The sequence below is a fragment of the Eschrichtius robustus genome, chromosome X (assembly GCF_028021215.1).
Source record: "Eschrichtius robustus isolate mEscRob2 chromosome X, mEscRob2.pri, whole genome shotgun sequence".
Classification (NCBI taxonomy): domain Eukaryota; kingdom Metazoa; phylum Chordata; class Mammalia; order Artiodactyla; family Eschrichtiidae; genus Eschrichtius; species Eschrichtius robustus.
Window position 1 is genome coordinate 89,327,962 of NC_090845.1, and position 144,179 is coordinate 89,472,140.

General features: G+C 41.2%; 3 protein-coding genes across 6 annotated transcripts in view; 1 reads left to right on the plus strand and 2 right to left on the minus strand.

Moving 5' to 3' along the window:
* TSPAN6 (tetraspanin 6) overlaps positions 1 to 1,584 on the minus strand; it is a 5,082-nt gene extending 3,498 nt beyond the window's left edge. The window contains exons 1-3 of one of the 2 annotated variants that reach the window (XM_068533962.1): positions 1,374 to 1,584; positions 263 to 451; positions 1 to 5 (exon numbers count right to left, since the gene is read on the minus strand). The exon at positions 1 to 5 is cut by the window's left edge and continues 70 nt beyond it. In XM_068533962.1, coding sequence (XP_068390063.1) covers positions 1 to 5; positions 263 to 451; positions 1,374 to 1,460 — 281 coding nt within the window. In that variant the 5' untranslated portion in view covers positions 1,461 to 1,584. The remainder of the gene's footprint in view (positions 6 to 262; positions 452 to 1,373) is intronic. The other variant, XM_068533961.1, reaches the window with a different exon arrangement.
* A 7,235-nt stretch (positions 1,585 to 8,819) lies between these two features.
* SRPX2 (sushi repeat containing protein X-linked 2) lies at positions 8,820 to 32,844 on the plus strand. 2 transcript variants are annotated; one of them, XM_068533620.1, is made up of 11 exons: positions 8,820 to 9,173; positions 10,849 to 11,081; positions 15,381 to 15,461; positions 23,188 to 23,379; positions 25,489 to 25,665; positions 25,943 to 26,069; positions 26,229 to 26,350; positions 27,444 to 27,623; positions 28,696 to 28,829; positions 31,104 to 31,225; positions 32,313 to 32,844. In XM_068533620.1, the coding sequence occupies exons 2-11, from the start codon at positions 11,000 to 11,002 to the stop codon at positions 32,491 to 32,493; spliced, it is 1,398 nt and encodes a 465-aa protein (XP_068389721.1). In that variant the 5' UTR covers positions 8,820 to 9,173; positions 10,849 to 10,999; the 3' UTR covers positions 32,494 to 32,844. The 2 variants fall into 2 exon arrangements, with proteins under 2 accessions (XP_068389721.1, XP_068389722.1); XM_068533621.1 differs by having other exon boundaries at positions 10,999 to 11,081.
* Positions 32,845 to 35,745: 2,901 nt separating this feature from the next.
* On the minus strand, positions 35,746 to 105,432 carry SYTL4 (synaptotagmin like 4). 2 transcript variants are annotated; one of them, XM_068533707.1, is made up of 17 exons: positions 105,302 to 105,432; positions 77,395 to 77,577; positions 76,928 to 77,143; positions 76,676 to 76,785; positions 76,341 to 76,443; positions 51,505 to 51,606; positions 50,949 to 51,024; positions 50,509 to 50,599; positions 50,293 to 50,360; positions 49,688 to 49,780; positions 47,722 to 47,900; positions 47,326 to 47,428; positions 46,635 to 46,796; positions 42,314 to 42,422; positions 40,354 to 40,453; positions 39,386 to 39,594; positions 35,746 to 37,419 (listed from the first exon to the last, which is right to left on the minus strand). In XM_068533707.1, exons 2-17 carry the CDS (start codon positions 77,502 to 77,504, stop codon positions 37,271 to 37,273), a joined length of 1,980 nt encoding a protein of 659 aa, XP_068389808.1. In that variant the 5' UTR covers positions 77,505 to 77,577; positions 105,302 to 105,432; the 3' UTR covers positions 35,746 to 37,270. The 2 variants fall into 2 exon arrangements, with proteins under 2 accessions (XP_068389808.1, XP_068389807.1); XM_068533706.1 differs by having other exon boundaries at positions 50,293 to 50,396.
* Between the last annotated feature and the right edge of the window lie 38,747 nt (positions 105,433 to 144,179).

Below are 144,179 nucleotides of genomic sequence, written 5' to 3' on the forward strand. Positions count from 1 at the left end.
GCATACTGCAGGATAAAAAGAAAAGTCCAAGTCAGTCTATACATCACAGCTGCAAAGGGAGTCAATGTTCAGCAAGTTTTTATGGAAAAGGGCAGGGAAAACACAACAAAGGTGGGAATTGGCAGCTACACTGTTACTTGCTAAGTTTTCATAAGGAAGAGGAAAAATCAAAAAGGGCCATGCCTAGTTCCAAGAAACAAAGCCTACAACATATAAGCCTTTTCAAAAACCAACAACCAATTCTAAGAAAGCAAGGACTCACCAGTTTTAGCATCCATGCAGAAGCTCGGCAGGTAGCAAAACAGCCGAAGGTGCCCAAAAGAATAATGACCGTGCCAGTGCCAATGAGCACGAAGGGGACATTGGTGGCCTTCTCATTTAAAAGGGAAAAATAATTCTCTAGGCTCACCTTGCCCCAAATGCCAACAGCAAGAAGGATAACACCAGTGATCTATGTGGGAAATCAGAGAACTGAGAGTTACACACTGTATACAGCAATATCTTCAAACCACAAACCACTAGGTGTTTAAGAAACAATAGGTGTGAGAATTGATGTAGCAGTCTGTGGCCAAAGAGCTGTGGCTGGGATATGGTAGACAAGGGGGTGGGGCTGTACACAAGAACAGGCCTTGATAAATCCACACGCTGGATCACTGTGGCCAGGACAAAACTAAGAGGCAGCTAGAGAAGGCACCTTGACAAAATTCTTAAACTTTATCTGTTTTTTTTGGCCCTAGGGATCAAAACTTAACTGTTTTACACCCGCCTTAGGAAGAAAACCTTTCCGCAGGTGGGGGTGGGGGGGTGGGGGGAGTGTTTCTAAAAGTTCCAGAAACTTTCCCCTTCCCCCCAGTTCAGAGATGAGCACAGGGTACAAAGGGATGGTACACAAAGCAAGCCCAAGGACAGATTGGCGGGAGTGGAGCCATTACCATACTTACCTGCGAAATACTCCCCTCTTATGAAGCAGTGAAAAGAAAAAGACTATTATGCAAGCGAACCCTCACCGGGGCCGGGCAAGCCTTGCCTCTCCAATGGTCCGGGGACACCCTCTGTTTGCTCTGGGGGGATTCACTTCCTTACTCGCCCCCCGGATCGAATTCCAACGCTAGGCACGTCTGGGTCCCGGCTCAGCCTCTCGGCTGCCGTCGCCCGACACCCCGACCCGCGCGGGCGAGATGCCCGAGCCCGAGCTCGAGCCCCAGCACGTCGTCACCAGCGCCGGGGTCCCAGCAGCGACCGCCGCCCCAGCCCCACCAGCGCCTCCCCTCCCCACCCCCGATCCGAGCTCCCTCCGCTTGGGGTCACCCCCCCACCCCCACACGACCCCAGCCCGGGATCCCCTCCCGTCCCCTGGCGTCTCCGTCTCTCACCCAGAAGATGAATGTGTAGATCAAGAGGACGCTCTTGAAACAAGTGATGACCGGTTTGGTCTGCAGCCTCCGAGACGGGGACGCCATGACTAGCCCGAGACCCTGCCCCGCCGCGCCAGGCGATCGGAACAGAGTGAGCGAGGCGCGGAGCCCCCGAGTCTCCCCGGAAAGTGCCGAAAAGTTACGAGCGTCTGCGACTGAGAAGAGCCGGAAACACTGTACAGTTTTCTAGAGGGCAAGGCCCGGGAGGCTGTCCGGAAAGTGACGACAATTTCCGAGCGCCCCCTGCCGAAGGTTGCCGAAAACTCTACACAAAAGGTTCTAGTGTCGGAAATTTCTTAGATCTTCAAAGGGGAGCTTGCTTCATTTTTTCGCTCAAGGAATCTTTCCCGCCCGCCACCCCTCCCCCTGACCTTATAACTGCATCATATTGTTTCTATCACCAGCGGCACCAGCAGCACCAGCAGCGCTCTGAGATTCGGCCTCGCCGGCCCCTGGAGCCCTAGAAGGAAAAACAGAAATGGAAAGAGGTTAAAAGTGACCTAAGAATATTTTATGACATAGCAAAATACTCTCAAGAAATATATTTCCAACGAGAAACAAAAGCAGATCGCAGAGCGATACGTCCAGTCACATGTTTTTAGACAAAAACCGAAAGGAAAAGTGCAATTTACCTGAATGGTAGAATTACGCTGATTCCTTTCTCCTGTTTTGTGCTTTTCGATTTTTGAACATTGTTTTATGAGGTGGGGAGGGGGCATAAGAATAATAAGAAATAATCACTTGTACGAATTCCAAAGGTAGGTATGAAAGATAATGAATTTTAGAATTTCTCTACAAGAATTTGCCAAGCTCCTTTATCCCTCTCCTCCCTTATCCTCTAAGTGACTTGAGAGTTGAGGAAAAGTGCTTTAAAGTACTTAATCCTGAAATGTAAGTTCAGCTATTAGCTACAAACTTCAAAAAGGGAGGGCGCTACAGAGAATACCAGGTAAATGTGACCCCCTTTTAAATGTTAAAACTGAAAGGCACTGTATTATTCCAGCCTTCTGGTTTTTCAGATCAAGAACCAGCTGATCACAAAGAGGCTGAAATCATAGGTCATACAACTAATGGCAAAGCCAAAACTAGAGCTAACTGTGCTTTGCAGTCATCTCCCCTCTTATACAAGCTGTATATGGTATTTGGTGTCTGCTCATCCCCAAGAAATTCTCCCAATTGCTTAGATCTTCCTAGAACTTGAGACCACGTGTTCCTAAGGACTTAAACTGCTTACAGGATGAGAATGAATCACCAGAAAGTTTCTGGTCCCTTATGTCCACAGGCAGCCCGAAGTCAGACTTTGGGATAAAGTGGAATAAAAAAAAAAAAAAAAAAAAAAAAAAACAGCCCTCTTCACGGTCTCCTAAATACTGGAAACCTCAGGAGAGGGATTTTTTTTTTAATCTATTAAAGTCTGGTTTCTCAACTAAAGTATAAGCTCTTTGAGGGAAGAAACTGTGTCGTGTGTGTGTGTGTGTGTGTGTGTGTGTGTGTGTTATTTCTAGGGGGGTGGGATTAGAAGACAGTATCAGTTTCCTAACCAACCAATTTACATCATCATTGACACAAGCTTAACATTACAAATGGGCATTTACTGTATTACTATGGCAATAAGTCCTGCATTAGTGAAGAAGAGATGGATACCTAAACTTTTTTGCTCGAAACCTTGCTTTAAACATATACCACAGAACCAGAAAACAGGAAAGTTCCATTAACTTGGTCACACAGAGCTTCCCTGTGCTTCAAATATTGACCTAGGACCAGCTCCTATAGCACCATGCCAGATGTCCGAGGTCCAAGAGAGCAACTACTGGAGAATTATTGCACTGCCACACTTTATACTAAAATCTTATCCTAAAATTAGAAAAGCCTAACACATAAATACATGGAGAGAATGGGTAAATGATACATCTGTACACCTTGTAAACACTAAGCCAAGGTCATCAGGCATAAGGCAGACATCAACTTTTAAAGCCATAGCTACAGGAAATGAGGTTGAGGGGGGCTCTAAGTATAATTAAAGCTGTCTCCCTAAACTAAATAGCACTATCTGAGGGGTTCTCATATTAAAACAAAAAAGTATCAAGGGAAGTCTTGCTAAATTCTTGTCATCTTAAATGGAAGTTTCCTCTGAAGCTTAGGTTTGTACCATGTCCTGAAAGGGATTTTCATTGTGAGCCTGAGAGCAAATAAATACTTCTGTGGCTGAAGAAAAAACAAAATAGTCAAAGCAAAAGCCACATCTTATTTCCAAGAATGTGTTGATTTTCCTCCTCTCCCTTCCTCTGCCACTCACAGCGCTGCTTTGTTTGAATAGCAGTCGGTGCCAAATTAAACCGAGAGCTGACATGGAATTTAATATTCCTATGGCCACAACACCTTGCACCAGAGCCTCCCACCCTGCTACTCCCCCCCACCCCACCCCATTGCCATGCCACCAAACCCAGAAGTTCAGTTTAGTTCAAATTTAGGCCTGGGTCTGGGTCCAAACCCAGACAAAGGGGCGTCTCATCCCATCTAGGCAATGTAACAAGTAATTCTCTAGGTTATAAGATTATTCTTTAAAGTATTAATAACGACTACAATATTGAGCACTGACTATGTGCCAACCACCATTGCTAAGCAATCAACAAGCGTTGCCTCATGCTTACATTACAAAAGCCCTTATTGTGAGGTGAGGACTACCACTGCCCACATTTTACAGATGAGGAGACAGGTTCAAAGAGGCTAAGTAACTTGCCTAGGACTAAGCCCTGGCAACTTCTGTTTCCCTCATCAGAAATGGGGCCCACTCTGTGATGAGACATGGCTGCCATTGTACATTTAAACACAAACAAGGGCTCTTTGCAGCCCCTGAAGCACAAGAACCTCAATGGTTTCCCCAATTCTGCCTCGTGCTTGGGGTTTTTTGTTGAATTTTACTTTTGCCTTCACTCAATAGCCCAATCACCTAGGAGGTAATCCTGCGCATCCCAGAGTGGTAGAGAGTTCAATAGTTCTTCTGATTCAGCCTCTTAATTTCTCCCTCTTTTCTGAGCACAAGAACATGTTTGATGCCGAAAATGTAGGAAAAAAAGAAGATACCTTTCTTAAGTATTGTTGCTGCTTGTTTTACATTCAATATTTAGTATAGATTTGTGTCCCTTCCCTATTAACTTCGTGTAACTTTCAAGATTAGATTAAATGTTTTTCTTTGGCATTTAAATGATGCCTCCCCCAGCACATGTATCAACTTATTTCCTACAGCTTTTCCAAAGTGAATTTTCTGTTCCACAATAAGCCAGTATGATTATCTTCCCCAATAAATAAGATCTGTTCCCTGCTCACTTCCCACTCTCCAAACTCAAAATTCCTGCCCACCCCCCAACTTAAGGTTCAGCTCAAGCCCAACTCAATGAGAGCGTCCTCCCCCTAACCCCCCACCCCGGCCCACACACATACCTTTTTCTTTAACATCAGTGATTATACTGTGACTACTCACGTTAACTCATACCCTTAGTCCATTACTACAGCACCTGCTTTCAGTACCTGCTTTTTCTCTACTTACCTGTCTTACATCCCGTTGTTCAGAAACTACTGCGCCCCCTTTTATACTCTCCAGAACCCTAGGACACAATGCTCAGTTGATGAGCTCCTTTGGTGCTCAGCCAATCCTTGTTCAGCTCATTGGTCATAGCTGGTCTCTGAGGCTAACCACTTAGCAGTCAGCCAAGGTTTGATTAAGTTAAATGAAATTAAAAACTAAATGTCTAAGCCATCCCAGTGTCGCACTGACATAAACCAGAAAAATTAAGTTGATAATGTCTTGGGACATTACTACTGCTTGTCTTAGGAACCAGTAAAAAGACATCAGGCATTTCGCACAGAATGCATCTTATCTCTTATTCACATAATGATCTTACCATTTTCATTTTCTAATACCTTTTCTAGAATCCCTCCAATTACCTTTGGCTAAGCGCCTATCGTAAAATCTAAAAGCACCTTCTACTTATTTTCTTAAAGTGTCATATTTTACATTACAGCCATCAGATAAACATCATTTAAACACATAATTTAAATATCATCATTTAAACAGATAATTCATAGGTATAGTTTTAAAAATTAGTTTCCTGAATAGGAGTATCTTTTTATTCCTCTTGTCTTTTCAGATTCTCTATGAATCCTTTCTTCCCTTTCCAGCCTTGATCTTGCCTCTTTCAAAAAGGCTCATAATATACAGTTTGAGACACAGAGAAATGAGAAATACTCCTAAATGGTATTAAAATTTACATTTCCATGTCAATTTGTCTTAGTCCACTTTCTAAGAAAATTGTTTCAAGTCTGGGCTTGTTGAGCTTTGCTGAGATCTCAACTAGGCAAGTCAGTTTCCATATCTAATATTTCTTAAAACAATACCTTATTGACTGCTGAGGGGCTTCATATTAAAAGTCTTGAAGTTGAAAATGATACTGAACTTTAAGAACCTTGAAACTTTGTATTTGTATGCATGAATGTTGCCAGTCTTTGTCTTATCTTCCCAACCAAATCATAGGGAGAGGTGTTTTGTTTAACTTTATATCTCCCACAGTGTCTAACATAGTGTTACCCACACATAGTAGGTGCTGAAGTAATGTTGGTTTTTTAAATTGACCCCATCTGTTTTGAGCAAGGTCTTCATATTACCCATCCCAGTGCTTCATACAAATGCTGCCCCTCTTGTCTCATTTATCCCCTTACTTTGACCTCCCTATGATTTCCATAATCTTCTCCTTCATTTTTTTCTTTAATCTCTCTCTGCCACCCCTGTGCCCTCATCTTAGCACGTGCTGGGCTCTGTGTTTGGTGCTGGGGGAATGAAGAAGACTATGCCGTGGTCCCACTCACAGTCTAGTAGGGGACAGAGATGACTCTGAGATGAACAGACTAGTAGAATAGGGGACAGAGATTGTCATATATCAACAGTGACAATAAGTGTGATAAATCCTGTAACTGAGACATGTACAGAGTGATATGATAGAAAGGAAGGTGAAGTAAACCAGTTCTGGCTGGGGTGGGCTGAGGGAAGCTTCTCAGCAGCAATGATGGATACGGTCTCAACAGCCCAGGAAAGAAGGGAAAGGGTTACAGGGTAGAGTAAATATATCTGCTCCAAGCTACCACAGTGTGAAAGGAAGAGCAAGAAGTTCAGTGTGTCCAGAATGAGGAGTCATGGGGTGAATGTTTAAAACTAGGCTGAGGACATAGGTGGGGTTTGCTTGTGCGGGGCACGGTGTGCCCTGCTAAGAGCTGGGACTATACTCTTTGCCAAGAGGGAGCCAGTGAAGGGTTTTTTGTTGTTTTTTTTTTAAGGTTTCCATTGTTTGTTTGTTTATTTATTTATGTGTTTGTTTGTTTATTTTTGGCTGTGCTGGGTCTTCGTTTCTGTGCGAGGGCTTTCCCCAGTTGCGGCAAGCGGGGGCCACTCTTCACCGCGGTGCGCGGGCCTCTCACTATCGCGGTCTCTCTTGTTGCGGAGCACAGGCTCCAGACGCGCAGGTTCAGTAGTTGTGGCTCACGGGCCCAGTTGCTCCGCGGCATGTGGGATCTTCCCAGACCAGGGCTCAAACCCGTGTCCCCTGCACTGGCAGGCAGAGTCTCAACCACTGCGCCACCAGGGAAGCCCGAAGGGTTTTTTTTAGAAAGAAAACAACCTACTGGGCATATACCCTGAGAAAACCATAATTCAAAAAGAGTCATGGACCACAATGTTCATTGCAGCTCTATTTACAATAGCCAGGACATGGAAGCAATCTAAGTGTCCATCAACAGATGAATGGATAAAGAAGATGTGGCACATATATACAATGGAATATTACTCAGCCATAAAAAGAAACGAAATGGAGTTATTTGTAGTGAGGTGGATGGACCTAGAGTCTGTCATACAGAGTGAAGTAAGTCAGAAAGAGAAAAACAAATACCGTATGTTAACACATATATATGAAATCTTAAAAAAAAAATGGCTCTGAAGAACCTAGAGGCAGGACAGGAATAAAGACGCAGATGTAGAGAATGGACTTGAGGACACAGGGAGGGGGAAGGGCAAGCTGGGACGAAGCGAGAGAGTGGCATGGACATATACACAGTACCAAATGTAAAATAGATAGCTAGTGGGAAGCAGCCACATAGCACAGGGAGGTCAGCTCGGTGCTTTGTGACCACCTAGAGGGGTGGGATAGGGAGGGTGGGAGGGAGACACAAGAGGGAGGGGATATGGGGGTATAAGTATACATATAGCTGATTCACTTTGCTATACAGCAGAAACTAACACAACAATGTAAAGCAACTATACTCCAATAAAGTTGTTTAAAAAAAAAGAACATTTTTGTTGAATGTGTGTCTCCTCCAATCCATGAGGGCAAGGATTATCTCCATTTTACACACTGATGTCTGTCAAGTATTGATACCTCGAACAGTGTATGGCACATAATAGATACTCAACAAATATTTGTTTGATTAATTAGGATTAGGATGTCAGGGATTTTGTCCACCATCCTTAACACAGTAGATGCTTGATAAACTTATTATATGAATGAGGCCAAGACCACGTCTTTGCCTTCTTTATACAATGATCACACTGTTGAACACATGGTAAACACTCATTACATATTTTTGATCGGTGGATGGGAAATGAAATGGGCTTGCTAATGAACTTTTTATTATTGTAAACACAATTCTTCCCTTCATAACTGAGAAGGGGGTACCAATTTGCTTACACACACAAGGAAGAAATCATTTCTACAGCAGCTAAAAACATTTCTTCCAGGACAGTGCATTTAAAAGGATGGAAATGAAACTGTAAGGGGAGGGAAAGTATCAGGAGCTGTTCTGCACTGTGGTAGAACAGTCTCATTATCAGATACTAAAGTGAACAAAGCTTGCTTAGTGAAGAGAAACACAGCCCTCCACAAGAGATCATCGGGAAACAGCTTAGCAATGGCTATAACCTTGCCATGCACAGATAGATCATCTCAATTGGCTTAAACAACCTTCCCCTAAAGCTTCTCTAAGCATGCTTTCTCTCCACTCTTATTACAGGAAATCAGTTTTGATTCTGCAGGCTAGAAGTGCATGGTATTTTTTGTCAGCAACATAATCTTATCAGAAACTGAAGTCCATAGGAGTTAGGTCATCAGAGAGGGTTTCCAAGTGGATCTGACCCTGTGCGTAGGGATGGCAGGGCAACTTGGGGATGGAGAGTACTAAGGAATTACAGGGGAAAACTGCAGGGAATGTCAAAATCAGCTCCACTCTTCCCCTCTCCTAGGAGTTTGTGGAATTCCTTTTCATTCAATCCTGAGGTCATGCTGAGTCATTTAAAAAAAAAACAAAAGTGTTCTTCAGTGCACCACATCTCTGGAAGCCCTTTAGCCAGCCTGTTAGTCATTACTATACTCACAGGCTTGGGGCCAGCGCCATTCACACTTTCCTCTGCTCTGCAGCAGACGGATTGAGCTCCTCTCATCCTTGAGTTCCTTCTCCCCCGCCTCTCTAAAACTCTTTTCTGAGGGAGGAACAGCTATAGCTTTGGGGATAATATAGCTTTAAGGAAACTTTTGGCAGATGCTGATGTCCTAACATCTGGGCAGTGTTAACAGAATCCCGGAGGCCCGGACAGACCAGGAGCCACTCGTTCTAGGAATGTAAAAAAGTAGAAGTTTTTCCGACTGATGAGAGAAGCAGAGAGGAAGGAGAAAGAGAAAGAGAAGGAGAGAGGGAGAACACAAAAAAACCGTACAACAGGTAAGATCTGCTGCTTCATCCGTCCACACCACACTACCCCCATTTCACAACCCGGGAGGGTAACGAGACCCAGGACTTGGGCAAAATGGCTTGGAGGTGGGGTGGGGGAAGGAAGAAGTTCTTTTATGAAACTGGACCACATGCTGCTTTCCATTTGAGCCGTGACCTGGCTGCAGACACAAGTTCCCACTACCTTCCCGGCCCATAGCAGAGGTATGGCTGACCCCGGTGGTGAATCAAGTTTTCAGTCTGAGATTGGGGAGAAGGTGGGCAGGGAAGGGGTCACAGACTCGGAGCACTGGGTCTGCAAAGGAAAGCCCCTGCTCCCAAACCAAGGAACTGGATGGAAGCTGCATGTGGGAGAGGGGTCGATGATTAGGGCATCTAGCTGTTCATTTTCCTGAATCTTCTTGAATCATCCTTTCATTCCCTCTTTCTGCTTTTATCTCTTGCCTTCAGCTCTGGCAGATTGTCTTTTCTTGCTAAGCTTCCTTTCCACATCTTTCCACTTTCCTTGCCTCCCCCGCTTGCTCTTACTTCTTCTCTATCCTGCTTCCTTGCCACTCTCTAGACAAAATCTGAAGCCAGGGAGTAATGAACTGGAAAGTGAATTTTTGCCGTTCTTGGACTTCTCACGCCCCTTAGGGAGGCTGGCCAGAATCTGCCATCTTTTTGTTCCTCCATTTCTGGGACTGACACCTCCCCCGAGCATGGTATTTCATTGAAAGCCTGTGGGTGCTTGCTGAGAAGTCCAGCGGCCAGTTTATACCAATGGGTAGCAAGTTTTAATACTGTCATTTATGAAGTATTTGCCTACTGGGAACCACACAACTCTCATCCCATTAGAGTGAGGACAGGACGGGAAGTAAGAGGGCAGTGGGAGCTTGCTTACCCTCTCCTCACGTACCTCAGTAGGTTCTTTCCAACCCCGCTGACTTCCTGCTGGCTCAGCAGGGTAAAACTAGAAGGTTAGGCTGGACTTGAAAGCCAGAAGCCACTACTAAACCACTAAGCCTCAAAACCCAAAGCTAAGAACAGAGCCAGGGTATAGTCACCGACTGAGAGACTGCAGAAAGGAGACATCCAGTCCTGTTCAAGATGGAGTTGGTAATAATAATATCTAATATACATGGATTGCTTCCCTATGTGCCAGGCAATAGTCTATTCTGTAAGGTAGATACTATTATTATTCCCATTTTATAGATGAGGAAACTGAGGCTCAGAGAAGGTAAGGAATTTGTCCAAAGCCCCATAGCTAATAGGGACAGAATTGGATACACATGCAGATCTGTGTAACTCTAGAGTTCAAGTTCTTAGTCCATATATGCTAACACTTTCCCAGATTTGTGGTTAGGAAGTACTAGTTAAGTGGATAAAACCATCAACTGGTGCCTTTAGATTGCAGGATTCCCTCTTGGTTCTATATGACTTAATGTTGGCCCTTTCCTGGTCTTGGTACCTCACTGTCCCTCTCTGTAACTTGGACCATGGAACATTGGCATCAGATATCACCAGGGTCAATTGACAACTGGTTGTTTTATGTCCTCTTCCTCCTGGGAGGAAAAAACCAAAATTAACAAACAGAGTGTTGTTACTCTATAAAGTGGAAGATCCTTACAAGGGGGACCATATAACAGGCATTCATTAATTTAAAAATCTCTCTTCTTCCTTGCAGATCCTGCATTTCTGCTTTCTCTCACTTTTGGAAGTTCATTGATGGCTGATTTCTGAAAGTCATCCTCCTTTGCCCTGGTGCTTCTGGCCACATACCTCTATTCTTGTCTCCCTAAACCACCCTCCCACTCCCCCTTCTCCCCCTTTCAAGGATGGCCGTTCAACTAACTCGAAGAGGAGCTCTCTCTCTGCTGCTCTTCCTCACTCCAGCAGTGATGCCGACATGGTATGCAGGTAAGCTCTAGGAGCTATTGCCCATTATTTCCAGGAAGGGCAGGGCTCAGAGCAAGTGTTAGAGAAGGGAAGGGTTAGACCGCAATAGGAGACACTTAGATTAGATACAGAGAAGAACTATCCTCAACAACAAAGATGGTTAAACATTGCAAAAGGCTACCGAGGGAGGTTTTTGAGGCAAACTGATAAGAGGTTTTTGAAAACAGGCTGCACCAGCATAAAAATGATGTTGGTCAATATATCCTTGTAGCTTATTTGTACTACACAGGGAATATGGCAAATATTTTATCATAACTATAAATGGAGTATAATCTTTAAAAATTGTGAATCACTATATTGTACACCTGTAATTTATATAATATTATACATCAACTCTACTTCATAAATATAATAAATATAAATAAATATTAAAAAATAAGGTTGGTCAACATGGCTTTTGGGGCCACTATCCTACCTGCTTCTCCACTTACTTTCTCTCTCTTTCTCTCTCCCCTCCCAGACCTTGTTTATAGGATGAGATTTTTATAGCCCTTTTCTGCCAAAGATTGTTAATGACAATTCAGACCACATTCTCTTAAACAGGAATCCCTCAGTTTCTTCTGGCTTGTTTCTTATTTCGGAAGGGATGGGCATTTCTAGATCTCTGAGTGTTTCATCCTTTGCCCCTGGGGAGACATAGGGAGCTCAAGAGAACAGACCCAGCGAGGAGATGGGAGAGGGGAAGGGGAGGAATGAAGGAAGGATAATGAGGTGCCAGACAGGGGTTCTTGATGGGGCCCAGCTGGCATTCCAAGTGCTAAGAATATTCTGTGGCCTGCAGCGTCTGCCTTCACAGGGGCTGGGGGGAGTAGGGGCAGGAGACAGGCCCAACTAATGGAGTTAGAAAAACATCCAGAGATGAGTAAATAAGAAACTGCTTCCATCACAGCTGCAGTCATTGTAGCTAAAATTTTCCACATGCCCTTAGCTCCTGGTGGAGGCTTCTGGCAGTAGCTCTGTTTGGAACAGCTGCATCAAGCTTTCAAACAAATATGCGCACTTCTTCCCCTCCTTGGCTTAACCTGGCTCTGTAGGGGGTGAAGCATAAGGGCTGACACTGAGATGAAGAAATTCAAGTCAAGCCCTTGGCAGAGTGCACACTGCTTGGGGTTAAAGGAGCCCCAAGTCCCCAGGAGATACCATGTGCAGCCGTCCTCCCCAACCTCCCCCCAGCTTCAGTTCAAGTACATGAGACCAAAATCCGGCCAAAGACCATGAGACTATGGAGTGGAGGTTAGATGGCTCAAGTCCCATTTTGAATAACTATAAGAAACCTCATGGCACACAAAGGCCTTGACCTTTCCCAAGGTGGAAGCCTGAGCTGTTGGAGTCTTAAGGACAGTGCAGTTTTTTAAAGACTTGGATTCATTTGAAACTCTCAAAGGGCTGTTTGCAAAGGTGGCTACTCCCCACTTCTCACAAGAATCACTATGGTCATCACTCCTTCTCAGGAGCCCAGGCTGGTGAGGTCTCTGACAGCCCTGCAAACCCACTCATTCTGCCTTTCTCTTTTCTTAGGAGGCTACGTGATGAGAGAAATTTGGAAATTTCCCAATAATCCTCCCCTACATCACTAGCTCCTCCCCACTCTCTATGCATTCAGCACTGTTTTGTTCATGACTATAGCCTTGTCCTCCAATGGGAATAGTACAAGGAAAGCAGCCAAGTGTGGATTCCTGGCTAATCAGAAAAAGGATCCAAGAATAATCAGCAGGGGGTGGGAAGCGTTAAGAATATAAATCAAGCCAACAGAGGGTTAAAAGTGCATATTGGCATATCTGTGCAGTTCAGGAAGTCAGACAGTATTTCTTATCATAATCCAAGCATTAGGGGGGGATCTTAAAATTGTCATCAGCTATCAGTTACATTTGCAACCACACTTTTGTGAAGGGTAGTGCTTAGAGGGTCTGACTGTACTATGGAAGTTGGAGGAACCCAGTAACAGACAGAGTAACCACTGATCAGCATAAAGGAACCAAGGAATGCTGCCCAAAGCTCTCCCAACCAGGGCTGAAGAGGGACAAGCAGATAGAACAAGGTGGGAAGGGGGGACCCTCTGGTTTCCCTTATCTCATCTCAGTATCTCAATATTTGCCAAAAAATACCCAAAGACAGGCAAAGAGGGGAAATGGAAAGGCTTAAAGTGGTAAGGTGGCCCCAACTTATTCCTGTCACAAAGCAGACTTGGCACTGGGCCAGCCACCTCTGTATCCTGGTGAAGACTGTAATTATCTGACTGAGTCTTCCCCTCAGCTTTCCCACATCCCCTGTAATTCTGGAATGATGTGAAATGCTTGGTGGCCTTCGATCCCGCATACATAGAGTGAAAAAAGGCTGAATTGTGAGAAAGATTTTGGATTTTTATCCCTGTTGGGCATTGTCCAAAGCTCTCCCCTACCGCCATCTTTAGTGGAGTGTCTGAGTTTGGTCTCGAGGGGATCAAACCGCCCTGGGCTGGAATGCCCATTCTGCTCCTTACTAGCTGGGAGACCTTGGGCTACTCCCTGAATTCCTCTGAGCCTGTTACCTCAACTGTATATGAAAGCAATATGGGTGTTTACCTCACTGAGATGTCAGGGTGATCTAATGAGATGACGCATGTAACGCGCTGAACCCAGAGTAGGTGTTGAGTGATGTTAGCCGTCGTTGTTGTTATTGTGGCTGTTGTTATCCAGCCACAGGCCTTGGACACTCCTGTCTGCTCTTCTGGTAAACAGAGGCTTGCTCCCTGCTGGCCATTTCTTCACAAGCAAGCTCTGGAACGAGGGTAGGGGGACCAAAGCGTTTAGAGAATCGTGCACATCTGTCCTCCTGTTTACAGGCGCTGTAAGGCTTTGATACTAAACTGAAACAGCTGACAAGAATTCTGTTTCCCAGCCCCCCCAACAAAGAAATTTCCCAGGTGGGGAAAGAGGGAGCAAGGGAGAGGAGGCCTAAGGAGAAATAAAGGAAATCCAGGAGAAGACGCGAAATGGGAAACCAGGAAAAAATAAAGGGAAGCAGAAAAAATGAACTCTTCCCTCTGGAATGAGGGCAAACCAACGAGGACATGATTTCATAAGGCAAACTTTCAGTTTGATTCATTCTCTTGTTCATCAAGCTGGACTGGTTTCCCAACACCCCCGACCCGCAGCCTGTGCCTGTGGGGACTGGAAGAGCCTCATCATCTGCGCTGCGCTCCACCCTTGAGTGCGGGGGGTCTTGTGCCTCTGCGCAGAGAGGAGGCAGGCGAGCTTGTGGTCGGAGTGTTGACACAGGCCAAAGGGCTTCAGCACTAAAACCCAGCCCTGTCCTGGAAGCACACCCTCTCCTGGGAATGCAGAATTGTCTTCTGACTCCAGCACGGCTGGCTGCTCTATTCCTGTGTGTGCTTTAGGGCACTGGGAGGCTGGAAAGAGAGCTTCCGGCAACTTCCCTCCGGAAAGGACCAAGTTGTATACCAATTAGTTCGTATTCATGACCCATTTCCTGCCGTCTGGTGGAACGCACTGTTTAGTCTCCCGGACAGCCGTAGACTGGCCTCCACCGGGGAGTGGCCCACTTAACGGGATGGGGGTGGTTGTGGAATGTTCTCTAGCTCAGCAGCCCCCTACTAAGGCTCCTGCTGACTAGAGGAACTAGATATCTCTCCAAAGCAGGACAAACTGCTCAGGAAGTGAAACTCTTCTCGTGCCCCCTCGCCTTTTGAGCCCTCCCTCTTTGCCTTCGCATGCCACCCCTAGCCCTGGCAACCAGGTGGCAAAAGGCTGGTGCCCTGTGGGCTGGTGGGAGCTTGAGGAATTATTTCCCTCTGAGGATTGTGAGACGGCTCATCACTAGTGGAAAGACCCCTGTTCAGGCTCTATGTTCTCCTCCTACCTGGGACAACAACTGTCCATCCTCAGAGCCTGGTCATCAGCGTCTCACCAAAACTCATGTGTTACATCAAGGAAATGGGTCGTTTCTAGTCCAGATGGGCAGGATTGATGGCTGGTCAAGAATTTTGATTTTTTTCTTTTGAATGGAGGCTTCTAGTGCTACCAGTAAGCCACCCACCTCTGCCCCAACATGAGTTCACCCTCTGTGCACCTGAGGTGTGGACGTTTGCCCGCAATAGTTCTGCTGCTTCACAAGGCAGGATTTTCCCCACTAAATACCCACCTAGCTCCCCACCTATGGAGTGTCATGTCCTCAGAAAGGGACCAAGTTGGAAAGGGGAAAAGGTTGGGAAGGACTTGCGTAAGAAACCAATATGTCATCTTGATATATTCTTCATTCTAGGTTCAGGCTACTACCCAGATGAAAGCTACAATGAAGTATATGCTGAAGAGGTCCCACAGGCCCCTGCCCTAGACTACCGAGGTAATCCTCACTGCTTCTCAGGCTCAGGAAGGGCCTTATCTGGCCTAAGGCCTAGGCCCTGCCTGAAGCATCTTCACCCAGCTTGGCTCACTTGTGCCAAAGTTGCAGCTCAGGGAAGCAGGGGCTGTGGTTTCCAGTCATGAATTTGGTTACTGACTTGCTGCGTGATGTCACCTCTCTGGAATTAAGGTTACCCATCTATAATTAAGTATTGACTGAGTACCTACTGTATGCCTAATCCTGTGTAACGAAAGCCTTGGGTGATATAAAATCTAAGGTAGTGTTTTGTCCCCCTCAAGAAGCTTACTTTCTGCTGGGGGATATGGGAGAGGGCGCAATAAAATTAGCAGGCATAGGGCAAGTAAGCGTGAAACTCTGTGCTAGCAGTAAATGCAACAGGAGTTAAGAAAAAGAAGTCAGGGGAGGGGTCATGAAAGATGACATTTAGACTAGGCCTTGAATGATGTGTGGATTTGAGAACTGGAAAGGGGATGGGAGGGCCTTCAGCAAAGCAGATGGCCACAGATATAGAGGTAAGAACAAACGTGTAAGAGGAAGGAGCTAGGAAGAATCCAGCCTGACTAGAGGAGATGGGATGTGGAGGGAGTAGTAGGAGATAAAGTTAAATATAAAGAGTGAGACCAAATTTGGAAAGGCTCCATGATCTAGGGACCCTTCTAAGGAGAGGCAGGAGGACTATCTGTGAAAAATGCTGAATAGCGATTCCTGCATTAGAAGGAAATTTAGACCACACAATATCTGATATCCCTTCCACTTCTAAGATTCTTTGTTTCTGTGCTTTGCAAGCCATGCTGAAGAGTTTAGCTGTTGTGCTAGAAGTTATAAGGAGTCATCATATGTTTTTGCAGAGGGGAGTGAGATTGTAAATAGTAATTTCAGAATATCAACCTCATTACTGTGGACAGAAAGTAGGAGTTTGGGAGGGGTAGAGCCTGGGTCAGGGAGATTCTCCAGGAATCAGTAACGGTGATGTTGGTTAGAGATGATTGAGGCTAGTGGAAAAGAAATGGAGAGCAAGGATGAGCCCCAGAGATGTCTCAAAGAAAGAGATGACAAGACCTAGTACAGATTTGATGTACCAAGAGGTTAAGAAACAAACGACTCTCTGAAAGCATCCAGTCTGAACACCTGGGAGAACTGTAAGACCCCTCTCACAGAGACAAGGTTAGAAAAGAAAAGTGGTTTGTACCCTATAGACAGTGGGGAGTAGAAAGATGGAGCTTTGTGAGTCAAGTCGTTAGCTTAGATGGATGAGCTGTCTGAGGAAGCAGAGGGCCAAGGTCAGAGCCTTAGAAGACATCTACGAATGTGAGCAGGAGAAGAGGAACCAACAAGAAAAAAAGAGATCACTAGTGGTCAGCCATGTAGGAGGAGACTGTGGTAGCACCTATCAAATTACAGAAGCCACGAGGGAAGAGAATTTTAAGGAAGGGGACGGGATAAGAGATCTACTGTGTCAAATATTGGAAAGAAACAAATTGAGGGTATAAACAATATATTTGGCAAGAAGAAGGTAAATGGTGACCTCTGAGAAAACAGTTTCAATAGACAAATGATCGGAGTTTGGGGTTCCTCTCTGCTCCTTTCTAGCTACCTTCTACCTATCTTCTCACTGCCAAATTGTCCACACCCACTGCCTCTCTGTCCCAGCACCTGCTAACTAACTCCCCAACTCCCTACAGTCTCTCTCCCACTCACCCACAGATTTCCATGCTGAAGTGACAGCCCTTGAAGATCAATCACAATTCTCTCCCCAAGCCCAAATCATATGGCCCCTTCTTGAGCTCAACCTCCCCCATCTCTCAGTAACAGTGAACACCATCCCTCTCTTCTCACCCCGCCCCCTTCCTTGGGCTGCGCGACATTTCACTAATCTGGCCGTAGCTGAAGCCAAGAAAGGAGATGGGTTCTCCAGTGGTGACAAGAGGGAGCGTGAGGCATGGATCTGAACTTTGAGTGACCCTGACCTGTCCCCTGAGCTTCTGGACTACATCTCCAATTGCTGCTGGACACTTAAATTTGGAGATATTGAAAACTAAATTCTTTCCACTTCCCTGAAAAAGGTTTGACATCTGGCCTTCAGACTTTTGATAAGGATACCATCATTCTCTTAAAAATACCTTAATGGCACCTTTAATAGCCCCCATCACCTTTAATAGCCCCTTTTCCTCAGCACCTCTCACCAGTCATTCACCAAGAATTGTCATTTGTTTATTAATCCATGGGATTAAAACTTTTACTACCTCACACATTGATAATGACAATTGCCTCCTAACTGGATTCTCTGACTCATGTTTCTCCCTTCCCCAAACCTAGTGGCCCACTGTGATCATTTCTAACAGAATTTGGTCTCAGTCTAGCTGCCTGGCCTAACAACTCATTACCCCTTCTCCCCACATGAAATCTATGAGTAGCCAGATTAGTGGAGCTCTACTCTGTTCCCTAACTGCTTTGGCCCACGCTGAACTCTCCCTCATCCATTCATTCTTTCATTCATTTATGCAATGACTATTTGTTGAGTACCTACTGTATACCTCTTCTGAAATAAATGTTTATTGTCTGGACCACTCGTTCGGCATTCATTATGTACTGCCTCTTTGGTTTACTTTTTATTACCCTCAACAAAATAGTTACCTATTTAACAGAAGGAGCCACATATGACACCCCATAGAGCTATGTCAAAAGTAGATGCTCAAGAAATGTTTACTGGCTGTTTGGCATTCTGGGAGCAGAAGCCAGATTGTAGGAGACTGTAAATGGGAGAAGTAGGTAGGAAAAAGCAACAGGTGCAGAAGGTACTTTCGGGAGGGAGGGTCCAACAGCCCTGTCATTAATATTAATCTGCCTCATTGGTTATTTTTAAATGTGTATAAAGCCATTTAAAAAAATAAGCCACATGGTGGCCTTTGGCCTTGGGGTCAAGTGTCTCACGGCTATCTTTGGGACTTAGTCTCAGGGCATAAAGCTAATTCAGTACGGTTATCTATGTTGAGGGGGGAGGGGTGGCCAGGAAAGTACAACCTGAGGCCCCAGCATTCCTTGTAAGGTCTTGTGACCTCATAATCCACAGCTCTACAACCGTAGTGCTTAAGAGACTTTGTAATTTGGCATCTCCAGATGGCAGCAGCGTTTTGTTGCTTGAGACGGGATGAGCCAGTGGCTCAAACCCAGACACTGATTCAGGGAATATCATTCCCATTCCCAGGACTACATATATTTTACACACGCATTTTTATTTGATTCTCAAAATAGTCCTATGAAACTGGTTTATTATCCCCACTTTACAGATCAGGAAACTAAGCTCAGGGAAGTTCAGTTTAGAGAATCATAGAGCTCAGGGGTGGCAGAGCAGGAATTTAAGCCCAGGTCTGTCTGACTTCAAAGCCATGCTTATTCTACCATCTCTTTCATAAAAAAGGTAACCCTTTTTTTTTTTTTTTTTGCAAAGAAGGTTTAAAAAAAAACAAAAACAAGAGTTAACCAGTAAAAAGCAGATCAATATTTTAGAGCAAAGTGCACATGTACTTTGGTACCATTTTCACTAATCTTGAACTTTCTTTCATTCCCTTAAACTGACTCCCAGCTTGGAGTCAGAAACCCTTCTCTGAGGTATGTCCCAATCCTCTGGGCCACCACTTGCTCCCAGATTTCTACAGCTCCGGGCAAGCTGGTAACTCTGCCTGAGTTATCTGAAGGTAATCATGAAGAAGGCGCTTTCAATCATGTTGTCAGCACATTGTTTTCTTTATAATCTCTAGAAAGAGATAACGTGGATCGCAGAGGCCACAGGCCTGAATTCAAATCCCAGCTCCTCCACTTTCCAGCAGTTTTGACCCTGGACAAACACGTATTATGTGCCAGTCACTGTGCTATGTATTTTATAAATGTTATTTCATTTAAATACATTTCATGCTTGCTCTGGAGTGATAGGGGAAGACCTCTAAAACACATTGTTAAGTTTATTTTAAAAAGCATTGGTGGGAACAGTGGACGTAATATGTGATAAAGTGGAGGGGAAAATAAGATTTGCTTTATATGTGTAAAGAAACCATTAACAGTGTTTCCTGATGGGGGCACTTAGTGGGGGTAGGTGTGGGAGCAGGGGTGGGAGGGAGAATTTTACTGCATAACTTTTTATACTTTTGGGGTTTTGAAACATATGGCTATAGTACCTAATCAAAAATGTAAATGTATACTTCAAAACAGCAGCCTAACATGCTGCAATGACAGATATTGTAGTTAGAAAAAAAATGGCTTTTAGAGCCAGACAAACCTGGGGTTCAAATCCCAGCTCTGTCCCTTACTTGCTGAGGGATCCTGGGCAAGTTACTTTCTCATCTGCAAAATAGGGATAAACATCTACATATTGTACCTTACAGAGCTATCGGGAGAACTATATGAGATGATGGGAAAATGAAAATATAAAGCATGGTGACTAGCACACCATAGCTACTCCATAATGACTAACAATTTTCCTACCACGTTCTTAGTTTCAATTTCCCATCAGTACTCTTTTGTTCAGTCAGTTATGAATCTCCATAACTGTACTGTCACCTCTCCTATGTGGATGTATTTCTTCATCTCATCCAGATCAATGGCATGAAAGGCATTGTCACATGCCTCACTGACTTCCACATAATGTACCTACCATTTCCCCTGCTCTACTAGTCTGGTGACCATACCCAAAAAGGAAACAAGGTCAGTCTTGAATTACTTGTTTTTGGGGTCACTTGGAGATCACCACTTCTTCTCCTAACTGCTCATAAGCCTATGTTTAACTGTTCTAGAACACTTTGCTATCAGTGCTGTCAGTCTCACCAGGCTATAGTTCCCAGAGGCTGCCTTCTTCTTCCTTCTGGGGCTCTAATGTACAGCATGGTGACTACAGTTAATAATTCTATGTTTCATAGTGGAAATCTACTGAGAGTACATCTAAAGTGTTCTCACTACAAAAAAAAATGGTAACTATGTGAGGTGATGGATGTGTTAATGAACTTGATTGCAGTAATCATTTCACAATGTGTACATATATTAAAACATCACATTGTTCACCTTCAATGTATACGATTTTATGTGTTGATTATACCTCAATAAATCTGGGAAAAAAGAAAATTGGGATAGTGTTTTTGCTCTTTCCAGCCTTCCAACATGTTCTTTTTTTTTTTCTTTTGGTCAACTGCTGTGCCTCGTGGTTCAAGTCTTTTTTTTTTTCTTCCAGTTTTATTGAGATATAATTGACATATAGCACTGTATAAGTTCCAGGTGTACAGCATAATGATTTGACTTACATACATCATGAAATGATTATCACAATAAATTTAGTGACCATCCATCATCTCGTATAGATACAGCATTAAGGAAATAGAAAAAAATACTTTTCCTTGTGATGAGAACTCAGGATTTACTCTCATAACAACTTTCACATATAACACACGGCACTGTTCATTGTATTTATCATGTTGTACATTACATCCCTAGCACTTATTTATCTTATAACTGGAAGTTTGTACCTTTTGACCACCTTCATCCAATTCCCCCTCCCCCCACCCCCTGCCTCTGGTAATCACAAATCTGACATGTTCTCTTTATGCCAGTATTCCTCAAGGCCAGCAAAGTTGGACTTATTTACAATAGCTAGACCCTCTATTACTGTCTCAGCATTTATCCTGAGGTATATATTTCCCTTTACTATTGCTTGCTTGTTCTATCCATTCCAATTTTATGTGTATTTTCCTTGACAGAATATGGGTGAAAAATAGGACGAGAGTGATTGTTGAGGTTCCGGCCTCGAATGTAAAGTCTTGATGATATGTGTTGTGATCATATAATCAACAGCTCTGCAACTGTAGTGCTTAAGAGATTTTCTGTCATTTGGAGATGGTGTCTCCAGATGGCAGCTGTGTGTCACAGCCACAGGCTCAAAGCTAATGCTAGAAGCCACAGGCTGTTGTGGCTTAAAGGCTAGTTTTCTCACTGTCATCTGTCTCCATTCTCCAGCTGCCCTCAAACAGAGGCTCTAGCCTTTCTTTGTTCCTTTAGCTCCTGTTGAGCTTTTTTTCAAAGCCCCCCTTTTTTTGTCTCTTAGGATTTGGGAACCAAATTAGCTCATACGGGGCTTTAGCCTTCCCAGCCCCAGGCTAAGAAATCTGTGTCAGCCTATGTATGCATCCTTGGGCAGGTGGCCCTCTGCTTGTTTATACGTTCCCCTTTAAAATCTGAACCCACTGAAGAGTCATTTATTTTGTGTAGCAGATGAGGCATCTTTATGATAGCTTTATGATTTAACAGCCTTATTACCTTTTGTGCTCAGTATTGAACTGGGATCGGACTTTCATTCCTAAGCAGCCTACTTTGACATGGCATTCCCTTCCTCTCTCTAGCTTACATCTTTGTGTTATTTTTAACAGTTATTGTAAATGTACACACTGTAAAAATTCACTCTTTTTCGTGTTTTGACAAATGCAGAGAGTCAGGTCACCAGTACCACAGTACCAAAAATTTGCCCAGGGCTGCCCCTTTGAGGTTATCCACCCCTCTACCCCTGATCTCTGGCAATCATTGATCTATCCCAATATTTCTGCCTTATCCAGAATGTCACATACATGGAATCCTACAGCCTGCAGCCTTTTGATTCTGGCTTCTTTCATTTCAGAAGGACATTTGAGCTGTTTCCAGTGCTTGACAATTATGAATAGAATACTTTAAACATTTGTGTACAGGATTTTGTATGAACACAGGTTTTTATTTCACTTGGGTAAATACCTAAAGTGGGACTGTGGAGTCACCTGTCAAGTGTACATTTACCTTTCTAAGAAACTACCAAATAATTTCCCAAAGTAGCTGCATCATTTTGTATTTCCCCCAGCGATGTATGAGAGTTCTAGTTTCTCTCCATCTTCACCAACACTTAGAATTGCCATTTTTTTTTAAGTTTAGTCATCCCAACGGGTGTATAATGGTATCTTTTTGTAGTTTTGATTTAGCATTTCTCTAATGACTAATGATGCTGAACATCTTTTCATGTGCTTATTTGCCATCACTATATCCTCTTCAGTGGCATATCCGTTCATATCTAAAGCTCATATTCTAACTGGATTGTTTGCTCTTTTTACTGTTGAGTTTTCCAAGTTCTTTATATAGTCTAGATACTAGTCATTTGTCCGATATATGGTTTGCAAATATTTTCCCCCAGTTTGTGGTTTGTCTTTCATCTATCAACAGTGCTTTCCACAGAACAAAAGTTTTTAACTTTGACAAGGTTCAGTTTCTTGATTTTTTTTCTTCTATGAATTGTGCTTTTGGTATCATGTCTAAGACCTCTTTGCCTAGCCCTAAATCCTAAAGATTTTTCTCCTATTTTTTTCTAAAAGTTTTATAATTTTACTTTTTTCTCTGAAGTCCATGAGCCATTTTGAGTTAATTTTTGTTTAAGGTATGAGACACTTAGGTCGAGGTTCTTTGCTTTGCTTTTCCTTTTTTTTTTGGCCTATGGAAGTTCAATTGCTCCAGCATCGTTTGTTCAAAAGGTTATCTTTCCGCTATTAAATTGCTTTTGTACCTTTGTCAAAAATCATTTCAGTATATTTGTGTGAGTCTGTTTCTGGGCTCTCTGTTCTGTTCCATTGATCTATGTGTCTGTCCTTTCACCAATACCACGCTGTCTTGATTACTGTACTTCTAGCTTACTTTTCTTCTATTGCTACAGTCCCCCGATGGTGTTATACATTAAATATCCAGGATGGAGAAGCCACATGCTACTCACCGAGAGGAGGAAATTATCACAGCAGCCTGGGCACTCGCTGTGAGCTCTCCTGTGACCGGGGCTTTCGACTGATTGGACGGAGGTCGGTGCAATGCCTGCCAAACCGCCGTTGGTCTGGAACTGCCTACTGCAGGCGTAAGTGGTGTCTGTGCGTGCATGTGTTGACATGTGCGTGTGAGAGAGGCTGGCCGGCCAGCCACCCAGGGTATATGCCTGGAGGTGTTACTCTGACCTCTGTCAAGTGCAAATTGAGAATTCTCCACAGGCTCCCACCAGGGTCTTTCCCCATCCTAACATTCTAGCTCATTTTCTCTCCCTGTAGTTATTGGTCAAGCAATAGGGTCATTAAGTAGCAACCAGCCTTTCTGGCTTAGGAGGTCGAGGAGTGCATGGAAGGCTTACGCCTGGGGCCCGATGTAGACTTGGGCCTTCCTCTGGAGCTCTGAGCACATGTGGTCTCAGACTCATTCCCACTTGTGGTAAACTGCTGTACTTCCTGACCTAAGGCCTTAGAAGGCCTTGGCAGTGAAACTATAAGACATCCACTAGTCTTCATTTTCTTCTGAAAGTCAAGAAGAATCCCTAAGGCTGGAATGTGGGCGTGCTAATACGCACGTTTCACATCATGTCCCCCTCAGCTCCCAAATCCCTACCTCTTATTCAAGCCCTACAGCCTACCCCATTTTGGCAGCTGAGCTTCGTCTGTCCCTATGTCCATCACTGAATGCCATTTGTAGAACACCCATGTGTGCGGGGCCCTGTATTGGTCACTTCAGGAGCCAATTCCTCAGTTACCAGGCTGCTTATAGACTAATGGGATGGAAACACAAATGTGTGCACGTGAATGGAGCGTAAGGGGATGCAGAATGCCGAGCATTCAGAGAGAAATGGGGCTGGTCGGAGAAGATGCTGTAGAGAAGCTTGATAGCCAGAAAGAGGGAAGCTACCACGCCCCTCTAGGTGACTGTAATGCATTTGTTTTAGGACTTAGACACCATCATTTCCAAAATGAATTTGAATTGGCCTTACAAATAAGTCTACAATGAACATAAAACTTAAAATAAGTCTACAAATGAACATAAAACCAGTTAAAAAAAATGGAGATGTACATATTTCCAGGTGCCTAGAATGAGTTAATTACTATATTTAAACACTGAATCTGGCTGTGTCCTTCCTCATAAGAGACACAAGGGCAAACACTTTGGATCTATCATTTTCACTGTCATATAATACTAAGAAAACAAATTCAGCTGAAAAGACAAACCTTTTTTTTGGGCCTGATTTCAAGGAGGTCATTTTTGCCTAGGTCTTTATATAAAGGAGACTGGAAAAAATAAAAGGCAATCATCCTCAAGTCTGGTTTGACCAAGAAGCAAAACAAACATAGCTCATAGAATCTTTATTCAAAGCTCCAACAATTGAAGTTAAGGAGGGTTAGAACTTAGACAACCTAAAGGAAGATATGGCTGGCCTACTTCTTTCAGGTGTCAGGTATTTCAAACTAGACTTTGGCAAGCACAGGCTCACAATCAATTCATGGGAGCTGTCTCCGCTTCTGGCACACGTGATGTCTAAAGCACACGGACTCGTCTTTAAGCAAATGCCACCAAAGCTGGCCCTCCAGGCACTGGCCTGACTTGTATTCTCACTGTCACAGAGGGCTAGCCTGCCTGTAAGTGAGCCTCAGCTGAGGAGTGCTTGTGGTAGTACCAACATTATACTCAAAAAAGGAGCCTTAAATTTGTTCAAGGGCGTCTAGCATTTGAGGAAGAAGAGAGGAAAATTATCAGCTGCTGAGGCTCTGAATAAGCCCAGAGGTTTATACGCATTGCCTCTTTAGTCGGCACAACAATCCTACTTTATGGTATACACATTTTAGTGACGAAAACACTGAGGCTTGGAGAGATGAGGTAACTTGCTCAGGTCACAGAGCTAGTAAGTGGTGGAGCTGGGATCCAAACTCAGGTGCGTTTCTCAAATCCATGCACTTGGATGAGTAATTTGCTTCTTTGAGACCAGAACCCCACCCCCACCCACCAAGAGCAGTACCATACTTCACAATATCAAAATAAGAAGGCAATTAGGAAAAAGAGGCAATCAGGCACAAAAATGTCAGGGCAGTTTGGTGTAGGATTTTCTGTATTTTCTGCTGTTTTCGATACGATTCTCCCTGTGCTAGATGCCCAGGCATCACCTCCACATAACCCCACAGGCCACTGAACTTGCCACTTCATTCTCTCTTAGAGATGAGATGCCACGCATTGCCATTAATCACGAGTGGCACCTACACATGCACAAATGGCGTACTTCTTGACTCTCGCTGTGACTACAGCTGTTCCAGTGGCTACCACCTGGAAGGTGACCGCAGCCGAATCTGCATGGAAGATGGGCGATGGAGTGGAGGCGAGCCCGTATGTGTAGGTAAATGCTGGTCACTCCCAGCTGTCCTGCTGCAAAGAGCCAGCCTGGCATTAGGTCCACCACAGAAGGCATTCCTGCTCGCTGCAAGGGTGGTACCCTGGGCATGAGCTTAACAAAGTGATCACTTCCCGTGGAGCTGGGCCTCCCCAGTTTTGTTGAGCATCTTGAACTGAGAGTGCATCTTTTACCTACCCAGTGGTGTGGTATTGTTTCTATGGGTTCCCTCAAGGGAAGGCAGGGGACCCACGAGTCAGCACTTGATTTCTGACCTTGGCAGACATAGATCCCCCCAAGATCCGTTGTCCCCACTCCCGTGAGAAGATGGCAGAGCCAGAGAAATTGACTGCTCGAGTATACTGGGACCCACCCCTGGTGAAAGATTCTGCTGATGGCACCATCACCAGGTGAGTAATGGATGCCTCCTATGCTTCCCACCAGCTTCTCCCAGGCACTCAGGCTGCCCCCACTGAACCGCACAGACTGAGGGTACAGTGATAATGTGCCCCAGACCCCAGTTCTAAGAGTCACTTTCCTCAGTGGCTCTCTCACTTTGTCCCATGCAGGGTGACACTTCGGGGCCCTGAGCCTGGCTCTCACTTTCCCGAAGGAGAGCACGTGATTCGTTATACTGCCTACGACCGAGCCTACAATCGGGCCAGCTGCAAGTTCATTGTAAAAGTACAAGGTTAGAAAGAAGTCTTCCATTTCTGCATTGCTTATTATTCCTGCTCTTCCCTTACCCTCCAGATGCCCATCACAACCCCCTCCTCTCTATGCCTGAAACAGACACTGCATATATATTGGGAGATGGGAAAAATAAGTTCACTAAACAGGTCACTCAGGAAGCCTGCATGACATGTGCATACACATGTTTCAGAAACTCTGTTTCCCAGCAAGACTTTCTCACTCTCCTAAATCTACATAAAATCCACAAAGGTACTCTTATCCATTTCTTTTCTTGGCCTTCAAATTAATGATTAAAGCTAATCAGCCTTCATTCTCCATCTTCCTCCTCTGCTGAAATTGGTGGTGTTGGCTGCCCGATTCTTGCTTTTTGTTTTGTTTTGTTTTCATCATAAAATTAATTCATGCTCACTGTTGAACATATGGGAACTAAAGAAATATATAAAGGGAAAAAAACCTATTACTCTATCATCATCCAGAGGCAATTGTTGTTAACCTTTTGGTATTTTCCTTCCAGTCTTTTATTCACACATACTTTAAAAAATATATAATTGAGATCATACTGCATATCCAATCTTCTGTCACCCTTTTTTACTTTTCATTATAACACAAGTAATTTTCTCATGTTCTTTAAAGTTTCTTCAGAAGTATTTTAATGACAGTATAATAATCTACTTCTAAGAATATATCATACTTTGCTTAACACTTCTCCCACTGATGGATATTTCAGTCTCCTCCAATTTCTTTTTGATATTAAAAGTAATTTTTAAGGTAGTCATCTTTATGCGGGGTGTCCCCAAAGTCTGAAAACAAAAATGGCAATTTCTTTTTACAGATTGATAGTCTTTTGATGACAATATGTATACTCATCTGTGCTTCCACATTTTATGAACACCTTTGTCTACATTTCAGATTTAATTCCGTAAGGAAGGAAAATTCTGGCTCTAGCTTTGGTCATGGGAAACACAGACAAGTCATTCATTCTGATCATTCTGGGTCTGCTGATCTAGCAAACCCAGGATAGGCATCCTCTTAGCCTTTTTTTTTTTCTAAAAGAGATAACATAGCCCCTAACTTGAACTCCTCCCTGATAGTGAGACGCTGCCCAACTCTGAAACCACCACAGCATGGTTACCTCACCTGCACCTCAGCGGGGGACAACTATGGTGCCACCTGTGAATACCACTGTGATGGAGGGTATGAGCGCCAAGGGACCCCCTCCCGGGTCTGCCAATCCAGCCGCCAGTGGTCAGGATCACCACCTATCTGTGCTCGTGAGTGAAACTAGGAAATGGGGAGAGTGGACATATTGATCAGGGCTACTTTGGGGGGATCTCCCAATGTCTATGACTCAGGGGCCAAGAGCAATGTGTCTGATGTGGGAATGGGGGATTCTGAGATGCTTCAGGGCCAGTGTTCCCCCTTAGCATACTCCACCTCCAAGAAAAAGGGTTTAAAATCTCCAAGTGTTCTTTCAGGATTTCCCCCAAGGAAAGTAGAGAATGGACTTGAGGACACGGGGAGGGGGAAGGGTAAGCTGGGACGAAGTGAGAGAGTGGCATGGACTTATATATACTACCAAATGTAAAATAGATAGCTAGTGGGAAGCAGCTGCATAGCACAGGGAGATCAGCTGGTGTTTTGTGACCACCTAGAGGGGTGGGATAGGGAGGGTGGGAGGGAGACACAAGAGGGAGGTGATATGGGGATATATGTACATGTATAGCTGATTCACTTTGTTATAAAGCAGAAACTAACACACCATTGTAAAGCAATTATACTCCAATAAAGATGTTAAAAAAAAAAGAGAAGGGGATATATGTATATATATATAGAGAGAATCTAAGAAAAAAAAAAAAAGGTCATGAAGAACCTAGGGGTAAGACAGGAATAAAGACACAGACCTACTAGAGAATGGACTTGAGGATATGGGGACGGGGAAGGGTAAGCTGTGACAACGTGAGAGAGTGGCATGGACATATATACACTACCAAACGTAAAACAGATAGCTAGTGGGAAGCAGCCGCATAGCACAGGGAGATCAGCTGGGTGTTTTGTGACCACCTAGAGGGGTGGGATAGGGAGGGTGGGAGGGAGACGCAAGAGGGAGGAGACATGGGGATATATGTATATGTATAGCTGATTCACTTTGTGATACAGCAGAAACTAACAGACCATTGTAAAGCAATTATACTCCAATAAAGATGTTTAAAAAAAGAAAGAAAGAAAGGGAGAAACAACCAAAAAAAGGTTAACCCGAAAGGCTGGAACACCTCAGGATGCTGTTATCCATGCTGGGATGAAGGAGCAGGCCATACTCTGACTGGCCATGTGCTTCTGCCCTAGCTATGAAGATTAACGTCAATGTCAACTCGGCGGCTGGCCTTCTGGATCAGTTCTATGAGAAACGGCGACTCCTCATCATCTCAGCTCCTGATCCCTCCAACCGATATTATAAAATGCAGATCTCTATGCTACAGGTGAGAGCCACTCCTCTAATCAGGGCTTAGCTTCTTGGCATTCCCCCTACCCCACTCCGTTACTCCCCTACCTCTTCTCAAAGACTTGCTCTTTCTGCAGCACAAACGCTACTTCCTCAGACTCTGTGGACAACATTTGATCAGTTTTACTGTAGACAAATTGAGCACATTTTAAAAACTGCTGTTTTCACTGAAAAGACAGTGAGGTCACTGGAATGGTGGGTTACAGGAGGCTTGGTGAAGCATGAGAAGGCTGTGTGGCAAAACACTCTGGAGAGACTTGTAAGATGTATGATCAAATGTAAATGTGGGGAATTAATTATGTTTATGTTTTCAAGGAATAATAGCACTAACAGACAGACAGTAAGTGCTATATAAGGACCAGGTATACAAGTATGTGCTTTACACATATTCACTTAATTCTCACAGCAACCTTATGAAATAGGTACCATTACTATCCCCATTTTTTAGGTAAGGAAACTGAGGCATAGAGCGGTTAATGATTTGCCCAAAATCACTAGCTAGTAAGTGGCCAAGCCGGGACCGAACCTAGGCAGTCTGACTCCAGGATCTGTGCTCTTAACCACGACTGATAGCAGACGAGAAGGAAAAGTGTTGTGATATTGCAAAGTAATATGAGGGAATTGCGTGAGGATTTTTAACATTCTACCAGATATCTAGTTAAAGCCACTTGTGGGGGAAGGAGAAGTGGAAAGGACAGAATAGATCTGACCATTGGGACCTGTGAAAGGAATAGACCAGATTCTATCACTATGTTGTACACCTGAAACTTATATATTGTAAATCAACTATACCTCAATAAAAAAGAGAAAAATAATATAATGATAAAAATAAGGAATAGACTAGGCTCTTGAAGAGAATTCAAGTTATGCTGACAAGACTTGGAGAACCAGCTCTGATAAGCTGAAAGGGGCTGGATACCCAGGTAAAAGAAGAAGTTATTTAGGGGGTTTCTAAAAGTTGAATCTTACAAGTTGCCAACTCAGTATTCAGAGGCCCAGGATGAAAGCAGCTGTATCAAGAGAATGACCCTGGGTATCTAGACCAAAAAGGACCTAGTTCCTCCAGGGATCCCAAAAAGGCAGACAAAGGCAATACCTCAGCTTGAGCAGAAAGCAAGAAAGAACAGAAACCAGCCAGGGAGGACTGTGGCTTTGAGGGCCAGGTCTAGAGGAGTAGCCCAAAGATTAAACAAGGGGTGGGCACCCGGCAGTGCTCGCTGCTGCTTTAAACCTCCCCCCAGGTAACTGGCTAAGAGGCGCCCCTGCTGGATGAGGCAGGGCCAAGAGCTGGGGTAGGGTTACAGGGTGTCCTGCCCAGTGCAGAGGAACGCACGAGAAAGGGTAACGGAAAGAGCACTGGCGCCATTTTGGAGAAATTCTGGAGCCTGAGAGAAGGCCATGGCCATGTAGCCTAGTGGTAAGGAGCACACACTTGGGGCAGGCAGCCTCGGCCCTCATTTTGAATTTTGGCTCAGCATCTTATTGTCATGCAAATGTGGGCAAGTTACTTTCTCCTCTACAGAATAAGAATGATACCACCTACCCTGTTAGGGGTGTTGTGAGGATTAAATTCAATTATTCCCGCGAAGCATTAGGTATGTGTGTTTGATGAACAATAGTCATTGTTATCCTATCACAATAGCTATCCATTAAGAACCTATGTAGCTTCCAGTTATAAAATAAATAAGTCCTGGGGATGTGATGTACAGCACGGTGACTATAGTTATATCGTATGTTTGAAACTTGCTAAGAAAGTAGATCTTAACAGTTCTCATTGCAAGAAAAAAATATTGGGACTATGTGTGGTGATGAATGTTAACTAGACTTATTGTGGCGATCATTTTGCAACATAGACAAATATCAAATCATTATATTGTACACCTGAAACTAATATAATGTTATATGTCAAATAATATCTCAATTTAAAAAAGAACCTATGTATTTAAAAACCTATGCAAAACTAAGCAAGGAGAGATGATGTGCCTGCAATTTATCAATTACATTTCTCTTTTCTACCCCCACATGGTGTGACCAGTGTCCCACGCTTCATTAGAATAAAGGAAAGACTGTTAGGGCAAGTGCTTCAGGAATGACAGAGGGAAGAGGTCGTAGACCCCCTGGTGTGATGGTTGGGGATGAAGCCCCTCCTTTCCCACACTGCCTCGACGTGGTCCCAGGAGGAATCAGCTAAGTAGCCTTAGGTTTGAGTCTGATAGCCTATTCCAGAAAACCTTCTTCTCTCCCCTCGCAGCAATCCATCTGCGGACTGGACCTGCGGCACGTGAGCATCATTGAGCTGGTGGGGCAGCCACCTCAGGAAGTGGGGCGCATCCGGGAGCAACAGCTGTCAGCCAGCATCATCGAGGAGCTCAGGTCCAGGCTGCGAGGCCACAGGGAAGGGCTGGGCGGAAACTCTAGGCAGGACATTGGCCACAGGAGGGTTGTGGGACAATCAGCAGACACTACTCTCTTGGGGAATTCCTTGTGTTTGAACTCTTTGGATGTATTAGGTAAGATCAGAGAGTGGCAGGGTGTCAGAATTAAATTGGGGGTCGGGCGGTGCTTAAAATACAGATGACCACCCCAAACCACCTCAGGACTGTGCTTTTAGGAGGCACCTCAGGTGACTCTGAAGCACAGCCACGGCTGAGACACAGACCCAAACATGACTCAGATAAGCCTCTGATCCTGTTGCCTTATGGCCTTATCCCTTTGCCCTCAGTCTCCAAAGGAGCAAAACACATTTTAGGCACTGAAATCTGAATCATACCCATCTGCCCCTGGGGGGGAGAGAAGACCATAGGCAACAGGTGGTAGAAGTTGACTTTTCTCATTATCTATCTATTATCACCCTTCCAATGCCTCCACCTATACTCAGAGCCAATAAAGCCATCACTGATCTCTGTTCTATAAACAATACCTGCCCCTAGGGCTCAGTCTCAGTAGGGACAGAAAGATTCAGTCCCAGATAGAAGAGAGACTGGGCAACACTCAGAGGAAGGAGACTGCAGACTTGGTGATATTGCTCAACTTCAAGGTTGACCAGGTGACATTCATCAACCTCAGGGCTGCCATGTTTGGTTGTGCAGGCTGTGCCCAGCCCAACTCTAGGAAACACTGGTCGCAGCATAGTGCGTGTGACCGGTGCTCCCTGGAGTTATTCCATGCAGCCTGCGTTGCTGTATGTGATAGCCCTGCTTAAGGGGGCCTGTGAGGCAAACACAGCTTGGTCATAACAAAGCTGTTCCATCTGGGGTGAGGAGAGGACGGCTTAACAGAGCTAGACACGTAGGGGCAGCAAGACTCGGGCTTGAGACAGGTAGTGGAGGGGATGGGGCCAAGGGATTGGGTGGGGAAAAAATTAGTCCATCAGTGGAGCTGTGAAAGGTCAGAGGGTAGTAGAGCCTGGTGGGATAACGCCAAGACAAGGTCTCAGACCTCCCTGGGCTCTTCTCTCTAGGCAATTTCAGCGCCTCACTCGCTCCTACTTCAACATGGTGTTGATTGACAAGCAGGGAATTGACCGGGAACGCTACATGGAACCTGTCACTCCCGAGGAAATCTTCACGTTCATTGATGACTATCTACTGAGCAACCAGGAGCTGACCCAGCGCCAGATGCAAAGGGACATATGCGAGTGAACTTGAGCCAGGGTATGGTTGAGGTCAAGGGGAAAGGTCCCATAGTCAGCCAAAACTGGGGCCTAATAAAAGGAGAAGATGCTTTTCCACAGCTCTAGGGACAGGACTCTGAGGTGGGTGAGGTTCCCTGATCCTGGGACATTTCCAGGCACCTTTTTACGGCTGTGGAATAGTTTCCTTAAGCAAGTCTCTGCTTTAGGTAGCACTGGAGGGGCATAAGAAGCTAGGGAGGGACTGAGGGCAGGCCCTGGGCAGCAGGTTGTGGACAGAAGGTCTTGCTTTCCTAACCTGGGCTTCTGCCCAGCTCTCCAAAGTCTTCCAGATAAGTAAATCTCTAAATTCATTCACCAACCGGCTGTGTTTTAAATGGTTTCTCTACCCTGAGGTGACAGCAGAGGGCAGCACCATCACAACAGACAACCAGGACACCAGCAAGTGTGGCTGATCTTCCTTACAGGTCAAGTGTGTGATTGGAGGTGGGGGGAGCGCCAAAACATTCTTGAACTTGTTTGTCCTTTCCCTTTTTAGGGTATTGGGCCACCAATGTTCTGTTAGCCATCGCTTCACCTAAGAGTTAGCAAACTGCTGCAGGGGGAGGGAGCTTGGGAAGAAAAATCAGGCCAGAGAAGAAGGCTTTCTCCTGCCCCTCCAACTAGCTCATGGGCAACAGTCTCTCTCCTTACTGAGCCTCCAGTTCTCAGAGCAAAAAGGGAGCCAATGCTGCCCCCTCCTCAGAGAAGCCCCCAGCTCGTGATCTAGGAAACCTCAGAACCACCAACTAGAAATTAAATCAGGGAGAAGGAAAAAAGACAGCCTCAGCCTCATGTATTAACTTACTCAGACACCCACTTTGAAGAGATGGGCACAGAGCAGGTGAGAGCTACAGCAGCACAAAGGCTAGCCTTAAGGGCCAGGCCTGCAAGGAAATGTGGGCTATTTGAGCTCTTGGGAAGCAGAGCTACACTCAAGACTGCCTGCTCTGGCTTTGGCCGCACTCAAGCGTGCATCAGTGTTTGAAAGAAAAGCGCTCTTCCCCAGGCTGCTGGGAACCTTCTTTTCTACTCTCTTGGAACCCAGTGTCATGGTTAAGACTCAGCAGCCATTCACCTTCCACTTTCCCCAGGGGGTCACTGGTGGGAAATTAGAGGGGAGAAGGAAGCAGGCTAGGTGGAGAGGCAGAGCTAAAATGCTCGAGCACTCACTGTGTGCCAGGTGCTGTTCTAAACACTCTCGATTGACTGAACTCTTCACAAGAACCCTGTAAGGTAGGTCCTGTTATGAGTCCCATTTCACAGATGCAGGGATGGAAGCACAGGGAGGTTAGGCAACTTGCCTAAGATCACACAGCTCAGAAGTGGCAGAGTCGGGATTTAAACCCCAGCAGCCTGGCTCCAGAGTCAGTGTTCCTAAACACGATGTTATACTGCCTCTACTTCTTTTTCTACTTTTCATTTAAAGACAGCTGACAGCTCTAAACAAGGAGAAAGGTTTTATCTTCTGTAATCCCACTCAGACAGAACACTCAGAGTGTGCCCAGGAGGAGAGAGGGAAAAGAAAAGCTCTCAACCCAAGAAAACACTCTCCCAAGCAGAGTGATGGGATGGAAATCGAGAGCCCAGGACCTATGGGGTAGTAGTGAGTCACAGAGAAGCTGTTATACTGGGCGGTTAGTGGAAATCTCGTTTGTAAAATGCAAAATTAAAAGGCAGTTTCTGGTTGGAATGGGACATGGAGGAAATGATCAAACTTGGAGCACAAAGGTCCCTTCTCCCCCTTCCCTCCAGGGAAATACAGGAGCTCTGAAAGGCAGGAAGCAAGTTATGGGCAGAAGGCAAAATACAATGAGTTAATGTGGAAAATCTCCCATCAGACAGGGTCTGTGGTTCCAGAGGCAAAGATTGCACATCAGGCAAAATGAATGTCCTTCCTTGTCTTTATCACTAACACTTCATGTGGCAAGCCAGGGCATGCCAGAGGGTCAAAGGCCCAAGTGATAACACGAGGAGGCCCACTGCCTCTCAAGCAGAGTTCCCACCTGGGCCTGACTCTCGCATATAAATGCTCCTCTAGCTTAAAAAAATTGAGAAGCTTTTGTTTTGTTTCATTTTATTGAGTAGTCAAGACAAATCAATCTTGCTTTCTTTCTGTCAAGTTGTACGGCTATGAGTAAAGTCAGGATTATGAGTCAGGAAATCCCAACTCCTAAAATAGGGGAAGGAGACAGCAGTGGGATCAGTCTGACAGCCAGACCCAAAGGGGCTAGCCCGACCCGACCCTGTACTACCTGTTTCTGTGTTTCTCTCTCTGCCCCTTCCGGCCCCCAACGCTCCTCCTTTCCCCCCTCCTTCCCTCCCCCTGCCCCTCCCCCCCCATACAAGCTATTCCATCAGTCAGCTGACTAGGTAACATCCAAAGCATTCTGATTGTCCTACCCCGTAAACGAAACTTATTTCTTTGAGATATTTTAGAAGAGAGGAGTCACCCCTTCCTTTGAATCTTGGCCCATGCCTCACAGGAGGCAGCATGGTCCTGTAGAGTCAGACCTTGATTCACTTCCCAACTTTATGCATGATAGTGGGCTTGACTTTCCTCACCTGTAAAAAGGGAAGGTTTCCTACTTCATAAGGTGCTTGGAGAAATGAGGGAAATAATATATGCCTAGCAGAAAGCTTTGTACACAAAAGGCATTCAATATATTTTAATACCCTTTTATACAAGAGGTCAAAAATCACTTGGGCTCTACCTAGAAACCCAGAGCCTTATTTCTGAGATGGTTACTTGGTATCTGGGTTATTTATCTCTCAAAACTAAATAGTGGTAGTAGGAGTGAAGGAAAAGGCCCTACCTCCTAGAGAAAGTGAAGGATCCAGAAAGAAACAGCAGGGGATGTCTTCCCTTCCCTGTGCACTTTTCTCTCCTTCCTGCAGTTGCAGACGTGGGATGGGGGTGGCTACAAAGGTAACGGAGGAGTTTCCCTTGGTACTTTAGAGAGAGAAAGAAAAGTGTTGGCACTTTTAAGATGGGTTCTCATTCTCTCCCTCAATACCAAACACAGAGGTCAATGGATCAGAGCTCGGCAGAGGTATCAGGCACCAATGTGGGGACAGGGAAATTTTCTTCAAGTGAGCACAGTATGGTTAGGGAAGGGCATTTGTCACTTTGGTTCTTATCCTTCAAGCCACATGAAAAGCAACAACAGTAAGTCAGGACATCAGAGACGAAAGCATCTATAAAACTAACAAATGCAAACGCTTAACAAGGAAGAAAGCTTTATTGAAGCACACACACATTTCAGGGGGTGGAGAACAAAGGAGCAAGTGACAGTCCAGGATCCCAAGTTATGCCTTCCATTACAATATCAATCCACACCGAATAAACCTTTTTAAAACACTCTTCCGTTCACTTCACACATACAACAGAAACTGCAGTGGCCACCTTCAATCCAGTAGCCTTACAGGAGAGTCCGCTAGCAGCCAACTCTACTGAAAGGGATTTCTTCTCCGGTACAGACTCCTTTTACAAATGACTTTGTGCAGATAAAACTGTGAGAATAAGAAGGTCAGTTTGGGACAGTGAGTTTCAGAAAATGAACCTTAGATCGCTAGACCATTCTTAGAAAGATCTCAACCCAGCACACCCAGGTTACATCTAGGTCAACTTTAGGAAACAACAGAAAAAATAGGAACTGAAACCACTTCAAGAAGGAAGTCAGAAAACCTGGGAGATTCTCTGAACACACTCTCTTGGACACCAGCAGTGCCCAGCCTGGAGAAACACTGGACTGGTTTAGACCATACGTGGCCATTCTGGCTGACATAACAGCATGTAGACCCTATTCTGGGTGGTAACATATGGCGGACACAAACACTAAGAAAAGTGTGGTACGTGAGAGTGAAGACGTCTTGTCTTTCATTAGAGAAATTAGGAGCTCTTTAACAACCGCTGTATCAGTTTAAAATGCAAAGAATTCAGCATGGGCTGGGAGACACTCAGTCACTGGTCCTCAGGGACCACGGAGAAGCCCTTACTGGGCATGCCCATGACCCAGTCCAAAGGCCATTATCTAATTAAAGTGCTCTTCTAAAGCAGCTCTGTTATAAGGGTTCCCCAAAGGTCTAGGGAAGGTGTTCAGAACTGGAAGCAACTTAGACATTTTCTTAGCATTTCCAAGAAAACCATTCGACCCAAGCAAGGTGGAAACTGCTACAAACAAGAAGAGTTAAAAGCCAAGTTCCAGAAATGTGTCAAGGTAGAAATGGAGTTAAAAGCATAAATTGGAGAAGAAAGGATGGACCTACTCACCTCTCTCCCATCTTGTCTTCCACCCCATCTTCTATAACCCACCCCTGCTTCCCGGAGCCTTGGCCTCAGACCAGGCACACCTTGAAACACAGACCAGTATGAGTGCCAAAGGCAGATGGGGCTTCCTGGGGAAGGAGGAACCAGGATAGCAAGACAGGTGATAAAAAGTTGTTTTAAAAGATAAGTTAATTAAATCTCATAAAGATATAAGAAACATGGACTCTGAAAATATATAGTTTATGCACAAATAAAAACATTTTGAAGAGACGCTTATTTTCAAGCCTGCTTTAAAAAGGGATGGAAGTCTACATCACTCTAGCATAATGAGATTTGTAGAAATACACGTTTATACACACACATATATCACACACACACACACATACACACACACTAAATTATAAATCTTCACCCTTGGTTTCTTCGCTTCCTCTGACTTGCCCTAGACAGGGCTGGAGCTGCAGAGAAGGATAGGGGCTCACAAGCCCAGCTTCTGCTTGGCCATCGAGGAACGGAGCTGCAGAGTCCCTTCCGCCCAAGACCCTGGGTACTGTCGCATCTTCTGCCATAGGCTTACTTCTTCCCCAGTCGAGTCCATCCAGTCCACCACTTCCCCATTACTGATCCCTAAGGAGAAACACCAGAGGAGGCTGAACAGGGACCCCATTCCTCAGCCCACTGAGAAATATGGGTTACACATTAAGGGTAGCACCCCATAAAAGACAGTGCGCTATGAAGATGGGCTGATGGGGACAGCGGTCTGAGAATGGCTCCCTGTTGATTTTGCACAGCTATTTCTGTGCTCTTGAGACTCCATCAAGAGACTTCAAGTTGATGAAATGAGACTCGAAACAGCACACGGTAGCTCGAGACTTGTTATTCTAAGGCTGTTACAGCTATAGCCCTTCTGTTATTGCCAACTTGACAAGGGAAGGGAGGGGAGGGGAAGGGAGGGGAGGGGAGGGAGGGAGGAAGAGAGGGGGGAGAGGGAGGAAGGAAAGAGGGATGGAAGAAAGGAGGGAGGGAGGGAGGAAGGAAGGAAGGAAGCTGAACACCTTTATTTTCTGGCTGTAGACTCCAGGCTTGAAGTTCAGATCATATGGGGCCTCATTTCTATTCTCTTGTATATTCATTCATTCGACAAACATTTATCAAGTGCCTACTGTGTACCAAGTACTCTTCCAGGCTCTGGAGATACAGTTGTGAACAAAGCAGAAAAAGTCCTGCCTGCAGGTAGCTTACATTTGAATAGAGAAGACAGAAAATACACAAGTAAATCAACAAGAGTATTCCAGATAGTGAGGTAAGTGTCATGAAGCAAATAAACAGGGTGATTTGTAGTGCCTAGATCAAGGCCTCGCTTAGATTAAGTGATCTGAGGGCCCCTCTGAGAAGGAGATATATAGTCAGGACCTGAAGGACTGGAAGGAACCAGCCTTCCCAGACAGAGGGAGCACTAATTGCAGAGGTTATGAAGTGGGGAGAAGCTTGGTATACTTGGAGAACAGAAAGCAAGTCACTGTGTTTGGAGCATAGTGAGCAAGTAGTACTATATGATGGATCATAAAGGAACAGAGGGTCTAGATACAGGGGCCTATTGGCATGGTGAGAACTTTGGATTGCTTTCTAAGTGCAGTAGGAGCCCCTGAAGGGTTTTAAGTAGGGGACTGACATGAACTGCCTTACATTTGTAAGAGCATCATTCTAGATGCTTTGTGTTAAATGCTTTGTATGAATTATTAATATACAAGTAATATTTACAGTCACAGGAATGCAGAGACTGTAGAGAAAGAAAGGAGAATTCAAGACTAAGCCTTGAGAGCACCAATATTTAGAGTTTGGGTAGAGAATGAGGATGTCCCAAAGAAAGAGTGTGGTGTCAAGAGAAGCAAAGTATTTCAAGAAAAAGGGAGTGATCAGCTATGCTAAATAGCATGAAAATTCTAGGATGATGAAAACAAAATTTTGGCATAAGCAGTTACTCAGTGGAGTGGTGGGACAGAAGTCAGATCACAGTGGATTGAAGACTAAAGGAGAGCTGAGGCCATGGAAACCAGTCTTTTTAAGAAATCAGAGGGGAGACGTGGGATCAAGGGAAGGTTTGTTTCTGTTTATTAAGACTGGAAATACCAGAGTATATGTACTTTCTCCTCCAATAGGGAGGCAGAGAGAATAAAACTGATCAGACAGGAGAGATAGGAGATTCCAGAAGTAAGGTCACTGAGAAGGAGAGGGTGTGATCTAGAACACTTGGAAAGAGCTTGGCCCTTGCTAGGAAGGACCCTTCTTTCATGTAACAGGATGGAAGGTGGAAATCAGAGGTACAGATATATGTAGGTTCTTATGTTTTTGGTGGGAAGATGATGGCATTCCTGGCAATCAGGGTCCCATTTACCTGTACACATGAAAGTGCAGGAGCTCAGCCTCCCCCCAGCCCTGCACATAATAGGCCCTCAGTAAACACTGGCTGAATGTTAACTGAAAGAAGACAACTCCTGACATAGTGGAGCTGTGTAGGGAGGGGGATGGGTCTATTCCGAGTGAAATATCTAAGAGGCCTTGGAGACAGTGAGGGTGGGGGAGAGGCTCTCACCAGTGCCAACACCCAGCCTGACCCCGCCCAGGAAGTCATTGCTGGCCAGGGGCTCCCGGTCCCACACAGTCAGTTCCAGGCACATGTGTTGGAGATCTTCCAGCCTCACACCATTGTAGACAAATGTATGGTTGTAGTGGGGATTCAGGGTCTTCTTCATCACAGGAGTTTTACGCTTACTGGCCTTGTTCCTCATGGGAAGGAGGTATCTGGCAGAGGGTGCGGAGGAATCAACAACCTACTCAAAGCTGGCAATATCTATCTAAATTCCCCTTTCCCCTCCCACAGGCCTAGCCCAGGAAGGTGAGTCAACACTCAGATCCGAGGACACACTCTCCCTCCTTCGAATCTGCTGAAGCACAGTTCCTACCACCTCCACTAGATCATTCACCCGATTCAATTCCTTTTACCTGGAGAGAAAATTAATACAATATTATTATGGAGCTATTGTCTATATGCCATCAAAAATGGGTTTTGAATATTTGGTTCCACTTCTATTGGGCAAAGTCCTGTTTAATAAAAACAACAGTAATAAGCATAGGCATAGCCAGACATGATTTGCTAGAGAACTTAAGTCAGTAGGTTGAGCTGTAACTTGGGGAAAGCTGCCATTGCTTAAATATTGTGGGGAACAAAGTCCTGAGTCCCCAGGTCTTGACAGTCAGGGAACAGATTTTTATTCAGGATTAATTAAGAGCATAAATCTACAACAAAGGAAAAGTCAGACCTAACCGTCTACCACCCTCCTTTCTGGAAATCAACACTACAGCCCAGTCCAAACTGAGCTCAGACCAGTGCCAACGTGGTAGTGGAGGTTGCGCCATTACCTAATTTCAGGAACAAGTTGGCTGCTGGAGGTGGCAGGACACACAGGGATAATAATACCTACAGAGAAATGTTAAATTGGGTTCCTCTCTTAACTCTCATGTCCTGAAACTGGTTAGTTTGGTGCTGGTCCAGGGACTCACCCCTTCACAAAGCTGTCTGAAGTCCCTCCTGATTTGGCGGCCGTCAGATTCTTGGCTTCTTTGATCCACACCTGGAGCTCTCCCCCTTCCCCACCTGTACCTGGAAGGGATGTCAGACATAGCAAGTGAGTTCCGACACCTCCACATTTCTCTCAAGCTTTATCCACATAGCACTTCCTCTCCTTGTTCCTGAAGACAGCAACTTCCATGATAAGTGGACCACACCTGCCTTGTATTCTCAGTACCTAGCACAGTGCCTAACAGCGAGAAATAGGCGCTCAAGTCATAACAATAGCAACAAAGGCTTATTGAAAACTGGCTATGTGCCTGATTCAACATTAAGCATTTATTCCTCAAAACAACCACATGAGATATATACTATCATTCTCCTCATTTTACAGATGAGAAAACTGAGGCATAGAGAAATAAAGTTGCCTGATGTTTGCTGAATGATTGAAAAAAGGGAACTCCTCCACTTGTGTTCTGGATCCCATACCCACGTCAACAAGACTCATCAGGCATCATCAATTTCAACCCCCACCTCCCATTTTTAATATCTCATTCTCTACTGGTCCCATCCTCTCAGTCTAAATATATGCTAGTCTCACCTCTGATTTTTAAACATCCTTTTAAAAGTAAATTTCCCTTCAACCTTATCTCCTTTTCAAGCTGTCCTCCCTGGCTCTCCTTTCTTTCACCATCAATTATCCTGGAAAAAAAGACTCCACACTCACCGCCTCTACTTCTTTGCCTCATTCACTCAACCTAGTTTCTAGGGAAATCTGGCCTCTGCTTTCACTGATCCATTGAAAATGTAATCTAATGCCGATGAGCTGTGTCTTCTCATTGGGCCCGACATGCCAGTGGTATTTCAATACTGCTGACAACCCCCGCTCCCTTCTTCAAGCTCTCTCCCAGCATTGCTCTCCCCTGATAAGCCTCCACTTCACTGGCTTCTCTTCCCATCTTCATTCTTTAAAGTGTTCCCTCTGGTTCTATCCTTGCCTCTCTTCTCTAGTTATCCTGCACACCCTCCTTGGGGATCTCCCTGACTTCCCCCAATCCTATACATTAGACTTTGCTGCAGGTAACTTTTTAAGAACTTGGCTTCCCGTTGCCAAAGTGTCAAGTTCAACTCCTTACCATTACATTCATGGCCCTTTTCAGCTAGGCTGCAGCCTCATCAACAATTCCAGCCCCACTTCCACATCTATATACCATAACTCCAGCCCCACTCAACTAAGAAGTTCACTGCCTCACACTCACATACAACCCCCCCATTTACCATGCCTTTTTCAAACCTTTGCTCATGCTATCGCCTCTTCTGGAAATGCTCTTCTCACCCCATCCTCTTCCTTTTCTGCCTAGTAAAGTCTTAAGTCCAGTATCATCATTACTTCCTCTTTAAAACTCTCCCAAATATAACCAGACAGAATTCATCACTCCCTTATCTGTGTTCTTTTAGCAGATGACTGTCTTTCTAAAATAAACTGTGCAAGGGAGGGCAAATATCGTGTCTTATTCACCTACATATCCACATTCACTAGCACAATGCCTGGTGTGTTGATTTACCCTTCCTCAGCCTTCAACTTTCTGTCTCTTATACTTATACACCACCCTTTCCAACCACCCTCTCTCGGTCCTGAAGTTTCTGTTCTGTTCTGACCTCTTAGTAGCCTGTCAGAGCTGGACCAAGACCAAGTTAGTTTAATGGCATCAAAAACAAAACAAAACAACAACATAAAAACAAATACAAAAAAGGGAATCCAACTCTTAAGGCATTCCCTTCTGGTTGCAAAACAGAAATGCCTTACTTAGTAAAGGAATCTTCCCTAGAAAACGATCCAGTGTGCATCGTAATCTGGTCTCTCCAATAGCGCTAGCCACTAGCCAGCACCACCTCGCACAGATCTTGTGCAGAAAACTAAGAGCTAAATCCAGGGCCCCAAAGAAAACTCACTCTTTTTCCGGTCACCTCCAACAGGGAGTTTGGAGGCTGGGATGTATTTCAATGAAACCACCAACTCGCCTTTGTGTGATGGCAAGCCAGTCGAGGACTCAGCACTGATCTGAAACACAGGGAAACCCAATAGGTCAAGCTGGGCTGTTCAGGAGTTGTTGAGACCTCTCGCTGAGGAGATTCTAAAATTACCCCCAAGAACAGTTTCACAGCATAAAAGGATCCTTCTCCTTATGAATACCATCCACGATCCCTAGGCCATGGCAGCCACAGGATTCTAAGGCAGTTTCTTCCGAAGGAGCTGCAGAAGAACTAACAAAGAGTCTTCCGCAATGCCTACTATTTTGCTACTTTGGGGATACCATTACTAGATTCCAAATACCCTCAAAGGTCTGCCAGCAAGGTAGCCATACAAACTGACAGGGGACTGACACCATGACGAAGAATCTTGTTACCAACATTGTTAGTGATAGCCCCAAAGTGGAAACAACCTAAATGTCAATCAATACAGGAAAGGTTAAATGAGTGATTTTAATGCCATCGTATGGCATATGGCGTGCAATCATCAAAAAGGATGCAGTGAATCTCTACACACTGACATAGAAAGATATCCAAGGGCTTCCCTGGTGGCGCAGTGGTTGAGAATCTGCCTGCTAATGCAGGGGACACGGGTTCGAGCCCTGGTCTGGGAAGATCCCACATTCTGCGGAGCAACTAGGCCCGTGAGCCACAACTACTGAGCCTGCGCGTCTGGAGCCTGTGCTCCGCAACAAGAGAGGCCGCGATAGTGAGAGGCTCGCGCACCGTGATGAAGAGTGGCCCCCGCTTGCCGCAACTAGAGAAAGCCCTCGCACAGAAACGAAGACCCAACACAGCCAAAAATAAATAAGTAAATAAATAAATAAATAAAATTAAAAAAAAAAGATATCCAAGATGTACTGTTAAGTCAACAAGGCAAGATGCAGAAAAAGCATATAATTATATTAAAATATATTCATATTTGTATATGTGAATATATATGTATGTAAATAATGATTATTATCATTATCACTCATATAGTACTTACTATGTGTCAGGTACTGTTATAGAATATAACTATATATTTAATTATATCATTTTGTTTAATCCTCAAGATAGTCCCTATGACATGAGTACAATTATCCCCATTTTACAGATTATGAAACAGAGGAACAGAGAAGTTAAGTAACTTGCCCAAGGTCACCCAGTAATTGGCAGAGCCAGGATTCAAATTCAGACAGACTGGTTCCAGAATCCATGTTTTTAAGCACTATACTACACTGCATAGAAAAACCCAGAAGCATACAGACATAATTAACACCTGTATCTTCTAAGAAGGGGAGTAGAATGGGGAAAGGAAAGAGGGCTTTCACTTTTTACTCTGTCTATATCTATAGTGTCTTTTTAATGAGAATGGCATGTATCACTTGTATGATTTTCAAAGATAAAAAGTCTTTTTTAAAAGAGAGCTTGCAAAGATTTGAGGGCTAGGTGAAACTCTGTTACAAGGATTTGAATATGCCACAGTTTTTAATTTTACATTTGTTTAGGTTACTTCTGATTAATGACTGCCTCTACCACTAGAATCTAAATGCCAGGAGGACAGGAATCAAGCCTTTTTGTTGTTGTTCATCCTAGTATGCCCAACACTTAGCAATGTACCTGGCACATAGCAGGTGCTCCACAAATATTTCCTGAATGAATGCAAGAGTGAATGAGTGGATATCTGGGATGAGCAGCAAGTGGCCGTGGGCAGCAGGACTGCTTCACTCTACTGGCTCTCTCAGCGTGGCTCTGTCCCTTATGCCTTGGTACCCAGAGCATGAGCTGGTGCAGATCAGAGGTGCTCTTTCACTGCCCGTGTTCACCGGGGCTCCTCTAACCTAAGGCCTCAACACTGAGCATGGCAATGCAAGGAAGGTATAATCCCCACTGGTTTGGAAAAATGTACCACATACCCAGAATGCACGGAAGTGTAGTGTATGGGAGAGACACAAAAGAATAGGGAGGTGGATGCCAGGAAGAGAAAACTGAATGGGAGCAAACGGATCACTAGGGCAAAAAAAGAAAAATCAGAGACAATAAATGTAGAATGTTTTCAGTTAAAATAGATATGTAATACTGGAGTGGTCTTTTTGTTGTTTATAAAATGTCTACACAATTTATTAGTCTCTAGATTGTGAACTTCAGTGGACTCTTAAAAATTGGAGTTTAGCCTTAGCTGGAAATTGGCATAATTGGCGTATTTGTTTCAGTAGCATATTTTCATTCTGGCTCAAAATAATTGCAAAGAGCAAACAGCTCCAATTCAGTGCAGGTTTTTCTTTTTATGTAAGACATTTTTTATTGGCAGTAGTTCACGATGGCTTACAGTGACATTTCCAATATAATTATATCAACTGTAGGCCCCAGAGAGAATATCTTACATGCCAAATGCTTCAGAAATTCTAAATTTCTAATAATATGCTATAGTTTGGTGATAACTGCTTTCCTAGGGACATTTTTAATATTGTTACTATTTTTTGGAGGGCAGTAGCTATCAAAATACTGGATGTACATTTCCTTTGACTCAGCAATTTCACCACCAGAAATTTCTCCTACAGTTACACTCACAAAAGAAGGCCAAGATATATTATAGCATAGTTTTAATAGCAAAAAAAGAGGCAAACAATTTAAATACCCATTGGTGGGGGGATTGTAAATAAATTATAATATAGGTACATGAAGAATACTATCCAGCAGTTAAAATGAGATAAATCTGTAAGTGATGGCATAGAAAAATGTCCATGGTAAATGACAAATTGTTAAATGAAAAATCAAGATATATATACACAATGATAAGAGCCCATTTGTGTAAAAAGGAAAAATGTAAATCCATATGTATATATTTGTGCTGCTTAATACAAAATTTCTATAAAGATATCCAAGTAGTTGATAACAGTAGTATTTCTAGGGGATGGAAATAACCTACTTTTCTTTTTATACACTTCCATGTTGTTTTAATTTTGAATCGTGCACATAAATCCTTTTATTCTTAATGTTCTTGATAAGCAATATATATAGACCTGATAAAAAGTTCAAACGTTATAAAAGGGCATATAGAGAAAACTAAACCCTCCCACCTCAGTCTCTCTTCCTAGAGGCAGCCACTACTACTAGTTTCATGTCCATCTTTCCAAAGGCATTCTATGTAACATGTACTATTTTTAGCATTGAAAATGCTAGTGTAAAAAAAGTTTTACAGAAGAACCTTGCCATTGAACAGTTCTGATAATCAAGAAGTCCTAACTCTGTTTTAGCATTTCATCTTAACCAGAGTGACAGTAACCTATTGAATGTCTTTTACGTGCCAGGCACTGATTGGTACTCTGTATATGATCCTGCAGAAGGGGAATATTATTATCATTTCCATTTTATAAGTGAAGGAACTAAGGCCCACAGAAGTTAGGTGACTTACCTAAGTTATCTTTTTCTTCTTTTTCTTAAATATTTATTTATTTATTTAGGCTGCACTGGGTCTTAGTTGTGGCACTCGGGATCTTCACTGCGGCATGTGGGATCTTTTAGTTGTGGCATGCAGGCTCATAGTTGCGGCATGCGGACTCTTAGTTGCAGCAGGTAACCTCTTAGTTGCGGCATGCATGTGGGATCTCGTTCCCCGACCAGGATCGAACCCAGGCCCCATGAATTGGGAGCGTGGAGTCTTACCCACTGGACCACCAGGGAAGTCCTGTAAGTTACCTTTAAGTTAGGTGATTTACCTAGCTGGTAAATCACAGGGCCTGGATTCAAATCCAGGTCTGCACTCAGATCCCAGGTACTATTATGCACACTGCCACACTCTCACCGAGATGCCATCTCCAAAGTAAAACTGTCCCTGGCTTGTGTGACCAAGAGCACAGCAATTGGAACTCCGTGAATTGCTTTACTTCCCACTTCTTTAGTGAAAAGGGTAGTTTGGAAAACCAGTGCAGATTAGGATACACCCAAAAAATTAGCTTGGAGAAGAGGCACAAGTTAGGATGTTAGGATACGCCCAGACTCTGGAAGATCAGGAGGCAAAGCTTGGCACACATATGAAAGACTTCAAAGGAAAACCATGGCTTCATCTTCGTCTGGCCTACACAGAAGAGATTACTCACACTTGCCATCCAAGTGCATCTGAAATTACTGTTAAACTCAGTAACCCCAGCAGGGTGCGCTAGAACTCCACAGACTGCATTCAAAACTGTCCCAGCAGAAGTCACTGCAGGCAATTCTACCTCAGATCCAAACTCTGTAAGGAGTTGTTAAAGCAGACTACCTTTCCATGTAAAGGGAGGCAATGATCAAGTTTTTTATCAAGCTTCCAGGAATCCATCTGGACCTCTGCCTCTCCAAGGAAAGTGTTTCTGCCAAAACGACCATGATGCCAAACCGAGAACTGCAAAGTCCTCTGGGCCAGGAGAGATGCTGGGATCTCATACTGTGAAAGGAAAGGAGAGGCCCAAGATGATTAGTTCACGGTAATTCCTCAGAAAAAGATTACTCCAAAATCTGAGCAACCATACTCAAAGTCCATAGTCCTGAATATCAAATAACTTTAGTCCCTAAGCACTTTGAGTTTCCTCCCTCAAAGCCTCCACTTACCCCGTTTCACAAAAACCTACCATATTCCATCGGAGGACCTGGAATATGAATTTTTCCTTCAGTGGGTGAGAGAACACTGGAATATTCAAAAAGAACTGCCAGGGAGACTCCTGATCGCAAATGACTCTTTAAAATGAGATTTGTGGCCATGTGGACCTCCAACTTCACAATAATCCAAGCAAGTCAGATCAGCTTTGTTCTCTTCTCTGGGAGGTCAGGACGTGAAGAGATGCCCATAGTATACCCTCAAACACAGACATGGCCACTGAAAACCATGTCGACCACCCACGTAGCAGAGGAATAGCTACAGCTTAGCACACAAGACAGAACAAATTCTCATACCCTCTCGGGCTCTAGATACTTACTTTGAGGATCTCATCATATAGCGGATTAATGGTGTCCCGCTTGATGCTGGTTTTTCTTTTTCCTTGGCGGGATTTGTCAGGCAGAAGATAAGTCTTCACATATCTAAAAACCAAGGAGAATACTAAGTAATTTGCTGTCTTTTTGGAAGCCCATTCCTTACTTTCTTCCTCTCCATATACATATGCCATGATGAAATGAAAATGTCACATCGAGCCCTCTTAGACCTGCCATTCTTGCATTTTCCCAATCCTGGTCCCTTTCCCACATCTCCCCTAACTACTCTCAATCACACCTCCCTGTCTGCCCAGGAAGTGAGAGCCTCGGTTCAAGGGTGCCCAGAGAGATGCTGGGGTCTGATCATCTCCAAGCACCGCTCAGGGTCCAGAAGCACTCACGGGTTCGAGCGCTTCTTGGCTTCGTCAGCATAGGCCAGATGGTGGCACTCCTTCACGTGAATGACCAGAGCCTGTGTTTGCTGCTCATACTTCAGGGAAAAGGCAATCTTGCCAGTCACAAAGATGTTCCCGAAATCGCCAGCTTCGCTATAAATGCTCATCATGCTGCCAATCGTACTCTGAAGATAAAGCACCCACATGGCAGATGGTAAGTAGACTTACCATGCTGATCGTTTTGAAATTTACAGAAATATCGAATCATTATGTTGTGTAACAGGAACTAACATAGTGTTGTAGGTCAATTATACTTCAAACACAAACAAACAAACAAAACTCAGAAAAAGAGATCAGATTTGTGGTTATAAGAGGCAAGGGGTCAGGGGAGAAGGAATTGTATGGAAGTGGTCAAAAGGTATGAACTTCCAGTTATAGGATAAATAAGTACTAGGGATATAATGTGTAACATGATAAATATAATTATCACTGCTGTGTGTTATATATGAAAGTTGTTAAGAGACTAAATACTAAGAGTCCTCATCACAAGGAAAAAAATTTTTTTCTATTTCTTTAATTTTGTATCTATATAAGATGATGGATGTTCACTAAACTTACTGCAGTAACCTTTTCATGACGTATGTAAGTCACATCATTATGCTGTATACCTTAAACTTATACAGTGCTGTATATCAGTTATATCTCCGTAAAACTGGAAGAAAAAAACAAACAGGGACTTCCCTGGTGGTCCAGTGGTTAAGACTCCGTGCTTTCAATGCAGAGGGCACGGGTTCAATCCCTGGTGGGAGAACTAAGATCCTATATGCCGTGTGGCGTGGCAAAAAACAAAACAAAAAACCAACCAAACAAAAAAAGATAAAGCACCCACAAACATCTGGCAAAGGCACACTCCCTCTGCCACACTGCTAACGTTTTCCCTCATGAGAAAGCCATAGTCACTGAAGAAAACAAAAGCCCCCTGCAACCAACCAGCCAGTACTGCCAGTCGTCTTGTACCCAGAGTATAAGAGACAGCTAAGAGCACACGCACAACTGCTCAGGTTCATCAATCAGCTCATGGCTCACCTAGGCTCCGAGCTGCTCTTCTCCCCTCTTTTTACACATTTTATTGTTAATTGTCAACTGCCCCAGAAGGTGGGCAAGGAGTAGAGGCAAGACGCAGCTCAGTCCGATTTTGGTGTATGTTATATATGCTACAATGCTGGCTAGAAGGGGTCAGTTACTAATTAAAACAAGGGGCCTTAATTATCTGTGGGTTTCTTTTATCCACCTTATGTCTCTCAAGACCTATAGAGAAAAGTGATTGCATCAGAATTGGGGCGAAAACCCCAACAGAGGTGAAAAGATACCTTCCTCTCAGGTAATAATTGACTCTGCAAGCCCACCGTTCTCTTCCTATGTGTGAGTGGGACCATCTAATCACCCTGCTTTCTGATTCTGTTTCCCCTAAACATCAATCTTCACACTTATGACAGAACTAGGCCCTGATTCTTAAATGTCCCTTTAACTTCATGATTCTGATTGATACTGTTGTTCCTCAATCATATCCTGATGCCAATTAACCCTGCCAAGGCCCTTCTCATGGCACTCACTGCCCTTGAATGTGAGACTTGGTACGTGCTCTGATGAAGAAACCTGATCTTGTTCACTTCATGGCCTGGGTACCTTTTTAAGGGAGAAGTTATGGGTTACTGTTCACAAAGCTATGATGAACATCTCTAGCTCTAACTACCTGATGTAAGAATCTCCAGGGCAGAGGCTGAGAAAGCCACCTAACTGTGCACTAAGCAACTATGGTCTAAACTGAGGAAAGGAACAAACAAATGCATCTCACTTACCTAGAAAGAGTGACTAGGAGAACTTCCCCAGGTCCTGATCCTGCTCTAGGGAGGCACTTCCATCCTTCCTGGTATCCCAACATGTCCATAGCCACAGAACTAATAGAACTTACCATGGAAGAGCCACTTCGCATGCTGCTTCTGGCTAGCTTCTGACGATGCAACTTCACCAGGTGGTCAATGTCTTCTTCTTCCTCTTCCTCTTCCTTGAAAAACAAATATAGATTCAGAGTTAATAAAAATAAGAAAAAGTTCAAAGACGAATATCCTTCCTTTAGTAGGGGCCATAATTGTCGATAAGCTCTGAGGTGTCATATGCACACGTACATACTTATCTTTATGTTTCCCCATTTCAGGCTTCCAAACTATATTCCAACTACCCTTCTCAAATCAAAAAATAATAAGATAAGAATATCTCTTTCTCATTTGACTGCCCCAACCCAGCCATCTCTTTACATTATATTCAAGATAAGTATTTATTTGAGCCCCCAGCCATATATCAAGCAATGTTTAGAAAATAAAAGAGACAGTGAAAGATAGTCTTTTTCTTTAAGCAATTCAGCAACCAGATTTACTTTAGAACTTGAGAGGGAAATCAAGATTCATGTTACCTTTTCCTAAAGAATTAAACAGGTGAATTGAGAGTATCAGGCAGTAAAGTCAACTTTAGATATATAAAATTTCATATAGTGACCAAGTGAAATACAAGGGTACTTACCATATCCACACTGAGACCTGGGACAGATTTGCTTCTGTCTCCCAAGGAGCCACTTTCATGCCCCACATCTTCCGGGCGAAGATCAATCACAGATTTAGTGTACTCTGAGTGGAAGGCCGAAAACCAAATCAAAAGAAACCTACTCTTCTCCGTACGAATAACCCACCAAGTACTCAGAACTTCAATCTCAAAAGGCCATGAAGGGAAACCAGCTACCTGAAGGCCTGAGGATTTTTCTGGTGTTCTTCTTGAATATCATTTCACCCTCATCCACAGATACTACATTTTGACCCCCAGGCTGAGCTTCCTAGGAAGAGATGAGGGCAAGGAAATGGAAAAAGACAGTTGAGTAGGTGGAAGAGTGGAGTAAGGAAGAAGGCTCAGATTTTCACTAAACTATGACAAACTTAAAGGAAAGATTAATTTAATCTTAGGACTTTAACTTAATCCTAGGAAATTGTACGAAACCTATTTTCTCGCATGTTTCAACCAAAACCTTAGAAAACGCTCCCAAGGGAATCTGAACTAAAATTTGTTTGTTTGAACTCTTGATTTAAATTCTTCCTGAGGAAGGGAAAAGAAAGAGAGAGAGACATACATAGACAAAGACAGACAAAAGAGAGACAGAGATAGACCAACCAATAAATAAAGCTTACCTTTTCTACTTGAGATTTGGGGGTAGACATCTTCTTCCATTCTGGAAAGAGGCCAGATTTATCCAGAGAGTCTCTCCTGGAGGCAGATACAGAAGCTATAATAAAATCACCTTCTCCCCTTCCCCTTCTGTCTAGGGACCCAAGCTCTATGGAAAGAGAGCCACTGGCTTGAGGCCACTGCAGTAACCAAATCCAGAAGGTAAACTTCACATCTGATTTACTTTGAAGGAATGCAGACGATTAGATAAGCAACTCTGTACAAACACAAACGCTCACACCCCCATGCCTAAGGGATAGCAGCATCGGTTGCTGCTGGTCCAGGAAGACTCCTCCAAGGTGCAGCCTGTGGAAGTTCGCATGCTCCAGAAGGCTGTGCTCAGAGCCAACAGTAGAAGTGCTACTGGAAGACTTGCGGCAACGTCAGAGAAAATACTTCATTCGCCTTGCCGAGGACAGAAGTCAGGAACACTGAAGGCAGCGGATTCCCGCACCCTGGCGCTAGAGAACAAAATGGGAGCTCGGCTGAGCAGAGCAGCAGGGACTGGGGGCATCTCACCTGGACGTGCTATCCGAGTCAGCCATGTAGCTATCCAGACTCTCACTCTCAGCCTCCAGAGCACTCTTTCCACTTTTCAGCTTGGGGACTTCAAATGGCACACTAGAATAAAAACCAAGAGCCAACACATAAAGGAAGTGGGCTCTCTTGCCGGGAGGCAGGCTTCCTTCCAACCTTTCACAATGGTAGCCTAAGTGATCTTTCTAAGAGCCGAGTATGCTTTTAAAACTGCCCAGTGGTTCCCCATTGCTCTTGGGATTGAGTTCAAACTCCTTAGCATGGCAAGAAGATCCTTATGAGTTGACCCCTGCTCACGTCTGCAGACTCATCTTTCACCCTCCACCTCTCCTTATACTTTACATTCCAGAATGATGAAGCTCTTTTGGTTCCCTGAATGTGCCAACGCTCTTCTTCTTCCCTCTTTTCTCTGCCTGGGATGGCCACAATGGCCATTTTTCTTGTTTACTTGAAACTTCTGGCTAAATCTATTGCTTCTTCTGGTCTCTCCTTATATGTCAGTTCCTGCAGATCTCTCTGACCATGCCCCCACCCCAAGTCTGGATTAGTAACCTTCCTATATGCTCCTAAAGCACCCTGATGCCTTGGTAGCAGTCATCATATGCGTAACTTTTTATGTCTTTTATATAAATTATTTAATTTGTTCAATAATTTAAACAAATGATTTGTTTAATGTCTTTCTCCTCCATTAGAGTAAGTTCCAGGAGATCACTGACCACATATTTTGTTCACTGCTGCACTCCCAATGCCTAGAAGAAAGACAAGCATAGAGTGGGCACTCAATTATTTTTTGACTGAATTTTTGACTAAATGCCCTCAGTGGGGCATAAAGTGTATACATAAATAAGCAGTATGCTTTGAAGATATTATTCAGAAGACCCGAATTCCTTTTCAGCTTAATGAAGGATGACCCTGGGCACTCAAAACAGCAGTCCTCATCTCTAAAGGGAAGGACACAATTCCTGGACCCCTTACCTCAAGGAATTTGTGAGAACAAGAAAAGGAAAAAAAAATCATTCTTCCTGAAGTGTCTCAAGTAATTTCACTTGGCCTCCAGGATACCATACTCTCCTGGTCCTCTGACCTCACTGGCTGCTCCTTCTCAATCTCCTTTGTTGGTCTCTCCTCACCTCCTAGACCTCTAATCTTTGGATTGTGTCCAGACTTATTCCTTGGGCTGCTTCTCTTCACTATCTAGAATTATCCCTAAATGATCTCATCTAGTCTCATGGTTTTAAATATGCTCTATAAACTAACAATTCCCAAATTTCTCTCTTACTCAAACGCCAGACTTCTATTTCCAACATCCTACTTGACATCTCTGCTGGGATGTCTCAAACACAGCAAGTCCAAAACTAAAGCCCTAATCCTCCCCCAAACCTGCTCTTCCCTCAATTTCATCAAATGGCAACTCTGTCCTTTCATTTCTCAGGTCAAAAATCTTAAGAATCACCCTTGACTCCGCTCGTTCTCTCAAAATACATATCCAATGTGTTAGCAAATCCTCTTGGCTCTATCTTCAAAGTATATCTAGAATATGACTAGTTCTCTCCCCCTCCACTGCCATTACTCTGGTCTAAACCACCATCACCTAGCTCCTGGATGGTTGCAGTAGCCTCTTAACTGAACTCCCTACTTCTGCCCTTGTCCTCATACAATCTATCCTCAACACAGCAGCCAAAATGAGTTTTTAAAATATAAATCCAGGGAATTCCCTGGTGGTCCAGTGGTTAGGACTCTGCGCTTCCACTGCCGGGGGCTTGGGTTCAATCCCTGGTCAGGGAACTAAGATCCTGCAAGCCTCGCGATGCAGCCAAACATCCATCCATCAATCATTTATATATATATATATATATATATATATATATATATATGTATATATATCCCCAATACAGAATTACCACACAACCCAGCAATTCCACTCATAGGTATCTACCCAAGAGAACTGAAAACACGTGTCCACACAAAAACTTGTACACAAATGTTCATAGCAGCATTATTCACAATAGCTAACAGGTGGAAATAGTCCAAATGTCCATCAACAGATGAACAGATAAAGGAAATGTGGTACAGCCATATAATGAAATATTATTGATAATAAAAAGGAATGAAGTTCTGACACATGCTACAACATGGATGAACCTTGAAAATATTGTGCTAAGTAAAATGCCAAACACAAATGGCCACATTCTGTATGATTCCATTTACAGGAAATGTCCAGAATAGGCAAATCCATAGAGACAGAAAGCAGATTAGGGGCTGAGGGAAATGGAGACTGACTGCTTAATGGGCACGGGGCTTCTTTTTGGAGTGATGAAAATGTTCTGAAATTAGACAGTGGTGATGGCTGCACAACATTCTGAAAGTATTAAAAGTTACTGAATTGTATACTTTAAAACTGTTAAAATGATTAATCTCATGTTATGTAAATTTTACCCCAATTTAAAAAAAGAAAAAATAATATCCTGTCACTCAGAGCCCTCCTTCTCACTCGGAGTAAAAGACAGAGTCCTTACAAGTGCCAACAATATCTTACATGATCTGCTTCTCACCTCACCTCTGTCTTTATCCCCTACCCTCCCCACTTGCTCACCAGTTCCAGATGACTCACACGTGCCAAACACAAACTCACCTTAGGGTCTTTATACCTGCTGCTTTCTCTGCCTAGAAAGTATCTCTTTCCCCCAGATACTCTAAGGGTTTGTGCCTCTTTGCTTCCTGTCTTCTCTCAAATGTCATCTTATTATTAAGACTTTTCCCCTGCTGGCCTAGATAAAACAGCTTATATACACATATGCTTTCCTGACACTCCCTCCCTTTAATCTACTTCATTTTTCTCCATAGCACTTGTCAACATCTGATATACAATATATTTACTTGATTATTCCCTTATTGTCTGTGCCCCCCACTCCCAAATTTAAGCTCCTCAAGCAAGGGACTTTGTTGTCTTCACCAGTGTATCCCACTGCCTAAAACAGTGCCTGGAAAATAGTAGGCATTCATAGACATTTGTCAAACAAATGAAGGAACTAATAACAAATGAGCAAAGAATGAAGTAACCAAAATGTATAACGTCTTAGGCAGTAGAGACTAAACTTTCCAAGTTAACATAACATGATGTCTGAGATAGCTTTATGAAAACAGACAGCTGGGGTTGAAATCCTAAGGCATGCCAGAGGTGAAATAGCGGTCATTTCTTGAGAGATGCATTAGCTTTATAGGTGAAGACACAGCAGGGAGTTTGATTGCATTTTTACTTTAGAACCATTTTTTTCCCCATTTGCTACAAAGAATAAAGAACCTAAAGCAGAACCATTCCTCTAGAGAGGTAGTTTAATAATGGCCCATGGAGAGTGTTTTCTGCTTGTATTTTTTCCTAAAGATTAATGCGTACTGATCCAAAGCTGATACAAACCACCGTAGGGCAAAAAAGCAATTATTTGACATCTGTGCAGTAGAAAAATAGACTAAGAGACGGGAGTCCTGGGCTCTAACTATCTGTATGATCTCAGGTAAATCACTTATCCTGCTTTCTTTTCTGTAAAAATAAGGGGGTTGAATTAGATTATCTCTGAGGCTCCATAATTTTATGGAAAAGATCATTTATGGCCACTTAATCTGTTTCCATGTTTAGGATAAATAAGAGTCTTCTGAGCCCAATGAGACAAGAGATCATGGACAGCCAGAAGCAATGGGCTTCAGAAATTACATTCTGACCAATGATGCCAGATGTGTTAATCAGGTTCAGGAAATAAAAGCCATCCTTATCCGCAAAGGAAAAAGGGGGGCCTCATCACCTAAAACAGATGAGTCACCCACCCAAGGCTGTGTGGATAAAATCATAGTACATACATACAATGAAACACCATACAGAGACCAAAAAGAATGAGGCAGACCCTTGGTGCTGACATGGAAAGATGTCAATGTTGTATTTTTCTGTCATTTTTTCCCATTTGCACCTTGAGTTATAACTGACATAAATAAATTGCACATGTTTAAGTGTGCAGTTTGATGAGTTTTGACATATGTATACATTGGTGAAACCATCACCACAGTTAAGCTATCGAACATATCTATCACTCCCCAAAGTTTCCTTGTGCCCCTTCATAATCCATCTCTCCCTCCTCACCCCATCTCCAAGTAAGTGCTGATCTGCTGTCACTGAAATTTAGCTTGCTTTTTCTAGAATTTTACATAAACAGAATCATACAGTATGTCCTCTTTTTTGTTTGGCTTCTTTCACTCAGCATGATTATTTTGAGATTCATCCATGTTGTTGCATGTATCAGTGGTCCATTCCTTTCCACTGCTGAGTAGTATTCCACTGTATAAACAAAGCACAGTTTATCCCTTCACCTGTTGATAGACACTGGGGTTGTCTCTAGGTTTTGGTGATCACAAATAAAGCCACTATGAACATTCATGTACAAGTCTTTGTATGGACATATTCTTTTATTTTTTTTCTAATACGTTTTTTTAACACCTTTATTGGAGTATAATTGCTTTACAATGGTGTGTGAGTTTCTGCTTTATAACAAAGTGAATCAGCTTTACATATACTTATATCCCCATATACCCTCCCTCCTGTGTCTCCCTCCCACCCTCCCTATCCCACCCCTCTAGGTGGTCACAAAGCACCGAGCTCATCTCCCTGTGCTATGCGGCTGCTTCGCACTAGCTATCTATTTTACGTTTGGTACTGTATATATGTCCATGCCGCTCTCTCACTTTGTCCCAGCTTACCCTTCCCCCTCCCTGTGTCCTCAAGTCCATTCTCTACATCTGTGTCTTTATTCCTGTCCTTCCCCTAGGTTCTTCAAAACCTGTTTTTTTTAGATTCCATATATATGTGTTAGCATACGGTATTTGTTTTTCTCTTTCTGACTTACTTCACTCTGTATGACAGACTCTAACTCCATCCACCTCACTACAAATAACTCAATCTCGTTTCTTTTTATGGCTGAGTAATATTCCATTGTATATATGTGCCACATCTTCTTTATCCATTCATCTGTCGATGGACACTTAGGTTGCTTCCATGTCCTGGCTATTGTAAGTAGAGCTGCAATGAACATTGTGGTACATGACTCTTTTTGATTTATGGTTTTCTCAGGGTATATGCCCAGTAGTGGGATGGCTGGGTCGTATGGTAGTTCTATTTTTAGTTTTTTAAGGAACCCCTATACTGTTTCTCCATAGTGGCTGTATCAATTTACATTCCCACCAACAGTGCAGGAGGGTTCCCTTTCCTCCACACCCTCTCCAGCATTTATTGTTTGTAGATTTTTTGATGATGGCCATTCTGACTGGTGTGAGGTGATATCTCATTGTAGTTTTGATTTGCATTTCTCTAATGATTAATGATGTTGAGCATTCTTTCATGTGTTTGTTGGCAATCTGTATATCTTCTACGACATATTCTTTTGCTTCTCTTGAGTGAATACCTAGAAATTTAAAGGCTGACTCACAGGTAGGTGCACATTTAACTTAAGACACTACTAAACTGTTTTTCAAAGTGGCTGCACCATTGTACACTCCTACCAGCACTGTATGAGAATTCCAGTTGCTCTATATCCTTGTCAAAAATTGGTATGGTCAGGGGATCGGATCAAGATGGCGGAGGAGCAGGAAGTGGAGCTCACCTCCTCCCATAAATACATCAAAAATACATCTACATGTGGAACGATTCTCACAGAACATCTACTGAACACTGGCAGAAGACCTCAGACTTCCAAAAGGGCAAGAAAATCTCTACGTAACAGGGTAGGACAAAAGAAAAAAAAGAAAGAAAGGAATAGGGATGGGACCTGTGTCCCTGGGAAGGAGCTGCAAAAGAGGAAAGGTCTCCACACACTGGTAAGTCCCCTCACTGGTGGGGAGATCAAGCCAGGACAGATGGTGAGCTTCGGAGCCTCGGAGGAGAGTGAAACAACTGGTTTATGGAGGGCAAAGTGGAGAAAGACCTGCACAGAAGGTCAGTGCCACCATCTGGCACTACCCAGCCTGAGACGCTCAGCCGCTGGGGCAGGTGGGGGCTGGGTGCTGAGCCTCGGGCTTCGGAGGTCATATCCAGGGAGAGGACTGGGGTTGGCTGCATGGAGACAGCCTGAGGGGGCTAAGGTGTGGTGCGCCACAATCAAGGGAATACAGGAATAAGCCTGGGCCCGCAGGAGAGGCAAGGCCCCATTGTTGGGGGGTGTGCTAGGAGAGGAGTGAGCTCACCATAGGAGCTTCTTTCTCCGAGCACAGACTCTCAAGCAGCAAGGCACTGCCTACACAAGCTCCAAGGGTGGGCGTGAGCCACCACTGCCATCTCAGACCCCAGAGATGGGCACAGACTGCTGCCACCATCAAGGATCCCAAGATTGAGTGCCAACCGCTGCCCCTGCCTCCCCAGGAAGGTGTGCAGCCCACTGCCACCAAGGATCCTGTGACCAGGCGCCAGCCACTGCCCCCACTTCCCTGGGAGTGCGCAAGACCCGCCACTGCCGAGGGTGCTGTGACCAGTCACCAACCTCTGCCCTCCCCACCCCTGCCGTCTCCCCTGGAGCATGCACCGCCAACACACGCTGAGGAAAGAGATGGCAAGCAACCAAACCAAAAACAGCCCTCACGCCAAAAAAATATTAAACCCAAACGACCTACGCAGGAACACTCCTGCATATAAATAGCCCTCCAAGACTACAGTAGATAACTGTTTCTCCTAAACTCACAGGGTAAGAGAAATATAAGCAAAATGAAGAAGCAGAGGAACCACTCCCAGTTAAAAGACCAAGAAAATTGTCCTGAAAGAACAAACAATGAAACAGACCACTTCAGTTTAATAGACATGGATTTCAAATAGGAGATAATGAAAATACTAAAGAAATTAAGAAAGGCTATTGACAGAAATGCAGATTACTATAAAAAGGAACAAGAAACTATAAGAAGGAACCAAGAAAAATTAGAAAATTCATTTGCCGAGACAAAAGCTGAGCTAAAGGCAATGAACAGCAGAATGAATAATGCAGAAGAAAGGATAAGTGATCTGGAAGATAGAATAATGAAAATTACCCAATCAAAACAGCAGGCAGAAAGCCAAATGAAAAAGAAAAAAAATGAAAGCAATATAAGAGACCTATGGGATAATATAAAGCGTGCCAATCTATGCATAATGGGGATTCCAGAAGGAGAAGAAAGAGAAAAGGGGATTGAAAATGTATTTGAAGGGGACTTCCCTGGTGGCGCAGTGGTTAAGAATCCACCTGCCAATGCAGGGGACACAGGTTCGAGCCCTGGTCTTGGAAGATCCCACATGCCGTGGAGCAACTAAGCCCGTGCACCACAACTACTGAGCCTGCATGCCACAACTACTGAAGCCCACACACCTAGAGCCCACGCTCCGCAACAAGAGAAGCCACCGCAGTGAGAATCCCACGCACCGCAACGAAGAGTAGCCCCGCTCGCCGCAACTAGAGAAAGCCAGTGTGCAGCAACGAAAACCCAATGCAGCCAAAAATAAATAAATAAATAAATTAAAAAGAAAAAAGAAAGGAAATGTATTTGAAGAAATTATGGCTGAAAACTTCCCAAACCTAAGAACGAAATAGATATCCAGATACAAGAAGCACAGAGGGTCCCAAACAAGATGATCCCAAACAGACCTATGCTAAGACATATTATAATAAAATGGAAAAAGTTAAAGAGAGGATTCTAAAGGCAGCAAGAGAAAAACAGAGTTAATTACAAGAGAACCCCCATAAGGCTATCAGCTGATTTCTCTACAGAAATGCTGCAGGACAGAAGGGAGTGGCAAAATATATTCAAAGTCTTTAAAGAGAAAAATCTGCAACCTAGAATGCTCTACCCAGCAAGATTATCATTTAGAATGGGAGGAGAAATAAAGAATTTCTCAGACAAGCAAAAACTAAAAGAATACAGCAATACTAAAGCTATCCTAAAAGAAATATTGAAAGGTCTTCTCTAAATTGAAAAGAAGCAAGAAAATATAGGAAGGAGGAAATCACAATTGGAAAGTAAATCACTAAAATTAGCCAGTATACAGATCAAAAAGAGAAAAAAAAACCTATTTGTGAAAGCGATGATAAACACAAGGAACAGCAAAAGGATAAACACGAAGATGTAAAAGAGGACATCAAAATCATAAAATGTGGGGAAGGAGAGTAAGAAAATGTAGATTATTTTTTTTTTAGAATGTGTTTGAGCCTATATGTCTATCAGTCAAAAGCAAGCAGATATAGGTAGAGGTTAACATACTTGAAAAACAGGGCAACCACAAATCAAAAATATACAACAGATTCACAAAAAACAAAAAGAAGAGACCACAAGCATAAAATAAAAGGAAATTATCAAGCCACAAAAAGAAAAAGAAAGGAACAAAGAAGAAACATAGAATCAACTGGAAAACAAGGTTTAAAATGGCAATAAATACATATGCATCAGTAATTACCTAAAATGTCAATGGACTGAATGCTCCAATCAAAAGACATAGAGTGGGGTTTCCCTGGTGGCGCAGTGGTTGAGAATCTGCCTGCCAATGCAGAGGACACGGGTTCGAGCCCTGGTCTGGTAAGATCCCACATGCCGCGGAGCAACTACTGAGCCCGTGAGCCACAACTACTGAGCCTGCGCGTCTGGAGCCTGTGCTCCGCAACAAGAGAGGCCGCGATAGTGAGAGGCCCACGCACCGCGATGAAGAGTGGCCCCCGCTCGCCGCAACTAGAGAAAGCCCTCACACAGAAACGAAGACCCAACACAGCCAAAAATAAATTAATTAATTAATTTTAAAAAAAAGACATAGAGTGGCAGCCTGGATACAAAAAAACAAGAGCCTACAATATGCTGCCTACAAGAGACCCACCTTAGGGCAAAGGACACACACAGACTGAAACTGAGGGGATGGAAAAAGTTATTTCATGTAAATGGAAATGACAAGAAAGCAGGAGTTGCAATACTCATATCAGACAAAATAGACTTTAAAACAAAGGCCATAAAGAAAAATAAAGAAGGACACTATATAATGGTAAAAGGATCAATACAAGAGAATTTTACACTTATCAACATATATGCACCTAATATAGGAGAACCCAAACACATAAAACAAACACTAACAGACATTAAGGGAGAAACTGATGGGAATATAGTAACAGTAGGAAACTTTAACACCACACTCACATCAATGGGCAGATCTTCTAGACAAAAAATCAGTAAGGCAAGAGAGATCCTAAATGATACAATAGAACAGTTAGACTTAATTGATATTTTCAGGATATTACATCTAAAAAAAAACAGAATACACATTCTTTTCAACTGCACATGGAACATTGTCTAGGATTGACCACATACTAGGGCACAAAACTAACCTCAACAAATTTAAGAGTATAGAAATTATTTCAAGAATCTTCTCTGACCACAATGGCATGAAACTAGAAATAAACCACAGGAAAATAAATGACAGAAAAATGATTACACGGAGACTAAGCAACATGCTACTAAAAAACCAATGGGTCAACGAGGAAATCAAAATGGAAATTAAAAAATACTTTGAGAAAACAACAAATGAAAACACAACCATACAAAATCTATGGGATGCAGCAATAGCAGTTCTTAGAGGGAAGTTCATAGCAATACAGGTCTTCCTAAAAAAACAAGAAAAATCTCAAATAAACAACCTAACATACCACCTAAAGGAATTAGAAAAAAAAAGAACAAACAAAACCTGAAGTCAGCAGAAGGAAGGAAGTAATAAAGATCAGGGAGGAAATAAACAAAATAGAGATTTTAAAAGACAATAGAAAAAGTAAATAAAACCAAGAGCTGGTTCTTTGAAAGGGTAAACAAAATTGACAAACCTCTGGCCAGGCTCACCAAGAAGAAAAGAGAGAGAACCCAAATAAAATAACAAATGAAAAAGGAGAAATCTCAACCGATACTGCAGAAATACAAAAAAAACCCATAAGAGAATAATATGAACAATTTTATGACAACAAATTTGACAACCTAGAAGAAACAGACAACTTTCTAGAAACATAAAGCCCACCAGACTGATCACTAGAAGTGAAATAGAATCTGTAATTTTAAAAAACTCTCTACAGAGAACACACGGCGTGCTTCAGGCTGCTGCAATGTCATGGTGGCCTCTGCTGCCGCAGGCTTGCCCCACATTCCATACCCCTCCCTCCCCCAGCCTGAGTGAGCCAGAGCCCCCTAATCAGCTGCTCCTTTAACCCCGTCCTGTCTGAGCAAACAGCAGACGCCCTCAGGTAACCTACATGCAGAGGCAGGGCCAAATCCAAAGCTGAACCCCAGGAGCTGTGCAAACAAAGAAGAGAAGGGGAAATTTCTCCCAGCAGCCTCAGGAACAGCGGATTAAATCTCCACAATCAACTTGATGTACCCTGCAACTCTGGAATACCCGAATAGACAACGAATCATCCCAAAATTGAGGTGGTGGACTTTGGGAGCAACTGCAGACTTGGGGTTTGCTTTCTGCATCTAATTTGTTTCTGGTTTTATGTTGATTGTAGTTTAGTATTTAGAGTATATTATCACTGGGAGATTTGTTTATTGATTTGACTGCTCTCTTCCTCTTTTTTTATATATATAGATAAATATTCTTTTTTCCTTTTTCTCTTTTTGTGAGTGTGCATGTGTATGCTTCCTTGTGTGATTTTTTCTGTATAGCTTTGCTTTTACCATTTGTCCTAGGGTTCTGTCCATTTCTTTTTTTTTTTTTTTCTTAGTATAGTTTTTAGTGGTTCTTATCATTGGTGGATTTCTTTTTTGTTTTGGTTGCTCTCTTCTTTCTTTCTTTTCTATTTTTTTTACTACTTTTTAGTTTTTCATATTTTTTTATTTTAATAACTTTATTTTATCTTATTATTATTTTTTCTTCCTTTCTTTCTTTTTTTCTCCCTTTTCTTCTGAGCCGTGTGGCTGACAGGGTCTTGGTGCTCCAGCCAGGTGTCGGGCCTGTGCCTCTGAGGTGGGAGAGCCGAGTTCAGGGCATTGGTCCACCAGAGACCTCCCAGCTCCATGTAATATCAAATGGCAAAAGCTTTCCCAGAGATCTCCAACCTCAACGCTAAGACACAGCTCCACTCAACGACCAGCAAGCTACAGTGCTGGACAGCCTATGCCAAACAACTAGCAAGACAGGAACACAACCCCACCCATTAGCAGAGAGGCTGCCTAAAATCACTATAAGGTCAAAGACACCCCAAAACACACCACCGGATGCGCTCCTGCACACCAGAAAGACAAGATCCAGTCTCATCCACCAGAACACAGGCACCACTCCCCTACACCAGGAACCCTACACACCCCAATGAACCAACCTTACCCACTGGGGGCAGAAACCAAAAGCAACAGGAACTACGAACCTGCAGCCTGCGAATAGGAGACCCCAAACACAGTAAGTTAAGCAAAATGAGAAGACAGAGAAACACACAGCAGATGAAGGAGCAAGGTAAAAACACACCAGACCAAACAAAGACCTACAAGAATTAAAGACCAAACAAACAATGAGGAACAACACAATAAATGAAATTTAAAATTCTCTTGAAGGAATCAATAGCAGAATAACTGAGGCAGAAGAACGGAGAAGTGACCTGGAAGATAAAATAGTGGAAATAACTACTGCAGAGCAGAATAAAGAAAAAAGAATGAAAAGAATTCAGGACACTCTCAGAGACCTCTGAGACAACATTAAACACACCAACATTCAAATTATAGGGGTCCCAGAAGAAGAATAGAAAAAGAAAGGGACTGGGAAAATATCTGGAGAGATTATAGTTGAAAACTTCCCGAATATGGGAAAAGAAATAGTCAATCAAGTCCAGGAAGCGCAGAGAGTCCCATACAGGATAAATCCAAGAAACACGCCAAGACACATATTAATCAAACTATCAAAAATTCAATACAAAGAAAAAATATTAAAAGCAGCAAGGGAAAAACAACAAATAACATACGAGGGAATCCCCATAAGGTTAACAGCTGATCTTTCACCAGAAAATCTGCAAGCCAGAAGGGAGTGGCAGGACATATTTAAAGTAACGAAAGAGAAAAACCTAGAACCAACATTACTCTACCCAGCAAGGATCTCATTCAGATTCAATGGAGAAATTAAAACCTTTAGAGACAAGCAAAAGCTAAGAGAATTTAGCACCACCAAACTGGCTTTACAACAAATGCTAAAGGAACTTCTTTAGGCAGGAAACACAAGAGAAGGAAAAGACCTACAATAACAAACCCAAAATAATTAAGAAAATGGTAATAGGAACATACATATTGATAACTACCTTAAATGTAAATGGATTAAATGCTCCCACCAAAAGACATAGACTGGCTGAATGGATACAAAAACAAGACCCATAAACATGCTGTCTATAAAAGACCCACTTCAGACCTAGGGACACATACAGACTGAAAGTGAGGGGATGGAAAAAGATATTCCATGCAAATGGAAATCAAATTAAAGCTGGAGTAGCAATTCTCATATCAGACAAAATAGACTTTAAAATAAAGACTATTACAAGAGACAAAGAAAGACACTAAATAGTGATCAAGGGATCAATCCAAGAAGAAGATATAACAATTGTAAATATTTATGCACCCAACATAGGAACACCTCAATACATAAGGCAAATGCTAACAGCCATAAAAGGGGAAATCGACAGTAACACAATCATAGTAGGGGACTTTAACACCCCACTTTCACCAATGGACAGATCATCCAAAATGAAAATAGATAAGGAAACACAAGCTTTAAATGATGCATTAAACAAGATGGACTTAATTGATATTTATAGGACATTCCATCCAAAAACAACAGGATATACTTTCTTCTCAAGTGCTCATGGAACATTCTCCAGGATAGATCATATCTTGGGTCACAAATCAAGCCTTGGTAAATTTAAGAAAATTGAAATCGTATCAAGTATCTTTTCCGACCACAACGCTATGAGACTAGATATCAATTACAGGAAAATATCTGTAAAAAATACAAACACATGGAGGCTAAGCCATACACTACTAAATAACCAAGAGATCACTGAAGAAATCAAAGAGGAAATTAAAAAATACCTAGAAACAAATGACAATGAAAACACGACGACCCAAAACCTATGTGATGCAGCAAAAGCTGTTGTAAGAGGGAAGTTTATAGCAATACAATCCTACTTCAAGAAACAAGAAACATCTCAAATAAACAACCTAACCTTACACCTAAAGCAATTAGAGAGAGAAGAACAAAAAAAACCCAAAGTTAGCCCATTAGCCAGACTCATCAAGAAAAAGAGGGAGAAGACTCAAATCAACAGAATTAGAAATGAAAAAGGAGAAGTAACAACTGACACTGCAGAAATACAAACGATCATGAGAGATTACTACAAGCAACTATATGCCAATAAAATGGACAAGCTGGAAGAACTGGACAAATTCTTAGAAAAGCACAACCTTCTGAGACTGAACCAGGAAGAAATGGAAAATATAAACAGAACAATCACAGGCACTGAAATTGAAACTGTGATTAAAAATCTTCCAATAAACAACAGCCCAGGACCAGACGGCTTCACAGGCGAATTCTATCAAACATTTAGAGAAGAGCTAACACCTATCCTTCTCAAACTCTTCCCAAATATAGCAGAGGGAGGAACACTCCCAAGCTCATTCTACGAGGCCACCATCACCCTGATACCAAAACCAGAAAAATATGTCACAAAGAAAGAAAACTACAGGCCCATATCACTGATGAACATAGAAGCAAAAATCCTCAACAAAATCCTAGCAAACAGAATCCAACAGAACATTAAAAGGATCATACACCAAGATCAAGTGGGGTTTATTCCAGGAATGCAAGGATTCTTCAATATACGCAAATCAATCTATGTGATAAGCCACACTAACAAACTGAAGGAGAAAAACCATATGATCATCTCAATAGATGCAGGAAAAGCTTTCAACAAAATTCAACACCCACTTATGATAAAAACCCTCCAGAAAGTAGGCATCAAGGGAACTTACCTCAACATAATAAAGGCTATATATGACAAACCCACAGCCAAGATCATTCTCAATGGTGAAAAACTGAAACCATTTCCTCTAAGATCAGGAACAAGACAAGGTTGTCCACTCTCACCACTATTATTCAACATAGTTTTGGAAGTTTTAGCCACAGGAATCAGAGAAGGAGAAGAATGAAAAGGAATCCAAATCAGAAAAGAAGAAGTAAAGCTGTCACTGTTTGCAGATGACAGGATAGTATACATAGAATCCTAAAGATGCTACCAGAAAACTACTAGAGCTAATCAATGAATTTGGTAAAGTAGCAGGATACAAAATTAATGCACAGAAGTCTCTTGCATTCCTATACACTAATGATAAATAATCTGAAAGAGAAATTAAGGAAACACTCCCATTTACCACTGCAACAAAAAGAATAAAATGCCTAGGCATAAACCTACCTAAGGAGACAAAAGATCTGTATGCAGAAAACTATTAAGACACTGATGAAAGAAATAAAAGATGACACAAACAGATGGGGTGATATACCATGTTCCTGGACTGGAAGAAACAACATTGTGAAAATGACTATACTACCCAAAGCAATCTACAGATTCAGTGCAATCCCTATCAAACTACCACTGGCATTTTTCACAGAACTAGAACAAAAGTTTTCACAATTTGTATGGAAACACAAAAGACCCCGAATAGCCAAAGCAATCTTGAGAAAGAAAAACGGAGCTGGAGGAATCAGGCTCCCTGACTTCAGACTATACTACAAAGCTACAGTAATCAAGAAAGTACGGTACTGGCACAAAGACAGAAATATAGATCAATGGAACAGGATAGAAAGCCCAGAGATAAACCCACGCACATATGGTCACCTTATCTTTGATAAAGGAGGCAGGAATATACAATGGAGAAAAGACAGCCTCTTCAATAAGTGGTGCTGGGAAAACTGGACAGCTACAAGTAAAAGAATGAAATTAGAACACTCCCTAACACCATACATAAAAATAAACTCAAAATTGATTAAAGACCTAAATGTAAGGCCAGACACTATAAAACTCTTAGAGGAAAACATAGGCAGAACACTCTATGACATAAATCACTGCAAGATCCTTTTTGACCCACCTCCTAGAGAAATGGAAATAAAAACAAAAATAAACAAATGGGACCTAATGAAACTTAAAAGCTTTTGCACAGCAAAGGAAGCCATAAACAAGATGAAAAGACAACCCTCAGAATGGGAGAAAATATTTGCAAACGAAGCAACTGACAAAGGATTAATCTCCAAAATTTACAAGCAGCTCATGCAACTCAATATCAAAAACACAAACAACCCAATCCAAAAATGGGTGGAAGACCTAAATAGACATTTCTCCAAAGAAGATATACAGATTGCCAACATACACATGAGAGAATGCTCAACATCACTTATCATTAGAGAAATGCAAATCAAAACTACAATGAGGTATCACTTCACACCAGTCAGAATGGCCATCATCAAACAATCTACAAACAATAAATGCTGGAGAGGGTGTGCAGAAAAGGGAACTCTCTTACACTGCTGGTAGGAATGTAAATTGATACAGCCACTATGGAAAACAGTATGGAGGTTCCTTAAAAAACTAAAAATAGAACTACCATATGACCCAGCAATCCCACTACTTGGCATATACCCCAAGAAAACCATAATTCAAAAAGAGTCATGTATCACAATGTTCATTGCAATTCTATTTTCAATAGCCAGGACATGGAAGCAACCTAAAGTGTCCACCGACAGATGAATGGATAAAGAAAATGTGGCACATATGTAAAATGGAATATTACTCAGCCATAAAAAGAAATGAAGTTGAGTTATTTGTAGTGAGGTGGATGGACCTAGAGTCTGTCATACAGAGTGAAGTAAGTCAGAAAGAGAAAAACAAATACTGTATGCTAACACATATATATGGAATCTAAAAAAAAAAAATGGTTCTGAAGAACCTAGGGGCAGGACAGGAATAAAGACGCAGAAGTAGAGAATGGACTTGAGGACATGGGGAGGGGGAAGAGTAAGCTGGGACGAAGTGAGAGAGTGGCATGGACATATATACACTACCAAATGTAAAACCGATAACTAGTGGGAAGCAGCCGCATAGCACAGGGAGATGAGCTCGGTGCTTTGTGACCACCTAGAGGGGTGGGATAGGGAGGGTGGGAGGGATATGCAAGAGGGAGGAGATATGGGGATATATGTATATATATAGCTGATTCACTTTGTTATAAAGCAGAAACTAACACACCATTGTAAAGCAATTATACTCCAATAAAGATGTTAAAAAAAAAAAACTCCCTACAAACAAAAGTCCAGAACCAGATCGCTTCACAGGCGAATTCTAGCAAACACACAAAGAAGAACTTATACTGATCCTTCTCAAACTTTTCCAGAAGACTGAAGAGGAGCGATCACTCCCAAAGACATTCTGTGAAGCCAGCATCACCCTGATACCAAAACCAGACAAAGATACCATGAAAAAAAGAAAATTATAGGCCAATACCTTTGATGAATATAGATGCAAAACTTCTCAACAAAATATTAGCAAACCGAATCCAACAACACATTAAAAAAGATCATATGCCACAACCAGTGGGATTCATCCCAAGTTCACAAGGATGGTTCAACATATGCAAAACAATCAATGTAATACACCACATAAACAAAAGAAAAGTCAAAAACCACATGATCCTCTCAGTAGATGCAGAAAAAGCCAAAATTCAACATCCATTGATGATAAAAACTCTTACCAAAATGGGTATAGAGGGAACATACCTCAACATAATAAAAGCCATTTATGACAAACCCACAGCCATTGTAATACTCAATGGTGAAAAGCTGAAAGCCTTCGTGCTCAACTCTGGAACAAGACAAGTATGCCCACTCTCACCTCCTCTATTCAACATAGTACTGGAAGTCCTAGCCACAGACAAGAAAAAGAGATAAAAGGTATCCATATTGGAAGGGAAGAGGAAAAATTGTCACTATATGCAGATGACATGATACTATACATAGAAAACCCTAAGGACTCCACACAAAAACTATTAGATCTAATAAATGAGTTCAGCAAAGTAGCAGGATACAAGATTGACACCCAGAATCGACTGCATCTTTACACTGACAATGAAATATCAGAAAGAGAATGTTAAAAAAAAAAATACCTTCTAGAATTGCACCAAAAAAAATACCTACGAATAAACCTGACCAAGGAGATGAAAGACTTATATGCTGAGAACTATAAAACATTAATAAAGGAAATTAAAGAGGATTCAAAGAAATGGAAAGATACCCCATGCTCTTGGATTGGAAGATTTAATATTGTTGAAATGGCAATACTACCCAAAGCAATCTACAGATTTAATGTGATCCCTATCAAATTACCCATGACATTTTTCACAGAACTAGAACAAATAATCCAAAAATTTACATGGAACCATAAAAGACCCAGAACTGTCAAAGTAATTCTGAGGGAAAAAAAAACACCTGCCTGCAGGTGACATAACTCTCGCAGACTTCAGAAAATACTACAAAGCTACAGTAATCAAAACAGACTGGTATTGGTACAAAAAGAGACATATGGATCAATGGAACAGAATAGACAGCCAAGAAATAAACCTACACACCTACAGTCAATCTTTGACAAAGGAGGCAAGAATCTAAAATAGTAAAAAGACAGTCTCTTTAGCAAGTGGTGCTGGGAAAGTTGGACAGCTGCATATAAATCAATGAAGTTAGAACACACCTTCACACCATGCACAAAAATAAACTCAAAATGGCTTAAAGACTTAAATATAAGACATGACACCGGGCTTCCCTGGTGGCGCAGTGGTTGAGAGTCTGCCTGCCAATGCAGGGGACACGGGTTCGAGCCCTGGTCTGGGAAGATCCCACATGCCACGGAGCAACTAAGCCCATGAGCCACAATTGCTGAGCCTGCGCGTCTGGAGCCTGTGCTCCGCAACAAGAGAGGCTGCGATAATGAGAGGCCCACGTACCGCGATAAAGAGTGGCCCCCACTTGCCGTAACTAGAGAAAGCCCTCGCACAGAAACGAAGACCCAACACAGCCATAAATAAATAAATAAATAAATAAATAAATAAATAAATAAATAAATAAAATGGATCATCACATTTAAAAAAAAAAAAGACATGACACCATAAAACTAGAAGAGAACCTAAGCAAAACATTCTCAGACATAAACTGTAGTAATATTTTCTTAGGTCAGTCTCCCAAGGCAATAGACATAAAAACAAAAATAAACAAATGGGACCTAATCAAACTTACAAGCTTTTGCACAGCAAATGAAACCATAAACAAAACGAAAAGACAACCTACAGAATGGGAGAAAATATTTGCAAATGATGCAACCGATGAGGGCTTAATCTCCAAAATATACAAACAGCTCATACAACTCAACAACAAAAAAACAAACAACCCAATTGAAAAATGGGCAGAAGACTTTAACAGACATTTCTCCAAAGAAGACATGCAGATGGCCAACAGGCACATGAAAAGATGCTCAACATCACTAATTAGAGAAATGCAAATCAAAACTATAATGAGGTACCACCTCACACTGGCCATCATCAAAAAGTCTACAAGTAACAAATGCTGGAGAGGGTGTGGGGAAAAGGGAATCCTCCTACACTGTTGGTGGGAATGTAAATTGGTGCAGCCACTATGCAAAACAGTATGGAGGTTCCTCAGAAAACTACAAGTAGAGTTACCATACGATCTAGCAATCCCACTCCTGGGCATATACCCAGACAAAACTATAATTCAAAAAGATACATGCAACCCTGTGTTCAAAGCAGCACTGTTCACAATAACCAAGACATAGAAACAACCTAAATGTCCATCGACAGATAAATGGATAAAGAAGATATGGTACACACATACAATGGAATACTACTCAGCCATAAAAAAGAATGAAATAATGCCACTGGCAGCAACATAGATGCAACTAGAGATTATCTTACTAAGTGAAGTCAGAAAGAGAAAGACAAATATCATATGATATCACTTATATGTGGAATCTAAACTATGGTACAAATGAACCTAGTTACAAAACAGAAATAGACTCACAGACATAGAGAACAGACTTGTGGTTGCCAAGGGGGATAGGAGGAGAGAGAGGGATGGACAGGGAGTTTGGGGTTAATAGATGCAAACTATTACTTTTAGAATGGATAACAAGGTCCTACCGTATAGCACAGGGAACTATATCCAATCTCCTGGGATAATTCATAACAGAAAAAAATATTTGAAAATAATGTATATATGTGCATAACTGAGTCACTTTGCTATACAGCAGAAATTAGCACAAGATTGTAAATTGACTATACTTCAATAAAAAATTTAAATTAAAAAAAACTGGTATAGTCAGTCTTTTATAATTTTAGCCATTCTAGTGGGTACACAGTAGCATCGTATAATGATTTTAATTTGCATTTCCCTTATGACTAATGATGTTGAGCAACTTTTCATGTGTTTATTTGACATCTGTATATTGTCTTTGGTAAAATGTTCAAATCTTTTGCCCATTTTCCATATTATCTGTATTCTTGAGTTTTTAAAATTCTGTCTCATTTTTTTCACTTAACATGTATACAGTACGATCCTTTTGTAAAAAGAAATTAAAACTTGAAAAACCCAACCCATATTTGTAAATTTAGACAGTCTGGTAATCCATATATCAAAATTATTAATGACTGGTAACAAGAACTGTCTGCGGCAGAGGAAGTGAGCTTACTGGGGACTCATTTGATATATTTCTATATTGCTTTTCATCAACCATATAAAACATGATAAAGTCATTTCTCTTTGGCCGAGGGAAAGTTAGGGGAAAAAGCACAAATAAAAAGTCAAAAATTCACCAGCAGCAGCCAAATGAGGAAAGGAATAAAGCCTCAAGTCATAAAGTTGAAAAAGTCATGGCTAAGAAGACAGAAGAAAGATCTAGCTCAGCAAAACTCCTTCCAATGCGGAGACATACAGATTAAGTGAGCAGGCAGTCCTGGGGTAAGACAAGGAAAACAAAAATCCTCAAGATTTGCAGCCCCAGGTATGACTGGGAGATCCCAACAGAGGCAGACAAGCCTGCTGGGGGATGTCATCTCTCAGGGTCACTGGTATGAGCTAGAGGATGCATACAGAGCTGGATTGAGTGAGCCCAGACATTTAAGAGAATTTCAGGAGACTGAAACCCAGATCCCCAAGCTGTCTTTTGCCCCTCCCCTCGGGTTACAGAAAAGAAGTATATAGAAAGCAATTTCTTTTTTCCCAAGTATTGTATTTTATTTTATTTACTTTTTATTGAAGTATAGTTGATTTACAATGTTTCAGGTGTACAGCAAAGTGATTCAGTTATATGCATATATATATATATTCTTTTTCAGATTTTTTTCCATTATGGGTTATTACAAGATATTGAATATAGTTCCCTGTGCTATACAGTAGGTCCTTGTTGTTTATCTGTTTTGTATATAGTAGTGTATATCTGCTAATCCCAAATTCCCAGTTTAACCCTCCCTACCCCTTTCCCCTTTGGTAACCATAAATTTGTTTTCTGTCTGTGAGTCTATTTCTGTTTTGTAAATAAGTTTATTTGTATCATATTCTAGATTCCACATATAAGTGATATCATATGGTATTTGTCTTTCTCTGTCTGACTTACTTCACTTAGTATGATAATCTCTAAGTCCATCCATGTTGCTCCAAATGGCATTTTTTCTTTTTTACAGCTGAGTAGTATTCCATTGTATATATGTACCACGTCTTCTTTGTCCATTCATCTGTTGATGGACACTTAAATTGCTTCCATGTCTTGGCTATTGTGAATAGTGCTGCTATGAACCTTGGGGTGCATGTATCTTTTCGAATTAGAGTTTTTGTCTTTTCCATATATATGCCCAGGAGTGGGATTGTTGGATCATATGGCAACTCCATTTTTAGTTTTTTAAGGAACCTCCATACTATTTTGCATAGTGGCTGTACCAATTTACATTCCCACCAACAGCGTAGGAGGGTTCTCTTTGATCCACACCCTCTCCAGAATTTATCATTTGTAGACTTTTTGATGATGGCCATTCTGACCAGTGTGAGGTGGTACCGTATTATCATTTTGATTTGTTTTTTTCTAGTAATTAGCAATGTTGAGCATCTTTTCATGTGCCTGTTGGCCATCTGTATGTCTTCTTTGGAGAAATGTCTATTAAAAGTCTTCTGCCCGTTTTTTGTTTGGGTTGTTTGGTTTTTTGATATTGAGCTGTATGAACTGTTTGTTTAGTTTGGAAATTAATCCCTTGTCAGCCACATCATTTGCAAATATTTTCTCCCATTTCGTAGGTTGTCTTTTCATTTTGTTTATGATTTCCTTTGCTGTGCAAAAGCTTTCAAGTTTAACTAGGTCTCATCTGTTTATTTTTGCTTTTGTTTCCATTACTCTAGGAGACAGGTCCAAAAAAATATTGCTGCAATTTATATCAAAGAGTGTCCTGCCTACATTTTCCTCTAGGAGTTTTATGGTATCTGGTCTTATAGTTAGGTCTTTAATCCATTTTGAGTTTATTTTTGTATATGGTGTTAGAGAATGCTCTAACTTCACTCTTTTACATGTAACTGTCCAGTTTTCCCCACACCACTGACTGAAGAGACTGTCTTTTCTCCGTTGTATATTCTTGCCTCTTTTGTCATAGATTAATTGACCATAAGTGTGTGGGTTTATTTCTGGGCTTTCTATCCTGTTCCATTGATCTATGTGTCTGTTATTGTGCTGGTACCATACTATTTTGATTACTGTAGCTGTGTAGTATAGTCTGAAGTCAGGGCACTTGATTCCTCCAGCTCCATTCATCTTTCTCAAGATTGTTTTGGCTACTCAGGGTCTTTTGTGTTTCCATACAAATTTTTAAATTTCTTGTTCCAGTTCTATGAAAAATACCATTGGTAATTTGATAGGGACTGCATTGAATCTGTAGATTGCCTTGGGTAGTATGGTCATTTTAACAATATTGATTCGTCCAACTGAAGAACATAGTATGTTTGTGTGGTCTTTAATTTCTTTCATCAGCCTCTTATAGTTTTTGGAGTACAGGTCTTTTGTAGAAAGTAACTTCTATCCTTAAACTAAAGTATAATTGAGTGTGGAGAAGAGATAAATTGTGTCAAGTTGAGATGAAAAGCCTGTCAAGAAGAATTCACACACTATATCAGAGCAAACAAAAAATACAGACAGAACCTCCCATGTTAAACATGAGTAGAATGAAAAGAAGTGGTCTAGAAGATACATAAATATGACATGGGGTGGGGAGAAATGGAAAGAACTTGCATGATGAACAAAGAACCCATTGTGGAGAAGAATATAACCATAGGAAAATAAGTAGCTTTTTTGTGAATGCTTTAGATTTACACAGGAACTTAATAAGAATATAGATTTGATAAGGCATAAGAGCTCAATACAAGATGATGAAACAACAAAATTAGAGAAAAAGGAAAACTGAGAGCAAAGAATAAATTAAAACCTAAACAAGATCATTCATTCAAATCAGTAAATTAGATACAGCAAAAAGGAAGGGGGGAGGGAAGAAGGGAAGAAATGGAAGAAAGAAAATGGCTGAAAATCAAAGTAATAGCACAGAAGAAAGGGTTGGGTTATTATGATTAATTGCTTTCACCTTTCTCTTTTTCTTTTGCATTTGATAGTAAAAGGACAGAAATGGAAGATGAAGAAATCCAATGTCCCTGAAGTGGAGAACTCAACTAGTGAAATAGAAAGAGTTCACAGGATACAATGCAGAAACATTTTCCATCAATGAAGAAAGAATTCATCAAGCGTACACTGTGTATTAGGGAAAAATGAAACAGGATGATCACCATTGAGATCTATCCTTGTTAAGTTACTAAACTTCAAGAAAAATACAAGGAAATTTTCAGGCATATTCAGACACACACACATGTGTGCATGCATGTATATGTGCACGCACACACACCACACACACACACACACACACAGAGTGTGTGTTACCTACAAGGGAGAAAAACAAAAGGCTAGCTGGCCTAAGACTTCTTCAGTTACATTCAGTGACAGAAGACAATGGAGTAATGTCTACAATATTCTAAGGGAAAGAAAGTGTAACCCAAGAATATAATATCCAGCCAAGACATCATTCAAATTCATAAAGGGACTAGGCAGACATTCTTAACATGAAAGAGTGAAATGAATATAGCACCCACAACCTCTTCTTGAAGGAACTTCTCAATGATAAAATCCTGACAATAAAGAAATAAGTCAAAGTAAAGGATTCAGAAATATAGATGAACCATGGGCCAAAGCCTGGTTTGTAAGCATAAGAATCTTTTAAATATGAACTAAAACTAAACAAACAGATAAAACAAGCAGATGGTTTATGATTGCATAACAGAATGTAAATGTTGTAAGCCCTGACAAAGTAAAAATAATTTGATTAATAAAAAGTGGGAGTAGGGGAAAGTGTTAGGAGGAAGTGTAAGGAAGCTAATCTCCTCCTCCTTCTTCATAGTAGAGTCCACTGATAATGTTTAATATTGAAAAAGGTAGATTTACAAAATGACTAAATGATCATTTGACCTAGCAACTCCACTCTTAGGTATCCTTCTAAGAGAAATGAAAACATATGTCCCCACAAAAACTCAATACAAATGTTCATAATAGCATTAGTCCAAAAAGTGGAAACAATCCAAATGTCCATCAACAGATGAATGGATAAACAAATGGGGGTATATACATATAATGGAATATTATTTGGCAATAAAAAGAAATGAAGTACTGATACATGCTTCAACATGGATGAACCTTGAAAACATTATGTTAAGTGAGACAAGACAGTCACAAAGGACCACATACTGTACGATTCTAATTAAATAAAATGTCCAAAATAGGCAAATATATAGAAATTAAAAGTAGATCAGGGACTGTTTAGGGATGGGAAAGATATGGAGGTTGGGGAGTCACTGATAGCTAAAGGGTACAGGGTTTCTTTTTAAGGTGACAAAAAGTTCTAAAATCAATTGAGGTGATGGTTGCACCATTCTGTGTATATACTAAAAACCATTGCATTGTACACTATTAATAGGTGAATGATATGGTGTATGAATTATAGCTTGATAAGGCTGTTACCAAAAAGACACTACAAAAAAATGACTAACTGCTCAATGGTTTTCATAATATTTTTTCTTAAGCTTAAATGGATATTAATGACTAATATCTTTTATGGTAAAGAAACATTCATCTGAAGATTAGCAATTCCTGTATTTTATTTCAGTGTTTTATTCTGTCAAATTCAAGTAAAATTAAACAAAGCTTTTAATTTAATATATTATGACCCAATATTATAAAGGTTTTTCAGTCTATCCATCCAACCATCCCTCTATTTACATATATGCACAAAAGATATCTGAAATAATTTTCACATAATATGAATACTGGGGTAGTAAGAATTTGTGTGATTTGTTGATTTCTTTATTGTTTCCTATACTGGTTAAATGTTTAATAATGAGTATGTGTTATCTGTATTTGTCTTCAAATTGTTCTTATAAAGCACAAAGTAAATATACCAAAATGTTAATGTTTATATGTGGGTTGCAGGATTAGGAAGCTTTTTTTTCCTCCTTCTTTATTCTTTTCTGTACTTTCCAAATTTTCCTACAATGAGCATCTATTATTTTACAAATAGAAGTAAAAAAGTAAAAGAATTAAAGGAATGTGTAGCAGTTCTTTAAATGATTGCTTGGTTCTTACCTGGGTTCCTTCTGTTGCTCCTGAATGATCTTTCTTCCTGGCCAGATATTGCCCATCTGTGACTGATGAAGGAGGGACTGTCCCACTGTCTCTCTTTTATTCACTTCAAGACAAACAAAAGCATGGCAGAGGGGTGGTGATGAGGGGGGGAAGGGAAACACAGCACGCTTGCAGAAAGGATGGCAACACAATCTTCATGTTCCCTACAAACAGGCTGAGCTCATGGAGTGAAGACACCACCAACAAGAATACACTAAGATTCCACAGCAGAGGGTCTATCACCCACAGCAGAGGGTCAAGCATCTCAAGGAACCATTTCCCGACAGGTCCGGTACCTGCAGGTTTGCGGCGCAGGGACATCCTGATTATCTCACTGCCGGTGCGGTAAGCAAAGCGATTCACTTTCTGGTCATAAAACCAGTCTCCAGTTGCCTTCTTCAGCTCTCTGCAAAGGAATAAAAGAAAATGACATATGGATTAAAAAAAAATGGCCCTTGACATTCAACCAACAAAGGATGAGGGGAGAAATTCTAACCACAACTGGGGCCCCATTTCTTCTCTCTACTCAGCCATAAGTTAACACTCACATTTCCTTGGCGCACACCTTGCATCTCCAAGTACCATTGCTTTCCTGGATGCGGCAGTCCCGACACACCAGGTGATTACAACCCCGACAAGTGTTGGTCTTGGGAGTCAAACGGCCCAGGCTCTCCTGGCACCGGGCACAGGTCCGATCACTATAGTGTTGGCTGCCCCTTTTGGCCCCTTTCCTTTTTATCTCCAGTAACTCATTCTTCAGTCGCCTGCCAAGACCCAAAAGAGAAACACAAGTGATTTGAAATCTGCATAGGCTGGATGGAGATGGGTTGAGGGGTAGAGACAGTAAGACTATTTGGTTCTGTGAAAGCAACAACCTCAGAGCCCAACCTGACTCACTGAGGAGTTGTAAACCTCATACACAAGTTCCTCTGAAAGTCAGATGAGAAGTATAAGGAAAAGTCCAGGTATCATTGGTTAAAGGCCTGGGAGCCCTTGATTTTTCTGGGACTCTTACCTAATCCTTTTCTCATCTGCTTTTCGGAGCTCCTCATCTCGTTGTAGAACACTGAGGATCAAATCCCTTTCCACCTCAGACAGAAAAGAGAGGTCAAGTATCTCCGACATGACTTATTCTAGTTTTTCCTTCTACTCTTCTTTCTTCAAAGCTACCAGGCCAGGAGAGCTACCCCAGAGTTGCCTGAAATAAGATAAGAAATAATTTCGCACAGGTAATTTACTCCAGAAGAGGCCCACAGCCCTAGAGCCTTTCGGTGGGCTACCTCCACCTTGAGCCAGGCTAGAGATAACATAGAAGTATGTGACCAATTTACCATTCCTACTCCCAGGTGAATCCTACCCTGAAAATGAAGAGGCTTTGATTTTTCAAGAAGAAAAACTTATTCACGACTCTGGCAAAGGGTTGGGTCTTTCAACATAAGTCTGGAAAGAGCACAGAACAGCTGAGTCAAATTCCCCCTCCACCAAAGTGTATCCTCAATCATCCCATTTTCAATTTTTTTAATGTTCTCAAGTAACAAGTCTATTAAGCCAAATAATCAGACAGCTGGTCTCTGTAGTGGAGAAAACCACACAGGGACCTCTGCCAGTTGAAACCCATTTCCCCTTTCCTGACCGGCATCCATGTTCCCAGGATGCAGTCAGCTTTCTGCTACACTTCAAAACTGCTGTCACCTACTCTATCTCCCAAAGTCCTTATTGCTAACACTACCTCAAGAATACCTTCACCTATTTCATGCACATTTGTTGAGAACCCAATCACAGGTATTGGGCAAAGTGCTGGGGATACAGAGATGAGTAAGGCACAGTTCTTGTCTTTAAGAAGGTCACAGAGTAGTAGGGGGAGACAGACACACACAGTACAGTGTACTAAGTGCTATTAAAGGGATAATAAATTGTTATGGGAACTTAGAGAAGGGAGTAACTAGTTCTATCTTGCCTAGAGAGGGAAGAGAGAGAACTATACATGTGGAAGGTTTTACAGAGCAGGTGGATTTTACCTTATAGAACAGAGTATATGTTTGTTGGTTGGGGAGAATGGTAGGAAATACAGGTTGGAACCAGATTATGTAGCTCTCGAATACTCTTAAAAATTAAGAATTTTAAAACTGATGACATAGACAATAAAAATCCATCGAGCATCTTTGTTGTTGCTTTGTTTTTGATATTGGGAAATCACATACTCAAATTTGTTTTACAAAGATCGCTCCAGCTATAGTATGGAAGACTGATTCAAAAGACAAATTGAAGTACAGTTAGTAACACATTGTAAAATATGCATACTCCTTAGGCAAGCAATACCACATCTAAGAACCTACCTAATAGAAATATTCACATAAATGTGTATGCAAGGTATACATACAAGAAAGTTACTGCAATATTATTTGTAAGAGCAAAAACAAGTTCTTTAACAGAGAAATCATTAAACAATACTTCCATATGATGGCATACTATGTATCCATTTAAAAAATGTGGTAGATCTGTATGAAAATATGTTCCTGAGTGGGAAAAAAAAGCCATTTCAGAACTGCACTTGAATGATCTCTTTGGTAAAGTATTTATCTATACATTTGTATATGCAAAGAAAATGATCTAGAACAAAACCCATTATTATTGGTTTCTCTTGGGAAGCAGAACTGCAAGGGGGCAACTTTTACTTTTTACTTTACATAGTTCTGATTTTTTTTTTAACAAACGTGTCTTACTTTTTTTTTTTTAATTAATTAATTTATTTATTTATTTATTTTTGGCTGTGTTGGGTCTCCATTTCTGTGCGAGGGCTTTCTCCAGTTGCGGCGAGCGGGGGCCACTCTTCATCGCGGTGCGTGGGCCTCTCACTATCGCGGCCTCTCTTGTTGCGGAGCACAGGCTCCAGACGCGCAGGCTCAGTAGTTGTGCTTCACGGGCTTAGTTGCTCTGCGGCATGTGGGATCTTCCCAGACCAGGGCTCGAACCCGTGTCCCCTGCATTGGCAGGCAGATTCCCAACCACTGCGCCACCAGGGAAGCCCAAACGTGTCTTACTTTTAAATTTCAAAAAAGAAAACAATTCAAAGGAGACAGAGGGATTATTATAATAATCCAGACAAAAAGACAACCTAGGTTTACTTAACTATGCTTCTAACCAACTAGGCAAAGTCATTGTATTTCTGTCATCCTCTGGTTTCTCATCTACGAAATGACCTACCTCTCAAATTTGTCAAGAAAATTAAATAATGTGTGTTAAAGTTCCCATCACAATGTTTGGAACACACGTTTGGAGTACACGTACTCGCTGAATCTGCTGCAGGGCAGGCCTAAACCAGAACAGGAAGACAAAAGAACACAGAATAGGTTTGAGAAGTAGAACTGATAGAATGGAGTGACTGATTGAGTGGAGAGGATGAAGAAGGTGAAGGCAAAGATGCCTACTGTGTATGTCAAGGTTAAACAACTGACTAGTAACAGTCCTGACAGTGATAAGGGCTGTAAGAGAAGAAACAGGTGTGGAAATAAGGCAAGAAGTTTCATTTCAGTCATATTGAGTTTGTGCTGCATACTGGATATCCAGATAATTAGGTTCTGGAAGTAATTGGAGGCATAAAGCTGTACCTCAGGAAGAGAGACTGCATCTGAAAATATAGATTTGGTTGTCATGAGAGTCAAACAGCCCAGGATGGACAGAGCATGAGAAAGGAAATGAGGATCATACTTACCTTCTCTGCTCTCCCTTGAAACTACACAAGTGCTTTTCACTTTTTTTAACTAATTACCAACAACACAATAGAGAGTATAAACAACACAGCAAAGCGACACAGGTTCCAGAAATCTCAATATTTTCTTGACTTCACTATTTCTTGGTCTTTATTGAACTATAAGATGCTAAGCCTCTTTCATAGGCCCTTTCTTAGGTAGTCTTGAGGAAATATTCTTAATTCTTATCCCCAAGGAGAATATACACTCTCCATGAAAGCAAGGACTTTTTCAATATTCTTCTATGTATCTGGCCCAGCACCTAACACTGTATTTGGCACATTGTGTTGCATATGCCACCACTACTGTTGATCATCATCACTGTCATCATCACCCCAACAGTTCCATTTATTGAGAATTTATTACATGCCAGGCAACAAGTACTTTACATATATTAACTAATTTAATCCTCACAACAACCCCAAGAATGAGTACTATTATTATCCACATTTTATAGATGAGGACTCAGGAGAGGTTAGGTTAACTTGCCCAAGAATAAACAAAAAGTAATTGCAGTTGCTGGAATTCAAGCCCAGACAATCAGTTTCTAGAGCTAGTGCTCTACTGGCTCTGTCCAGGCAGGATCACGGCCAAAGCGATTATAAAATATTGAACAGAGCAATCAAAAGCATTGCGGAAATGAATTCCCATATGTGTGATTATGGCTGAAGAACTGGCAAAAAATCAGCGGCTCCTAGATAAAATAGGTATCACCAATTGCCTGGCAATTAAAGACCAAGAATGGCACAGATGTACTGGAAACGAGAGCAAAACCAGATTTATTCAAAAATTGATGTTTGTGGAGAGGCAGCAGAGTTCTGTGATGAGACAAGCACATTGGCACAACAATGAGACCAAGTAATAGTAAAAGCCAAGGAAGTAACAGCGTCATTGAGGAAACAAAGACAGCACCATAACAAAATGGAACTGCTAATACTGTACATCTTCCCTTTATTTTTCACTCATGGACTTGACCAACCAGAATTGCCCCCCTCTCAAATCTTAAATTCAAGAATCCCTACTTTTCAATTACAGCTTACTCCCACTACACCTGTTCTTCAACCTCATCCAGACCACAGTCTCTTGAGCCCATCCTCCATTTTCTCTTGGTCTACTTGCCTTCTGTTGATCTATCTTCCTTCGCTACCCATCCTGGACTCCAGATGGCTCAACATTTGAACCACTCCCACCAGTATCTTCCATATCCATGCACCTTCATCTCTCTGCAGCAACTGTCCATCAAAATTCCAAACCTGTACCAATGCTATAGTCTGCCTTGTCTGCTCCTATACCCAGGTCCTACATAATTCCTGGTCTACAATCTCAGCTGCACCCTCACTGTCACCCATAAGTCTTTTTACGTGCCTTTAGTTCAGTTCCCTTACTTAGTCCTTTCAGGTTCTATTTTAAGCCCTCATTCATCTCACACCCCCACTTCCCTTTCCCCTAGTTCCCATCAGACATCCTTGTTTCACCCTTGTAAAAAAAAAAAACGTTTTTAGAATCCATCAGCCATGACCTCCATCAGCTCCCTGCCTCCTCTCCCCCATCACTTGCCAATGTGACTCCTTTTAGAAAAGCCACATCCCAACCCCAACCCCACCTTAGACCATAGGTTGCTATTTCCAATGTTAACCCTGTTACTAGCCAGCTCACTTGAGATGCAATCTTGCAGAGTCAGTAGTGGGGAAAATAAAACAGAATAAGAAAAAAATTTTAAAGGCAAGGAGAAAAAGCATAGAAAAACTGAAACAAATAGAAAGCAAAACATAAGATGGTAAAAACAAGCTCCAATATATCAACAAACAAAAAAATATATGAGTAAAATTCATCCTTTAAAATACAGAGGTTAACAGACTATATAAAATTTAAAAATCCAGCTATGTGCCATTTCACGAGGGACACATCTAAAACATAAAGATCAGGAAGGACTGAAAGTAAAAAAGATGGAAAAAATATACCAGATAAATGTAAACCTAAATAAAGTTGAGGTAGTTATATTAATATCTAAAAAATAAAACTTCAAAATAATAAAAGCATTATAAAAGATAAGACCACTACATAGAGTAAAAAAACCTAGTATGTTTTATTAATAGGCACTAATAAAACACCTCCAAATATATAAAGGAAGATTATGTACAACTAGAGAGAGAAATTGAAAAATCGACCATCAAAATGGGAGATTATATAGAATAAGCTACAAGGATACAACACAGGGAATATAGCTAATATTTTACAATAACTATAAATGTAACCTTTAATAATTGTGAATCATTATAGTGTACACCTGTAACTTACATAATATTGTACATTAACTATACTTCAATTAAAAAAGGAAAAAAAATGATGTAATCTATGTAAATTATCTAGCACTATACCGATAATTGTAGTCAACAAATAAAATAGTCTAGAATTTGTTTAAAAAAGGGGGGGGGAGATTAACATACTTCTTTCAATTATTAATAGTACAAGCAGATAAAAAATTACTAAATATATAGACAAGTTGAACAAAATAAGCTTGATTTAATGGCCATATGTAGAATTCTATATCCAATTGGAAATCATATTCTTTTCAAGCACATATGGAACATTTACCAACCCTCCACCACCAAATGACCATGTACTAGGTTATAATGCAAGTCTCAGTAAATTTCAAAGAAGCCATTCTCATACAGACCATGGTCTCTGACCTCAAGGAAATTAAATATGAAATCAGTAACAAAAGATAATTTTTAATCCTGATACTTTTGGAAATTTAAAGATACTTCTTAATAACTCATATGCCAAAGAAGAAATCATAACTTCATAATTGTACTAAATCTATCATTAACATCTTAAAGAAGAAACCTGCTGCCTGCCTCACCACCACCACCACCATGCCCATATCATACGGTAGAATGTTTTCTAGAAATTCAAAAAGGAAAACATGGGATAGAAACACTGCTTTTATATGCAATGAGTTATATTAAATATTAAAGTGATATATAAAGTTATAAAGTTTATATATAAAGTTTATATATAAAGTTTATATATAAAGTTTATATATAAAGTTTATATATAAGTTTATATATAAAGTTTATATATAAAGTTTATATATAAAGTTATATATAAAGTTAAATATATAAGTGATATATTTTTATGGTAAATGGCACATCACGTTTTGAAAAATGTAACTCAGAAAAATAATAGGGACACAAATAAGAAAACCAGACAGATTTGTGGTTAGAAAACCTGTCACTTTTCATATTCTCCCAATTGACAGATACAGCACTAGGATTTAATGGCAAAACCAAAGCCCAAGAAAACTTGTTAAGGCCCTTCACTGAAATTCAGTCAGAGGTATACAGTCAAAAGGGTAAGGATTATCTACTGAGAAGACCACAGCTCAGATAACATGAAAGTCCGAACCCAAGCTCTGATGGACAATTTGTTCCATGTTAGTCGTGGGGTGTCAAGACTCGAATGAAATGTCTTAATATAGCATCCTTGTGGGGCCTCATGGCCACTAGAAGATATTTTAGAAAAGATGGTTTGTTGAGTTAGAAAATTACATATATTTATTGCTCAGGATAATATTTTAATGCAAATACTTACAAAGGCAAGAGGGAACTGAAAAATCTACCATCAGAATGGGAGGTTAATATACCTCTGTCAACTACTGATAGCACAAGCAGATAAAAACTTAGTATATATACAGACAACTTGAACAACACAATAATCTTGATATAATTGTAGAACACATGAACATATGTAGAATTATTTATCCAAATGGATATATCCATTTTATACCCTAATCTTGTAGATTAAGAGATAATAATAATTAATAAATGAACATTAACACCAACACTAACACAGCTAGTTTTCAAGAAGGGGTGAGAGGAGCTCTCTCAAATTATCTTAAATTCTGAAGACCAGTTCAACAGAGCAGCCATATTTATTAGTTATATGACCTTGGGCAAGGGCCTAAAATATAAAAAAGATTATCAAAGATATAGAAGTCCTTGTAAGAACAGTACTTGACTTTAAAATCATTGTGGTGTCCCCAAAATGGAAACTGGTGTGAATTAGAAAAACATCAAATAATGTCCCTGCACCGGGCAGCAAATAAAACATATTTTTCCATGTTTAATTTGCTGGGCACACTGGTACCCTTCCCTCTCCCAAACATGCAATGCGCATATAAATGTGAAGATGGTAATACTTATGCTCAAACTAGAAACTTCCACCAGATGTGGCCTTCTTGAAGGGAGACACTGTATATGGACTTCATACCCCCAAGAGCTTACTTGGCATAGTGTCTGATACACAATATGAGTTCAATAAATGCTTACTGAATGTCTTCACCCAGAAATCTATTTGTATTTATATGTTTAAACTTAAACTCACAGAAACTGAAGAGTGGTACTAGAGCTGAGAGCAAAGTGTTTTTATTTTCCTGAGACAGTCTGGTGTCATGGTTAAAAGCATGGCCTCTGGACTCAGACTGCCTGAATTTGAATCTCAGCTTCATCAATTACTAGCTGAGTGACCTTGGGCAAGTGACTAAACCTCTCAGTGCTTCAATTTCCTCATTTGTAAAAGGAAGATAATAACTATACCTACCATCTTGGGCTTGTTATAAAGATTCAATGAGTTTTTTAAATATGTAGTGTTTAAAGTAATGTAAACACAGAGAGTGCACTCTAAGTTTTAGCTATTTTTATTTTTGTCAGTTTTTATATGTGCATTTGTGTTTTAAGATGTGACTGGGTCTTACAAAGTGACGTTTATTTTCTATTAAAGAATACAGATGAAGTGTGAGGTAAAAATGGTGCATCTAGACACCATTTAAAGTTTCAGGCATTTTTTTTAAGTGAGAAACTATGCTGGTAACTTTAGAGATGACAGTGAATTCCAGAAAAATTGACCCATGCTCAAGGGCAAAAAGGCTGAATTGGTATTAAATTATTCCTCTAAACCCACAAGTAATAATTATGTGCTGGTCTTGCACATAAATTCTCTTCCATTATCAGTCATGTCCCACTTAAGTGATATGACAAAAGCATTTTGCTGTTTGGACCAAGGGCAATGGACAATTTTGGTAAAATTTATACCTCACTGAAAATGAAAAAGTAAACCAGTGTCTTTCAAAGGATATTAGTTTAACCAAGAAACCCTGAATCAAACTGCTATTATTAAGCAAATGATAGTATGTTTTACACAGCAACTGATGAGTGATATGAAAAGATCTGCATCACTGCATGTCAGATTCTGTATACTTTTGAACAGATATTTAGAACTGATCTGCCTATGTCAAGAAACATGATGGTATGTACACTTTTGAAAAATTAGAATTGAAATTGGGCTACAAATTATAATTGGTCATGAAAATTTGGGGTTATAAAATGTCAGTGGCCTTCTATTTCTGGCCAAGAATGGATTTTTACCCTGCCTGGACCCCCCCCCCAAAATGGATAAAATACATAAAACAATGGTGATTTTCAAGACACTGAATATCAGGCAATGGAGGACTGTGATCCCTGGGAAATAGGAAACAAATAGGGTGAGCCCTCTGATTTTCCAGGCTCACTGTCTTGAGAGAGTTTCCAGGCCATGGTGCAGGGAGGACGAATACAGGCAGAGCGTGGTGAACTCCCTGAGTGGAGGTGACAGAGCTAAGAGTCTGGCTAGGGTTCATAGGACAGAGTACCTGAGAGAACCACACAGAGTGAGGTCTTCAGAGACCTGCAGAGGGTCTCCCTCAAGTATTCAGCAAAGGACTGATCAGCACATGGCATGCCTGTGAGGAAATCACCCTAGGCCAGAGAAAGAACCCCAGCTGAAAGGATTCAAAAGAACAGTGCCTGTCACTCACACACGACCAGGAGTAGTGCCTGTTCCACCAGTCAAACTGGAAAACCTCATGATTCATAGGGCACTGGGCAGAGTACTCAGAAGGGTCTTGCCTACATAATGGGAAATAATAAGCCCTAGACTGTGCACTGCTTTGGTCCTGTCTAACAAATCTAAACAGAAGAACCTGAAAGGATCAATCTGTTTCAAGTAATTCAAGTGCATCCCAGAACAGAGCTCGAGCATATTTCTAGTAATATAAAAATATGCAGCACCCAACAAGGTAAAATTTACAACATCTAGTACCCAATAAAAAATAAACAGGTATGCAAAATAGCAAGAAAATACATGCACGATGAGAAGAAAAATTAATCAAAACCTGACCAAGAACTAACACAAATGTTAGAATTAGCAAAGTCATTAAAACAGTTATTATAATTGTATTCCATATTTCAAAAAGTTCAATAAAGACATGAAAGGTGTTAAAAAAGACCCAAATCAAACCTAGAGATTAAAAAAACAATGTCTGAGATGAAAAATACACAGAATTGGATTAACAGCAGATTACACATTGCAGTAGAAAACATTATTGAACTTGAAGACAGCAATAGAAGCTATCCAAATGAAACAGAAAGAAAAAATACTGAAGAAAAAGAACAGAGCATTAATGAGCTATGGAACAACTTTAAGCTGCCTAATATGCATGTCATTGGAGTCACCAAAGGAAATGGGGGCACTGAAAAAATATTTGAGAAAACACTGGCCCAAATTTTTTTCTAAATTTGATGAACACTATGAATTCACAGATCCAAGAAGCTCAATGAACTTCACGCACAAGAAATAGAAAGAAAACTGCAGCACATGGCACAGCACAGTCAAATTTTTTAAAACCAGAGATAATGAGAAAATCTTAAAAGCAGCCAGCAGGTGGGGGGCGGGAGGGAAACAACACATTAGATACAGAAGCACAAAGAAAATGATGAAAGCAAATTTACCATTGGAAACAATGCAAATGAGAAGACAGTGGAACTTCTCTAAAATACTGAAAGAAAAATACCTGTCAACCTAGAATTCTAAACCCAGTGTCATTCAAAAACAGAGGTGAAATAAAGACTTTTTCAAACATGCAAAAATTGAAAGAATTAATCACAAGCAGACCTGCAACTATAAAAAATGTTAAAGGAAGTCCTTCAGGCAGAAGAAAAGTAATACCAGATAGAAATAATAGAAATATGGGTCTATAAAAAGTAATGAAGAACACATGCTATAGTAAGTATGTGGGTAAAAATATTATTTAAATTTCCTTTAAAAATATAATTGACTCCTTAAAGCAAAAAATTAAAAAACAATATATTGTGAGGTTCAAAACATATGCAGAATCAAGTTAGAAGACTTACACAATCTGTTTTCAAGACATTATAAATCTACAGTAATCAAGGGAGTGTGGTAGTGGCATACAGATAGACACTGGAAGAGAATAGGGTCCAGAAATAAATTCTTATGTTTATAGTCATTTGATTTTTATAAAGATGCAAGGGAATTCAGTGGAGAACTGATAGTCTTTTCAACAAATGGTGCTGGGAAAACTGGATATCCATATGCAAAAAAATGTAAAGATTTCTTAGATATGACACCTAAAACATGATCCAGAACTTGCTAAAATAGACTTTATTAAAACTAAAAACTCTGTGCTTTGAAAGATGTTAATAAGAAAATAAAAAGACAAACTATATAGACTGGAAGAAAATATTTGCAAATAGTACATCTGACAAAGACTTGTATCCAGAACATATAAAGAACTCTCAAAACTCTATAATTTAAAAAAAAAACCTAAATTTTTTAAATGAACCAAAAATTTAAGCAAATGTATCATCAAAGAAGCTATATAAACAGCAAATAAGCACCTGAAAAAATGTTCAACATCATTAATCATTAGGGAGATGCAAACTAAAATCACAATGAAATACCACTATGCTCTTATCAGAACGGCTAAAATTAAAAGTGTAACAAATGTTGGCCAAGATTTGAAGCAACTGGAACTCTTGCACACTGCAGTGGGAATGTAAAATGATACAACCACACTGGAAAACATTTTAGTAGTTTCTCAAAAAGTTAAACATATATCTCCCATATGACCTAGACATTCCATTTCTAGGTATTAACCCAAGAAAAGCAAGAGCATATGTCCATGCAAAGACTTGCATGTGAATGATAGTAATAGCATTATTTATAATAGCCAAAAACTGGAAACAACCCAAATGCCCATTAAGAGGTAAATGGATTTTTTTTTTAATTGTGGTATATCCATATAATGGAATACTGCTCAGCAACAGAAAGGAATGAACTACTGACACACACAGCAATATGGATGAATCTCAAAATAATTACGCTGACTGAAAAAAATCAGACAAAAAAGAACACACAGTAGTACATGATTTCATTTATATAAAACTCTAGAAAATGCAAATTAATCTATAGTGACAGAAAACAGATCAGTGGTTGTGGGAAAAGAGGGATATAATACAAACAGGAAGGAAGGATTACAAAATGGCATAAGGAAACTTTTGAAGGTAATAGATATGTTTACTTTCTTGATTTTGGTAATGGTTTCATGGGTATACAGAGATGTCAAAATTTATCAACTTGTATACTTTAAATATGCACAGTTTATTGTATGCAAATTATAACTCAGTAAAGTTGCTTTTTAAAGTTTTAAGATTAAATGTAACTAAACCTTGTAATCAGCAGTTTTACACTCCTAGAATACCTCAAGGCAGTAGCAGACTTTAAATTCATTCAAACAGTAAAATGTTTTACATCAAAGGGGCTTTTTATAAAGAATAAATAATACAGAGTAGATATGAAAATGTTTCTATTACTATTTAATTTTGTTTCTTAAAAGATGTATTTCATCGTCTAACTCTTCCAAATGAAGAAGTTCCATGAGTTTTGAACCATTTGTTAAAAATGGGAAAAGACAGCATGCTGAGAGCTAAGAAGATGGAACAGCAACAAAACGTTTGTATAATGGTTACCTGAAACTACAATATGTGTATTGTTATTTAGTAAGTGCATCCAACAATGCACTTTTTTATTTTTAGATTTATATGTTTTGTGAGGTATCCTTTACTCAGCTACAACAGTCATTAAAATCAAGTATAAAAACAAACAACTTAGAATCAGACTTTCAGGTAGCTGTATCATAAACCAAGATTTTGTTTAAACGAAGCGCACAATGTCACTGCTCTCATTGAAATGAGAGCAAAGGTTGTCACACTATTAATAAATATTAAAATTAATCTAAAAAGTGTTCATTTCATCTCATATCCTTTATTTCTATTTTTGTAAATGCTTTATAATATATAATATTAGGACAGTGGTAAATATATAGTTTGTAAATAAATATATGTATATTAGGGGTGATCGAAATTTTTGGTAGTAAGGGAGAGTGATCAAAAAAGTTGGGAAATGCTTTGCTTAAAGAAGGGTGAAGGGAAATCATTCTTATGAATTGACATGTATTATTGTGATTCTGCTTGCATATAGTTATGATATATGTTAATTAGGAAAGAATAAATCATTCTGATGACTGTAATATAGTTGCCCTGATGTAAGTAGGGTAGCTTAATGAATAAGTATTTGTGCTGCCATAAGGTACATTCCAAAGTGGACTCTATTAACTAATTGTGACCAAGGCAATTATAGTGTCTGAAGCAGACCAATCTAGCACTGTCAGAATTAATACCTATTACGTGTGTGGGTTTCCAAAACATGAGTGAAGCATAGCTAGCAAAATCCAGCCCACTTTGGGGAAAAAAAAAACGAATTATTTGAAAATCTAAAGGTAAAAGAGAGTGGATCTTAGAGCATAGAAAAATGAAACCAAAACAGGTTATGTGGTGAGTCTGCAGAACTCAAAAAAACAAACAAACAAACAAAAGAACTCCATGTAGTAAAGAAAGCTTCCAGGGATGCAGGGCTTCCCTAAATCCCCTTGTTTGGATCCAGCCACCTATGCACAAAGGCACCAACTGAGAACATCGTTTTGGATGGTAACAGCTGAGTGAGCATGCAACATTGCTTATAGTCAACAAAATGTTTACATTGGGATACTGTGTTGGTTATTTTATCAATTGTCCCTTTCAACTCCCATCCCCTCAAGTCCCTTCTGGATCCTAGATTAAATAATGTAAATGTATCTGGTCCCAAAGATTCTTCTGTGAGACCTCCCTCTCCTGTGCTGGTAGTTATCTCTGAATGTCTGTGTGATTTCAGGCCTTCAAAATCCTACTTCTTTCCCTGACCTGAAGCTCTGCATTCTGCACTGTTTACAGAATGCTCACTAGTTAAGAGGGCCAACTATGTACTAAGTGCTGTGCTAGCTGGCTAAGGACAAAACAATGCAGAGTACCTGCCCACAAAGAACACACAGTCTATTGAAGGAGATACTTAAATAGATAATCATAAAAGAACACGGTAATCAAAGAAATATACACACAGGGTATTATGGGAATGCTAAGGTGGGGCACCTATTCCAGCTTGGGGAAAGGGGACTAGAAAGAAACACCAACAGTGGCACATGAACTAGCTGTAAATAACGTCTACCAGTTAGTTAACCAGGTAGAAGGCACAACATTTACAAAAGCAAAAGCAAAAGCATGGAGGCACAAAGCAATGTGGTATAGGCAAGGAGTGCAGTGATACTGTATAGCAAATTGTAAGGAAGGATGTGGAAGAGTTAGGTGGGGATCAAAGGAGGAGCTTGATATGCTATGCTCAGAAACATGGATAATTAGCCTTTGACAATGGGAACGACTGAAGACTTTTAGGGAAGGCAAGGACTCATTAGATCACTCTGACAGTTTTGCACAATATAGATTTGAGGAGGCTCTGGTATAAATCCAGGGGGAAGATAATGAGAGCCCTAAGTAGAGGGCAATGGCAGTAGAGATGAAAAGGGGCATATTGAAGAATTAACACTGATGTAAAAGCTGCAGGAACTGTGAATGTTCTGTAACACAGAACAGTCTCTTCTACTAGGACTTGGAGTTCTGATGTGCTAGATTTTTTTTTAATTATTTATTTATTTATTTATTTTTGGCTGCATTGGGTCTTCATTGCTGCACGCGGGCTTTCTCTAGTTGCAACAAGTGGGGGCTACTCTTCATTGCAGTGCGCGGGCTTCTCATTGCAGTGACATCTCTTGTTGCGGAGCACAGGCTCTAGGCACACGGGCTTCAGTAGTTGTGGCACGTGGGCTCTAGAGCTCAGGCTCAGTAGTTGTGGCACACGGGCTTAGTTGCTCCGCGGCATGTGGGATCTTCCCTGACCAAGGCTCGAACCCGTGTCCTCTACACTGGCAGGCGGATTCTTAACCACTGCGCCACCAGGGAAGTTCCAATGATGTGCTACATTTCTAATTAAGAGCAGTATGGCATAGAAAAGTGCCTACAAGCACTGGGTCTGGAGCCAGGTTCAAAGCATAGCTTCACTACTTTTTAGCTGTGTGACCTTGGGCCAGTTACTCAACCTCCCTGAGTCTCAGTTTCCCAATCTGTAAAAACGGTGATTAATAATAACAGCTCCTGCTTAAGGCTGTGAGGATTCAAATATACGTCATGAGTAAAGGGCATAGCATAGTGCCTGGTCTAGAATAAGCAATCAATTTTGTAGCTGTTTAATTTTATTATTATTAACCATATGCTTTAGAAAATATATGAGCAAATTGCAGTTTTGACATCTTACTATGAAATTTGAGAAATCGAATCAGTATTCTTGCCCAGATGGAAAGTCACCATACCTCTCTGCAGGGAGGTAGCTGACAAGCATAAATATTAAGCAAATGTTAGTAATTAGATATGATCAGTTTAAAAGATATTTATTTATACACTGTTCCAGACAGAGTTTAAAGTGACTCACAAAGATGCATAAAACATAACAAAATAGCAGAAATTTAAAAAATAGGATCAAAAAGAAGAAAAGCAAGAGTGGAGACAAAATAGAGGAGTGAGAATCAAGGCTCCAAAACAAAAGGGCAACTGAGGCTTCCCAGTGGTCGGCTGGGGTCCAGGCCCCCGCAAGCCCACCCATGGAGCAAATCTACAACTCAGACAACGTACCCAGGCCTGCCCGCACTGGGGTCCATTCTCAAAAGCGTTATGGTAGCCAAGGTGTTTTTCATTTTCCCCTAACAATGAGAAATGTATAATAGCTCTCAATTTTACAAGATTCTGATTTTGGGTTTGCAGTAAGGTTCTCTTGCCCCCCACAATCCTTTCCAAAATAGGTTCTGCAAATGTGGAGTTTGCATGTACTGAGGCATTTTGCAGTTTTACCTCCTTTTTATATATCTACCAACTGATGAAGATGAAGAAGAAGAAGAAAGGAAGAAGAAAGCAGCTAACACTTCTATAATGTTTCCTATGTACCAAGCACTTTTCTAAGCACTTTACATACATGGGAGTCATTTAGTCTCACAATCATATTATGAGGTAGGTACTATATTATCATTCTTTGCAAATGAGGAAAGTGAGACACCCATCGAGCAAACAACTTGCCCAAGGTCATATGCCCTATAAGGAACAGTCTGGTTTTTGAGCCCAGGCAGTCTGATTCCAGAGTCTGAGCTCTTTATGCTATAGGGTCTCTTCGTATTCTGATAATATTGCTTGTACATGGTAATATTTGGAAAAGGGGACATCCTTCCCACAGGAGCTGGAGGTAGAGTTTTTTAAAAGTCCTCAGCTAATATCAGATGAATGTTTGAAAGGCCAGTGGTCCAGCTTACCTTCTCAGTCCCCTGACCTCCCCACACAATAATGTGCGCCAGGCTCAGAGCAACTCTACACATGGGAAAGGACCCATTCTCCTCATCCAGGACACCCCTTCTAAATGATGGTAGGAGTATATACGGGGGGAGTAACTAAAATATAATCTCTTTTGTTAGCTCTTAGAAACACAGGTGGGGACAATTTCCTCCAGATTGAATCCACATGGTTACCTTTCAATACCACCAAATTCTGTTCATAAACAGTTTGAAGAAATTCCCACTTAAAATAATAAATATTAATACTTCTCTAAAGTAAGTGCCAGAGGGAAGTGGGACGTCTTAAAATATATATATTTCTCCTGCAGAGTGGTTATTTCGATACATGGAAATGTGGTCTTATTTTCATGATTTCACACTTTTCCTGCTCCTCAGCAATTCCAGGCGTCTTAAACCTACCACCAATCCTAGAAGGCAGATTTCCATAAACATGGTACATAGAAGTAAGTAGAAAACAAGACCATGTGTCCTAACACTCCCCTCAGCAACAGGGGAAATGCATTTATTAAGACAAACCCCATTTGGCTTTCCAGCTTGCAAGATGTACACTAGAAGCTTCCTCTCACAGGAGCCAGACAGGCTCACTAGAACCCCATGAGGTTAATGGGGTGAAGGATGGCCAGTTCATCCCCTCCTCTGCCAAAGTCACTTTCCTTAACAGCCCAAAAGCTTTTTTAAAAAGATAAAAAATCCACAACTAAAAGAACAGAATGCTTTAAAAGCCAGGTTTATATGCATAAAACACTTTATTTTATTTTTAAGTCTGGTGAGAGCTGACACATTGTCATTTTTCAATAAGCCTCATCACTGTGTGAAACTCCATTATCTTTCCTTAGTCAACAAGCTTTGATAAACCAGCACCCCCCACCCCCAGGGAAGACCCTCTTCTCCTGCCTGGGTCACAGATGGTGGGGATTTCTAAACTGAACTCTAGCTAGCATCTAATTCTTTCTTGTAGGCCACATCACCTAAAAATCACTCACGCAGTCCCCTTAAATGAGAAATCACGATGGTTCATGACTAATCCAGCCCATGTTCACACATAACTGTGATTTCATGCATTTGGTTTCTTTTTTAATTTTAGGGATGCTGTGATCTAGCTATGGCCACAGAAACCTTAAACACAGTGAAATAACCTGTAGTTGAACTTAAATTGAACTATATATGTGGCAGATAATTTTAAGGTGTTATTTAAGGCCTGTAAGACATAAAATAAATGCTAATTTCTTTCAAATAAAACATTAATAAATGTATACATGAGTATATGTACACAAAAGAGTAGGTAAAAATTGGAGAATATAAAATAAAGATAAAATATTAACATACAAGCTCTCTTTCCCTCCTAAGCTGCTTAACCATAATTACTTTACACATTACATCAAATCCCTAGAACAAGGTTAGTACATGTATTATCAACATCTGGTCTACAGCTAGAAGCAATGTCCTAATATTAAAAAAAATACTGAAGTATAAAAAATTTAAAACTGCTAAAATGTTCAAATTGCATGTATTATATATTTGTTTTGTCTTCAATTCTGACATAGCATATAAAAGTACCTTTAAAAGTTCTAAGCGGGGAGGATATATGAATTTTCGTTAATCAGTTAATATAACTTACAATAAATCAAGGCACTCAAAATGTCTAGATGGAATTTCCTAGCCCCACATGCATAAACATGTGACCTTAGTATTACACATTCAGTAATCAGCATATCAATGAGGATGCCCTTTTATTTTATAAAAATTAATAATCTCCCCCACTAGATAATAAATTGTATGAGAGAAGGGACTTTGTTTTGTTCACTTCTGTACCCTTCAGTGCCAAGACTGCTGTCTGGCACATAATATGCACACAACAAATATTTGTTGAATGAATGATCTGGCATCAAAAATACCATATATCATATTCAGCCACACCCAAGAACTTATCACCCAGGACTTCTCCACATTTGATATCATTAATTCAAATACCCCACTCTTAACTACAATCCCCTGTCCTTCTGGCCTGTTCACTCAATGACCTCCCCCAGCCCTACACCAGTTCTCAGACCTCATGGCAGGGAGGTAGTCCTCCATAGACCTTTCACTCCCGCCCTGTCAGCTCCTTCCTGTCTTCACTTCCTTTCCTAGACGGTTTGGATTCTATTGTTTCAACTGCACTCTTGTCAATATCCTCAATAACCCATTTTCATCGCAAATATCTAATAAAAATGTAACCCTAGAAGAGCCCAACTGTTGTGCATTATGCCTGCACTGGGACTACTGAGATCTACTGGAGAAAATAATCACAATCTGGTAGATTATGATCAATATGAATTCTTGGTCGCCAAGCTCACTTCAACACTGCCTGACACTCCAGCTATGCTTCCCTAGTCCTAGCTTGCTCTCCTGCTCACCACAATATTTCAAACCTTCCTCAAGCACCTCAATACTCCAACCCAAACCCTGCTCCACTTCAACCTCTGCTCTAAGAGGATGACCTTTCCTCTTCCATCATAGGGAAATATAAACGCTCTCAGACAAGTTCCTGCCACCAAATCTATAAACCTATTTTCATCTGGGTCTGTTCACTTTTTGTTCTTCCCAACTGTAATGTCCTTCCTCTTGTTTAAGGGTAATCTCTCCATTTCATTCTGGATCCTCTCCCATCTGGCATGAGGACTTTACTCGGTAAGGACTTTGCTCTATCAATTATCTCTTTCTTCCCATCAGCCTTTAAAGACATCTAAGTCCTCCTAAATCTAAAAAAAAAAGAAGAAGAAAAGAAAAAATTTCTCTGGGTCTCAACCCTTCCTCTACTACCACCCTTTCTTTGCTTTTCAGAGCCAAATTTCTCTAAGGAATTGTCCATATCCACTGCCTCCACTTCTTCATATCCCCAAACATTTCTCAACCCACCAAAGTCTAGCATTCCTCCCCCCACTCCCCTGAAATTGCTCTAAGGTCAACAAGAACCTCCTAAATCCAATGGACAGTAGTCAGTTTTTATTGTCGTAGACCTCTCTGAATCTTTAGCAACACTGACCATTTTTCAATGGAGCCATTCCATTTTGAAAAACTTCTCCTATTGATATTCAAGTAGATGCACAAACATATATCATAAGGATGCTCAATGTTTAAACCAGCAAAAAAAATTATACAATTTAAGCATCAATAAGAAACTGATTAAATAAACTATGGTACATACATATAATGGAATACTATGTCATTGTTAAAAAGAAAGAGGTAGAAGACTTCCCTGGCAGTCCAGTGGTTAAGACCCCAAGCTTACACTGCAGCACTGCAGCAGGCACGGGTTTGATCCCTGGTTGGGGAACTAAGATCCTGCATGCTGGGGGGCACAGCCAAAAAAAAAAAAGAGGTAGTTATACATATATTGACACTGAAAGCATGCCACAAATATTAAGTAAAAAATACACTGCAAAACATATATACTATAATTCCATTTGTATTTTGTAACATATAATTGCAGACAGGATGGATGGATGGATGAATAGATGGATGGAAGGAAGAAAAGAAATATTTCATATGGGCATGGAAAATGTCTGAAAGGGGATACAAATTTAATATTGTTACCCCCTGGTGAGTGGGATGCAGAGAAGAGAATGGAAGACTTATATGTTATCTTTTATTGGGTCAAGTAATAAAAATGTAGTCAGATCCCTAAGCACACCAACATTTCCAAAGTAGGTAAGAAAGAAGTTCAAAGGAGATCAAAAGGGAATGGCCAGAGAGACTGGGTAAGATATATTTTAGTGTTCCAGAGATAAGGGAGGAGAGAGAGAAAGGTGGTTAATGGTTTCAAACATGGAAAAATAAAAAGAAGAGGTAAAAAATAAGAAGAGGTAAGTGTCCAATAAACAAAGAGCATGAACAGATAATTCTTGAAGGAGGAAGATCAAATAGCCAATAGATGTAAAAAAGAAAAAGTTTCACTCTTACTGGTAACAAAGATTTTTTTACCTTTGCCTATCATTTAAGCAAAATTTTAAAGACAATATTTAATTTTAAAAGGGAAGATGTAAGAAGTACTCGCATACTTTGTTGGCAAATGCAAATCAGTTTTGAACTAATAAGGACCTACTGTATAGCACAGGGAACTCTACTCAATATTCTGTAATAACCTATATGGGAAAAGAACCTTAAAAAGAGCGGATATTTGTATATGTATAACTGATTAACTTTGCTGTACAGTAGAAACTAACACAACATTTTAAATCAACTATATTCCAATAAAAATTAATATAAATAAATAAATTTAAATTTGATTTCTAAAAAGCCGAACTTCAACTTCTCACAATTGCGATTAAATCACTGATTATATAATATGCTCTTTTTTTTTAACACATACCTCCCCTGCTGAAATAAGTTCTACCGAAAAAAAGGTCATCGTCTACCTTCTTCTCCACTATATCTCAAGCACCTAGCCTAGAAACTGGCACACTGTTGGCTCTCAGTAAATCAACCCATACTTTCTAAGAAATTACAAACAATAGTTTAAAGACACTGATACTAAAGCTATTCTGATGCCTGAGTTGACAGAAATACAAACAAGAAACAGTGTAGAGGTCATGGAAATTTTCCATCTCTTAGGAATTACTCAAGTTCAAGGTAGGTTTAGACAGACACAGATATGAAAGCCACAGTGGTCCATCATTTCAACTATTCTGGCAGCACTGTCCAGTCTCCTACCCTCTTATATCTCTGTCACAGCACCCAGAAAAATCCCCCAAACTAGATTGACTCCATTCTGTTTCTACACCTGGGCTGATGAGTGCTGTTGGAGAGAATGGATACAGGGTTCTGTGACTTGGGGAGAGACAAACTCAAGTTATCCAAGCCTTTCTAGGCTCACTATGATGTGGCCATCTGGATGGTTTGCCTCTAAAGAGCTCCTCTATTCATCCCTCTCAAATGCTGTTCCAACCCCTCACTGCTCTCATCAGTTGGGACCTCCCTCAAAATCCTGTCCTTCCACAGCTCCTTCCTCCTCCACAGCTTCACCAATCCTGCCCTCTTGCCCTCCTGTCTCAATGGAAGAGCTACCTCCCTTTCTCTAAACCCATCTTTTCACCTCTTTCACTCTGAAGTCCCCACCCTCCTGCTTCCTCAGCGACCTTGCATGGATCAGGCTCTGTGCCATCTACACATAAATGGGCTCATCTCTCTCCTGTATTTAAAAGGGAACGAAATTAACATTTTCTTCTCCCCTGTGCCCCACTGTCTATAGGAAACACTGTCCTTCCCTCTAAGTGCTCTCTCCCCAACCCTCTACAATCTGCCTCTCTCCTCCTACCGCACTGATGTCGTCATTGAGATCCTAATTGCCAAATCTAATGAGCATGTTTTTTAAATGTTTTATAGTATGTTTTATCTGATTACGAAAGGGGTACACATCATGAACAAAGTTACGACATACAGCAGACTAAAGAGAAAAAAAATTGCATTGTATAATAGGCAATGGTTAAATATCCCTAATAAATATAGTGTTCTTATAAACAAATGAAATATATAACCCAAAAGAAAAATGTGCAAAGGATATTAAGGAGCAAGTCTCAGGAAAAATACAAATAGCTAACACACGTGAAGATATTCAGCCTTACTAGTGACCAGATAAATGAAAGTTAAATCAGTTAGATACTATTTTTCACCTATCAGATTGGCAAAAATTAAAGACTGTCCATTCAAGGGCATGAGGAAAAGCACTCTCAATGGTGAGATTGTAAATCCTCTTGGATGACACTTTTGTGATGCCTATTCACATTTTTTAAATGTGCATATCCTTTGACCCAACAATTCTTCTACTAGAAAGCTATCCCACAGAAATATTTCTGTGTGTCTATCTAGATCTACATACATCATTGAGTATTGTGCAAAGATGCTTATTGCAGCATGTCGTGGCTTGGACTAGGGTGACAGAGGAAATGGAGATGTGACAGAATATAATGACATGGGGCTTCCCTTGTGGCACAGTGGTTAAGAATCCTCCCGCCAATGCAGGGGACACGGGTTCAAGCCCTGGTCTGGGAAGATCCCACATGCCGTGGAGCAACTGAGCCCATGCGCCACAACTACTGAGCCTGTGCTCTAGAGCCCATGAGCCACTACTGAGGCCACGTGCCACAACTACTGAAGCCCGCACGCTGGGAGCCCGTGCTCCGCAACAAGCCACCACAATGAGAAGCCCACACACCACAACAAAGAGTAGCCCCCTCTTGCCACAACTAGAGAAAGCCCGCACGCAGCAACGAAGACCCAAAGCAGCCAAAAATAAATAAAATAAATTTTTTTAAAAATTAAAAAAATAATAATATAATGACATGGTTGGAAGTTCAGGTCAACAGGACTTACTGATGAATTGGGTGTGGGGAGGGGGTTGAGAGAAAGACAGGAATCAAGGGTGACCCTAGGTTCTTGGTTTGAGCAACTGAATAGATAGATGATGGTGCCATTTTACTGAGATAGGGGAGGCTGAGGGAAGGGGCTAGGGATTTGAGAGGACTCAAGAGTCCTGTTTTGGAAACAAAATCGTGGACATAGAGAACAGACTACTGGTTGCCAAGGGGGAGGCAGTTGGGGAAGGGATGGATGAGGAGTTTGGGTTTAGCAGATGCAAAGTAGTATACAGAGGATGGCTAAACAACAAGTCCTACTATATAGCACAGAGAACTATATTCAATTATCCTATGATAAATCATAATGGAAAAGAATATTAAAAAAAAGAATGTATAGGGAATTCCCTGGTGGTCCAGTGGTTAGGACTCTACACTTTCACTGCTGAGGGCGTGGGTTCAATCCCTGGTCGGGGAACTAAGATCCTGCAAGCCCCGTGGTGTGACCAAAAAATATGTGTGTGTATATATATGTGTAAGTATGTGTATATATATACATAAATATACACGCAAACACACGTATATACACATATATATATAATTGAATCACTTTGCTATACAGCAGAAATAAACACAACATTGTAAATCAACTATACTTCAATTAAAAAAAGAAAGAAAAAAAAAGAGTCCTGTTTTGGCCAAGTTATGTTTAAGATGTCTATTTGATATCCAAGTAGGAACGTTGAATAGGCCAACGGATATATGAGGCTGTAGCTTAGAAGAAGGGCTTGGGACAGAGACATAAATTTGGGAATGATGAGTGTACAGACAGACGGCATTTAAAGCCATGGGGCTAAGACACTATAAAACTCTTAGAGAAAAACATAGGCAGAACACTCTATGACATAAATCACAGCAAGATCCTTTTTGACTCACCTCCTAGAGAAATGGAAATAAAAACAAAAATAAACAAATTTGGACCTAATGAAACTTAAAAGCTTTTGCACAGCAAAGGAAACCATAAACAAGACGAAAAGACAACCCTCAGAATGGGAGAAAATATTTGCAAATGAAGCAACTGACAAAGGATTAATCTCCAAACTTTACAAGCAGCTCACGCAACTCAATATCAAAAAAACAAAGAACCCAATCCAAAAATGGGCAGAAGACCTAAATAGACATTTCTCCAAAGAAGATATACAGATTGCCAACAAACACATGAAAGAATGCTCAACATCAGTAATCATTAGAGAAATGCAAATCAAGGCTACAGTGAGATATCACCTCACACCAGTCAGAATGGCTATCCTCAAAAAATCTACAAACAATAAATGCTGGAAAGGGTGTGGAGAAAAGGGAACCCTCTTTCACTGTTGGTGGGAATGTAAATTGATACAGCCACTATGGAGAACAGTATGGAGGTTCCTTAAAAAACTAAAAATAGAACTACCATAGGACCCAGCAATCCCACTACTTGGCATATACCCAGAGAAAACCATAATTCATAAAGAGTCATGTATCACAATGTTCATTGCAATTCTATTTACAAGAGCCAGGACACGGAAGCAACCTAAGTGTCCATCGACAGATGAATGGATAAAGAAGATATTGCACATATATACAATGGAATATTACTCAGCCATAAAAAGAAACGAAGTTGAGTTATTTGTAGTGAGGTGGATGGACCTAGAGTCTGTCATACAGAGTGAAGTAAGTCAGAAAGAGAAAAACAAATACCGTATGCTAACACATATATATGGAATCTTAAAAAAAAAAAAAGGTTTTGAAGAACCTAGGGGCAGGACAGGAATAAAGACACAGATGTAGAGAATGGACTTGAGGACACGGGGAGGGGCAAGGGTAAGCTGGGACGAAGTGAGAGAGTGGCATGGACTTATAAATACTACGAAATGTAAAACAGCTAGTGGGAAGCAGCCGCATAGCACAGGGAGATCAGTTCGGTGCTTTGTGAACACCTAGAGGAGTGGGATAGGGAGGGTGGGAGGGAGACGCAAGAGGGAAGAGATATGGGGATATAAGTATATGTACAGCTGATTCACTTTGTTATAAAGCAGAAACTAACACATCATTGTAAAGCAATTATACTCCAATAAAGATGTTAAAAAAATTAAAAAAGAAAATAAAGCCATGCGGCTGGATGAATGCATCTAGAAATATTCTGGATAGAGAAAAGTCAATGGACCGAGCTCTGGGTCACTCCACTGTCGAGAGGTTGGGGAGATAAACTGAGTAGAAGAGGAGGCTGGGTAGAAGTTTTTTGTACAAACTTCAGTTTCAGAGAAGTTACGATACATCAAATGGTGGAAAATCACATATTTACCACTGTATCAAGGGTCCAACTCCTTCCAAGCCTGTCTTTTAAAAGATTCTAGCCTTATTTTTCTTTCTGAATACTTCAAAGCATTTATATAGAACAGTACTTTTTTTTTCTTTTCTGTTACACAGTGGTTTCCTCACATTGTATAATTCTCCTAGTATAAAACTCGTCAAGTACTACACCAGTAGTAATCAGCAATGGCTTTTCCATAAAGTTCATAATATCATAACTACCTCATGCCTAAAAGGCTGAGTGACTTGAGGCCAGAAGCTTAATTTGGTTGGCATCTTTTATTCGTTTGGGCTGTTCACTTCCCTATCACACAGGAACTTTCTCCAGCTTCTATGAGCTCACTGAACAAACGCCTCAAGACATCTGACAAGCCATACTCCCTCTTCTAAGTGCAACCCCCCTTCCTACCCACAAGAAGTACAGCATCTTCACATTTCCACTTTAAACTTCAGAAGTTTCCATCCAGAGACTCATGCCTTAAAAAGAGAGGAAGTACTTCCAACTAGGTCAAAGTTGCCATCAGGCATGCACTCTCAAAGCAAAGCTGTGTGAGAACTGGGCCTGGGGCAGACTGGGGACACTTAGTTTCAGGTCCAGGAGAACACAAAAGAGTGCCAATTCCTAGCATGGTAATGTCATTCATTAATTCAATTAACAAATATTAGCAAGCACCTAGGATGTGCCAGGCTCTGTTATGGATGCTGGGGTCCACTGGTGAATAAAACAGACGGCAATCCCTGCCCACATGGAACTTCCATTATGGAGGGGGGACAGGGACAGACAATAAGAAAGAAAAATGAATAAAATACATAATATATTACATTAGAGTAATAAGGTAGGGAAGGGGCATATAGAATGTTCAGGGAAGGGGTTATAAGCTTAAATAGGGTGGTTAAGAACGGCCTCACTAAGGTGACATTTAAGTACAAACTCCGAGCTGTCGGATTTCAAGTGCCTCAAAAAGGTGTCTTCTGTACTTCAATTCCACCATCACCTGACCTCAGGCCCTTGAAGGCATGGTATCCCCAGTTCCTAGCACAAATATTTGTTAATCTCTTGTGCTCAAGACAAAGGGAGCTCCAAGATCTAGACCTTGTACTCAGAGAGGTACCTTCCAGGTGGAAAACCAACTGAGAGAGGTGTTAAGGAATTTTCCTGAGGTGTAGACAAAATGCTTTAGGACACAGAATAACTGGTAATTCTGCTTAGGGGAAGGAACTGTGTGTTCAGTAAGGCTGTCCCAAAGGAGGTGACTTTAGAGCTAAATCTTGAGATGAATAGGAATTAATGGCAGGAGAGTGGTCATGGGTGGGAAAGTCTCTCTTCAGGGAAAAAAAAAAAAAGGAGTAGCTTGAGCAAAGACCCAGAGATGGAATCAGAAAGGACATTTTCTTGTGGACTGTCCCTCCCTAAGGTACTCCATCCATCCCACGATAAAACAAGCACACACTCACCCTCAGCCTCTCTGGCCTGGCTGTTGGGAAATCCTTATCACATTCCACACCCTCATTTCTCCCCTAGCCAGCAGGAAAGGAAAAAGTTGAGTCAGGCGCACATCCCTAGAATCCAGGGTCACCCTCTCTAACTTCAAGACAATTCCTTCTGAGTTGAGATCCCCGAAGGTTTCATTCAACTAGGTACACCCAGGGGTGTGCACTTATAGTGGCAACGTGGCAACCAGCCTCATGTTGGAAGTGAAGTGGGTAAGACATCAGTGAGGTAAGTGGTCCAAAGTCTCTGCAGTGCCTCTGAGGTGGAGTCAAGGACCAAAACTTAGGCTTCAGCTTAGAAGGGAAATTTTTAATCACTTAGTCCTCACCTGTGAGCTATTTAGTGTTCCTAACATCCAAGACAGCAGAGGTGGTGTGATAGGGGATAAGAACACAGTTCGGCAGTCAGATGGCCCAGCTCTGCCCCTCATCAGTTGGGTGATTTGAGACAAGGCACTTAAACTCTCAGAGTCTCCCTTTCATCATAGCATGCTTATAATTGTAGTGCCTAGCACATACACTTATCATTAGGATTATGTGAGATAATTATGTAAAGAATTTATCACAGTGCCTGGCTCAATGAATTCTAACAACCATGATTAGTAGCAGCCTTTAAGGGGAAAAGCTCAGAGTGTCAATCAGAATGCCACAGGGAGGAATTGGGACATCGGGATTGACACATATACACTATTGATACCATGTATAAAATAGACAACTGATGGGAACCTACTGTATAGCACAGGGAACTCTACTTAATGCACTGTGGGGTCCTAAATGGGAGGGAAATCCAAAAGGGAGGGGATATATGTATATGTACGGCTGATTCATGTTGCTGTGCAGTAGAAGCTAACACAACATTGTAAAGCAACTATACTCCAATAAAAATTAATTAAAAATAACAATAAACAATGTTTTTATAAAAAAAATCAGAATGCCACATACACTCACAGACCAATTATCCCTGAACAGGCCTCCAAACTTCATTTCACTGCTCTAGCCTAGTGAGAGACACCTGAAATTGTGCTACCAGAAATGTTCATCCCCTGCCAGGAAAAGTCTCACAAGCCAAGTTGGTGGTCTTTTTCTACTAGGATTTCCAGCAGGTGCTTCAAAAAAAAACCAAAAAAACACCAACAGCTACAACTACAGCAGAAAACTTCACTAGGGCCTCAACTCTTTGCATTAAACATTGTTCTCTCTCCACAGACCAGTGGGTAAACACATAAGGTCATTAACACCTTAATATTAATGGATTTATGAGGGGTGGGGATGGGGAGCTGAAAGCAGAAAAGAAGCCAGTTAAAAATAGAAGGTACAAGATGTACTGAAGACTAATTTCTAGCACAAATGTACAAGGCCTAGGATCAACCCTGCCTAAAGCAGTACTCTGGAATGCTAGGTCCTCTGGTCCTGAAGAAGCTGGCAGGCTACTGGGGGAAGAAAACTTTGGTTAATGAGAAACATCACCTGTTCGAGTCACCAAAATTCTCACCAGATGATTTCACCACCAAAAAACCCAACCATTTTTTTCAACGTTAAGGGCTGGAGGAACATCTTTTCTGCCCCTTTACAAACCATCACAGAAGATGGAAGCGTTCTGTGTCCCTTCTGAGGGTTGTGGGGACCCTCCTCCAGAAGCGTACCCCCGCTGCCTGCTGGAAGGGTGGCAAGATAAAGCGGCTCAGCTCCAGAGCACACAGCTGGGTCCCCAACCCAAGCGCAGAGGGTGTTCACTGAGGCAGGGCTCGGGGCCAACTGGCCTCCAGCCTTTTAACCTGCGGCGGATCCACCGAGGGCAGGGAAGCGGACGCCGCGAGGTCAGAGGTCCGGAAAGAGTGCGGGGCCCAGACCCCGCGCGACCGCCGGGCCCTGCGAGAGACACCCCCGAAAAGGTGACTCGACGCCCCGGAGGGCGCAGTTCCCGCTAGGAGCTCGGCCCCACCCCCGCCCCCAGGGCCAGCTCCCGGGAGGGGCCCCCGGCTCCGGAGGGCGGGAAAAGTCGGCCACTCTGGAGGAAGCAGAGCCCCGAGGGGCACAGCCCGTGGCGGCGACGGATGGGCCGGGGAAGTGGCCAGGGGCGGCCGGGAGAAAGCAGAGTGGTGGGGAGGGACCGCCCCAACAGACGGGAGTCAAAGCGTGGGGGGGTGCGGTCCGCACAGGCGGACGGGAGTGGGAACAGGGGGTCAGCTAGGGACAAGGAGAGACTGGGAGAGCGGAAAGGGGTAGGGAAGCGCGCAGGTCCCCGAGATGGGGGTGGGGGCGCTTAGGCAGCGAAAAGGTACTGGGGGCCCAGGAGGCGTCCCGGACCGAGGGCGGAGGGGCGGTTGCGGGCCACGGACCTACCTGTCACCTGCAACAGGTGCCGCGAGAAGGCGAGACGTCCCAGTACCGGATTCAGGGGAGGGTCTCCGAGTCCGGGAAGACTGCAACCCTACTCTGGCGGCTGGCCCTTCTTACCCTCCCGGGAGGCGGAAAAAGCTGCAACTTTCCCTGGAGCGGGGGAGGAGCTGGACTCTTAAAGGGGCCGCACAGCGCTCCGAGCTCCTTGGTAGGGGGCCGCGCCTACCGAAGGGGAGCTCTGAGAGCCAAAGCCTTAAGGCACTGGAGGGATGCCGGTCCCGGTTAGCAAAGGGTGCTTGAAGACTGTCGATAGCAGTCTAAGACTAGACCTGGGTTCCGTTGGTGGTCACTCTCTCAGACGATACATCATCTTTCTCTTTCAATCAGCCTGAGCCAAAAGTTGTCAAATTGTTGTGTACTTCTAAGGAGATGAAGGCTCTAGACCGTATAATTTGGGAAGATAATGATACTATTCTGATCCTTTGACTTTCAGCTTTTTATAGCAAATAAAAGTGTCTGTCTAAAATAGAAACGTTTTGAGGGAAGGACATAGACTAAATTCACACATGGACACAACTGGTTAAACTCACTAGTAATCAAAGAAGAGCAAATTAGGACCATAATGAAACTCTTTGGCAAAGGTTTTGTTTGTTTGTTTTTAAAACACTTAATGAAGACAAAGTGGCCACCAAACAAGCTCTTTCATAATTGCTAATAGGAGTGTATGTTGGTTTAAAACCCTTTTAGAAAGCATGTGAGCAATATATATCAATAGACTTTAAAATGTTTATATTTACCCAGTAATTACAGATTCCTCTCCCCCCCTCTCCCTCCCTCCCTCTCTCTCTCTCCATTCTTCTCATCAGCCATTAACCACGCTCAAGTCCCTCTCATCTGTCATAAGCAATTAAACATGCTCAAGTCTCTGCCATCTTAAAAAAAAAAATCCTCCCTACACACTAGGTGCCTCTCCAGCTCCTCTTTATGGGCAATTTCTATTCCCTTACTTCTTACTCAGCAATTTGGCTTCCTTCCCCCAACACTCCACTGAAACTGTGCTCAACAAGATACCCAACCAATGACCTCCGTGTCAAAAAAGCTATATTAAATAAATAAATAGGGCATTTTTCCCTTTTTATCTTCCTTGATCTCTCCCCTACATTTAACGCTGTTAACCATTTCCTCCTCCTTGAAAGTCTTCCTGTGGCATCTATGATGCCATACTCTTTGGCTTTTCCTCCTATCCCTTTGCCCTCTCCTCAGTCTCCTTTGCATATTCCACTTCTGCTATCTAACCTCCGAAAGCCAGACATTCTCAGGACTAGGCTACATATACTCTTTCCCTAAATGATCTTTCACTCACTTGGCATGAATTACACCATCTATATGGCCACAACTGTAATTTTATAGTTCTATCCAGACCTCTTCACTGAGCTCTGCTTTCTTGGCAACTCCACTTGGACATCTCAAACTCAACACATCCAGTCAAACATTTTCTCTTAAATTTGCTCCTCCTCCAGTGTTTCTTACCTCAGTAGGTGACAACATGCCACCCAAGGCAAAAATTTTGCACCTAGCATAGTGCCTGGCATATAGTAAGTCCTCACTAATATTTGTATAATGAATGAATGAATGTTTCCTAAGGAAACAGAAATGTACACAAACTTTTTGTACAATGATGTTAATCACAGTATTACTTAGAATAATAAAATACTAGGAAAAAAACCCCTAATGGGTCAATGGTTAAATATAGTATAGTCATATAATAGAATATTATCTAGACAATAAAATGATATTTACATAGTTCATAACGACAGGATAATGCTTATGCTCTAGTATTAATTGAAAGTAAGATACATTAATATAAAATATGATCACAACAATTAGTGGATATGAGTAGATATGTGTGGAAAAAAGCCTAAAAAGAAACATGGAAAATATTAACAGTGGCTATCTCTAGGTGGTGAAACTAAATGAAGTTTTTGTTTTCCTCCTACTTTTTTGTATTTTTCAACTTTCTTATAATAAGCAAGTATGGCTTTGATAATATAGATTTTTTTGGAAAAATCTTAAAGGGGAAAGAAAAAAATCATTTTAATTCTAACAGATAAAACAGTAAAATTCAGCCTCCAGGCTCTCCCCACAGTTTTCTTCCATACTTTAGCCCTTCAGTACCCCGCCCACAGCCTGAAGTGTGAAGAAGCCACTTCAAAAAGGAAATCCTTTTGTTCTGTCTAGCTTTGCCAGCTCAGCCCTCAGGGGCCCTCTGCTCAGCTCTGGGCTTTGAATGTGTTCACCTCCCTAACCTGGCCTGTGGGAACTCAGACCAAGCACTTCTCTGCTCCTTCTTTGCAGGTTGTCCTTGGTGGAGCTGGAAACACCCTCAGCCAGAAGGGACTTCAGAAAATATTTAGTCCAATCCCCTTATTCCTCAGCAAAATTTCCAGATATTATTTTATGTTTTTACTTCTTTCTACGTGTGCAGTTTCTAACTCTCCAAGGTCCACCTCATTAAGGAGAATGTGAGGATCTGACTCCTTTACTGTAAGACAGTCTCACTGAACCAGCTACAAATACACAGAGACAAACATAAACGATGAACCAAAACAAAGTTAGTCAGTGGCCTGTTTATACAGATTCTGTGCTTTGCAAACTGCTGTCAATTTCTGTTTGATCCTCCTTGTTTGCCACGAGGATACTGTGCTCTAATTCTTATGCCAAATATTGTGAGGGGTCCAATGCAAGCAAACTCAGACACTAACCCACTGCAACAATGTCAACAGGAACTTATGATTATCCTATGTAGAGTATGTAAGCTCCTGTCCCATAGTGAATGACGGATTCAATGAGTTGTTTGATTTTACCATGTTGAGGAAGTTCTGGCTGGTGCTAACTAATAAGACGGAGATTTTCCTCAGCCTTGGGTAACAGGATGCCTCAGTATTGAGCAATTACTCTCTTTTAAAAGCATTAAATATTTCAACTATCACATTTTGAGTGACGTAAGACTAACCTATATAAAAATTTCTATCACAGGAAGGGAAATCCCTGGCAGTCCAGTGGTTAGGACTCTGAGCGTCCACTGCAGGGGGCACGGGTTCGATCCCTGGTCTGGGAACTAAGATCCTGCATGCCTTGCAGTGCGGCCAAAAAAAGAAAAAAAAATTAATTTTAAAAATTTTTAATAAAAAAATAATAAAAATTTCTATCATAAGAATATAAATTCTCTCAGTTAATCTATATACTTTTATGTAATTCCAGTCACAACTCTAAATTTTCTAGGATTAAGATGACAACTGAGTAATTCCAAATAACATTTGGAATAATTAACAGTAAAGAATAGACAATACATTTTTATGAATAAAGGATGAGGGAAGACAGTCTATCAAATTGTAAAGACAATTCAATGGAGAAAGTCTTTTAAAAATGATGTTGGAACAAGAAAACATTTTTTTTCCATATGAAAAAAAATGAACCTGTACTTATACCTCACACTGTATACAGAATTTAAACTCAAAATTAATCATAATGTAAATGTAAATTATAAATGTAAAATGTAAATGTATAATTTTTTTAGGGAAAAAAGCCATGGCAGAAAATCTTTATGACCTTGAGTCAGACAAAGTGTTCTTAGGTATGGTACACAAAACACAATCTATAAATGAAAAGATTGATAAATTGCATTTCATTAAAAACTTTTGCTCTGCAACAGACAAGTCACAGACTGAGAGAGCATATCTTCCAACCACAAATTAGAGAACTCATACCTTGAAAATTTTTAAAAATTAAAAGCAACAATAATGAAACAATCAATTTTTTTAAAAAATAGATATAATATTTGAACAGACTCCTAACCAAAAAAGATATATGATGGCAAATGAGGACAGGAAAAGAAGCTCAACGCCATTAGTAACTAGGGAAATGCAAATTAAACAAAGGGCAGCATGAAGAAATTTTGGGTGACATCGGGATTTTCTGTATCCTGTCTTTGGTTGTGATTATCAGAATGTATCCATGTCTAAATCTCATAGAACTGTATACCAAAAAAAGGTTAATTTTATTTTATGTAATTATAATTTATTTTATTTTAATTATAATAAAGAAATGAATGGATGAATAAAAAAATTTATATCCAAAAAAAGTATTAAATATTTCAATGTACAAAAATAATATAACAAGCATATGCCAACTACCCAGCTTAAGAAATAGGGCATTATCAATACAACAAAAGCCCTCTGTATCCACCTCGATCCCAAGGTTTTCACTGTCCCAGATTTCATCTTGATCGTTTCCATGTATATCTTTATACACTTTTTGCATATTTGTCAATCCCTAAACAATATGTAGTACTGTACATAAGTAGTATCACTCTGTATGTACCTTCTGCAATTTGCTGTCCTCACTCAACAGTATGCTTAGGAGATTTACCCCTGTAGCTCTAAGTCATTCATTTTCACTGCTAGAGAGCATTCCAGGCATAAAAGTATTCTATCTTATACATGTGTTCTCCTATTGATCAGGTACTTTCAAATTTCCAAAGTCTTAATTCTTAGGATTCTAGGACACTCCCTCTATTTCTGGTTGGATAATAATTTACTTTTGTAAAAAACAACAACAACAAAGAAAAAGCAGGCTTCCTGACAAAGCAAATTTAGTGCACTAGTGAGCATAGGTTGTAAAAAGTAGACTCAGTCTCTTATTCAGGCAAGATCAGGGTTTCTCCACCTGCACACTGTCGAGCTTTGGACCAGCTAATGCTTTGTTGCTGGGAGGTGTCCTGTGCATTGTAGGTTGTTTAGTAGCATCTCTGGCCTCTACCCACTAGATGCCAGTAGTGATAACCAAAAACGTCTCCAGATATTGCAAAACTTCCTCAGTTGAGGACCACAGGTCAAGATGTACTGAGTACCCATTACATGAGAAGCACATTAGCAGGTGCTATGGAAAGAAAGATGAATAAACATTGAGAAAAAGTCCCTTTATTCAAAGAGACATATTGAGCATCTACTACATGCCAAGTATACTGTGCTAGGCATGGAGATTTTGGTGACCCTTTCCTCAAGGAGTTCACAGTTTATTGCATAGGTGAAGGGAAGGAGACAAACCATAAACATAAAATTATAATACAATGTGGAAAGTGCAAAGCTGGGGAGATGCACAGGATATGTGGGAGCACCTAGGAAGGCCACTTACACCAGACTGGTAGGGAGTGGTCAGTGAAGGGTCCCTACAAAAAGTAATACCTTCTCTGAAACTTAAAAAAATGAGTAGGCATTAGCTAGACCAAAAAGGGAATTTCAGGCAAAAGAACAGCATAGGCAAAAACAAAAAGGCGAGAAACACTAGGTCTATGCAAAGGAAGTACAAGAAAATTGGTGTTGGCTGGAGCAGAAAATGTAAGGGAAAAGTGATCATAGATGAGGCTAGAAAGATGGCGTATTAGTTTTCTAGAGCTGCCGTAACAAAGTACCACAAAGTGAGTGGCTTAAACAACAGAAACTTATTGCCTCAGTTCTAGAGGCTAGAAATCTGAGATCAAGGTGTCTGCAGGATTAGTTCTTTCTGAGAACTGTGAGGAAAAAAAAAAGCAGTTCCACTTTCCCAGCTTCTGGTGGTCTGTTGGCAATCTTAAGCGTTTCTTGGCTTATAGAAGCATCACCCTGATCCCTGCCTTCATCTTCACATGGCATTCTCTTGGTTTATGTGTCCCTATGTCCAAAATTTCCCTTTTCATAAAGACAGTAGTCATATTGCATTAGGGCCTACCCTAATGACCTCATCTTAACTAATTACATCTGCAATGACCCAGTTTCTAAATTAGAACACATTCTAAGGTACTGGGGCTTAGGACTTCAACATATGAATGTTGGGAGGGATACAATTCAACCCATAACAGATGGGTAGGGATTAAAACTTCAGAGGCCTTGTAAGTCATGTTAAGGAATTTGGACTTTATTCAGTAGCTGATTACGGCCATTCAAGGAGCCCTGGAGTTCTCTATCATTTTTGGTGACGCCACTCAAATTATTTTTCATTCTTTTTATGGCTGAATAATATTCCACTGTATGGGGTGGGAGGGAGGGAGACGCAAGAGGGAAGAGATATGGGAACATATGTATATGTATAATTGATTCACTTTGTTATAAAGCAGAAACTAACACCATTGTAAAGCAATTATACTCCAATAAAGATGTTAAAAAAAATATTCCACTGTATGGATAAGCCAGGTTTTTCTTATCCATTCATCAGTTGATGGATATTTGGGTTGTTTCAACATTTTGGCTATTATGAATAATGCTGATATAAACATTCATGTATGAGGTTTTTTTGAACATATGTTTTCAAACCTCTTGTGTACATACCTAGGAGTGGAGTTACTGGGTCATAGTAACTATGTTTAACCTTTCAAGGAATAGCCAGATTTCTTCTCAAAGTGGCTGTACCATTTTACATCCCCACCAGCAATGTATGAGGGTTCCAATTTATCCACATCCTTGGTAACAGTGATTATTATTGGTTTTTTGATTAGACGTCCCAGTGGGTGTGAAGTGATATCTCACTGTAGTTTTGATTTGCATTTCCCTAATAACTAATGACGTTGACCACCTTTTCATGTACTTACTAGCCATTAGTATATCTTCTTTGAAGAAATGCCTATTCAAACCCTTTGTCCATTTCTAAATTGGGTTGTCTTTTATTATTGAATTGTAAGTGTTCTTTATATTCACTACTTATACTCTTGAAAAGAGAGAACAGGTTGGGGGAACGGAGAAGGGAGAAGAACATTGTTAGAAGAAGTGGCATGGAGTTGTATGCAGATGTTAACAGCTGGTTTTGCTGTTTGATTCAAGAGGAGAGTCCAGGTCAGGGGAAAATGTACTGAATTGTATTGAGGATGGGTCGTTTGTGGTTATGGCCAAAATAAATAAGTGCAGAACTGGTTTGTTCTTTAGAGGTTGATAACTTTTTTTTAAATTTTTATTTTAATGAAACAATTTTATTTAGTTTTTTTTTTAATTAATTAATTATTTATTTATTTATGGCCGTGTTGGGTCTTCGTTTCTGTGCGAGGGCTTTCTCTAGTTGCGGCAAGTGGGGGCCACTCTTCATCGCGGTGCGCAGGCCTCTCACCACCGCGGCCTCTCCCTTTGCGGAGCACAGGCTCCACATGTGCAGGCTCAGTAATTGTGGCTCACAGGCCCAGCCGCTCCACGGCATGCAGGATCCTCCCAGACCAGGGCCCGAACCCGCGTCCCCTGCATTGGCAGGCAGACTCCCAACCACTGCGCCACCAGGGAAGCCCAGAGGTTGATAACTTTTAAGACCTGTTCAAAGATTTATTCTGAGTGGTCATTCATTCTAATAAAAGCATCTCTGAAGGAAGGAAAACAATTACTTACCAGGATATGAAAGCAAAAGACAGGGATGCCTTGTTACAAAATGTAATGACCACATGTGTTCTATTTTCCTTTGCCACTCTAGCAATGTTTGATGCTACTGCCCGCTCCTTCCTTATTAAAGTCTCCTATGGTTTCTGGAATATCATAGCCTCCTGGTTCTCCTATCTCTCACTGTCTTTCTTACTCTTCTCAGACCCCACTTTCTCTGCCCACACCTTAACATTTAAGACTTAACCATCACATTAATTTATTCAGGAGAAGTCTGAGGGCACTAACATTTACTAGTGCCTGTTAAATGCACTGTTTTTAGGAGCTGGAAATGCAGCGCTAAACAAACAAACAAACAAAAAGATCTTGCACACATGGAGCTTACATTCTAAGTCAAAGAAAAATAAACAGTAGCACAGTAGCAAACACACATAGCACTTACTATTATTCTAATTACTGTTCTAAGATATTAATCTAAGACACACACACATTTAGTCCTCACAAAAATCCTATGATGTAGATATCATTACTACTCCAATTTTACAAATAAAGAAACTGAGGCACAGAGAGGACAAATGGTTAAGTTGGGATTTGAAGCCAGACAGTATGGCTCCAGCGTCCATGTTCTTAACTAGTACTTTATATTGCTTCTCAGTAATAAATAAACACATCAAATAAGACTTACTAAGAGGTAGCTAAACTGGTATTTTAATTATCATTACTCACCAGTCACTTCCATTCCATACAGGAGAATTCTAGAAATTAATTGGAGGAAGAGAAAGAGAATTTTTTGCAGAGAATTCATGGGAGTAGAAGGCACTATCATTCCCCTGCTCAAGCCAAGCAAAAAGGTCTCAGTTAAACTTTTCAAGAGGGGAGACTGGTATCTTAATCCCAGGCTGAAGGCTTGCTGCACTACAGAAATTTTTAGGCCTGCCTGTGTAGACACTGAAGCAGGGAAGAGTTCATGGGAGAACTTCACATGTGTCCTGTGGTGTCTGAATAAGATAGAAACTTGTCCTTGACTTTTACCTGAAGAAATCTGAAGGCAGAAGGCTGATTAAAGTTGTTCACAGCAGCAGGACAAAGAAAGAGGTCTAGACTTCCTAGGGACCATGTTGTCTATGGGCCAGGTGGTTTCCTCAGAGTGAATATGGCAACTCTAGCAGAAGAATGAGGATCCTATGAGAATAAAGTTGTATGGGCAAGAGCCACGGGGGGGAAGACAGTCAGAGTGTACATTGTTCCCATCAGGAATGGTGCAGGGAGGAGGTGCACTGGGGGAATGGGAAGTGAAGGAGTCTCTGAAGAAACCACAGAAGCACATTACAAGAAAAGGCAGTATTGGGGCATTACAAAGGGCACTGATAGCCAGATTAAACCAGCCCCAGTCAGTTAAGCCTCACTGTCCCTTTAAGACTCTCTCTTCCTACCTACCTCAACACTGGAGGAGCCAGAAGCTGCAGAGCAAGTCGGGGAGGAAGTGGAGCCAGGAGAGTGAAAGAACAGACCAAATCACTTTTCTTCATTGGAGATCTGTGGGATCTTTAGTCAAGCTGCACTGGAGGTTGAAGGCTGAAAGAGAAGCTTTAAATTGAATGTGAAATAGAATTTTTAATTTTGAATGGTTGAACTTTTTAATGCCTGTTGATTAAACTATTGTAAATATCTGAGAGTAGCCAAAAAGCCAATGGGTTATATACCTAACACAGTATGGGATAGTAATGTGTTACCAAATAAAAGCAGGGTAAATGAATAAAGAGTGATGGGGTGATATTTTACATATGTTAGTCAAGGAAAGCTTCTCCGAAGATGTGATACAAATGAAGTGAAGAACCAGGCCATAGGAATATCCTTAGCCCTTAGCCCTTTTCAGTATACACATTCTCCTTGGGCTATCTCATCCATTCCCATGGCTTAAATTCCCCTGCTGACTCTCAATCTTGTATCTCTACCCTAAATTTTCTCCTGATCTTCAGACTCATATATTTAATGTCTACCAGATATCCCTACCTCAATGATCACAACTACTTCAAATTCAACTTATCCAAACTTAAACTTCACCTTCCTTCCAAACCTCTTCTGTCCCCAGTGTTTTCCATCCTAGTGAACAGCACAAGTAGCACAAGCCAGAAACTGTCCCCGTATCTAACCAGTCCCAGATCCTACTGTTCTCATCATATAAACAGATCTTGAATTCCCTCCCACTGCCACTACCCTAACTCAAGTCATAATCATCTCTCACCTGGACTACAATAATAGCCTCCTGACTGGTCACCCTACTTCCAATCTATCTTCCACACTGCAGCTAAAGTAGTCTTCCCTAAATCCAAGCGGGATAATAGAGAAACTCAATACCTCTGGATAGTTCTCAGAGTTGAGTCTTTCATGTGGCTTAGAGGGACTTTTATGATCTGCTTCCTATCTATCTTACAAGCCATCTCTTCCACCACTCCTTGTTTTTGAGCGCTCCTCTCCCAGCCAACCTAAATGATTTGCACTTCCCTCGAAACCCCAAATTCTCTTATGTCTCTTCCATCCTCCTTTATCTTTGCCATGTTAATCCTTACTCATTCTTCAGCTCACATGTGATGTCTTCTGGAAAGCCTTTCCTGCACCCCACTAAGATGGGTACCCATGCTCTGTGTTCCCCCTGTCCCATAGCACCTTCTATATATTTCTGACATAGCAGTCACTCCACGGTATTCTCACTGTTCAAGTGGTGGCCCTTCCCATTAAAATGTGAGCTCCACAAGAGCAGGATCTATGTCTTATTAATCTCTGTATCAATAAGACCTGACATATAACACAGGTTCTCTTTCAAAATCCAGACTGTTCCTCTGCCTGAACTCCTCCTTACTCATCCTTGCCCTTTAAATTTCCAATCATTCCTTAAGAATTCATTAGCTTATCCTACTGGATGTTTGTGTGCTACATAGCTAGCAGATTGTTCCTCCTAGGGCTGTTTCTCAACTGGGAACAAAGTTGTCCCCCTCCCCAGGGGACATTTGGCAATGTCTGGGGATACTTGTGGTTGGCACAACTCGGAGAAGGGATAGTGTGCTACTGGCATCTAGTGGGTAGAGGCCAGGGATGCTTCTAAACATCCTGTAGTACACAGTACGGCGCGCCCCTCCAACAAAGAAGTATCCAGACGCAAACATCAATAGTATGGAGGCTAAGAAACCCCCACCCCGACCCCCACGCCGAGGGCAAGCAAAGCCCTGCAGCTCTGGTGGACTTTTCTAGCCTTGTTTCTCTTGTGCTGAATTAGCTGCCTGTGAAATCCAGTCCTGTCTTCTGAGGTCTAAGATAATAATGAGGAGGAAAAACAAGTCATAAAGATAAAGTTCTTGTGGTCTGGGGTTTTCCTGGATGAGCAAAACCATATTTGAATGTATGCTAAAACCCATATTTGGGAAAATACTTACAGAGAGATGAGCCATTCAACAAATGACCCAAAGGGCTTTAACTAGATTCAGAGAGCTCTTTAGAGCTACTATTTTTTACTCAAGTTAAGTGCACTAGACAAACTCCTGTACAAGTGGAAAAGGAAAGAGTAATGAACATTTGTTGAGCTATTTCTATATGCCAAACACTATGTAAAGTACTTTACATACATTATCTCTTTTAAAATCTTCACAATAGCACTATAAATTAGGCACTGTTACTATCTCCACTTTACAGGTGAGGAAACTGTGGTTCAGAGAACCTAAGTAACCCATTAATGATAAATGAAGAAATAAGCACTTAAATCCAATGCCTTTCTATTACACCATGCTAGGATGATTCAGTGCTAAAGGCACATAAAAATCAAGTTCTCAAGACAGAAGATAGCTTCTCTTTCAACATTTTGTTTGCTTCTGTCAAGCTTAAAAAAGAAAAAGTAGTTTGGCATCCACTCTAAGTCCAGTTAACCCTTTGTTTGATTCTTCACACTTGAGTAGGACCCATCTTCCTTTGGTACATTTCCATTAGGGGCACCGTAGTCCAATAGGATCAGGCCTAGGCTGTGAATCAAAAGATATAAACACATTCAATTAATCACATGTACTCAAAAAAATTGACTGGCATTTTACCTCACTATTCCTTGATTTCTCACCTGCAAAATGATAAAGTTTGATTATGATAACAATAGGATGTGATAAATGTGATATATCCCACATACAGGCTTTTCTAATATATTTTTCTTAACCATATTTGATTATTTATTTATTTATTTATTTTTATTTTTGGCTGCGTTGGGTCTTCGTTTCTGTGCGAGGGCTTTCTCCAGTTGCGGCAAGCGGGGGCCCCTCTTCATCGCGGTGCGCGGGCCTCTCACCATCGCTGCCTCTCCTGTTGCGGAGCACAGGCTCCAGACGCGCAGGCTCAGTAATTGTGGCTCACGGGCCCAGTTGCTCCGCGGCATGTGGGATCCTCCCAGACCAGGGCTCGAACCCGTGTCCCCTGCATTGGCAGGCAGATTCTCAACCACTGCGCCACCAGGGAAGCCCCAGGCTTTTCTAATATGCAACTTTAGGGTCCTTTCTCAGGCCCAGACCCACTCCCTAGCCAAAATTCCCTAGGATTCAGTCTGCTTTTCCCTCTTTGCAAAACTACTGCTGCCCTTTCTATCCCTTTGGGGTTCTCATCAATATTCCCCCTCCATCATTCTGTAGAGTGGGAAACAATCTCAATACGCTAGATGACAATCACAGGAGTTCTTTTTATGTAACCTGCTATATCATCATGAAACTAATCCTTCCAAAGGAAGTGACTATTGCATGAGCAAGTATCAGAGGAAAGCATGGATCGTACAATTTTTCTGTTGTTGATAACAACACCACTGAAGACTGTTCTAGCATCATATATAATGCTTCATAGGAATGGTGGTCATTGTAATACGATTGTGCCTGCCTTATAATGCCTCAATTACTCAAGCATCAACATGCCTCAATGCAAAGGACAGTTTTGGGTGATGTGGTAGCATATAGTCTAACCACTTCACACCACAACCTGCATTACTAGCCTCTCCCCCACTCTGCTTATACCTACTCTAGTATCACAAGCTTCATCTTCAAGGATTTGGAGGTCACATCTCCACCTACCTTGCTGCTGCCATTCCTCTCTGATAGTGCAATTCAAAATTTCTCTCTTCATACTTACAAGGAAGGACTGCACATCTCTTCGCCTGGGTTTAATCTCTGCTCCTTTCTCTTAAAATTCTCTTTGTGGTTCTTCTTACACTCCTGCTTGATAATCTTGGGGCTGTTTTTAATGTGTAGCCAAAGATATGTGAGAATGAAACCTGATGAAAATAAACTGCAATTACCTGTGCAGGCAGTAACTAGGAAGCTTCAGCAAATTTGTTGAGTCCTGGCACCCATTTTGAGTAAACAAACAAGTTTTCTGAGAGTCCACCCTTCCCAGATACCGTTCTATTTGAAGTTCAGTAAACTTACATCTCACCTCCACATGCACTGCAAAGTTGCAACAAGATTTCCAAAAGAAAGATACATGACTAGCGCAGTTAAAGTGAAAAGCGGTCTTTTTTAAATAAGAAGATTGGTTCCCTCTGTGCTCTAAGTCCTATGATCGGCCTGTGTCAAATTTTTTGCACGGTATCTCTTTCTTCAGGTCTCCAAAAAATCACAGCAGGAGCTTTTCAGAGTGAAACTTGGGCCTTGAAGAATAGAACAGGAAAGAAAGAACAAGCAAGGATGATGTCAAAATTCCATCCTTCCATTGCTACTGCTGTCAGAGGAGGAAACTGGTAGAAAGTTGATGCTTCTGTTGCTCTGAAGCAGTGAGATAAATAATCAAATGGGACATACCCAGGGGGAAAAAAAAAACTGTGCATCGGCACCAATCAGCTAGCTCAGAGTCGCCTCAACTCTGTATACATCTCTGCCTGGGCAGATTCCGCCACTCTGGGGTCTATTTTAGCAGCCTAATTTATAAACTTGATGACAAAGGGGTTGATTATTTGGGGTCAGCATAACACTGGGCAGTGAAAAAGCAAATACAGGGGAATGAGAACAAGATGTTCTATACATACATAATAGTGTCATTTCTTTTGAGGAGACATAGGAATCAAATAGCAGGAATTTTTGGCTCTTCGGATTCTGAGGGAAAACAAAATGACCTTGGCATCTAGAAAATAAGCTCCAGTTCCGAAGATTGAAGTTATTACCCACAATAAGATTAGATTCTGCCCTGTGGGAACACATTTGTGTTCTGCAGTCAGTTTGGGATTAACCTTTTCAGGGCCGCTGGAGAATTAATTGGTTCTTTTTTTTTTTTTTAATAAACTTATTTATTTATTTATCTACTTTTGGCTGTGTTGGGTCTTCGTTTCTGTGCGAGGGCTTTCTCCAGTTGCGGAGAGCGGGGGCCACTCTTCATCGCGGGGCGCAGGCCTCTCACTATCGCGGCCTCTCCCGTTGCGGAGCACAGGCTCCAGACGCGCAGGGTCAGTGGTTGTGGCACACGGGGCCTAGTTGCTCCGCGGCATGTGGGATCTTCCCAGACCAGGGCTCGAACCCATGTCCCCTGCATTGGCAGGCAGAATCCCAACCACTGTGCCACCAGGGAAGCCCGAATTAATTGGTTCTTAACTTCTCTCTCTGGGCTGCCTTAGGCTCTAGAGGGTTCCCTGTATGGCAAAGGAGCTTTGTGCAGAGCAGCCAGCTGTGCAACTGTGGCTTATTTACCCATGCTTCTGGCTTAGATTCCTCTAAATGTGAGACTGGAGAAGGCAGCCCCTCCCAGAGAGCACACAAGCCCAGCCCAGCACAGCAGGACTTAGTGTGGGTGGGGTTCATACAATGCATCAAATATGACAGTCCAGAAAGGGGTTGAACTATGAAACCACCCCAGGTCTGCTTCCTCCTCCACCGTGCTTCTCTTTTCTTCAATTGCTCCTGCTTTATACACCCTACTACAGATGGGGCAGTTGTGAAAATTCCAAAAGCCCAAAAATTCAAGCTGGCACTGCTTCAGGAATTGTGGATTTTTTTTTAAAGAAGTGTACAACTTAGTTTAAAACGATATTCATCAAAATGTTAATAGTGGTTATTTCTCTGGAGTGGGATTACTGGAGATTTTTCTTTTCTCTTTGTGGTTTCCTAAATTTTCCATCATGACCACGTATTACTTGCGTAGATGTTTTTAAATGTCTTGTTTAAAAAGGTAACCTTCCTAGATGACACATTTTTATTTCCCTGGTGCTCTATCTCCAAGCACTGGAGAACAGCCCAGAAAGTATACAGAAAAACACCCAAGTGGGGAGTTTTCCACTACCAGCATTATTATTCTTTAAAATCATGGAGATAAGGCAAAGGATGAATATATGAACAGACTATCAGCAGGGCCTTGGAAGGAAAATAATTCACTCCAGATGGTTCAGATGAATAGACTGTGAAAAAACTGTTTACAGTGAGTGGTCAGGGTTACAGGAAGAAACAAGGAGGAGTGAAGTATGAGTGGGAGGGTCAAAGGAAGTAATAGCGTTGCCAGAGCCCAGTGAGTGCTGGACCCATGGAGGAGGAGGAGCCCAGTAGGTACTCCAGCTGTGCAGGGATGCAGCTACTGCCAGAAATGCAGTGCCAGCGCAGGGAGGGAGTTGGGGAGAAATACTCTGACCTCCCTTTCTTCCCACTAACTGATCTCTTACCATTTCTACCCCTCTACCAAACCCAGCTACAAGCCAGCAGGCAAGGGAGCCAAGAATATACAGTCCGCAGGGGTAAACCTAGAAAACAGAGCAGGACTATGAAGAATAGAAATTGGATGGGGGTAGGGGGCAAAGAATAATCAGCATGGTCTACCCCTTTTGTCACTCAGAAGCCACTCCTGTCCTTTATGCAAAAGAAGAACTATCATTTCCAACACAGAGGAGACACAAAATCTGTAAGCCACCATATCATCATGAGGTGGTATTGATTCAGTTATATTCTTATCTGGAACCTAAATTATAAGAGTTGTCACCACCCGTACCCTTCATCAAGGAAGCAAGGAAAGGGAAGTGAGAAAAAGATAATTGATTAACATAAAATATGTATAGTTCTTAGAGTCCCCACTTGCTGAGAAACTAAGCCAACACTCCCTCATTCCCCCCCCAACACACCCTCCCCCCAGGGAACAAGGCCTCCTCTGCATACAGTCCTTTCAACAAATGCCCTTGGGGAAGTTGCCTGACAAGCTAGTGCTTGACCTCCTCTGGATGCACATTCTCATCAGCTCCAAGTCCATAAGGCGTTAGATTGCCAACACAGCACAAATTGGAGCAGTATTGATCTCAGAGAGACAGCAGTGAGCGGTTCTGAAGAGAGATCTTAGTTTCCTGCACAGGAATTGAACTTGGGTAGCCTGGATGAAAACCAGGAATCCTAGCCACTACACCACCAGGGGCTAGAGGCTAGAAGCAAAGTGGCCCTGGCTCTTTCCCCTGTTTGAAAGCAAGACTGTTTCAAGTAGCCAAAAACTGTAAGTTTATTATTAGAGATGCAGCACAACAGTATGGGAGAGCACACAGAGAAGCAGTTTGTTTATTTAAGACAGAAACAAGGCAGAAATACACACCCAGAAAGAAAGGGTGTGGGTATCCCCCCTAATGAGCACAGTGAAGAGGTGGTTTAAATCACTTATCTAGGACAGTCCTTCCGTGTCTTTGTTTACATTTGGCCAATTATCTTGTTTCTTTTTTCACACCTGACTGGTCCCAGGACCCTCCCCAACATGCGTGCTCAATTTTTGCTAAGATGGATCCCACCCCAGAGGCCTGTGGGTGCATGTCCACACTTATTATGGGGTGGCACCCCCTCTCTTTTTGACCCCCAAGGAGCCTTCCTGCACATGTGCAGACAGGGAAGTTTTCCTTGACCTCAGGAGTGGTTATCTTATCTCTTCAGCAGAGCTCAGCTTCTGCCACTAGCTTTGTCCTTGGAGTGTCTGGGGGGAAACAAAGCTTCAATTTTACTCCACTTGACAAACACCAGCTGTCCAGCCCAGGGGCCCATCTATCTCCTACCTCAGTACAAGGCTTGATCCAAGAGAGAGAGCCTATTCCCCAAGAGACTCATAAGACCTCAGCAGTCTATACTGACAGGAGCATAGGAAGCATGTATGGCAGTGAGTTCGAAGGGTGTTGACCAAGGGGGAAGAAGTGTAAGATGTGATAGGGTCGAATTCACGGATGTACTCACCCAGAATTGAAAATTTAAAGTGTTGGCTGAAGCATTGAGGTGTGTTGTAATGGTCTATTAAGTTGGCCAATCAAAGCCTGGACTCAGTGACAGCCTGCAGTCATTGAAGTCAAAATGCCTGAACTTCTCTGACATCCTATAGAAGGAGTCCAGAGGTTCTGGGAAATGGATATAACAGAATAGATTTACTTGCAAACTGCTTAGCTACCCCTAATCACACTTCCTCGAGGACACAGAGGACACACCCTTCACCAAGGCATTAAAACGTGTATTGATGCCCTTTCTCTTCCCTCCCATTCCTGAGTAATTCAGTCTAAAAGCCATTAGGTGGGGGCGGAGAAAAGCAGGCATCTAGAGGGCAAGGCGTTAGAGCCTGAGTGGGGTAAAGAAATGTGAATAAAAAATGTTGCCTGCCATATCAGCAAACAAAGGATGCTGTGGCCATTAAGACCTTCAGCCACTGGAGCCACCCTCAATGGTGCACCCTGAGGGGAGTGAGGATGGGAAAGAAGAGGATTCTGGCCCCAGATTGCTGAGGTACATATCAAAGGAATGATTTCACTGAGCCCAGACTCTTGCATCTTCCTATACACAAAAATGCACTAAATTCATTAACTTGAGATGTCTGGTTTTCTTTAATTAACAGTAACCTTTTGATGTTCTGACTACCTGGTCTTTGTTGCAAAACTCCTATGTAACCTGCCTCCTCCCTTACTTCTTCGTCCCAGGCTTGAGTCCTCAGAAAGTCCGCCAAATAAAACATAATTCTCAACTTTTAGGTTGTGCATTTTTTCAGTCGACAGAAGGCATGGCATAGGGTTATGAAGCCCAAGCAGGGTGTGGAGGGCACCTATGCTGGTATGGAGGGCATCACACATGGAGGCAGTCTGGCATGGAATGTCAAAGCCAAATTGAAGAAAGGAGGGAGTTCATGCAGAGAGGCGGCCTGGCATGGGGTTCTGGTACCCAAATAGGGTTAGGAGACTGTTCATTCTAGAGGGCAGTCCAACATAGGGAGTTACAGCTAGGGCAGGGTGAGAAGGGCATCCCCAAGGAGAGGTGTTCTGGCATGGACTATCGGAGTCCAAGGACAGTGAGGAAAGCAAACACACAGAGAGAGGAGAGCTGCGTGGCATGGGGAATCAGAGCCCCTCGCAGAGGGGGTGACCTGATGACTGGGTGTCAGGGCCCAAGTGGAATGAGAAAGGCATCAGTGGGGAGAGGTGGCCTGGCATGGGATGTCCCAGCCTAAGTGGGCCGAGGAGGGTGTCCACACTGGAGCACAAGTCAGCATGTAAAGTCAGAGCTGAGCAGTGAGGAAGGCATTCACACAGAGATGCAATTTGGCATGCAATATCAGAACCCAAGTGGAGTAAGAAAGGTGTCCATAATGGCAGGGAGCCCCATACAGGACGTCAGATCCTGAGCAAGGGGAAGAGTGCATCCATGAAGTAAAGTGGCAGGCTAAAGCAAGGTGTCAGAACCTGAGCAGGACGAGGAAGGCATACATGCAGGGGTAAGGCCTGGCATGGGCTGTCAGATCCAAGAAGAGTGAAAAGCATGTCCATGAAGGGAAGAGACTTCCTGCTGCAGGATGTTAAGAGTCCACGTTGGAGGAGGATGGTTTCCATACAGGTGAGGAAGCAGCCTAGAGAGGGGTGTTTGAGCCCAAACAGAGTGAAGATGATGTCTCCAGAAAGAGGCTGCCTGATGTGGGCTGTCAGAACCCAAGCAGTGTAAAAAAAGCATCCATGTGGGAAGAGGGGCAGCCTGGCACTGAACGGTCAGAGCCTGAGCAAGGCAGGGTGATGAAGGCATCCCTGCAGAGAAATGGCCTTGCATGGAATGTTAAAACCCATGTGGAGTTAACAGAACATCCACATAGTGGAGTAGGAGTGGGATGGGCAGTGTGCAACATCAGAGACTTAATGGGATGGAATGGGTATCCCCACAAAAGGATAGCCTGGTATGGGGTGTCAGCAGCCAAGAAGGATGAGGAGAGCATCCATGAAGAGGGATGGCCTGATATCAGGTGTTGAAGCCAAAGTGGGATTAGGAAGACATCTCCAAAGGATAAGTGGTAGTGGAGGAACTGCAGATTAATTACATACAGGGGGCCTAATCAAATTATTACGGATAACTGAAGCCAGGTTTTTGCACTGTCAGAGAAGAGAGTTACCAATTTGGTAAGGGAAAAAAACTATAATGAACCTTGTGGTATTGGACTGGAATTGGAGGTATCAATGAGAAGTCATGGTTTTCAATACAAAATAAATATGGATATAAATGTGTGTAAGTGTATTTATACACATTTAGATAGACAGCTAGAGAGATAAATATACACATGCATACACATATGTGCACTTCTACATATATTTCCTAACTCTGTCTGCTGAGAGGACCTAAGAGCAATGACACATCAGTAGCAATGATCATACATAGTACCCAGATCTTGTTTTCTATTCTTTTTTGGCTATTTTTTAAATTTTTATTTTATATTATAGTTGATTAACAATGTTGGGTTAGTTTCAGGTGTATAGCAAAGTGACTCAGTTATACATATACACATATCTATTCTTTTCCAATTCTTTTCCCATTTAGGTTACTACGGAGTATTGAGCAGAGTTCCCTGTGCTACACAGTAGGTCCTTGTTGGTTATCTATTTTAAATATAGCAGTGTGCACATGTCAATCCCAAATTCCCAGTCTATCCCTCCCCCGACCCTTTTCCCCAGTAACCATAAGTTCGTTCTCTAAGTCTGTGAGTCCGTTTCTGTTTTAAAAATAAGTTCATTTGTATCATTTTTGTTTAGACTCTGCATATAAGCAATATCATATGATATTTGTCTTTCTCTGACTTATTTCACTTAGTATGATAATCTCCAGGTCCATCCATGTCGCTGCAAATGGCATTATTTCATTCTTTTTAGTGGCTGAGCAATATTCCATTGTAAATATGAACCACATCTTCTTTATCCATATACCTGTCGATGGACATTTAGGTTGCTTCCATGCCTTGGCTATGGTAAATAGCACTGCAATGAACATTGGGGTGCATGTACTCTTTCAAACCATGTTTTTCTCCAGATATATGACTAGGAGTGGGATTGCTGGTCATATGGTAGTTCTATTTTTAGATTCTTAAGGAACCTCCATACTGTTCTCCATAGTGGCTGTATCAATTTACATTCCCACCAACAGTGTAGGAGGGTTCCCTTTCCTCCACACCCTCTCCAGCATTTATTGTTTGTAGACTTTTTGATGATGACCATTCTGACTGGTGTGAGGTGATATCTCATTGTAGTTTCGATTTGCATTTCTCTAATGATTAGCGATGTTGAGCATCTTTTCATGTGCCTCTTGGACATCTGTATGTCTTCTTTAGAGAAATGTCTATTTAGGTCTTCCGCCCATTTTTCGATTGGGTTGTTTGTTTTTTTGATATTGAGGCACATGAGCTGTTTGTAAATTTTGGAGATTAAATACTTGTCGGTTGCATTGTTTGCAAATATTTTCTCCCATTCTGTGGGTTGCCTTTTTTGTTTTGTTTATGGTTTTCTTTGCTGTGCAAAAGCTTTTGAGCTTAATTAGGTCCCATTTGTTTACTTTTGTTTTTATTTCCATTACTCTAGCAGACGGATTGAAAAAGCTATTGCTGCGATTTATGTCAAAGAGTGTTCTGCCTGTTTTCCTCTAAGAGTTTTATAGTATCCAGTCTTACATTTAGGTCTTTAATCTATTTTGAGTTTATTTTTGTGTATGGTGTTAAAGAATGTTCTAATTTCATTTTTTATATGTAGCTATCCAGTTTACCCAGCACCATTTATTGAAGAGACTGTCTTTCCTCCATTGTATAGTCTTGCCTCCTTTGTCATAGATTAATTGACCATAGGTGTGTGGGTTTATTTCTGGGCTTTCTATCCTGTTCCATTGATCTACATTTCTGTTTTTGTGCCAGTACCATACTGTTTTAATGACTGTAGCTTTGTAGTATAGTCTGAAGTCAGAGATCCTGATTCCTCCAGCTCCATTTTTCTTTCTCATGGTTGCTTTGGCTATTTGAAGTCTTTTGTGTCTCCATACAAATTTTAAGATTTTTGTTCTAGTTCTGTGAAAAATGCCATTGGTAATTTGATAGGGATTGCATTGAGTCTGTAGGTTGCCTTGGGTAGTATAGTCATTTTGACAATACTGATTCTTCCAGTCCAAGAATGTGGTATATCTTTCCATCTGTTTGTGTCATCTTCGATTTCTTTCATCAGTGTCTTATAATGTTAGCAAACCAAATCCAACAATTAAAAGGATCATACACCATGATCAAGTGGGATTTATCCCAGCGATGCAAGGATTTTTCAATATCCACAAATCAAACAGTGTGATACACCACATCAACATATTGAAGAATAAAAAGCATATGATCATCTCAATAGATGCAGAAAAATCTTTTGACAAAATTCAATGCCCATTTATGATCAAAACTCTCCAGAAAGTGGGCATATAGGGAACATACCTCAACATAACAAAGGCCATATATGACAAACCTACAGCTAACATCATACTCAACTGTGAAAAGCTGAAAGCACTTCCTCTAAGATCAGGAACAAGACAAGGATGCCCACTCTCTCCACTTTTATTCAACATAGTTTTGGAAGTCCTAGCCACAGCAATCAGAGAAGAAAAAGAAACAAAAGGAATCCAAATTGGAAAAGAAGAAGTAAAACTGTCACTGTTTGCAGATGACATGATACTACACATAGAAAATCCTAAAGATGCAACCAGAAAACTACTAGAGCTCATCAATGAATTCAGTAAAGTTTCAGGATACAAAACAAATAACAGAAATCTGTTGCATTTCTATACACTAGCAACGAAAGATCAGAAAGAGAAATTAAAGAAACAGGGATGAACATACACACACTACTATATATAAGATAGATAACCAACAAGGACGTACTGTATAGCACAGGGAACTCTACTCAATATTCTGTGATAACCTATATGAGAAAAGAGTCTAAAAAAGAATGAATATGTGTATATTATAACTGAATCACTTTGCTGTACATCAGAAACTAACACAACATTGTAAATCAACTATACTCCAATAAAATTAAAATTTAAAAAATATATCCCATCAAACTGCTTTCCACTCCCTCGCAGTGCTGCCTTCTCTAAGCCTTCACCAATATTGGGAATTATTAATCTTCCTTTCTTTACCAATGTACAGGCAAGGAATAATAGTTTTTGTTTCTAAATGTACTTTCATTTGCATTTTGACTATTTGTATTTCTACATTTATAAATTGCTGATATTCTACTTAGATATTGTTTTCTTATGAATTTATAAGTGCTTTCTATTTTAGAGGTATTGATCCACTATCTAGTTTGTATCGCAAATAATTTTTCAAATTAAAAAATTCTTTTTGAAAAAAAAAAGAAACAATCCCATTTACCACCACATCAAAAAGAATAAAATACCTAGGATTAAACCTACCTAAGGAGGCAAAAGACCTGTACTCCAGATCTTGTTTTCTTTTTTAAAAAAATTTATTTATTTTTTATTTATTAATTTTTGGCTGCATTGGGTCTTTGTTGCTGCGTGCGGGCTTTCTCTAGTTGCGGCAAGCGGGGGCTACACTTCATTGCGGTGTGCGGGCTTCTCATTGCGGTGGCTTCTCTTGTTGCGAAGCACGGGCTCTAGGCGCGTGGGCTTCAGTAGTTGTGACACGCGTGCTCAGTAGTTGTGGCTCACAGGCCTAGTTGCTCCGCAGCATGTGGGATCTTCCCAGACCAGGGCTCGAACCTGTGTCCCCTGCATTGGCAGGCGGATTCTTAACCACTGTGCCACCAGGGAAGCCCCAAATCTTGTTTTCTAAATACCATTTTCTGCTAAAAGAAATCAGAGCTCCTTGGAGAATTAGCTTATTACAAGGGCTAGACCAGGAAATGATAAGATGAGCCTGGAACCCCTTTTTGTGCCAGAAACTAAGTAAGGAAGGAAGGAAGTGCTTGAAGAATGGGTTATTTATGTAGTTTCTAAGTATCTCCTCACAAAATACTTATCAGTTACAAAAGACAAAACGAGTAACTTTACAATCGAGAAGCCTGGAAGATACCACCTTAATCAAGTGATCAAAATGAACATCATTAGTAATGGGACAAACAGAAATTATTCACCACCCAGTAGGACATGATAAGAAGAATGCAGCATCACTTCTGTGATGTTCCTACTAAAGATGCTCTATCAGTCAGGGTTCAATAAGAGAAACAGAACCACAAGGAATCTGTCACAGAAATTTTACCTTATGCAATTGTGGGACTTGGTTAAGAAGTGTATGCAAGGCTATTGTCTTTGTGTCTAATGCTGGAGCTTGCAATCCACAGGTCAGGCAGTTGGAAAGGTAAGATAGATGGAAGGCAGGGGGAAAGCAAAGACAAGTTGGAACCCACAAGCATTAGCTGGCAGTTCTTGTTGTCTCTGCCTTTAGTGGTATGTGTATCCCACAGAAGCTGGGCCCTTCATTGTGAAGCTAAACCTACCCCTGACCCAGAGAAGCTGAAGGGAGATCTAGGGGAAGGTGGGGCAGTTGCGGGCCCAGCTGGTGCCCCACACCAACGCACTAAGCCAACAGATAAGCAATAATGTGTGTAAACTACAAAATGGCCGTTGTTTCACTTCTACCCTCCAAATTTCCCATGAGAATGTCTTTCGTGGTGCACCTCAGCAAGAAACATACAGAAAAGGGGTTCTGGAAAATGCAGCTCACCCTAACCAGTTGACACATTATAAAGCCACAAGAGATACATAACATGAACCTAGTTATGAGGAAATGTCAGAATAATCCAAATTGAGGGACAGTCTACAAAATAACTGTAATCTTCAAAAGTTTCAAGATCATAAAAGTTAAGGAAAGACTGAAGAATCATTTCAGACTAAAGGAAACTAAAGGTACATTACAATTTAATGCAATGCACAATTCCTGAATCCCTTTGCACTGAAGGACAATTGGCACAACTTGAATGCGGTCTGAGGATTAGATGGTAATAATGTATCAGTGTTAATCTCCTGATACTGATGTTTGTTGTGTGGTTATATAGGAGAACATCCTTGTTTATCAGAAATATACACTTAAGTATCTGGAGAAATTCATACTTTAGTATTTTGAGGTGGAAGGGCAATAATTTGGCAACTAACCCTCTAAAGGTTCCAGGAAAAGTTACTTGTATTTGCCACTTTTCTATACATTTTCTGTACACCTGTGATCGTCTCCCCAAAAAATTATAAAAATATGCATTGGGTAAGGGGAGCATCTGCATCCTTAACAAGCTAAGTAATGGCCATACTCCGAAGGCCCATGATGATGATGGGAGATTCCACGATGGAATTGGGTTCCCTGATCTCAGATGGGACCTAATGGGATCCCAAAGTGATAAAGGTCAGGTGGCAGCCTAACCACAAAATAAGAACATTTACCACAATAACACACAAGGACAGAATGGTAATCTCAGTGTTTTGACCCATGTTTTGACCCACAAAGATCTGTGGCAATGGCTAATTTTTCATAGAGTCCCTGAAAATGAAATATATGGTTAGCCTACTAAAGTGCTGCTTTACATACATAAAAGGAAAAATTATAGGTCTTCTGGGCAGAAACCTAACTTCCTTTGGTCATCATAAAGAAAATTCATGGCATCTTCCCCAGTTTCCAGTCGTAAGCCAGTTCACAGGCACAGAGCCCCCTGACGGAGGAGGGATCCTGCAATGCAGCCACAGATATGTATCATGAATCTTCCCCCAAAGGTTTTGTGGCAATTTATTAGGGTAACTGCACTCAGGGAAAGGAAATACTCAGACCTTCTGGGGATTATTAGATACTGGCTCTGAAGGTATGCTGACCCCTAAACAACTGGAATAAACACTATTATCCTCTGGTAATAGGGAACCTATGGAGTTTAGGTGATAGATGGAGTCTTGGCTTGAACATGTCTTACATTGGGACTAAGGACGCATCCTATGGTTATTTCCCAAGACTCAGAATATATAATGAGAATAGATATTAACTGACAGAATTCCCAAATTGATCCTCTGACCTATGGAGTGAGAACTATTATGGGAGGAAAATCCAAGTGGAAGCCCCTGGAACAACCCTTACCCCTACCATGATAGTTAAACCTAAAGGAATATCGTTTCCCTGGGGGAACTGCAGAGATAACCTATATCAAAAATTGAGAGATGCTATAAAGGCACTTTCTACCAAATTCCCATTTGACTTACCTGCTTGGCTACTGTAAGTCAGATGATTTGTGGAAAATTAGAGTAAATTATCACAAATTTAATCAAGTGATACCAATTGCAGCTGAGGTTCCATATGAGCCATCTCTACTGGTATGCAGTTATTGACCTGGAAAATGTATACTTTTTCATTTCAGTCAACAAGCAAAATCAGAAACAGATTACATTTACAGGGCAAGGACAACAGATTAGCTGTATACCTTTACTGTTGCCCCAGGGCTATGTCAACTCTTCTGCAAACTGTCATAGACCAGAGGATGCTTGATCATCTTGATATCCCAGAGAACATAACACTGGTCCTTTATATTGATGATATTATGCTAAGCAAACACAGTGAATAGGAAATAGCAAATAAATAAATAAATACCTTAGCAAGACATATGTATGCCAGAGTATAGGGGATGAACCTTGGAGAAGTTCAAGGGCGTGCCACATTGGTGAAGTTTCTAAGGGTCCAGTGGTATGGGGCATTTCTGAATATTCCCTATAAAATAGGATATAAGCTCCTGCACTTGTACCATTTACCATGAAGACGAGGCACAAAGTGTGGTGAGCCTCTTTGGATTTTGAAGGTAACATTTACCATATTTGATTATGCCCCTCTGACTCATTTATCAGGAACCTTGTAAGGCTCCACTTTCTTGAGTGAATCTCAGAGAAAGTAGTGACTTTGCAGCAGGTGCTGGTTGCAATGAAAGCTGATCTGCCACTTGGGTCTTAGGACCCAACAGATCCAATGGTATTCAAAATATGTCTGTGGCAGGCAGAGAAGTAGTATGAAACCTCTGGCAAAGCCCCAATAAGAAATCACCGTGAAGATCACTATGGCTCATGAGGAAGGCCATGCCCTCCTTTGTTGGCAACTATTCTTCATTTGAAAAATCACTACTGGTTTATTACTGGGCCCTGATAGAGACTGAACATCTGACTATAGGACACAAAGGGATTATACAAACCAAACTTGCCTTCATGAACTGAGTGCTACCTGATCCACCAAACCATAAAATTTCCCACACAAAGCAGCATTTTATTGAAGATAGAAATGAAGGACTTCCACATCCATAATGACATGCGAGGAGCACTGTAGATCTGCTCCAGAGTGAAACAAGCATAACTGATGAAAATCATTTAAAGAGCCAATGGTTTAAAGTCCCTTGATATTGTCCTAGGGCAAAGAGCAAATGCAGAAACATTTCTTCAAGAAAATCTACTAAAACTCAGTAAGAATAGCAAGGATCTGTGACAGTTTAGCCAAGACCCATTCCCTCCTTCCCCATCACCCACCTGGGTTTAATGGAAGCTTCCCTCCAGGAGGATGTGGCCAAGAAGACAGGTCTCTCTTACCCCTCAGCTCCAAACCAAGGGTTACCGTATCTCATTGGGAGACACAAGCCACCAGCACTTCTCATTCCCTACCACTCCAAGTTGAAGAAGCCAAATTCCTGGTGAATATGGCCGAGAAGTTGGGACACCCTTCCTTACCCAGCTTCCACTCACAGGGCAGACATTCTACATCAAGCATGGCATGCCAGAACACTGGGGCCCCAATCACCCCTGCTCTAGCTCACTCTAAAAGTAAGGGCTCCATGTCAGGAAAAGCAAGCTGAGAAGACCAGAGGGTACTACACCCACACAGTGCCCAAAGAATGACTCAGAGAATTTTCCCAAGGGAAGAGACCATCCATAATAACTGAGAGTTCCAAAGTACTCCTTAAAGAAACTGATTTAATTTGAAAAAGTATGTGGAAAGACTAAGGGTGCTCCTAGAAACAATGGCCATTTTGGTAGCAAGCAATTAAGAAGAGACTGATAACTCCATGAGAGCAAGGTAAACCGTAGGCCAATAAATTTGCCAGAAAGAAGCAGGAAAAAAGAAGGCTAAGACTAACCTTCCAGGGATCAGAGCAGACCTCAAACATGTGCCTCAAAACTATCCCTACAAAAGAGCCCAAATTTATTTGGATTGAACTATAGAGCAATTTAAGCCCCACAGCTAATATCATACTTAATGATGAGAGACTGCATGCTTTCCCTCTAAAATCAGGAACAAGACAAGGATGTTGCTCTTGCCACTTCTACTCAACATTGTACTGGAGGTTCTAGCTGGGGCAATTAGGCTAGATGAAGAAACAAACGGTATACAGTTTGAAATGAAGAACTAAAACACTCTATTTGTAGATGGCATGATCTTGTATATAAAAAACTCTAAGGAATCCACACACCAAAAAAAACCTATAAATGAGTTCAACAAGGTTTCAGGATACAAGAGCAATATACAAAATCAACTGTATTTCTGTAAATATAATTGTATTTCTGTAAATCCAAAAATCAGTTATATTTCTGCAATAAATGGTTTGAAAATGAAACTAAGAAAACAATTCTGTTTACAAAAACAACCAGAAGAATAAACTATTTGGGGATAATTTTAACAAAAGAAGTGCAAAACCTAGTCTCTAAAAACTGTAAAACATTGTGAAAAGAAATTAAAGAAGATCTAAATAAATGGAAAGATATCTGTATTAGGCAGAATAATGGCCCCCAAGGATGTCCACATCTTAATCCTCAAAACCTGTGAATATGTTACCTTACATGAAAAAAGGGGCTTTGCAGATGTGATTAACTTAAGGAATTTGAGATGGAAAGGTTATCCTGGATATCTGGTTGGGTCCAATGTGATTCAAAGTTTTCTTTATAAGATAAAGGCAAGAGTGTAAGAGATAGAGAGAGGGATTAAAACATGCTACATTGCTGGCTTTCAAGATGGTGTAAGGGCCATAAGCCATGAGCCATGATCAATGGAAGTAGCTTCTAGAAGCTAGAAAATGCAAGAAAATGTATCCCCCGCCCCCTCCATCTAACATCTTGAAACCCATTTCAAATTTCTGACCTGCAGAACTGTAAGATAATTAATTTGTGTTGTTTTATGTTACTAAATTTGTGGAAATTTGTTATACCAGCAATAGGAAACCAATGCAACAACCCATGTTCATGGATCAGAAGACTTAATATTGTTAATATGGCAACACTTCCCAAACTGATCTACAAATTCAATACAATTCCTGTCAAAATCTAAGCTGCCTTCTTGGAGGAAATTGACAAGCTGACTCTACAATTCATATGGAAATTCAAAGGACTCAGAATAGCCAAAATAATCTTGGAAAAGAAGAACAAAATTGAACGACTCATATTTACTGATTTTAAAACTCATTACAAGCCTACAGAATCAAGACGGTGTTGTACTAGCATAAAGACAGACATATAGACCAATGGATGGCAAGAAAATGTAATGAAAAAAGAATAGTCTTTTTAACAAATGGTGCTGGTACAATTGGATATCCACATGCAAAACAATGAAGTCAGACCCCCCTACCTCACACCATTTATACAAATTAATTCAAAATGGGTCGAATATCTAAATGTAAGAACTAAAATTTTTAAGCTCTTAGAAGTCATAGTCATACATCTTCATGGCCTTGGATCATGTCATGGTCTCTTGGATATGACACCAAAAAGCAACAAAAAACAATAGATAAATAAGAATTCATCAAAATTTAAAAATTTGTGGTTCAAAGGACAATGTCAAGAAAGCGAAATGAAAATATACAGAACAGGAGAAAATATTTGCAAATCACATCTCTGATAAAAGACTTGCATCTATGGGGAGGGTGGGAGGGAGGGAGATGCAAGAGGGAAGAGAAATGGGAACATATTGTATATGTATAACTGATTCACTTTGTTATAAAGCAGAAGTTAACACACCATTGTAAGGCAATTATACTTCAATAAAGATGTTTAAAAAAAAAAAAAGACTTGCATCTAGAATATATAAAGAGCTATTACAACTCAACAACAAAAAGACAAATAACTGGGCTTCCCTGGTGGCGCAGTGGTTGAGAATCTGCCTGCCAATGCAGTGGACAGGGGTTCGAGCCCTGGTCTGGGAAGATCCCACATGCCGTGGAGCAACTGGGCCCATGAGCCACAACTACTGAGCCTGCACATCTGGAGCCTGTGCTCCGCAACAAGAGAGGCCGCAATAGTGAGAGGCCTGCGCACCGTGATGAAGAGTGGCCCTTGCTCGCCACAACTAGAGAAAGCCCTCGCACAGAAACGAAGACCCAACATAGCCAAAAATAATAAATAAATAAATAAATAAATAAAAACAAAACAAAGACAAATAACTAAGAAATAATAGGTGAAAGATCTGAATAGGCATTTCTTCAAAAAGGTATACAAATGGTCAATAAACACAAATAAATGCTCAATATCATTAGTCACTAAGGAAATTCCAATCAAAACCACAAAGAGATACTACTTCATACCCACTGAAGTATCTACAATAAAAAAGACAGATAATAACAAGTGCCAGTGAGGATATAGAGAAATTGGAACCCTCATACATTGCTGGTGGGTATATAAAATGGTGCAGCCACTTTGGAAAACAGTTCAACAGTTTCTCAAAAAGTTAAACATAGAGTTACCAGATGACCCAGCAATTGCACTCCTAGGTATATACATAAGAGATCTGGAAACATACGTTCACACAAAAACTCATACATGAATGTTCATAGCACCATTATTCATAATAACTAAAAAGTGGAAAAAACACAAACGTTTATCAACTGTTGAATGGATAAAATGTTGTATAGTCATACAAAGGAATATTACTCAGCAAAAAAAAAAAAAAAAAAAGGAATGAAGAATAAATTGAGCAATGTTATTGAAAATGTGGTATAGGAAACTCCAGGGCTCCATTCCTTCCACAAAAACAATTTATAAGCTGGCAAAAACTGTCAGAATCAATTTTGTAAAATTCTGGAATCTAGTGTAAAACTTACAAGAACCAGGAGAGTACTTATTGAAGAAAGGAGCTTTTGCATTGCAGTCAGAGAGCACTGCAGCTTTTTTTTGCCTACCTACCATCTCCCCACTCATCAGTTTGGTGGCTGTGAAGGCAGCAGCCCACACTCCTGGTGCAGGTTGCTAGTGCCAGAGAGAGCAGTATGAACCTTATTCACAAAGAATTATGGTTGTGTATTTCAGTCCATCTGACGGCTTCCTCAAGGACTGGTGCAAAGGTTTGCCTTTGTTTCTCTTGACTCAGAACATTCCCAGGCCTTGTGTGGCTTATAGGGTGGCTTTCATAGAAAGCATTTAATGGCAAAAGTATTGGACACAGCAGCCTGGGGCAAGGAAAAACAGTCAGGACAAGCAATAGACACTTCAAAAAGACTAGCAAAGAATGTGGAGGAGATACATGGTGGGCTAGGTAGATGAGGCTTTTTAAAACTGCTGTGCATACTGTGGAATTGAGAAGTCCACAAGGATGACCAAGTGTAGACACAAGCTCAGAAAAGGGCCTAAGAAGACTCTAAGATTTCACCTCAGGGTGACCTTCACTTTCCACAGAAGCAAGACATGAAGGCTAAGAAAGAGTTGTAAATGGTCCAGCTAAGCATTGAAGGAGTGCCCAAAAACAGTACCAATTTGCAAAGACTGGGAGAGTATTTTTTTTTCTTTTTTTTTCTTTTCTAGGCTCCAGACATTTAGTGAAACCCTGTCAAAACACCAGCTTACCACCTAACAAAACAAAGACTTCACTGGCCACACAGGACAAACAATACAGTCATTAAAAAAATAGCTTAGAAAAGAATGTCAGCAAGACAGCAGAATAGGAGGTTCCAGCCATCAACCCCCCACAGAAACATTAATTTTAGCAACCAACTACAGACGAAAACACCTTTATAGGAGTCTAGGAGGCCAGTGGAGAAGTTTTAGCACCATGGTGAAGCAAAAAATCAGAACAGATGCATTGAAGAGGGTAAGAACAGTTTCACTTTATTCACATCACCCTTCCCTCAGTGTGGCACAGCTCAGTGCCAAGAGAGACCTCCTTGGCCCTCGATTTTTCCCTCAAAGGAAAGTAAGGGAAAAATGAGTGCCCAATTTCCACAGCCTGTGGCACTATGCCCAGGAGGCCCACTTTTTCTCTTCCCACCAAGAACACTGAGGGGGATCAGCACAGCTGAAGCATCTGGGGGCAGCTAGGAGCAAGAAAAAGTGAGGGCTGTCAGCAGCCAGTGCAGAGAACTCAACAACTGACAGATCCTACTAGCCAGCTCATGGACTCCACCAGGATCCCCGTCCGTGAGCCCCATGGGGTGTGTCACCTACAGAACACCCCACTAGGTGACACATGCCCCCAGCACTCTGTGCACCACCACCACCACCACCCCCCCGCACCCCATAGCTGGGAGAGAGAATAATGTACTAGGTGAGAGCCTTGTGATATGGGCCCCACAATAAAATCCAAAGGCAGAAGTTCCCAGTGTAAAGTATTCATCAGAACCTCCCGCGAGAAACCCAGGCATTTGTACCCATTCATGGGCTATCTCTGCTATATGAGTCCTAGTGGTGTGGTTAAAGGCATCTGTGAGCCAAGAGCTATTTGTCCCTGGGCACAGAATAACCAAGGTGGCCTTGAAGGCTACTCCAAAATCACTCCTTGAGGAGCAATTAGGGCAGAAATATGGGTGGGGCATCCAACTGAAGGGAAGCCCTGGGGCAAAGATGTTGTTGTTACCTGGAGTTGGCTGAAATTGAATATATCAGCAGAGTAAGCATTTAAGGTGGGGTACAGCAATTGAAGACCGTATGACAAGTCCAGCAATTTCTGATTCCCAGTGTGTGGGTAGCCCATTGAATAAAAATGTTGGTGGTCTTTGTGAAGCATTTCTCTGATGATTAATGATATTGGGCATCTTTTCATGTGCCTATTGGCCTTCTGTATGTCTTTTTTGGAAAAATGTCTATTCAGATCTTCTGCCCATTTTTTAACCAGGTTGTTTGATTTTTTGATGTTGCGTTGTATGAGCTGTTTATACATTTTGGATATTAACCCCTTGTTGGTCATATTATTTGCAAATATTTTCTCCCATTCAGTAGGCTGTCTTTTCATTTTGTTGATGGTTTCCTTTGCTGTGCAAAAGCTTTTAAGTTTAATTAGGTCCCAATTGTTTATTTTTGCTTTTATTTCCTTTGCTTTAAGAGACAGATCCAAAAAAATATTGCTACAATTTACGTCTCTTTGGAAAGAGTGTTCTCTTTGGAAAGAGTGTTCCACCTATGTTTTCCCATTCTTTTTTCTTCATTCTCCTCTGAGTGGATAATTTCATATAACTTGCCTTTGACTTCACAGATTCTTGTTTTTGATCAAATCTGCTTTTAATGCTCTGTATTGCATTTTTCATTTCATTCACTGTATTCTTCAGCTCATAATTTCTGTTTGGCTCTTTTCTATGATTTCTCTCTGTGTGAAACTTATCATTTACCTCCTATATTTTTTTCCTGGTTTCTTTTGTCTTTCTGTGTTTTCTTATGGGTTATTGAGCTTCCTTAAAACAACTATTTTGAATTCCTTATTGGGCAAATCACAGATCTCCATTTTTTGGGGGGGTCAGTTACTGGAAAACTATTGTGTCCCTTTGGTGGTGTCATTATTTCCTTGATTTTTCATGTTCCTTGAAGGCTTATGTTGCTGTCTTCATATTTGAAGAAGCAGTCACATCCTCCAGTCTTTACTGACTGGCTTCAGGTGACAAATACTATCTGTCATCTGTGCTAGTGATTCTGAGACTTTCCCAGACCTTTTCTGTAAATATGCCTACTCCACACTTCTTGTTCCCTGGTGCGGGCGAGGAGGGGTAATTATTAAGATTGTATGCCTTCCCTCAATCCTACAAAGCCAGGCTGGGTGCTGACAGCTTCCCATTTGCTTTCCCTATGGCAATGCCAAATGTTCAATTTTGTGTGCTTTCTCACAGTCCCACAGAGACAGGACAGATTTCTGTGTGTGTTCATTAACCATTTGCAAAACTCGTATGTGTTTCCCTCGGGGGTACATGCAGGGAGCCAGCCACACTGGGTGAGGGTGTGTGTGCATGAGGAGCATGGAACATTGAGGGTGACTGTGGACCAGTTGGGGAGATCCACAAGTGAGGCATCCCCAGCAGCTTGTGGGTGGGCTTCGTGATGGAATCAGTGGAAGTGTTAGTAGGATCTGTGTCCTGTTGATGCCCTCCAAGAACCCTGGCTGCTGTTCTGCCAGCCCTTCCCTACTGTCCAAACATGCAGCACACTTCAGTATTCTGGATGGGGTAAGAAAGAAGTGGGCTTCTTAGGCAGCATTCCACACAGCTGAGGAATCTTGTCTTTCACTCACTCTTTCCCCATGGGAGAAATCACAGGTGGAGAGGGTCTTGGTACTAAGCTGTTCCACCTTAGGGAAAGGGTTATGCAAGTGAAGTGAAGCTTTTCCTCTTACCCTTTTCAATGTGTCCAATTTAGATTATTTTTGCTCCAGTGGTGTGCTGGAACTTCTCGCTGGACTCCTGGGCTTCCACAAAGGCACTCTCATCTGCGGAAGATTGGAAAAATTGGTGTTCGGGGTTGGGGGGGAAGATGGTATAAAATGCCCATTCTATCATTTTGCTGATGTCATTCTGAATCCCATAAGTTCTGTTATTTTGTGGGTTTGTTTTCATTTGTCTCAGATACTTTCTAAATTCTTTTGTGATTTCTTTTGATTATTTGACTGTTTAAGAGTGAGTAGTTTAATTTCCACATATTTGTGGACTTTCCTGTTTTCATTCTGCTATTGATTTCTGGTTTCATTCCATTGTGGTCAGAGAAGATACTTTGTATGATTTCAGTCTTCTTAAATTTGTTTTGTGACCTGACATGAGAATGTTCTTGCGTGCTTGAGAAGAATGTGTATTATGCTGCTGTTAGATGGAATGTTCTGTATATGTCTGTGTATGGTTAGGCCATTCAAGACGGCTGCTCTCTTGCTCTCTGTACATCTCCTGCTTGACCAGTCCCTGCTTCACTCACATGACTATCCAATCCTCTTAATTATAAGGCTTAGTTAGCCCCTGGTAACCGATGAGCCAACCTGATGTCAATTCCCCCTATAAATGGTAGCCTCCTTCTCCCCTGAGTAGTGAAGACTGCTACCACGTTCTGCCTGCAGTCTGCTGCACACAGTGGGTTGTCACTCCAGGACCCTCTGTGTAAGATCCCCTTGTCCAATAAACTGTTGATGTCTCTGTCGCAGTCTCTGGGCTGTTTCTTCAGTCTCGAGGCTGGGCAACTACAAGACTTTGTAGGCCTTCGGGGTGCAGCCCAACAGTCTGTTAGGTCCACTTGTTCTATGGTGGTGTTCAAGTCCTCTGTTTCCTTGATCTTCCCTCTGGTTCTTCTATCCATAACTGAAATTGAAGTATTGAAGTCTTCTATTATTATTGTATTACTGTCTATTTCTCTCTTCAGCTCTCAGTGTTTCCTTCATATATTGGGGAGCTCAAATGTAGGTACACATATATTTATAATCATTACATCCTCCTGATGAATTGACCCTTTTATCATTATATAATGTCCTTTTTTGTCTCTTTTAACAATTTTTGTCTTAAAATATTTTGTCTAAGTATGGTCACCTGCATTCTCTTTATGTTCCTGTTTGCATGGAATATCCTTTCCATCCTTTCATTTTTAGTCTACGTGTGTCCTTAGACCTAACATGAGTGTCTTGTAAACAACATCTTGTTAGATCTTGTTTTTCACTCCATTCTGCCAATCCATGTCTTTTAATTGGTGTGTTTAATTTATTTACATTTAAAGTAATTACTGATAGTGAAAAACGGACTATGGCCATTTTGTTCATTGTTTTCTGTATGTCTTATAGTTTTTGTCATTCTTTCATCCCTTGCTTCCTTCTTTTGTGTTTGTTGATTTTTTTGTACTAACATGTTTTGATTCCCTTCTTACTTCCATTTGTGTATATTCTTTTTTTTTTCCTCACATAGAGTATGATTTATTACAAAAGATTCAGATTTTAATATTATCCTTTGGGATATATACATATAATATATATTTTTAAAATAAAATTTCTATATAATGATTGTAAAATAGTTTAATTTTGCTATTTCTCATCTTTTCATTTCAAAACACTTAAATGATTTTCAGAAACTTGCCTCTCAAATTGATTTCTCTGCGGGGTTTTTCATAGTTTTCAATAGTTTGAATATTTCATCAATTTTATCTTCAGCTAATTTTTAAAACCATTTTAGAGCTATGGTTTCTCTTTTCATCATCAGAGGCCATTCTATCTGCAGGATAGAAAGATATTTTAAAAGAGCAGAAGAAAATTATTTGAATTCCTATTATTTTGATCCTGTGAAGTAACAACTGGCAACCTTTTTTCTTTTCTAGGAGAGAAAAGCTCTGTATAAATATTATTTCACTCTATTTCAATGGATTCATGAGATGAGCCATTTGTGTATATTCTATAGATACATTTTGTTTGTGATTACCATTGCATTTACATAAATCATAAAATTATAACAATGTATTTTAAACTGATAACGACTTAATTCCCAATCATACATAGAAACTCTAAATCTTAAATCTCTGTCCCCCCCTACTTCACATTATTGATGACACAAATGATCTCTTTTTATACTGCACATCCATTAACATAGATTTATAATTACTTTTTATGCTTTTGTTTTTTAAATTGCATATTAGTTTTAAAAATGATTTATGCATTTACATTACTATTAAGATTCTCTATCTATGTATTTACTTTTACCTGGGAGTTTTATATTTTCATATGGGTTTGTGTTATTGTTTATCATTTTTTCACCTCAACCTGAAGGGACTGCCTTCAGCATTTTTTTTTTTTTGGCCGCACCACACGGCTTGAGGGATCTCAGTTCCCTGACGAGGGATTGAACCCAGGCCCCAGCAGTGAAAGCGCCAAGTCCTAATCACTGGACAGCCAGGGAATTCCCTGTCTTCAGCATTTCCTGTAGGGCAGGTGTAGTGGTGATAAACTTCCTCAGCTTTTATCTGGGAAAGTCTTAATTTCTCCTTCATTTCTGAAGGACTGTTTGCTGGATATAGTATTCTTAGATGGAAGGGGTTTTTTTTTCCTAGCACATTGAATATATCATCCCACTTCCTTCTAGCATGCAAGTTCTCTGCTAAGAAATCCACTGATAATTTAATAACAGCTCACTTTTACAGGCATACACTGGAGATATTGCAGATTTGGTTCCAGGCCACCACATGAAAGTGAATATCACATGAGAGCAATTCACACAAATTTTTTTGTTTCCCAGTGCATATGAAAGTTATGTTTACACTATACCGTAGTCTATTAAGTGTGCAATAGCATCATGTCTAAAAAAACAATGTACATACCTTAATTTTAAAATACTTTATTTCTAAAAATTTCTAACCATCATCTGAGCCTTCAGCAACTCAATCTTTTTGCTGGTGGAAGATCTTGCCTTGATGTTGATGGCTGCTGACTGATCAGGGTGGTGCTTGCTGAAGGTTGGGGTGGCTGTGGCAATTTCTTAAAATAAGACAACAATGAAGTGTGCTACATCGATGGACTCTTCCTTTCATGAACAATTTCTCTGTAACATGCAATGCTGTTAGAGAGCATTTTACCCACAGTGGAATTTCTTTCAAAATTGGAGTCAATCCTCTCAAACCCTGCTGCAGCTTTATCAACTAAGTTTTATGTTAATATTCTAAATCCATTGTTGTCAATTCAATGATCCTCACAGCATCTTCACCAGGAGTAGATTCCATCTCAAGAAATCGCTTTCTTTGCTCATCCGTAAGAAGCAACTCCTCATCTGTTCAAGTTTTATCATGAGATTGTAGCAATTCAGTCACATCTTCAGGCTCCATTTCTTTTTATTTTTTTATTTTTTTATTTTGGTTTGCCAGGTCTTAGTTGTGGCAGGTGGGCTCCTTAGTTGTGGCACGTGAACTCTTGGTTGAGGCATGCATGTGGGATCTAGTTCCCTGACCAGGGATCGAAAATGCACCCCCTGCATTGGAAGATGGATTCTTAACCACTGCGCCAGCAGGGAAGTCCCCAGGCTCCATTTCTAATTCTAGTTCTCTTGCTATTTCCACCACATCTGCAAGGACTTCCTCCACTGAAGTCTTGAACTTCTCCAAGTTATCCATGAGAGTTGGAATCAACTTCTTCCAAACTGCTAATGTTGATATTTTGACCTCTTCCCATGAATCATAAATGTTCGTAATGGCGTCTAGAATGGCAAATCCTTTCCAGAAGGTTTTCAATTTCATTTGCCCATCAGAGGAATCACTATCTATGGCAGCTATAACCTTACAAAATGTACTTCTTAAATAATAAAATCTGAAAGCCAAAATTACTTCTTGATCCATGGGCTGTAGAATGGATGCTGTATCAGCAGGCATGAAAATATGAATCTTGTTGTACAACTCCACCTGAGCTCTCGGGTGACCAGGTGTATAGTCAAATGAGCAGTATATTTTGAAAGGAATCTTTTGTTCTGAACAGTAGGTCTGGACAATGGGCTTAAAATATTCGGTAAATCATGCTGTAAACAGATGTGCTATCACCTAGGCCTTGTTGTTTCATTTATAGAGCACAGTCAGTCGATTTAACATAATTCTTAAGGGCCCTAGGATTTTCAGGATGGTAATGAGCATTGGCTTCAACCAAAAGTCACCAGCTGCATTAGTCCCTAACAAGAGAGTCAGCCTGTCCTTTGAAGTTTTGAAGCCAGGCATTGGCTTCTCCTCTCTAGCTATGGAAGTCCTAAATGGCATCTTCTTCCAATAGAAGTCTGTTTAGTCTACATTTAAAATCTGTTGTTTATCGTAGCTACCTTCATTAATGATCTTAGCTCGATCTTCTGGATAACTTGCTGCTTTGCCTTGCATTTTTAAATTATGGAGACAGCTTCTTTTCCTAAACCTCATGAACCAACCTCTGCCAGCTTCAAACTTTTATTCTGCAGTTTCCTCACCTCTCTCAGGTTCATAGAATTAAAGAGAGTTAGGGCCTTACTCAGGATTCGATTTTGGCTTAAGGGAATTTTGTGGCTGGTTTGATCTTCTGTCCAGATCACCGTGGACACTATCACAACTTTCTCTATGTCAGCAATAAGTCTGTTTTGCCTTCACTGGAGTAGCATTTTTAATTTCCTTCAAGAACTTTTCCTTTGCATTCATAACTTGGTTAACTGTTTGGCACAAGAGGTCTAGGTTTTGGTCCCTCTTGGCTTTCAACATGCTTTCCTCATTAAGCTTAACCATTTCTAGCTTTTGATTTAAAGTGAGAGACATGCAACTCTTCCTTTCACTTGAACACTTATTGTAGGCTTATTAGGCTTAATTTAAATACTGTTGTGTCTCAGGTGATAGGGAGGCCCGAGGAGAGGGAGAGAAACTGGGGAACAGCTGGGCAATGGAACAATCGGAACACACACAACATTTATCAATTAAGTTTGCCATCTTATACGGGCATGGTTTATGGTGCCCGAAAACAATTACGATAGTAACATCAAAGATCACTGATCACAGATCACCATAATAAATAAAATAATAACGAAAAAGTTTGAAATATTGCGAGAATTACCAAAATGTGACACAGGGACACAAAGTAAGCAGATGCTGTTGGGAAAATGGTGGCAATAGACTTGCTCAATGCAGGGTTGCCACAAACCTTCAATTTGTAAAAAATGCAATTTTCTGTGAAGCACAATAAAACAAAGTGCAATAAAACAAGGAAGGCCTGTATGTTATAAGCTGCTCTTCTCTTTCTTCTTTCAAGATTCTCTCTTTGTGATTTTTGACAGTTCAATTAGATATGTCATGGTGTAGTTTGCTTTATATTTATCCTAGCTGTTGTTTTTTTGAGCTTCTTGAATTTGTATGTCCATTTCTCCTCAGACTGGGGAAGTTTTCGGCCATTAGCTCTTCAAATAGGCTCTCTGTCCCATTTTCTTTTTCTTCTCTTTCTGTGACTCCCATAATGCATATGTTGTTCTACTTAATGGTGTCTCTTAAGACTCTGTTCACGTTCTTCTTTTTTCTTCCCCCTCCTTTGCCTGGGTAATTTTAAAGTCCTTCTTTAATTTCACTGATTCTTCCTTCTGACTGGTC

Coding starts and splice junctions, on each gene's coding strand:
- SYTL4 (XM_068533706.1), bottom strand. CDS start 77,504: ATGTCGGAGATACTTGACCTCTCTTTTCTGTCTGAGGTGGAAAGGGAT. Junction 49,781..50,292: donor CAGGTCTCAGTGTGGATATG/GTAAGTACCCTT, acceptor TTGTTTTTCAAG/GAAGAGGAAGAGGAAGAAGA. Junction 47,429..47,721: donor GCCAAGAAGCGCTCGAACCC/GTGAGTGCTTCT, acceptor CTTGGTTTTTAG/ATATGTGAAGACTTATCTTC.
- SRPX2 (XM_068533620.1), top strand. CDS start 11,000: ATGGCCGTTCAACTAACTCGAAGAGGAGCTCTCTCTCTGCTGCTCTTC. Junction 25,666..25,942: donor AGGCGAGCCCGTATGTGTAG/GTAAATGCTGGT, acceptor TGACCTTGGCAG/ACATAGATCCCCCCAAGATC. Junction 26,351..27,443: donor GTTCATTGTAAAAGTACAAG/GTTAGAAAGAAG, acceptor CCTCCCTGATAG/TGAGACGCTGCCCAACTCTG.